Raw genomic sequence first — 103945 nt, 5'->3', positions numbered from 1 at the left:
CATTCGTATGAGAAAGTAAATCAGAACGGTGGTCACTATTGTGCATTCGAAGGAAAAAAGTGTCTAAACAAATATTAAACTCTAGCTGACGATGGTCATGCTGCAAGGGTCGGGGGAAATATACTGAGATCTTCAATTCACTTTAAGGTGCATCAAAAATAAGATGGATAAAGGAATGTCTCGGTATGCAGTACAGAGGGCACAGAAAATGCTACTTGTGGACCCTGGTGGACCCCTACGCGGGTCGTCATCGTGAAATTTTCAACTTTGCTGTGTGTTTGATTTTTTGTCATGATGAGATGTTGGAGGAAGAAAAGTAATAACTTCAGTACTGGGTATACGGATGCGTGCACTGTGGAATAATCCACAGATTTATAATTTGTGTACTATATATATTACATTTTAATTAAAAATTTAAGAAAAAGAGCAGAAAAACTTTAATCGAATGTTATGTTTGGGCATAAGAATTCCAGTTCAGTCAAGATGAAAAACTTAAATACATGATGACTAGTTTAATAACATATTTAAGAAATAATTCATTAAAGACATGAATTACTCTAAGAGCACAGTTCCACATATACTGACAAAATAAAAGTGTAAAAAGAGTTTGCATATCCAAACTTATAATAAGCTCCTTTATTTTTCCCGTCTTTATTGAGACGTTATTAACACTAGCAGACACAAGGTCAGGGCGCAGTGTGGCGATCTGATACAGGTATATGTTGCGAAGTGATAACCATCGTAGCTTCAGCTGAGGCCTGATCAAGTCACACAGTTACCATCTGTTTTTATTTGTGCTGAGAACGTTTAAAATGGGCTCTAATAACTTTCAGGTGGACAATCAGAGTTGTTAATTACAGTCGTCACCACCTGGGCAGTAGATCCCAGAACCTACCCATCTCACAGCCGCCCCAGACCTCTGCCCCAGACCCCCCATGTCCTCATCTTCCCCCGGCAGTCCCCAGGGAGGTTCCGGAGCCCCGGACGTGGGAGGTGTGCCTGAAAACCCTCGTGAGACCATGTGGTCTAAGGGGGGGAGGCCCCAGATGGACAGACAGAGGAGCTGCCAGCAATGCTGGGGAACTAGCCTAGCGCCCCAACGGTGTGTGGGGGGCAGGGGCGGGGTGAATGATCTTGGGGAAGGACTGGAGCTTGAAACATGAGCCCAACGTCCACCCCAGACATATTGGAGGACGATCACACACGGCTGCTTACACGGGGGTCAGCCACTGGGATGTCTAGATTCTGTCCCACAGAGTGAGTCCTCGAGTTCGGAGGCCGTGGGGCGGGGTCGGCAGGAAGGAGGTCTGATTGCAGCAGAGCGCAGGGCAGCTAAGGCCCGAGGCCGGCAGGGACCTGGCTTCAGGGGCCTCCGGCAAGGAGAGGGACCCCAGGTGAGGCCGGAGCTCGCAGGGGCGTCTTGGGCGTCCAAGGGCTGAGTTCTGCACTCCATGTTAAGGCAGTGGACGCTGTGAAAAGATGTTTAAGGTGGTTTCGGAGGCGGGGGTTGGGAGGCATCGTCATCGTGTGTTTGTGAAAGGTGGCTGGCGTGTGATGGCTGGACTGGGTGCCTGTGGCTGCGGGTGGGTGCAGGAGCAACCTCGCACATTCCGGAATGCACCCGAGATAGGGTGCGAGCGGGTGGCGGGTTTGAGCGGCGGGGGTGTGGGAGGCGGGCCGGGACAGGGCGGGGAGGGGCTCACAGCTGTGCAGTGCGGGAACCTGTTGCTGCTATCAGGAAGGGACTCTAGGGTGCGGCTTCCGACAGCTGTCCGAGCACGTGGCTCGTGGCTCGTGGCTCGTGGCTCGGGGGGAGCGCCACCTGTGCCAGGGCCGGCTGAGCCGCTCCAGGGCCCGCACCTGGCTTTCCTCGCTCACATTTGTTCTACTTACGCCATCTCTCCAGACCTCCAAGTGGAGAAAAGGGAAGTCTTGCCCATTTCACAAATCCCCTCGGCCGCCCTCAGAGAAAGGCCAATGTCACTTCCTGTGCAGTAACAGTGCCCGTTGCAGAAGAGACGGGAGTTTCGGGGAAGGGCAGAGAGAAGGTCGCCTGGCAGGACCCCAGCCGGTCCCGAGCGAGGCCCCGCAGCCCCAAGGGAGAAGCCCCCACGCCCAACTTGTAGCTCTGCGGAAGCCCCTGGTGAGCCCGGGGCGGGTGGGCATCCAGGGGACCTCCCCCGGCTGGGGCCCTTGTCCTCTGGGAGGGCACTGGGGAGGGAGTAGAGGAACTGGGCTCCCTTGTCTCTGCATCTGAGGACTTTCTGGACCCGGTGGGGGGCCTACTCGCCCGTCAAGCGGGGCCCTGTGCAGCCCTGCGCCTGTCCTGCGTGGCCCAGGATTCCACCTGCACTTGGGAGCTGTCCCCGAGGCGGCCCCTGCACCCAGCAGCCCTGTTCCTGGCCCCGGGACCACTTCCAGCAGATGCCACCGGGTGCCTAAGTCGGGAGTCATTTCCGAGCCGTGTGTCTCGCCGATGCCGGCCCGGAGGTCCGGGGCGTCCTGGGGGCTCCGAGACGGCGGGACGAGGGCCGGGAAGCGGGACCCTCGCCCCCTGACACAAGCTCGGGCCTTCTCGCTGTGCCTTGCTGCGAACAGAGGCCTGGAGCTCGCCTGCGGAGACGCCTGCCCCAGGAGCCTGAGCGCTGTCTGCGGGGGCGAGAGTTTGGCGGACGACACCCGTGACTGCGAGCGCTCGGACACGTGGCTGCAGGTAACTGTCCCGCGCTGAGCACGGGACGGTGCGGTTGCCGGCGCCGACTCCGCAGAGCGTGCGATTCAACGCAGAGCCGGAGCTTCCGCTGCCGGGTTGGGACCAGCAGCCCAGGGCCTCGCACCGTGCCGGGCCTTCGTCAGGCCTCACACGGCGAGTCGCTCCATTGATTAGCGTGACTCTGTCGTTAGGGTCACAGAAGCAGGACAGGGCTGACTGGGTGCCCTCCAGGGGGCAGGCCACGCCCGGGGAAGGTCAGAGACCAGAGCTGGGAAGCTCCGACTCTCACGCCTGGGGCAGGCCGAGTGCCCGTCCCTGGGGACTTGGCGGGGTTCATGGCGAGGGTGGAGGAGGGGAGCGGGAGGTGGAGGGGGCTCCCTTGTCCCCGACGGGGCTCTGGGCTGGGCTCCCGTCTGGGAATTCTGGTCACCAAGAGGCGCCAATGGCACTGTGACAATTTCCACTCTCTGGGATTCGAGGTGCTCCCTGTCCCAGCCGCTCTCCCCAAAACCAGGTCTCCATGAGGTGACTGAGAGATTCCTGGTTGCCCCCCAGGGAGGTCTGAGCTGCGGGGCGTCTGCGGTTTCAAGGCCCAGGGGAGTCAGGCCGGGGTCCTTGCGTGTCTCAGCAGCATGCTGCCCTATGACATGGTCGGTGGGAACTTCGTGGTCCTCCCCCCGAGTGGCTTCCTGGTGCCCCAGGCAGAGGGACCGGGGTCCCCCGGCCAGAACAGCAGGAAGAAAGGTCTGGAGGGCGAGGCCAAAGTGCTCGGGGTAAGTCCAGCTGCACGGGGGGCCGAAGGGGGAGGCGGGCTGAGTGCGGGGGATGCGCCCACGGCGAGCACAGTGCCTGGGTGTCGGTCACAGGATCCCGGGCCACCCCGGGCTTGGCGGAGGGGCTCGGGACACCCGGGCCTCTTCCCCCCCAGAGCAAGAGGCCGCCGCCTCTCGTGTTCATGGGGAATGTTTAGCTGAGCTTGGTTCCTGAAACTTCGCTTTCTTAACCCGTTTTAACTGAAGGATGGTGGACGATGTGTCCACACGAGTTTGTTTTGGGGAGGCTCGAAATCTGTTGAGCGAATTCTTCTAGATTTCGCTGCTTCCTAGGAGGGAGGTCTTCTTTCTGAACACGGTGGACCCTCTATCCCCTCCCCCCGCGAAAGCGTTGCGTGCTTTGAGGACGGATGTGGCACTGGCTCTTTGTCCACCGTCCGATGTCTCTCAGGAGCGTGGCTCCTCGACGAGGCGCCGCCCCCTCGAGCAGCGGAATGGAGGCCAGGGGGAAGGAGCTGGCGGCGGCAGGGCCCCGGAGCGGGGACCTCGTGCCTGGCCCCCCTCAGCGCCTTGTCCGTTGCCCACGAGGAGCTGCCACGGTCCCCTCAGTCCCAACGTAAGCCCGTCTCACCTCCGCGGTGGAGTGATTTTGGGGACACTTGGCACCTGTCACAGCCCCTGGGATGCCTCTCAGCTGGGGAGCCACGGCCGGGGCAGAGGTCCGTGTGTCTGTCTGTGGTGGGGACCGGCTTCTGCACCCCGGGCTGTGTCTGAGGCGCCTCGGTGTCCGGCGAAGGGAGGAGAGAGAGCGAGCCCCGGGGCCGGGAGCCGGGGACTCCCGCGGGCTGGCCCACGGCCCGCTGGGAACCGGGGACCTCGCCCACGGAGCCGTGAGGATGAGGTGTCCTGTGGCCTCACCGCGTCCTCACACTGCTGCTAGCGCCCCCGAGCCGACCTCCGGCTGCTACACCCCCTCTGCCCCCCTGAACACACACACACTGGGGGCTTAAAAGCTTGATCCCTCCGAGTTCCGGGGCCCCAGGCCAGCCACCGTGGTGTGGGTGGTGCCCGGCACTGTCCAGCTCCTGGTGCCACCGAGCTCCTGGTTTGCGGCCGCACAGCTCACAGCCCGGGCTCTGCCCCCCGAGCCCTGTGCTGTGGCTGTCGGTCCTCAGCCTCTCGCCCCCCACCGTGAGCACGTCGGTCAGGTGGGGTTCGGGGCCCGACCGCCCCACCACGAGCCCCCTTACCTGACACCCCGGTCGCACCTGCAGACCCCGTTTCCACAGCGGTCGCATTCCGGGCGCCGGCCAGGGCCCGAGCCCACGGTTCGGGGGGGCGTGGTCTGACACCCCGGGACCGACCCCCCTTCTCCCCTGACAGACCATCCAGATCTTCTCCAGCTTGATGGTCCTGAGCTTGGGGCTCCTCGTGGGGTGCAGCCCCTTCCCCCACCACTTCGGCTTGCTCATCGCCACCCTCGTGCAGTCTGGCTACCCGTTCGTGGGTGCCAAGTGTGTGAGTGGACCGGGGGGGTCTCTGGGCCAGGGAGGGGGGCTCGGTCTGCCCACCTGTGTCTGTCACCGGGGAAGCATCGACGCAGGTGTGGAGCTTATCCTGGGGGTAACCAGCCGGGAGCGGGAGGGAGCTGGGATGGGGTGCCTGGGCGGGGGGCAGGGGGGTCTCCGCTGCTGGGAAAGGTCGCCTCGCTGGCTCGAGGCCACGTCCTCTGAAAGCATCGTGTTGTCATTCCCCGGGGCTCCGGGGGAGCCCACAGCTTCTCTCCGGGGCGACCGCAGAATCGGCAGCCTTGATGGGGACAATGGAAGCATAGAGGGTGCTGTCCACGACCCGCGGTGACACATGACACCTGTCCCTGGTGCCCGGGATGCAGGCCCGCCCTGCTTCCTTCCAGGCTCAGGAGCGGGGCGGGGCGGGAGCGAGGTGGGGGGTCCCCCAGCGTGGCGAGTCGGGACCGCGACCCAGTCACACCTGCTGAATGCCCCAGACGCAGCCACGCGGCGGTCTGTGGTCCACGCAGCCGGCGCTGCCCTCGCCAGGCGTGAAGAGACAGCGCTGAGCCCGCGGAAGCTCCCCCCGTGGCCGGCCGTCTCCCGGCCCCCGGAGGCCTTCGGAGGGGGCTGCCTCGGAGCCCCTCTGGAGCCCCGAGGTCCCCGGAGCTTCGGGAGCCGGGCTCTCGTCTCCTGAGAGGCACCTGCTCTCCGAGATGTCTCAGGTCCTCACGAGATTTCGGTGGGCTGCTTTGCCCTCCTTTGCCACCTGCCGCCCCCCCACCTCAGCGGGGGGCCCCTCCAGACCGGGCGTGACCTTGCAGCCCATGCCCCCGACACCTGCAGCCCTGCTGGGGAGCAAGGGTGTGTCGCTGCCTCCTGGCCCATTTCCTCCCTTCCGTGTAGTTCTTCCTCTCCGGACTGCTGATCATCATCGTGGAAAGGACGGCAGAGAAGCATTTGGTGAGTGTGGGGGTGACGGCGCCACGCCACCTTCACGGGGGCTCCGGGGGAGGGGCGCGTCCCCTTCGCTCTCCTGCCCATTCGCACGAAGGAGCCGGCTGTCCTCCAGGCCGGGACAGACGCCCGGGCCCAGAGGGCCGGCTCGTGCCCGGGCTCTGCTCACGGCTCTGACTCCTTGCTGGACTCCTGCCCGGTCACGACACCCTTGGTACCAACCGGCCACTTGAATCCAGGTCCTTGGTGGCCACAGGGGGGTGGGACATGCAGAAATGATGGGGTGTGCCACCTGCCGGGCAAGAAAATAAATCAGAGACCAAAGAAACGTCCCGTCCCCCAGGACGGAGGCGGAGGAGGTCAGGCCCAGGCCGGCCCTCGGTCACTGGCGGTGGCCAGGGGAGCTGTCCCCCATATTCTCATGTCTCCAGGTCAGGGGGCTGCTGAGCTTCTGAACCACAAAGGTTCCCCTTTCGCTCAGGGTGTGTGGGTGGGGGTGGGGGGACTTCCTGGTAAACTGAGTCTCAGCGGCTGACCAGAATCCAGCCTCCTGCTTCGGGGGGCTCCCACGCCCTGAGCGCACCTGTGTGTCTGTCCTCCAGGCTGGGGGCCGGGCTACGCACGCCCCCCCGCGGTCCGCAGCTCCACGCCTGCCCAGCCTGGTCGCTCACGCACCGTCCGGTGTGTGCAGGGATGGGGGGAAAGCATGGAGGACCCCCGATTCCGTTGCACCCTGTGTGGCCGATGCCGTCTGGGGTCTCTGTCGGGGTTGGTTAGGAAGGCCCCCTCCACCTCCAGCCCTGGCGCAGGGAGCCCTGTCGGCCGAACCTGGGTGATGTCACAGTAGGTCGGGGCACCAGCCCAGCCCCGGGACAGGGGTGGGGGCCCCGGCTGGCCCTGTGGGAGATGGGGGGGAGTTGGGAGCCTTTTCCAGTGTCGGGCGGGGCAGGCCAGAGCCAGGGGGTTGCTGTGGGGGCCCAGGTGGCAGTCGGCCAAGCGTTGTGGGCTCGTCAGCATTTTAGCTGCCGGCTGACACACCAGGACACGTGCCCCACGTCCACCTCCATCGGGTCCCGCTCGGTCCTGGGTGGGCGACGGCCTCCCTCTGTCCCGCCGGAAGCGTGTGCTTCCTTCTCGAGGGCTGCAAGCTCCCCCCACCCCCCACCGGGCTTGGGGCCTCCGCCGGAGGAGGGAAGGTGACCAGACCCGAACTCCGTCACGTGGGCCTGTCCCGCCAAGAGGGTCTGGATGTGGAAACACGGGTTCGCAATGCCGAGGGGACGTGACGTGCAGACGGCAGAGACCCTGACCCCCGACTTCCCCCACAGATCTGGGCCGGCCTGGCCATCAGCCTCCTGAGTCTCGGGGCTGCCTCAGCGGGCCTTGTCGTCCTCCTCATCAACGTGGCCAAGGAGCTCGTCGCCTGGAGGCAGTGTGTGCTGGACGCTGTGTCTGTGCCGCTGTCCATCGAGGACGTCGACTACAGTGGCTCCTACAGGAACTCCAGGGCTGGTCCTCACACGTGTAACGTCTCTGGCTCCAGCTTGCTGGTGAGTGGCCGCGGAGCGCGAGCTCCAGCGCCGAGGCGTCCCTGACGGTCGCCCAGGCTTCGCCCGTCTTTCCTCCTGGGCCTGGGGCTCCAGTGGAGGGTCTCGCAGAGGCCGAGGGACAGGACACGCGCGGCCGCCACGTAAACCAGCTTTACTTACCAAAGCTCATCCCCGACCGCGGAAACTCAACCACTTGGGTTGGTTTCTCTGTTTCTGAGCGTTTTGGGGACCCATCATTGGTACAGGTGCTGGCTTATCTTCCTGCCGGTTAAACAGAGCTCTTCTCAAACATCACGTGTGCGTGACGCACACACGCATGTGCATGAGACACACACGCACAAGTAACACACACAGGCCCAGACCCAGGAAGAGGCCATCGAGCTCGCAGTTACAAACCTCAGCCACGTCTCAGGTGCGATAACGGAGCTCGCGGGCCAGTTCCGTCCCCACGGAGCTTCTGGCCGGCGGGCAGGGTCCAGGTTACCTGCTCAGACGACCAAAGTGTTTTACGAAAGGCTTTCTACTTGCACTGTGAAGATGCTTTTATGGGAGCTATTCTGGGAGTCATTTTCGGAGAAAGTCCCTGCACCCCAATCAGAGAACACATTCCATTGTCTCTGAGAGGTCTGGGGTCCCCTCTTTTCAAGGACACCCCTTGCGGTGGACTCTAAGTTTGTGGTTCCCCAAAACGCCACTACAATTCCCAAGTATTCTTCGCCACGTCCACCTGTCGTCCAACAGAGCGTGAACTCCTGGTCCGTGGTGGGCGTCTGCACGGGAAGTGGGAGTTTTTTGGGGAGGCGGGGGGCCTTCTAGGCCAGGCGAGACCATGTCTGCCGCCACACTCCCCAAGATGTCCCCCCCACCCCGAGGCGCCCCGTCACTTAACGGCTGTTCCGGGGCCCCGGGTGTGACACGTTCCCCGCTCAGCATGGAACAGGGCGACTTGCCGCGAAGCGTCAACAAACTGCAGGCGGGCGTGGTGAGTCTGAGCGCTCCAAACCCCAAAACCGGGGCCCCGGAGCCGGGCTCTTACGTGTGCACGAGCGAGCGGGGTTCTGTGCAGCGGTGGCATATGGGGCCATGTTCCGGGTGCATCGGCGGGGGCGTCGAGGCGTGCAGGCCCCCGGAGCCCTGGGGAAAGGCCAGAGCAGGGGACAGAGGGGCGAGAGGGCCGGAGGCAGGGAGCCCAGAGAGCGGAGTGCAGACACGGCCTCGGCCGCCTCATGGCCTCGTGGGCGTCTGCAGAGACGAGGCCGGCGGGGGTGGGGGCTGCAGGCGGCGTGGACCCCGCTCGCTCGCATGGGGTTCAGTCTCCGCTCACTCACTGAGGGTTTGGGGGCGACCAGCGCCACCTTGAATTTAAATAACCACGTGCTGGGCGGCTGAGAAAAATGGAAACTCATTTCCAAGGTCTGGAGGCCGGAAGTCAGAAATCAAGGCGTCGCTGCAGGGCTGGGCTCCCTCTGCAGGCTCCGGGGACGGCCCCGCCTGCATGTTCCAGCTCCTGGGGCCTCCGGGGCTCCTTGGCCACGTCACCCCAGTCTCTGCCACCACTGCCACCTGATCTTCTCATGAGGACACCTGTCAGGGCACTGAGCTCACCCTAAACCCGGGGCAGCCACATCTTTACCAACCAGCTCCACGAAGACCAGATGTGCAGTGTCCCATTCAGAGCTTCTGGGGGGACGTAGATTAGGGGGACACTATGAGACCCGCTACAGCCGTGGTCGGCACCCCCGTGGCCTCACCTGTCCTACCTGGCGGTCCTTGCTGGGAGGAAGGTGACCTAGGGCAGTGGAGCTGCCTGGGCGTCTCCTCCGGGGGACGATCTGGGGGCCCCCTTGGCGTGGCAGCCACGCCAGCGGATCCTCCCGCAGGTCACCGTGTCCCTTGGTGCCCGGGTGGGGAGCGGCCAGCAGAGGGTGTTGGGCACGGTGTCCGAAGGCCTCTGCCCCTCCCACCATGCGGTCCTGGGGGCCAGCGTCATCCCCACCTCTCGCCGAAGCTCGGACAAGTAGAGACCGGCCCAGGAGGCTCCGCGCGAGCCCTGGGCGACGGGCCGCGGACAGCAGGACGCCGAGCGGGCGGGGCGGGCGTGCCAGCGAGCGGGCCGGCAGGATCCCGGCGCCCCTGCGGGGGAGGCGGCCGTTCCCGCCCCCGCCCCGCACCCCGACGCTCGCGCCTGCGTTTCAGGGGCTGCTGTGTGTGATGCTGCTCTTCACGGTGCTGGAGCTCTGTGCGGCCGCCTTGGCCTCCGTGCTCTGCTGGAGACGGGCCTGCTCGGGCGGCCCCGGGGTGAGTCGGTGGGGCCCGGGGCTCGAGGCGCGGGGGGCAGCATGGGTAGTGGTCACGGGGCCGTGGCAGGTGGCCCTGGGCGGGCCCTCGAGCATGGGGCAGCTGCTGGGAGGACGGACGGGCCCAGACAGAGGACGTGCAGCCCGCCACTCGGCGTGAGGGGCAGCGGGGGCTCCGGAGGCCCCAGGCCCCGCCCCCGGGCGAGGCCCCGCCTCCCCACCCCGGCCTCGGTGACTCCTCCTCCCAGAAGCCCTCCTCCCACTTCACGCTTGTTAGATGACCGTAAAGCGGCCCCTGCAAACGAACCCGAAGTCCACGGCCCAAACAGATGCAACGCCCCCATCCTGTCCCCTTTCTCACCCAGCCCCCAAGCCCCCTCCCCTCCGGCTGTCACCTGTCTGTCCCCTGTACCTGTGGGTCCGTTTTCGTTTAGTTTGTTGGGGTTTTTTTGTTCCTTAAATCCTGCAGGTAAGTGAGATCATACGGTATTTACCTTCCTGAGTTATTTCACTCAGCACAAAACCCTCTGGGTCTATCTGGGGAATGAAGAGGCCCAAGTTAGCAGCTAGAAACAGTCCTGGGGATTTAGTGTAGAGCAGAGGCAGAAATTATATAACTGTCTCGCCCCCCAAAACACCCAACCCACAGATGGAACTAACTGGTTTGGTTTTGTCTGAGATTTGTCCGTTAAACCACAGCACACAGGACCGCGGGAGGGCGGGATGCCCCTCGAGCTGTTTGCGGCCTTGGGACGGGCCGCTGGGCGTGCACGTCCCGCCGAGGGCTCCCTGGGTGACGCTGCGGGTGTGGGCTGGGGGAGGGGCGCGGACCGGAGCTCAGCACCGAGGTAAACGCCTGTCCGTGTGCCCCGCCGTCTCCAGGATGTGCGCTACCTGGCCCAGAGTGACAAGATGGCCACCGCCGTGCCCCGAGACGCATCGGCTGATCCCGACCCCGGATCAGATACGCTGGTGATCGCCAAGGAGAGAGAGAACGAGAGCGGGAGAATGACAGAGGGAGAGGGGGAGAGGGAGGGGGAGGGGGAGAGGGAGGGGGAGGGGGAGAGGGAGGGGGAGGGGGAGAGGGAGGGGGAGAGGGAGGGGGAGGGGGAGGGACGTCGATAGCAAAGAAAACAATGCGAGGGGCCACTTTCCGGCGGGGCGGGAGCAGCCGGCCCTGAGTGGCCGCCTTGCCCGGGGCGAGCCGCCTCGCGCCCCGAAGGAGTTTGCAGAGGGACAGAGAACGCACCCGGGGCTACCGCCTGGCGGCCCCTGGGCTGAGAACCGGCCGCGTGCTCTGGAAGCAGCGTCGCTGTGCTTAGCCATCCGGACCGGTGGCGAGGCCTGCCTTCCTCCCGCGGCCCTGACGTCCCCCTCCCCTGTCTGGTAGCCGCCCCTGGCGCCTCCGCCTCCCGGCCCCGCCATGTTTCGGTTTCTGCCTGACATCGCGCTTTCAAATAGTGATTCTCCGGTCTTAGTAAAAGCTTGCAGACTCTTACGTGGGAAGGCCTGTTATTTTGAGGTGAACGGGGAGTCACGGTGACGGGGGACCCTGGACCTCCGTGAGAGGGGGCATAGGCCTGGCTGGACGCTTGGGCTCGAGACCGCCTGGGGGATTCGGAGACACATCTGTGTCCTCCTAGGCGCATGTGCGTGTCCAGCACGGGTGCAGAGGAAGAACAGGAGTGACAAGCGTCTCAGGCCACCAGACGGCAGGCAGGTCAGGGCGGATGCCTGGGAGCCGGGCTGAGCGGTCGTCACATCAGCTGAATCGGCTGCAGTGAGGCTGGCACGGGGTCCCCACTTCGGCGGTCACACTGTCTTCAGGACTTAGCTGAGTGACCGCGTGGCCCTCACCAGGCGGCTCTCATGGGTAACCACGATGTTTCCAAGTTTGTGCGCACAGGAGACTCTCAGGCCAGATTTTAGGGTCTTAGGTTAGATTTTAAGAGGCTGACAGACCTCTGCCCTCAGTGAGCCCAGTGGGGGACACACAGGGACAGTGCGATTTCGAGGCCCCTGAGGGCGTTATAACTCACGAGGGGGTCATGACATCAATGTGTGGGCTCAGGACAGAGCGAAAAGTGATAGAACAGGAGATAAAGTCCCTGGGAGTAATAGCGTGAGTACTCGAGTACAGATCCCTGAGTACGAACACCTGAGTGCGGAGAAGGGTGCGGGGAGGATGGGACAGGGGCGAGGTGGGGACGGGGACGAGGTGGGGGTGGGGCGGGAGGCACAGCGTCTCGGGATCGCGGGGCCCAGATGGACGAGCTGCGCTGCAGGGTTGACCGTCAGCTTTCGGGATTCGGGTCGTTATGGCTGACACGTGGTGGGCCTGGCACCGCCCAGAGCGTCTCCGGGGAGAGGGACAGCATTCCTACCCGGGGCCCCCCACTACAGGCCCCCGCCGTCAGACCCTGGTTGGGGTGCCACTCCTACTATCGCTTACTTGACATTTTTCTTTAAATCAACTTTTTTTTTTTTTTTTTTACTTCACTCTAAGCGATAAAACGTCATTGATTTGTTGTGATGATTGTGTTTTTATTATATAACTATCCCATGCAGTAACATAAATACCTACTCAAACCTACAGTTTAAAAAAAAAACAAAAAAACGCATCCAGGCTCCGCGTCCATCTGTGCAAAACAGCGAGAGGAGAGAAACACTGGGCGCCGCTCGGTGTCGTCCTGACCATTACGGTGCCACTTTCTTCCTCCACGGGCCGGGGTCCCCCCTGAACTGCGCTTTCCCAACGCGCTGCTCGGTGCCAAGCGTGGAACGTACCACGCGGGAGGCCCCGAGCGCTCGCTTAGCTTAGCAGAGCGGGGGCTGCCCGGGGGCCGCTCTCGGGGGGCGTGGCCTCTACACCTGCCGGCCACCAGCCCCGGAACGCTGCTGGCCGCACAGGTCGCGGTCGCCCGTGGCTCCTGTGGGCTGAAACCCAGGCGTGAGGCCGTTCTCGCTTCTCCCACACTCACGTCACGGCACCTGCAGGTCCCCGGGGGACGCGGCCCGGGAGCGAGAGCCTTGCTTCTCACTCCTCACGGCTCCCGCTGTGAACGTCCGCGTGTGTGTGCGTGTGCGTGTGCACGCCTGGGTGTGTTCCTGCCACATTTTTAGCTGCTCCGCAGTGATGTTTACACTACCAGGTCCCCGCTCGCTGCCTCACAGATCGGTTTCCACAGCGAGAGTGAGCCGCACCTCAGGAAGCGTCGTGTCCTGTCGTGGGTCAGAGGAAACACACTGTTTGGAGCGACCACGTCGGTCTCGAGACTGTCGCTGGGAGACCCGGGCCCCTGGCATGTCTTCCCTTTACGCCTCCGGAAAGATAGGCTTAACCTCGATCCCGCCTCAGCTACCGACTTCGGCTTCTCGGTAACCCCACTTTCAATGCTAAGTAAGACCTGTGTTCCGGGCTGAGACGTGTCCCCCTCAAAGTTTGCGTGTCCGAGTCCTGACCCCCAGCACCTCAGATCATGACCACATTTGGAGACGGGGTCTTTAGAGAAGCGATTAAGGTGAAACGGGGTCACCGAGGCGGGCCCTGGTCCCCCGCGACCGTGTCCTCATAAACGGAGGTCAGGACACGGACGTGCACAGAGGGGCGGCCACGTGGGGACACAGGAGGAGTCGCCATCCACACGCCCGGGAGAGCGGCCTCGGGGGGAGCCGCCCGCCCACGCCTGCGTCTCGGGCCCCGGCCTCCGGGACCGGGGACAGTAAGCGTGTGTGGTTTAAGCCGCCCTGTCCACTGTCTGTTATGGTGACGCGCGCAGCCCTCAGCCTCGGTCGCCCCCGTGGGACGACCCCTCGGCTTCCCTCTGCCGGCACTCCTTGCTCAACATCCTACATCCTCTCTTCCCAACCGGCACCCACCCGGCCCCGCCCCGGCCCCTCCCTTCCTTTTCTGCGCGGGGTGGCCCAACGAGGGCTTCCTCGCCGGTCCTTCCCTCTTCTCCTGCCCTGCTGGGCGCTCCTGGCCAGGCGGGCAGCGTCCTCACAGCCGTCCTCAGCCGGCACCTCACCCACATGGGGCAGTCCACAGCCCCGGAGTCCAGAACCTTCCGCCGTCGTCGGGAGGACTCACCGTCCGCCCGGTGCAGCCTCACCTGCCTCCTGAAGCACCTCCGCTCTCCCCGCCGGCCCCGTCGGCCCCGCCCCCAGGGAGCTCTCCGACTGCCCGCCAGGTGTCATTCCGCAGCCTCGTCTGCGCGGCCGGCGGCGTTCCGTTCCGTGTGTGTCTGTGCGGCGCGTGGCTCCCCCTGCGCCTGGTTTTCGAGTTTCTCACCTTCTGGCTCCTGTGTCATGGCTGGTGGGTTGACCTTGGGTGTTGGCTGATGGCAGGACGTCGGGGACGGGTGGGGCCTGGCGGAGGCCAGCTGGCCCTGTGCACGCCAGTTCTGAAGCCTTCCCCGGTGGCCGGGGATGGAGGCGAATCTATATCCCTGGAGGTTTAGGTCCTCGGCTGGACAATGACGATGACCAAGGCACAGAAACCAGGAAAACCAGTCAGTTCAGAGAGAGCGACAGCGAGAAGGGCCGTGGGCAAGGACGGAGGGGGAGAGGAGGAAGGCCCCCTGCGCAGGGCTGTGGAGACTGCGGGGGTGGGGAGCGGGCGGGGCGCAGCCAGCCTGGACCTCCCCCCAGGGGACCCCGTCCAGCCTGTCTTGGAAAAGGCCCCCTGGGCTCCGGCTGTGGCCACAGGGGCGCCGGTAACACTCAGAAACATGATGGACGGAGAAGCTTGCTTCAAGAGTGAGTTAAAAATCACATTCTCTTTATTTCAGCCTTTTTTTTTTTTTTTAAGGAACTGGACTTGAAAGGTCCCTCTCCCTTGAAATGTAAAATGATGAGACTCATCGAGGCCCGGCTCCGGGAGGAGTGGCCGAGGTCCTGCTGCAGGTCACTGGTGAGGTCAGCGCACCGCGGGAGGCCGGACGTCAGTCCACGCCGTCCAGGTCCTGCCGCTGCCCCCTCTCCAGCTGGAGAACCTGGGGTGGGAGGCGTGTGAGGACACAGTGTCCGCGGGCGCGGCTGCTGAGATGCGCGTTCGCACGGGGGGGGGGGGGGGTGCGGCAGGTCGTGAACTCGGACCCCTAGGAGGCGCTCGACATGGCCGAGTGCACACATGTGCACGGAAGGGCCCGGAAGGACGAGCCTCCGCTCTCGCGCGGTCGCCAAGGGCGACGTGTCCTCGGGCTTCTTTCTACAGCTGCCCATCTTCTGGCTGGCAGCCTCTGAACCCCATTTCTGACTTGAGGACGCCCACCGCTGAGCGCGTCTTGGTGGGAGCCGAGCTCCGGCTGTCGCAGACTCCGTTGGGGACATGGAGCCACCTCCAGGCGTGATAACCGAGCACGTCTCAGACACTGCCGGTGTCCCCTGGGGACACCGCCCCACCCTGAGACCCGCAGCCACGGCCACGCAGGGCCAGGCAGGCTCCGCCCCCAGGCTCCGCGTCTCCCCCGGCCTCAGGCGTGAGGTGGGCCCGGCTTCGCACCCCACCACCTGCCATTTCCAGCGCGTCCTGCCGTCCTGCTCCTCCCGGGAGGTGACCGCCAGGAGGGCCCACGCCTCACCTGCCGCCTCCCATGGAGAAGGGGGACCCACGCCTGCTTTCTAAATTGATTTTGCTAACCCTTCCTTCACTCTACGATCCACCGGTCAGAAGGGGAGAGGAAAGCCAGTGGTCGGGAGACGCGAAGCCGCCTGGACAGGCCGGCTGCCTGGCGAGGACAGCGACCGGTGACCCCGACTCCGTGGTGCACGGCCCCTCATTCTGGGGGCTCAGCACCGGTAGACAGAGCACACCCCCAAACAGCACGCGCCGATGGGCCTCAAACACACCGGCCCCTGGGCAGAAATGGGGAGGGCCGGACGACGGCCCCCTGTCCTCGGGGAGGCGCCCGCGCCCCGGCCGGACCCACCTGCGTGTCCACGCAGCGGAACTGCCACGGCCAGCCGCTGCGGTACAGCAGCGGCCGCGGGTCGAAGCGGCTGTCGTCGGGGCTGTAGTTTTCTGCGTGGCATGCGGGCGTAAGCGTGGCCGCTTTGTGCCGGTTCACGGAGTACGTCGCGAAGAACCGCTTCACTTTGTCGGCCACCTGGGGGGCGCGCAGTGCAAAGCTGGGGGGGGCCGAGGCCGGGGTCCCGCCCCGTGTCGCGGGGGGCTGCGCGGGCTGACGGGCCCCCCGCTGCATCTGAATGTCCCCGAAGGCAGGTGGACAAACGCCGGAGCTCGGGCTGGGCGGCCGGCGGAGCTAACGCAACGTGGGCTCCCGGCACGAGCGCCCTAGGACACGGCATCAGCCCGGGAGACCTATGCCTCAGGCTTCCGGCAGGTTCCGTGGGGACGGCCGCGTTGCAGGCCCCAGCCCCGGCGAGCCTGAGAGCGAGCAGAAATGCAGCGACATCCTGACCTCGCGCTTACTCCCCGCCCCTTAGAAACGGGGTGCAGGGTGCCCGCCAGGGTGTGGCCGCGCCCCGCTCGTGCCTGGGCCTGGGTGGGCGTCGTGGGAGAGGGTGCCACGGTTCAGAGGTCAGGCCGCAGCTACGTGCCCCGTGAGTCGGACCCCGCAGGACGGCGTACCTGGCGCGGGGTGTAGACGCCAGCCCAGGTGTGGAGGAGTCTGCAGAACATGCTGTAGGGCCCCATCTTGGCCAGCTTCCGGAGCCTTCCGAAGACAGACAGCTCCTCGTACGTCATCCCCATGTCTTCCTGCGGAGCAGACGGACAGGGCCCACGGGGGACGGCGGGTCAGTGTCTGGACAGCATGTCCAGACCCTCGGGGTCGGGCACCGTGGTGGAGCCACCAGCGTTACCTCATCGGTCTGGGACACCCGTCCGTCGGCCAAAGGCTCCAGCTCTGCAGTGGCCGGTGCCGCCAGGATGCTGCGGCCGGGACACAGAGGTCAGCCACGCGCCTGGGACTGGTTGGGTCAGCAGGTCGTGTTGAAGCCCCAGGCTCTGCGCGGCACAGAGACGGACGCACCGGCCGCCAGCCTCGCGGGGACCAAGGGGACCAGGGGCGCGGCGGCCGCCTCATCTGACCGTGGCCGCGGGGGCTGGGGAGCGGTGACAAGCAGGCGGGCAGGAAGGGGGCGCCTGGCTGTGGGGCCCCCGGAGGCTGGGGAGGTTTCGTCAGGCAGGAGGGGGCGGCAGGAGGCGGCCAGGGACGGGACGGGGCGGCCGGGGCCCGGGGCCCGGCCAGGCCTCGCGGGCGCCACTCACCGCTGCAGGGCGGGCAGCTGGAAGCGCTCGGCACAGAACTGGACGAAGGTCCTCAGGTCCGTCTTGCTCACGCCGCCTATGGGGTTGATGTCGGCGCTGGAGCAGTCGTACTTGGTCAGGTAGCCGAGGAGGCTGGGGGCAAAGGGAACACCGGGGTGCCGTGTGGCGGGCCTGAGGGGTGCCGGCCCCGCCAACGTGGGGGGGACGCGGGGCGGGGCGGCGGCCGCCAGTGACCGAGGAGGCAGGCGCTTGGCGGTGCCAGAGGGGGTGTGGGGCGGGCGACGGGCCTGGGGGCGACTGGCGTCCTGAGCAGGGGTGGGGCCTCAGCGCCCGGCTGGCAGCGGCAGGGGCACCCCCACTGCTGCCCACCCCGAGATGCCACCTATGGTGGGCGAAGAGAGGCCCCCAAGAGGCCCGCGCCCTACCCCCAGGACCTGTGACGACGCGACCTTACGGAGCAGGGACTCTGCGGCCGTGATTAAGGTGGGGACCTCGAGATGAGGCTTTTCTCCTGGACCCCTGGGGGGCACTAATCGCAACCCAGGGGTCCTCGAAAGCGGAACGCGGAGACGGGGGTGGGGGGACCACAGAGCGGCTGTGGCCACAGGACAGGCACAGGGAGGCTGGGCTGCTGGCTCTGCAGACGGAGGAGGGGCCGGGAGCCGAGGGCCGTGGCGCCTCCCAAAGCCAGGGAGGCCAGGGGGAAATGCTCCCCGGACGGCCCGGCCCCACGACGCGAGGCTTCGAGCCTGGCGACACCCGCCCTGAACGCCCACCGTGCGGAGCTGTGGGAGAAGACTCGCGCTGTCGAAGCCACTGCCTTCGCGGGTGTTTGTGACCGCAGCCGCAGGACGCCCGGCCCCCCCGGCCCCCCGCGGGCACCAAGCTCTCTGCCGGGACCGCTGCCGGCACCCACCCCCACCCCGAGCCCGCGCCCTGCCAAGGGGGGTCCCGGCCACGCACACTCGCTGTCTGACTCTCCCTGCGGGGTCCTCTCCTTACGAGGCCTCTGGGCTCTGGCCCCCCCCTTACCACGCCGAGTGTTCCCCTGAAACACCAGCATCAAAAGCGGCGGCTTCCAGCCACCCGCGACACTCGCCCACCCCTGATCCGGCCGGAAACGTGCCTGTCCTGTGAGTGCCGCCTGGCAGAAGCTGCTTCCAGGAGGTGGCCCCGGGGCGGGGGTGAGGGTCGCACCTCGGGGCCTTTGCACAGGCTGCCTGAGCTGGGCCACCCCCCACCCCGCCGCCCGCCTCCTGAGGACCTTCACAAACCATCGCTCCTCGGGGAGACCTTCCCTGGGCACCCCACTCACAACCCCGCTCCCCCACACTCCCCCCATCCCTGCTTCGGTTCTCGGGGAGCTTTTCGGGCGACACACCCGGAGTTCCTCGTGCAGCGCCTGCCTCCCGCGGCCACGGCAACACGGGACTCGTTCTTGCTTCGTCCAGCCCAGCCCCGGCCGCGCCTGACGTGGCAGACAAGCCAACGGGGGCGGCGGGACCCAAACCAGAGCCCGAAGCGACGAAGACGCAGAACCAGGAGCAACCGTTCGACAAGAACCAACACGCTGGAAAATTATAAACCCGCGCGTCCGCCCCGAAACGTGAAGGCAGAGGAGACGTGGCTGGGACCGACGAGGGGACGGGGGTGCAGCCCCCAAAAATCAACCCGCCACGGATAGGGCAGAAGCAGGGCAGAGCAAGCACACGGCGACTTCCGCCTCCCGACGAGAGGCCCGGCAGCCGAGAGCGGCGGTGACGACTCACCTGGGCGTCCCGAGTCATTTCCTAAACAGACACCTGCGAGAGTTCAAGCACCCAGAACCCAAGCCCTCCAACGAGGAAAAAAAAATATATATATTTTTTTTTCCTAAGATATTAAATATCAGAAAACAACGGATGAAACTTGTGAGGGGGAAAATGTTACAATAATATAATTATGTAACAGATGAAATTCTCGCACATTACGAAAGAGAAGGAAAACAGAACGCAACACGCCAGCACTCCCGTCTACTTCGTCTACACCGTCTACACCGGGGCTCAGCAGGTGCACCAGGACACGTACGCCCCGGCCCCCCAAGAAGTCGCTCCTTTACAGCAGCCCCGAAGGCAACAGAAAGGCAACGAAATGTGCACGGAGAGGGCGAGAACCCTCACCGGCTGCAGGGCGCCAATTCCAAATCGCTGTTACCTAGGTACTAAAACAGGATTTAAAAGTCTAAGGTATTTGGCAGAGAACGCGTCCGCAGACATGCAAGGATGCGGGAGAACGTCCCCGTCGCAGGTGGATGGATGAATCGACGGATGGAGGAAGAGACAGACGGATGATGGCGGATGGACAGAGGGCTGGATGATGGATGGTGATGGGTGCGTGGATGGACGGACGGACGGGTGGACGGACGGACGGACGGATGATGGGCAGAGGAACAGACAGGTGGGTGGGTAGATGGTTAGGCGCATGAAGAAAGCGGGCGGGTACGTGAGCAGATGGATCGATGGGTGCTGAGTGGGCAGGTGGGTGGGTAGACAGATGAAGGGATGAATAGGTGGGCGGGTGGACTGGAGAATAGATAGGTGAACAGAAAAATGGATGGACGGACCGAAGCATAGCTAAACGGAGGAATAAATGACAGATAAAGCTCCTCGGGTAGCAAGGAGCAGGTGGCCGCACCGAAGAGCCCGGCCGAGGCTGGAGGAGCGGCTCCCCCCGCCCCCGCGGCCCCGCCTGCCGGGTCGGCTGGGCTCCACCTGGAGAGCTCTGACCCTTGTCCCAGCCAGGGATCAACGTGAGAAGGAGTCTTCAGTCCCCATCGCCAACGACCTGTCTGGTTTGCAGTGAAAACTGGACACAGAGAAAGTTCGAGAGGCGCGGACTCGCCAAGGACAGAGAGACAGAGGAGGCTGAAGGTGCGGGCGCGGCGGGGGTGGGGCGCGGGTCTGGACACTGCGTGAAGCCTGGTGTGGGGGGGGCGCATCTTCACGCAGCCCTGCGAGATGCCGGCGGAATGACACCGCTGACGGACACGGGACGGCGGGACGCCCCCGCCGCGCACCCGGGCGCTGTGCGCGCGGCCGAGGCGTTGCGGAGACACTGCCTCCGGGAGCACTCCCCTCCGACATCCGGGGTGCTCGGGACCCCGCGCCGCTCCCGCCGCGCACACGCACCTCTCGTCCACGTTGGTGGACCCGAGCACCAGCAGTCCGCCGCCAGCGCCCCGAGACCAGAGGCTCAGCTGAGCGAAGAGGTAGGTGATGACCATCCGTAGCCGGGCCTGGGCGACAGGGGACGGGGGGGACGTCACCCTGGGCAGGGCACACGCGTGTGCTGAGACCACGGCCCCGTCACAGCGCGGCAGCAGCCTCTGGGGAACGGGGCTCTCCGTGTGCCCGGAGGCCGAGCCCGGCAGCCCCGCCGCCGGCCGCTCGGGCTGGCCCATCGCCACGGCGCCTGCGTGCGCTCGGCGGCTGCGAGTCACAGACGGGGGGACCTGGAGCCGGGGGCCCAGACAGCGTCAGCGCTGAGACCGGGCGGCAGGACCAGCTGGGAGAAACCCTCACACACACTGCCGCCCGTGCACTCCACGGGCACGCTTGCTCTTCCTCCCACACTCGTACACGCATGCACACACACACCCACGTACTCCGGCATGCTCGCACACGCAACACGCACACGGCAGCCCCCAGCCTCGCCCAGGCGGCCGCCTGGGCAGTGTCCCTGATGAGGCACGCGGGCTGCTGAGCCCGGCGCTGGCCGTCCCCGGGGTCCCCTGCGGCACCCCACGTGGTGACAACGACCCAGCCGGGGCGCACACCTGTATATTCTGCAGGGCCACGTTTTCTCTGCTGCTTCCTCCGTGAGCCGCAAACCGGGGGCTTTTGCCCGTCACCAGGTGGAAGATGCCCATGACGGCCTTCACGGCCGGGTCGATGCTGAGCCGCACGTGGTGGCTGGAGGAGGAAGCGCGTGTGCGGGCGTGTAAGCCGGGGACACACGTGGCACACGGTTACGCTTAGCCGAGGGAGGGGCACAGGGCGGTGGCACTGCTCTCGGCGCGGCACAAACCACCCTCTAGTTCTGGAACATTCACGCCCCCCGAAAGGAGCCTCCAGTCTCCTCTCCCGGCCCCTGATGACTAACCACTCTGTGCGGCTACGGAAGTGCCTGTCACAGGGATGGAGTCACATGACATGTCCTGCAACTGGCTTATTCCTCGCAGCACAATGTCCTCAAGGTCCACCCTCCCTGCCCGAGGCCAGAGAACGTCCCGCGGGTGGACGTCGGGGTGCACTGACACACGGGCTCCCTAAAATCTGGCTCAAAACACGAGAGGAGAAACCTGCCGGCTCCTGGCCATGCCCTTGACCACAGACGTGGCCGCAGCCCAACGCCAGGGACCAGCTCTACCTTCCAATCTGCTCGGCCAGCTCCCGGGCCCGGTCGCTCGTCTCCTGGGAGGAGTTCTCGCTGGCCATGTAGCAGGTGGTCAGCAGGCGCCCGCACAGCTCTTGGGGGTCCTGGGGGGTGTAGCTGACCTGGCTGGTGATGGCCCGGACGTCGGCCAGCACGTCCTGATCTGAAACGGGGGGGCAGGTGCCTGTGTGAGCGAGGGGCCCGCACAGCCCGGGCCCTCTCTGTCACCCCGGAGTCCTGTCAGACAAGCAGCACCACCCCCATTTTCCAGTCGTATACGCTAAGGGGACGTTCGGTGTCGTAGCACGTGGCGGGGGGACGTGGACCCGGGTCTGTCTGACCCCGAAGCCTGTGTGTGATCTTCCCACTGGGCCACGCTGAGAAGAGACAGCGACCGTGGGTCTCTGTGGCATCGTGACGGCCAACGTGGGCCCGGACCCCGGGGCAGGGACCGTGACGGCCTTGGTGTCCCAGGGCCGGGGACTTGGGCACGATGTTTCGGCACCTGAGCACATCCCCAAAGCCTCCTCCACCCACGCCGTGTGACTGGGCTCTTCCCCTGGGGCCTCCCTCGGACCACGGATGTCACCTACTTCCGTCCTTCACGGCCTCGCACACCTGGTGGCACATGGAGTAGACGAGGCAGGCGGTGGCCGCGCTGTCTATGCCGCCACTCAGGGGCAGGAAGAACCCCGCCTGGAACGGGGCGACCAGGCGCAGGCGTGAGCAGAGCCCTGGAGGAGCAGTGTGCCCCACACTTGGCCCGCTCCACCCGCAAACCTCGGTGGGGACCCACGATAAAGCACGCGGGTGTCTGAGGCCCCACTGGGGGGCAAACGATCCCTGCACCCCCCCGCCCCCACCGTGGATTCTAGAGGGCAGACCTTCCACCGCAGAGGGCAGCCGAGCCTGGTCTTCCATGGTCCGTCACAGACGGGCACGGCGCCCAGGCCAGCGGGAGGTGGCATCCTGGGCCCGTGTCCGCAGGCCGGAGGCCCCCAGGACTCCACAGGCAGAGCCAAAAGCCACGTGTGCCCTTCAGCCCCTGGCTACAGCAGACCAAGCTCCCTACCGAGTTGCAAACCGACTGGCAGAATGAGCAAAGTGAGCCGCGACACCGCAGACTCACCTGTTGGCTGCGTCTCAGGAAATCCCAGAGCCAGCAAGCAGGTCCGAGGCTGGGGAACGACGGGAAGCGTTAGGTTCGGGGCTGCCGTGCGGGTCTGCGGCTCACCTGGGGGCAGGGCCAGCGGCGGCCAGCAGCCCCGGGCTCCCGCGGCACGCCGGTCTCCGTTTGGGGCACCCCATGTGAATCAGCACATGTTAATCTCAAAACAGCCCTGGCAGCTCGGGACTGGCCCCAGCCCCATTCTGAATCGGGGAAACTGGGCCACAGAAAGGAAGGACCTTTGTGTCGAGGTCTCAGGCCAAGGAAGTGGCCCCGGGTGGTGCGGCTGCCACGTCCTCGCCCGCAGCCTGCAGCCCTGGTGACCGTGGCTGCCCCAGGCCGGTGGAGAACCGCCCGCGGGCTTGCTCCGTGCGGCCCTGCCGGGCACACTGCACGGGGCGGGGTGGGGCCGGGCGGCCCGGCTCCTCCTGCAGGAGGGCCGCCCACCTGATCTCCTCTCCAACGCTGTGGTACTTCCACTCCAGGGCCTCAGACAGCGGCTCCGGCACGTCCTCGCGGTGCGAGAGGGCGAAGTCCACCTTCACGCGGGGGTAGGGGCTCACCCGGCTGGCCTGCTGACGGAGAGTCACGACACGATGACGGCCCCTCGGCACCCAAACCCTCACGGGGCCCGGACACGGACTGGGGAGCAGGAGGCTTCAGCTGGCGGGGCATGCACGGAAGGACAGTGGTGGGGGGCGGGGGGGGGCCCTCCACTCCACCGAGGACGCCAGGACCCGACGGGCGGACGGGCAGGAGCGCCGGGCGACCGTGGTGGCATCGGAGCCCTCGCGTGCACGTCACGCAGGATTTGATGCGGGCGCCGTGGGCACAGCCAGCGGGGCCCCGCGAGATGAAACAGGCCTCCCCGCGGGGCCCGGCGACCCCACGGGCAGGCGACATGCGGGAGGGGTGGGGAGACGTGTCCGCCCGCAGCCCGGGCCCACGCTCACGGCGCCTCCTGCGGAACGCAGACAGAACGCAGAAACCACCCAAACGTCCACGCACCGGTGAAAAGTAACCACGACGCCGTCCGTCCGTTCGCGGACCAGTATTTGGCTATGAAAACACGGCGCTGACACCCGCCACCCACGGGTGGCCTGTGAACACGCTGTGCCCAGTGAAAGGAGCCAGACGCGGAGACCACGCGCCGTGGGACCCTTCGTCCCGAACGGGCAGGGCAGCGGCCCAGCGGTCACCGGGCGCTGGGGGAGGAAGGGGCGCCGGCGGCACGGGGCACGCGCGAACGCGCCGGAACCCCCAACGACGCGCCCGGCGGTGAGGCGCGGGGTGGAGGGGCGACGGCTCGGCCCAGCTGTCAGCGAGCGCCACGGAAAGCGTTGCCGGGGTCCGGCCAGCACCTACCGCCAGGTTGCGGGACGAAATCTCCGCCCTGTAGCTTCTCACGTCCTCCAGGTCCAGCGTGGCGGTGAGCACCTCCTGCAAGAGCGTTCCCAGGAGAGGGCGTGAACCCCCGCCTGTCCCGCTCACGCCTGCTCTCGACGCCTCCCCCGCACACGGGTGAGCCGAGCCTGCCGAGGCTGAGACTGGGGACCCGTGGCCCCTGAGGGGACGGGGGGAGGGGAAGGCCGGCGGCGTCGATGACCCAAAGCTCTTCCCTTTTGCTGTAGCCACCAGAACCTCTGCCCAATTCAGACACGTCCCGGCCGCCTGTTAATGAGGGCGCGGGACACAATTTGCTAAGGAACGCCGGCCGGGGTTTCTGTCCTTAAAATGGCACGTGGGAGCGAGGGCCCCTCTCCTGCCTTGGGACCATGCGGCGACGGGACGCTGGAGCTGCCGCAGCCATCCTGTGACCGCGAGGGGAGGCCACCCGAGGACGACACCCGCACAGAGGACGGCCCAGCGGGGGAAGGCAGAGGAGGGGCGTGCAGCCCCGGCGACCCACGCCGGAATCACGTGGCTGCGGGCCAAAAATGCGGAACCCTGGGGGTCTGACTTGGGGGGCCTGGGTGGCACCTGGCACCTGTGGGGCCCCACACACCTTATCCTGGTGCGGGCGGGCCCCGCCCACCCGCCGGTCCACACCCCCCAGGTCCCTGCAGTGTAGGCGCCTGGCCGAGCGTCGGGGCCAAGCCAGGCAGACGGCGAGGACAGCCACACACCGAGGCGCTCGTGCGCACGGGGCCTTTCCCTTCCTCCACCTCCCGCATTCGCCGCGGCGAATGCTGGACGACCGAGGCCGCTGGGGCACTGGGGACGCTGGCACTTGGGACGCGGCGCCTGGCTGACGGCTGGTTCCTGCGGCAGCCGCGGCCGCCAAGCCCTCGCCCCCGGGGGCAGGAAGGCACCGGGCGCCTTTCACGGCCGCCTTCGCTCGGCCGCTTCGACCCTGCGGTTTGGTCTCCCAGCCACCTCCTCCCCGCCGCGCTCCCCGAGGAAGCGAGGCAGGCAGGGCCGCGTGCTGTGTGGGGGCCAGCCCCCCGACCCCTCTGCCACCCACCAGGTGCAGAGGAAGCAAACAGGCGGGACGCCCCCGGGGGCCGCGCCGCACACCCTGGCGACGGCGGGACCCGAGAGCGCGGCCCCTGACCGGGAACCGGGCCGGAATGGCTCGACCCGTTGCCGCGGGCCACGCGGCTCCTTACCACGTCGGCCAGAGAGAACTGGGAGCCCTGAGCAAACACGCGGCCGTTCATGGCGACCATGGCGCAGCCGTCGTAGTACAGCCGGTCCCCGTCGCAGCCCTTCTGATTGGCCAGCAGGTAAATCCCCCCGTTCTGGAAAACACGGGCCGACGGCGGGTGTCCAGCGCGGCCCGGCACCTTCGCCCGCAGCGGCCGAAGACAGGACGCTCCGCCGAGCCGGCCGCTGCAGTCCCCGGCCCCCGGCCCCCGCGAGGCCCCCCGTCGGGGACGCACGCACACGGGCACGGACGGCGTGGGGCGAGGGAGACGCGCCGGGCCTCCCGGGGACCGAGTGCCACGGGAACTGTTTCCCCCGACAGCCCCGAGAGGCGGCACTGCCCTCCGCCCCGCGGGAGGCACGGCAGAGCGGAACACACGGAGCCGCGGGAGGTGCCCGAGGCCCAGCGCCAGCCTGACGCACCCGTCCCGCGAGCGACCGAGCCACACGGCCGCGCGGTGCCACGCTGGCCCAGGCTCGCCGCGATGCCGACAGGCGAGCGGCCCGTCCGGAGATGGTGTGCGGCCACGTGCCCAGCGCCCCGCTCGAGGGCGGGGTGACGACAGGGCCGGCCCGTGGGCTGGACGCGAGGGCTGACCGAGGCCAGGCGGGGGCCCCCAGGGCGTCGGGGCATGCTGGCTGTGCATGGGCCGCGTCCAGCAGCACCGAAGGGCCACCGTGCGGCGCCACGCCGTGCTGGGCCGGGGGCGCCCCGAGTGTGCGAGACGGGGGTGCGCACGCTCGCCCCGGTGTCCCGGCCCGACGCCTACCTTGGAGGTGGCCATGGTCACCAGATCCACCCTGGCGTGGGCTTTGCGCAGCACGTGGTGGCTGCCCGAGGCGTTGGTGAAGATCTCCACGCCGTCCAGGCCCATGTCGATGTGCGGGCTGCGGGTGGAAGCGGGTCAGGAGACCGCCGCGCTCCCCAACCCGCCCTCCCAGCCCCCCGAGCCCTCGGGGTGTCTCCACAGCCCACAGCCTTGAGCCCAGGACGTCTGCAAAGCCCCGGCCTCCCGAGAGGACGGGCTCTGCGGCTCGGGGCGGACTGACCTGTGGGGCGTCCAGAGCTCCTCGCAGACCTCGCTCCCGATGCAGGTGTCCTGCGTGGCCAGCACGGCGTCTCCGAAGGGCACGGTTTCCTGCAGTCAGGAGGCGAGAGGGTGCGGGACCCTCAGCTGTCCCCGTCGGGGCTACGTACTGACCTAGGACCCCAGACGTCGCTCGGAAGACGTCCGTGAAGTCCACCGTCTTGCTTTGAGCCCTAGACGGGTCCCTCGGCTCAGAGTGCTGCAGCCCAGGCGGCCCCGTGGCAGCTGGCACCCCCTGCCGGCCCTTCCCGTCCCTAGTCACAGCCGGCAGCTCGCTGTGGCTGCGACAAGCCGACTCAGCTCGCGGCGTCTCCGGGGGCGCGAATCGCCACCCCCCTCTGTTTTTAACGAGATCGGTCCTCGTTTGTCGTGGGCGCTCAGGGCTGGACGTGGCGCTTGGCACGTTTTGTGTCATCGATGCGCCTGACGGTGTGACCAGGAGGCGCCCCACGCCTGCATCAGAAACGACCACGGCTCACGAAGTTCCCGACACCCGAGGACGGTCGCCCGGCTCCCGGGGGCAGGGCGGGAAGCGGCACGTGGGCGTGTCCGTCACCCAGGCCACGCCACGAACCACGGGTGGTGGCAGCCTCTGCGCGGGGACCCAGCTCCCCCAATCCAGCGGCTCGGGGCGTTTGCGCCACCTGTCCCCAGGCAACAAGAACGAGCAGGACCCCTCGCTGCAGACTGCACCCCACGTGGGTTTAGCGGGTCCCCACTGGGATTTTGGGGTGTAACAGGTCCTGGGAGAATGAAAGGGGCATGTCTCACGGTAAGAGGCTGCTGCCGAAATGGTCGCTCACCCACGTGCACGCACACCACACACACGCACATATGTGTGCACGCACAACAAATACACAGCACATGTGTGCACTAATACATGCACATACATGTGTGCACGCACACACATATCCACACAGCGCACACTCCTGCACACATAAGCACACATCCATGCACACGTGTAGTCACAGACTCACACATGCACACTAACATGCATGCACATATGTATACCAACATAGCACACACTCATACACACATGCATGCATGCACATGCACTCACAGTACACACACACTTACATGTGTACACATACACAGTACACACGTGTGCAGACACACAGTACACACTCACACGCACAGTCACACACGTGGGCCGCACTGAGTCATGTTGATTTTTAAATGTGCTCATGGCTGCAGTTGGTGGTCAGAACGTTCCAGGTCACTCGGGAGTGACCAGAGCTGGCTGGGAGTCTCTTCCCCAGGTCTCGGCCGTGCCATTCCGACCGCCCGTGAGGAAGGCCCTGGCCCAAGCCGGTTCCCCGGAGAGCCTCTCGGGGACCAGGGCCAACTCTGTGACTTAGTCTGGCTCCTGAACGGGGTTGGCCTCAGCACCACACCCTCAATGGCAGAGAGGACGACGGAGCCGGGCCCGGGGATCAGGGGAGGGCATCTGGCCTCCTGAGGTCCAGGGCCGTCCCTGCCGACCTGACCCACCCCCAGGTTCAGAGGCTCGGTGCATCCGCACGGCCTACCTGACCACGATGATTACGGCCACAGAGAATGTGGTGTGATGGGCTAAATCATGTCCCCCAAATTGTATGTTGGAGGCCTGACCCCCAAAACGTCAGAATGTGGCTTTATTTGGGAACGGGACCTTTAAAGAAAGGTCACTGGGGTGGGCCCTAGTCCACCGTGGCTGTGTCCTCCTAAGGAGAGATGGGGACACAGACTGCACAGAGGGACGACCACGGGGGGCCACAGCGAGGAGGAGATGGCCACCCACACGCCCAGGAGAGCGGCCTCGGGGGGAACCGCCACCCACACCTGGAGCTCGGGCTCCGGCCTCCGGGACTGGGGACAGTGAGGGTCTGTGGTACGAGCCACCATCTGTGCAACTCCCTTGGGGGAGTCTGAGCAAATTAACACCCCTGGCAACCAGAGTGGAGGCACGGAGGAGCCACAGCAGTCGGGGGCCTCCCCAAAACCCCGTGTGGGTCCCCGGCTCCCGGCCGCCCACAGGAAGTGGGCGGGGCAGGGTCCTGCTGACCCTCCCGGCAGCTTCCAGCAGGACGAGGACAAACGAGGCCCCAGACCGGGCTGCGCAGTCAAGCTCTGGGCCCGGCCAGTGGGTTCAGAGACGGGACGGGTCGCCAACGCTGGGGATTTACAGAAGGCACAGGCAGCCACGTAATGTCCTCCGTGAGTTTATGACAAGAAAGGCCCAGGCCTGGCTTCTTGGCTCCCCGAGGCACCGGCCCCAGCAGGAAGCAGCCGGGTGGGGGGGGGGTGGCAGGAGATACTCTCCGTGCTCCCCACGGCACACCACCAGCTAAGCCTGAGGAGAGGGGACCCGAACACCGTTCCGGGCTCTCACGAGACCCCCCCAACTCGGGCAGAACCCCCTCGCTGGGTCGATCACTTCCATGAGCCACGAGGGTTCTGTGACTTTGACACCAAGGCTCCTGCCCACGTGGTCCGCCGCCAGCCTTGGAAGGTGGCACATGACTGAAAACTGTGTTTCGTTCCCCGAGACTCACCTGCTCGGTCACCTCCTGGATCATCCGAGGCAGGAAGTACTCCTCTGTTTGCCTGGGAAGGGACCCGCAGAAGGAAACCACGTCATAAAAACGGAGCGCGGCATCGAGATGCAACGAAGCCAAACCAGGATCTCGCCCTCCCTGTCCCGGCGTGAAGGACAAGGCACGGGGACCACTGAAAAGAGGGCACGTTTCCCGTGCAGGAGTCTGGGGGGGGGTCCCCGATCATGGTTTCCGAGTGACAGAGACCATCTGCATTCACCCAACACACAGTCACACACCTGCGTCATCATTGAAATACCCAAAAACATCCCAAATTCTATAACACGGACAGAAGAGTTGAGGACACAACCTGAGGACAAGGCACCCCAAGGTGCTCCACTAAAAGGCAGCACTGAGAAAGTAGATGGCTCAGCAATTTGAGCTCGAACAGACCAGTGCAAGGTGCCGCGTGGAGACAGTTAATTAGCTCTATTTCTCTCCTTTCTTAGAATTCCCAAGAGCTTCGGGGTGGAGGAGCCCTGTGGCTGTTTTTCTTAAGGAAACTTTCAAGGCTGAGAAGTGGAGAGGGAGATGCCGCCTCCCCTCACGCACAGAGGGGCCGGGACGAGGGGCCCCGCCCACCCCGAGCTTCCGAGGTTCATCCAAGTTCACGCTGGGCTCTGGGTCTTCCCGCACAAGGCAAAGCTGGTGCATGTGCCCCGGCACGAGGGAGGGGGGCAGGCGGCAGCCGGCCGTGGGGCGCTCGCCGTGGGGCGCTCTCGCTCACGCCCTTGTTTCTGCTAGCTGTGGGGGGTGGGCGTCCTCCCGTTCTCCGGCTTTTTAACTTCCATTGACCCAGTCGGTTTGGCAGGAAGGGGCCTCACGCGATGCCATTCACGTCGTCCTGAGCTCGAGCGACGCTGAGCCTCCCGCACGTTCATGGGACTTTTCTTCTGCGAAGTGTGCCTTGCTCTGTTTCTTTCATTTTCCCCATGTCCCTTAACTTGACTATTTTTTTGGCTTTTTCTTACCGATTCAGGGTTCCTCATAATGTCCTGAACAATAACTGCCATTTGACCTGTTGGCTCAGCATCTACCAGGAGGAATTGAGGAGACTATCAGCTAAGACGGATGCGGTGTGGACCGGGGCCAGGCGGTGTGGGCGGGGACCGGGCAGTATGGCCGGGGGCCAGGCGGTGTGGACGGGGGGCAGGTGCTGTGCCCTGACACGCGGGCCGGCATCGTCCCCGACCCCACAGGTTGGTGGCTGCAGTGACCCCCTAGGCGCAGAGCAGCTGGGTTGCTGTGTTGGCCTGAAGCTGCTCAGCGGTGGAGCCCGGGGCACCCCTGCCCCCACGGGCACCTCGGTGCGTGGACCAGGCATGCCCGATCCCCAGGGGCCGGCGGTGCGCGCTCTCCCGTGAGACACAAGTTCCTAAGGTCGAACTTGACAACCTTGACTTTATGATTTGCGTTTTCTGCGTCTTGTTTACAGATTCCGTTCCTGGCCCAAGCTCACGACAGTATTCTCTGGTACTGCCTTCTAGAAGATTTATACTTTCTCGTGTAAATGCCTGATCCTCCTGAAGGTGTTGGGGCCAGTGACTTAATACTCCCCCGCCTATGTGCAGGAGCCCCGTAAACACCTAGAAGGACGGGGCTTGGAGGGCTTCCGGGTGCGTGAGCACGTGGGGTGTGCGGACCGCGTTGCACTTGGCGAGGGTGCGGGGGCCCCCGGCCCTGCCCTACACCGTGCCCCAGCTGTCCCTGAGCTCTGTCCTCTTAAAACGAACTGGTGATCTAGCGAGCAAGTTTCTCTGAGTTCTGTGAGCCGCTCCGGCAAATCAGCTGAACCCGAGGTTCCGGGGCTGTGGGGCCCCCAGTCTGTGGCCGGTAGGTCAGAAGCACAGACGACAACTGGACTTGCGGCTGGGGTCAGAGGTCTGAGGGGAGACAGTCTTGGGAGACCGAGCGCTGAACCTGTGGGGTCTGATGCTGTCTCAGAACTGAGTTAATTGCTTAGCAGCGTTAGAATCGTAGAAAATTCTGGAAGCTGCGTTCCAGCGAAGGAGCAACTGACGCGAGACGGGCAGTGGATGCGGGAGCCGACCGAAGCCAGGGGAGAGGGACGAGGTCCCCGAGGAGCACGCGGAAGGGGTGCCGCTGGGCAGCAGGCCCGGCGGGCACGGGGCAGGCGTGGGCGCAGGGCAGGACCGTCTGCGGACGGCGGGCGCGCTGGCTGAGTGGGTCCAGACGGCAACGGTGGAGGGCGACGGGGACGTGGCAGCTGACTGGCGCTGGGGAGGGCCACCGGGCGAACGAGGCCGACTCGGCACACGCACGGCCTGCAGCCCGGCCGCGAACTTACTCGGAACCCCGTGAACACCGGGCCATGGCTACCCCGGAGAACTCCGAGTGTCCTCACCAGGAGGACGAGGCGCAGAGACCGAAGGCGAGGCCGTGGGTGTGCTGAGTCCCGGTTCCCCAGGGCAGGAAGTCGCCACACGACAACATACGCACATCCCTTAGAAACGCGGGGCGAAGACCCCGAGGTTACGGGGAGAACGGCGCCGGTGGACACCGGACAGCCACCGGGTGCGGGGCTCGGGGACGGGGCAGAGCGGGACGGGGCTTGGTCTTGTCTCCCAGCCTATGGAACTGCATGTGACTTTTCAACTGTGTCATTACGTAAAAGGCAAACTCTTCGCGCCGGGCGTATAGAACGGAACAAACCGCTGGCCAGATCGCAAAAGCGTCATGTGAAGCCAAGGTGACCAGTGAGAGAGGATGCACACCGCGCGACTCCGTGTGGGTGACGCGTAGCAGGGCCACCACGCGCCAGGGGCAGGGCGTGCGAGGGGCACGTCCCCGGCTCCTTCAGGGCGGGGCCGGCACAGAGATGCACAACCCGAAGCGCCTAAGCTTGCACGACGGGCGGTGTCTTATCACAACGCGATAAAAAAAAAAAAATGCTTTTAAGTAAACATTACTCGCTATATTAGTCTTAAATTTTAAAGTCGAAAGAGAATTTTAGCCATCTTGTTACTCAAAATATCATTCCCATCATCTTCAAAGTGTTCAGAGCAGCGAGAAAAGTGTTTTAACACGTTTTTTAAAAACTAGCATAGTACTAGCATCCAAATCTGAAAAAGAGAACATAATCCAGAATCAACGCTCACAAGCTGAGGCAAAGTTCGACACACCAGGCTCGTCTGGAGTTTGTTCTAGACGCGTAACGATTACTCCATCTTCATCTCGACCTACGCTAGCTAAGGAGACGTGTAATAAATACAACGTCTATTCCCAGTAATTTAAAACCCCAGCGTAAAAATGACTAGAGACGGATATAAATCTGAAACCAAACGCAGAAGCAGGAGGAGCTTTGGGAGTAAAAACTGAGAAAAAGACACAAACGCTGGTTGTCAAAGACATGTGTTCTAGGAATGATCTAGAACACTGTTCCAGAAATGCGGGCCAACAAAAGCAGCTAAAAAATGCACCGAGAGGGGTACATGCTAGAAAGAAGTAAAATTGGTTGCATAGTGTATCTACTTGAGGCAAAAACTAAGCAAACCAACAGAAAAGTGCCGGCCACAGCAAGAGGAGGTACCAAGGTGGCCGATTACCAGAGCGACACACGGAATTCCAGTAAAAACCTGAACCGTGGAAACACGTAACGACCCCATTTACCACAGTGGCGGCGACGGCGGGACCGAGTGCGGCGAGCGCCCGGGACGGGGCCCCTCGCTGCGGGGTGACGCTGCCCCCGGGGATGTGTGGTCACGTCTGGGCATGCCGCTGGCTGTCACGGATGGACGTGTCTGTTGGCTGGAGGCCAGGCGCTGCCGCGCACCTCTGCACCTCTAACGCGGCCCACAACGAGGACGACCCGGCCCCACAGTGCGGGGCCGGGGGCGAGCAGCCCTGATACGCGGCCTCACGCCAGACGTGACGCGGCAGGTGACCAGGACCGGCGGCCGACAGTTCCACGGGGCCCGTGCCTGGCTGGCGGTAGTTTAACCAGCAGCGGCAAAGCAGCCATAGCTAAACGACAGGTCCCAGGGGCAGGGACTTCGCCCCGGATTCTGTGTGTCTCCCCCAGGACTGGGACCAAGGCTATGTCTGGGAAGATGTGGAATAAACCGGCACGGGGCGGTCGCCCCGGGGAAGGTCACGGTCGTGCGGACGGGGACGGGGATGGGGACGGGGACTCACCGGCTCCTGGACCACGGCGTGAACCAGCGCAGCTCCTGGTAGTTGCCTTCATTTGCCAAGGCCATCTTGGGTCTGATGAGCAAGATCCTCCTACGGGCAGGGGGACGTGAGTGTCCCTGAGGGGGACACGGCCAGTGGACAGGGAGCGGCCCGCGCGTCCGCCTGCTCGACAGTGGACGATGACGGGGCAGCTCAGACGGCAGCTGTGCACTCTGCGGGTCTGCGAGGGGGACGTCGCGAGGCCACCCTCCCTCGATTGACCTCTCAGGGCCGTGCGTCCCCAAACCCTGCCCTGCGGCCGCTCTCCCTCTAAACCTACGGGAGCCGTGGAGGTGGCGGCGGGGACCGGGAGGAGCAGCGTCACACGCGTCGCCTGCCAGGCCCGGGCGTTTCCAGAGGCGGCCCCTCGAGGACCATGTCACGGGCTCCGGCAGGGGCGCGGGGGCCGCTGTGTCCCCGGGGGCCACCCACCTGTTGAGGAACAGCACCCTGCAGTTGTAGCGGACGCCTCGGTGCATCACAGGCCTGCGGGAGAGGGGACGCACGCGTCGGCCACGTGTCCGTGAGTCCCTCGCGAGAACCGGACGGCGGCTCTGCCCCCGACTCAAATCACAGGTGCAAGCGAGCGAGGGGCCCCCGCGTGGCAGTCGCGAGGCGGGGCGTCCCGGCCGAGCACAGCGCTGTCCGCGCAGGGCTGCTCCCCGCCGCCGCGCGCCTCCCGGCGGCCACGCCCGTCCCTGTGCTCACGTCCTGCTGCCCTGTCGCCTCTCCGTCCCCGACTGGCCTCGAGCGCAGCCCCCCGCGCCTTGCCAACTCTCCCCCGGGGCCCCGTCCCCGCCGAGCCCCTTCCAGAATGCTGGCTGCGGGGCAGATCGGTTCACCCTCGGGGCAGACACCGTGCTCCCTGTCCCCTCCCTCGCCACCTGACACTGTCCCCCTCTGCACGGGACGGGCCATGCTGGAAAGGCCAGGCGGCTGGGGCCGGCCCAGGGTGACAGCTTGGGCGCCAGCGCCAGCATGGCGGGCACCGGGGAGACGGGGACGCCTTACGGGAGCCGACTGCGAGGCCGGGCTGCCGGGGAGAAACGAGCGGGGCTGATGAATGCTGGCGGTGCCCGGAGCACAGGACACCGGCGCCGACGGCGTGGGCTCTGGAGTCGGGGGGCCGGGTCCCCCACGCCGCCTGCCACCAACTGTCACGCTGACCTCTGCTCGGCCCTCAGTGGGGAGTCCGGGGCAGGATGCGGGCGGGGCAGCCTCTCCCCGGCACCGGCCCCGGCCATGCACACGGACACCCCCACGAGTCACCCCCACCCCTGTCCCCATCCCTCCTCTGAGCCGAAGCCAAGTCAGCACAAAACGTGCGATGAGTGCAGGGGACACTTTAGATAAAGCCGCTGTGCAGTGACCTTCCGGTGTGTCGCCGGAGCGAGCCTCTCGAACCCCCTCCGCCCACCTGCCTCCCTACCTACAGCTGCGGAACTCAACCCACGTGTGCCTACGCCACACCGCCTCGCACCCGTGAAGCCACACCCAGGCGCCCACGCCTGCCACCTGAACCGCGACCCACTGCGGGGGAGCTGCACCACGTCGGTCTGCACCCGGGAAACACGCTCCCCTGGGACTACGCGGTCGGCGGGTGGACAGGGAGTGACGCGCAGCCACCCCAGACTGACCGCTGAGGGCAGAAGGTGCCGTCCGTGTGACGGGGTGAACGCGGGGCTCCCCCTTGTGCTAAGCGTGTTTGCCCGTGCTCGGGCACTCTTGGAAGACCACGCAAAGGCTGCTTCCAAGAGCCGCCTCCACTGGGGGTGGGGACGAGGTGTCTGCGGGGCTGGGGGCGACCAAACCGACTTTTCAGCAGGGCCCTCGTGCATCCTCTGAGACGTGCAGATTTCACACCCTGGAAGTTAGATGGCGCAGGATGCGCCATGTCCCTGAACTGCCCCCCACTGCCCCGCCGCCTTGCAGAGCTTGCCCACGCACACTGCCCGCCTTGGCACTCACATTCCCACGTCACAGATGATGTCCTGAGTGACCGGAGACACCAGGAGGGCAGCCAGGACTTGCAGGGAGTGCAGGAGGGTGTCCGACTCGTGGTAATGGTCCCAACAGCCGTAGCCGCTGCAGAGGTGGGGAGCAGAGGGTGAGCCTGGGGTGCGCCGGGGGGCGGGGGCCAGTCGAGCCGGCCATGCCCGGGTACCACCTAGGCCCTGGGATCTCCCGAACGCCTCCTGTGCGATTCTGCGTGAGGCCAGAGTTAGGGTCGCTGCTACAAAAAATGATGCATTTCGTCAGAAATGAAGGCACCAGGCCCCTGCCCCTTTCTCCTAGTTTTAAGTTGCTGTGAGACATTCTTTCTTGTGTGAAGAAGCGTCGGCCTGTGGATTATTTTAACTTAATGTGGCCAAAAGCACCGTGATCTACAGAGAAACATTCCTCAGGCGGGGAGAGCACGAACGGCCTGGAGACACCACTCACCCAGCTATTCCCACCCGGGCTTCCCGCTGCAGGTGCTTTTGGCGGGCCGAACGGGGTCCCCCAGAAGCCGCGTCCCTGTCCTAGCCGCAGAACCGGTGAGAACGACCTCATGTGGGAACAGGGTCTTTACAGATGTAATTAAATCAAGGGTCTCGAGACGAGATGACCCTGGATTACGTGGGCAGGTGCCAAATCCAGTGGCGAGTGTCCTCATCGGACACGGAGGAGGATACCCGGAGAAGAGGGGAAGGCAGGGAAGGCTGAGCAGGGGCCACGAGGCAAGGAACTGTGAGCTGGGAGCTGGAAGAGGCAGGAAGGACCCTCCGAGAGGCTGCCCGGCCTTGCCCTGCGACACCCCGATTCTGGTCTCCGGTTTGTGGAACTTGGTCACAGCGCCCTGGAAAACGACCACAATGCACCGGGACACCAGCAAACCGAAGACTGGGTTGCTGCGTTACGAAACGCGGAGTGTTTGTAAACCGACTCCACACCTTCGGAACGCCTCCCGCTCCGCCACGCGGGCTGCGAGCGACGGTGCAGACGCTGACGAACGGCTCGCGCGCGGGCAACGCCGCCGCCGGCCTCGGCCGCCGCCCCGCCTGGCACTGCGCGGCTCTGGGCTGCCGGTTCGGAGGCGGAAAAGCCCGCGTCTCAGGTGAAAACGGGGTCGAGGAGATGCCCCGTGATGGGGAGATCTGGGTTTTCCATTCCTCTCCAGCGGACCCCCGCTTTGTGGGTTCCCGCTCTCTGGTAGCTCCCAGGTGTCCCCTCTGGGGGGGGGGTGGGGAGCTGGACTGATCCACGGGGACAGGAAGACGCTGTGTTGGGGAGTGACCTGGCTCCTCTCCTGCCTCAGTTTCCCCTCTGTAGGTTGCTGGAAATAATAAACGGGAACCCAGCTCGGTGGGGCCCTCGGCCCTGCCCGATATGAATCAACCATCGGGGACCCTTGAGTTAAAACTCCCTCCTTTTAAGATGACCCGTCCAGATTCGGGGGAGGGGTGAGGAAAAGAACAGGACAAAGAAAGGGGTGAGTCCTAACCTCTAAGTGCCCGGATGGCGACTATGCGAGGGGGGCCGGGCTGTGGGCCGCGACCCCTCCAGGGGGAGGAGCAGACGGAAGGCGGGGATGAAGCCTGAGCTCGGGGGCAGAGGTCGTGAAGCCTCTGGCCCCGGGTGCCACGGCCCCTGGGCCCTGGTGGTCAGGGCACGAATGGAGCCGCAAGCGAAGGCAGGGCTCACTCACAGAGTCCAGAGACGGGGAGGAAGGGGGCCTTCCGAGGCCCGGGGCATGAGGCCCGCTGGCCGGCATCCACGGCCACAAAGGAACCGACCGCAGCCCGTGAGAGGCTGGGCGTAGCAACCGACTGGTCAGTTTTGAACAAGGGACGAAAAGGAAATCAAGGAATTGGCGCCAGGGCACCCCGAAAAGGCAGAGCTGAAGTGAGGCTGTGCTGGCTTAGCTTACGGAGAGGCGCTGAGACTGGCCCCCGAAACCTGCTGATAGGCACATGATGGCCTGGGGCGGGCGGTGGTTCCAGAGAAGCTGCACGCTTTCCTCAGCCGCCCCCCACCCCAGTCGGCCCACAGAGGACTCTCGGGCGCCTGGCCTCGCAAGGCCTGCTGCTGTTCAGGGGTTTCCCGCAGTCTCCTCTGGGGGCCGCACCCCCGCTGGCCCCAAACGGCCGCGGGAGCTGACACACACCGCCCTGCCCGCCCCAGGCTGTCCGCGAGCGCGGCTCTCACCATATCTCCAGCTCTGGTCCAAGCCTGTATCTCGCTCCCTTCTGTTTGGCAATCTCGATGCCTGCGCGTACAGAGAGGGAGGGAGAGGGGGGCGGGTTCAGCACCCAGGGCGAGTGCGAAGGCAAATACGAAGCTTGACGCGCTCTGTGTGATAAAAACCAACACCAGACAAAACTCTCCACCACGGGGCCGCCGAGGATGCACCCCCCTGCTCCCACCTGTGGGAGGCGGGAGCTGGGCAGGGCCTGACCCTCGGCCCTACGGCAGAGGTCGCGCCCCGGCGGCTTATTAACATGTGGGAGACGGACCGTGCGTGCACAGGCGGCATGGGAAGGCCCCAGCGAGCGGCCGGCGCCATCAGCCTCTGGCTCTGGGCAGCAGCCCCCGAGTGCAGTCTGGGAGAGGAGGCCGGCTGTGGGGAGGTGGCTCCGCCACCCCGAGGTGCCTCTCTTCACCCCAACTAGAGTTGCTCGGAGCTCCGGTGAGCCGCAGGCAGGTTGATATTGAAACAAATAAAAAGAATGAAGGGCCGAGGCACCTGGCTGGTAAGATGTCCTCAGTGGAACTATTCTGCTCTCGCCGGCCCTCCCGCAGCGAGCAGTGAGCACAGGTGGAGTGGCCACACCTGCGGGGCTGGGTAGGAACGGTGCACACACGCGCTCTCAGGCATGAGCCGGCATGGCTCTCCCACAATGCACCCTCGTTTCTAAGCTCCCAGGTCGCTCCTCTCCGCCAGCCTCTCCCAATGCCCGACCCCCAGGAAGGTTCTCAGTCCCAGAGACCACCACTGCGGGCGCCTCACCACGGCCTCACCGGTGGCTGGCCGCCCTCTCCCCTTGAACACTTCTGAGGCAGGGGCAGCTCGGCTCTAGATAGGACACATGAGACCCCAGAGATATCTGAGGACAGGGACACCCCAACCCTCCAGTCTCCACCTCTGACCAAGCATGTGTGCCAAGTGACCCCAGGCACTGTAAATATTCGGAAGGAGGGCGGCCTGCGCACTTACACGGACGTGGCCGGTATCTTTTATCTGTCTCCACGCCCACAGCTGCAAGTTTCTCCAAGGCCAAGCCGTGCGTGCGTGCGCAGCGAGGATGCCAGGCCGGCCGGAGGCGACCTTTGCCCCTCCTTCCCCCTCCCCCTGCTGTCCCAGACTCACTCTTTAAAATCCTTTGCAAATTGCCCTCGAAGTCCAAGGCCCACTGGTTCAGCGCGCAGGTGGCCACGGTCACTTTCCGGCCCATCCTGACGACAGCAGGAGGGCTCTGGAGCTGAGTCTTCCGGTGCCGGAGAGTGGACAGCAGAGCAGCGGCGTCAGGCCCCGCCCTCGCCCCGCTCCACCGCCTCGCCCGCCCTATCCCCGCCCCGCCCCGCCGCCTCGCCCCGCCCCTTCCCGCCCTCCCATGGTCTCGCCCGCCCTATCCCCGCCCCGCCCCGCCCACGCCCCGCCCCACCGCCTCGCCCGCCCTATTCCCGCCACGCCCCGCCACCTCGCCCCGCCCCTTCCCGCCCTCCCACGGTCTCGCCCGCCCTAGCCCCGCCTCTCCCAGCCCCGCCGCGCTGCCTCGCTCCGCCCCGCCGGCGTAGCGCAGGGCGCGCCTGCGCAGTGAGTGAGTGAGTGAGGCCCCCCTCACCCCCGCAACTGCCCGGGATTAAAGGCCAAGCCGCAGAAAGTGAGCAAGTGCTCAGAGTATGAGAGGGCAAGTTATTTGAAAAAAGGGAGTCAGTTTGAAGGGGCTCCCACTGGCCACATGTGAGACAATTTGAGTATCCAAAAGATAATGAGTTAAAAAAAAGGTTAATGACAGTTCAGGATCATAGCTCAATGAGCAAAAAAAAAAAAATTCGTTAGTCCACATTGACAAAAAAAACTAAAGAGGAGAGGAGAGTTCTCTACAGAAAAATGTCAACTAAGAGGTGTTGCAGGAATGATGAAATTAGAAAATCACGCTTTTGCACCAAGGAGTCAGCGATTCTGGCTACAGTCATTAAAGGCTAGATGGCGGGGCAGACGGTTGTTTGTTTGAAGCAGCAGCACATTTACAGTCTCAAAGTGTCACTCCGCGATTACTTATTAGTCAGGAAAGGAGAGATGGAGACTTCTGGAAGAAAGCACCTGATCCACACGATCAAACTCACTGTCCAGCAATGGGACATCGTGTCACCTCCCCACATGATGCATGAAGACAGGACATCATCTGTGTAGCATACTATCCCGCCCCCAAAACGCACGACCTAAGTGAAAGAGTGAGGGAAACAGCCAAACCCAAGAAGAGAGAAACGCTGCCAAAAGCGAGCCGTGGCTCTCGAAAACTGTCCCGACGTGGAAGCCCAAGGAGCGATGAAGAAACAAGATGGCAAGGCGGTGTGTATGCTAAGGAGCCATGACAACGAAATGCCCAGCGAGGTTCCCCGACGGGATTCGGGATTTTTCAAGAGAGCAATAAAGAGCATTACTGGAATAATTGGGGACACCGAATCTAGACAGCGTATTAGGTAATAGCATTGGATTGGTGTGAAATTTCGAGTGTGGTCATTTTATCTGAGCAACACAGGAGACCGTTCTTGTTTTTAGGAGACAGATACTCGATTATTTAGAAGGGAGATAATTAATGGTCCGGGGCAAAAAATGGAGGGTGGGTTACACACACACACACACACACACACACACACACAGATCAGGGACAGAAAAGTTGTCGCCGTTGAGTCTAGGTATGTGGATGTCACTTTATATTCGACTGGTTTGTATGTTTGACATTTTTCAAAAAACTGCAGGAAAAATAAATGTCTCTGTGAGGAACACAGACTTGGGCCAACCAGATACCTCTGTGGGTAAGCCTGATGCCCCCGCCCCAGGTGCAGGGTGCGGGGTGGCTGCCTGACCCAAGGCCATGCTCTGGCAAGAGCCGCCCCCGTCCAATGATTGATGGAGGCAGGAGTAGTTCGTTTGGACCTTCGTGCCCAGTGGGACGACTCCGAGGGGCTCTGGCGTCACCGAAAGCTCCTCGTGCGCGTCACGACCGCGCGACCGCGCAGGGCTGGCGGGGGGTTCGCTGCGCGGCTCTCCTCCCCCCCCGCCGCCCACGCCGGGCAGACTATCCTCGGGGCGGTCCCTGGACCGTCAATCTCGCGCCCCGCCTCCACCCAGTGGTACGCGCGGTGTCAGCTCAGAGGGTGGGGCGAGGCGCTGCGACCAATCGCGGGGCGCAGGGACCCCAACCCGTGCAGAGCCCGCCTCCGATTGGTCTTCCACCCAGAAGCGTGAGCAGGGGGCGCGGCTACCACGGGCCTCACTACCTGGTGCTGGTGCGTGCAGAGCGGCGCGCGCAGGTGAGGATCGCGCTGCGGGGGCTCGTGCGGCCGTCAGGGCTGGGATCGCGCGAGGTGCGGGGCAGTGCGCAGGCGGGGAGGGGGTGCGTGGTCAGGTGGGCGAGGCATCCGTGCGCGCCTGTGAGACCGGGGCCGGTGCTCCTCCGGGGGCGCTGTGGCCGGGCGGAGCCGGCTGAGTGCTTCCTGGGCCGGGCTGGCCCACTCCTTCCTCCGGCGCCCCACGCGAGCAGACGCGGTTTTCTCTTTGAGGACGTAACGGAGCGGCAGCGTGCTCGCCGAGCACCTGGATGCAGGTGGAGGAGCCGCCGGACTGCTTTAACAGGAAGGGGTTCCTTAGGGCGGGCTCCCCGCCCGCAGGCGTGCAGGCCGACCCCACGAAAGGCTCCTCTCCCTTTTCAGCCAGCCCTACTTCCCTGCTCTTAAAATAATGATGCTTTGCCTCTTTCCTGGGCATTGTATAATTTTATTAAACGGGGCTTTAAGCGAAGGCATTGCTCTGGGAAGGTTTCTGACAAAAGGTAAAGAAAGGAGAGGGGAAATGAAATGTTTCTCTTAAAAGTAATGTGCGAGACTTCCCGTCGTTTCCTGGGGTTTCCCATGTGTCCCGCATTGTGCGTAGTGCTTTAAGGCTAATTCTCAGAATAACCCACCTGTTCGGCATCACCCTCATTTTACAGGTGAGGACACTGGGGTTCCCGAGAGGTGGCGTGACCGGTGGAGTCACATGTTAGAGGGCGGCAGAGCTGAGGTTCAAACCCATATCTCTGGTGACCTTGCTTCAGTGTGGGGGAGCGGCGCCTGCATTTAGGGGGGCTGGGAGTCGGGGCACAGCCCCATCCGGGCACTCCCACCCTCCAAACGCCTACGCTGCTGTTCAGCGTTGACCAGAGAGCAAGCATTCCATCCTGCCTGCCTGGTTTCTTTTGCCTAAAAGTTTGTGCCTGTCCAGTGACTTTCTGCCCAGAGTTGAGGAAGGAGCTTGGGTGGTCTGCCCTCAGATGCACCTGGCACCCAGTGCCCTGGTCTTAGGGCGGGGTGGCCCCCGTGCCCACCTGAGCTCTTCCTGCAGCCGCTTAGATGAGGAAGCAGGAGCCAAGGCCCACCGCGCGCCAGGCCGGGTGCCCAGATTTCAGACACGACCCGTCGGGGCTGCACGGTGGAGCGGGAAGGGCCCTTTGTACACTCTTGGTGGAGCAGAAAATGACCTCTTTCCGAGCACAACGTGGCGCATCGATCCCCTTTTGCTAGAATTTTGAAGAGTCCTGTTCATTCTGTCACATATGTAGATGTCTGGGATGAGGGAGTTGAGAAGCTCGGGGGCGCTGCTGGAGAGGCCAGGTGTTTGAAGGTCGCCCGGCGGTTGGGAGGGGAGGCCTCAGGGGCTGGAGTCCTTCCAACCGCAGGACGCTTTTCCACCGAAAAACAAGGACGGTTTGCACGTGACCCTCAGAAACATCCAAGCACAATTAGATCTCGGACTACTGCTAACGGCCCTTTTATGTAGGCTGCAGCTAAAAAAAAAAAAAAAAAGGCAGGTCTGTATAGCGGATCTGACGCATGCTGAGGCGGGACAGGGTGAGGAGGCAGAGCTGCAAGAGAATGTCCGTACGGGCCCATTTTTAGAAAGGAGGGCGTGTGTGTTGCGCGAAGCTCGCGAAACCATGTGGAAGAAGACTCCGAAGCCAGCGGCTCCCGGGCGCGGACCGGAGGGCACAGGCGAGGGCCTCGAACGTTTGGCTTCTTTCTCACCTTGCGACTTAGCAAGCGCGGCTTTCGCAGCTTTCAAAAAGCAGACCCCGGGGCTGCGGTCACAGCTGCAGTTCACCCCTTAGAACGGGGGGTCAGCGTCTCTGGGCATTTCCGTCCACCCAGGGCGCACGGCTGTCCCTGGAGGCCTCAGAAACTGCCCCGCCAGGAGCCCGAGCCAGGCCGGAGCTGTCCAGCACCAGGGGCTCCGAGGCAGCTGTCCAGCACCAGGGGCTCCGAGGCAGCTGTCCAGCAGCAGGGGCTCTGAGGCACGGCACAGCTGGAGAGCAGCCCCTGCGTCCGGCAAGCGAGGCTTGTGAGTTGCGTGTGGGAGCTGAGGGAGTGACCACACAGCCCGCGGGGGGCCGGAGGGGGTGAGGGATGTAGAAACGGTGCAGGTATCACCTGCAAGAATCGCCTGAACAGTCACCCTCACCGTGGGGACAGATGACCCTCCTGGCCCCAGTTACAGCCACAGATGTTCCCAGAATTGTGGACCTCATGACTCCAAGAGCTGGTAAAAAAAAAAACTTCGTTGTCGTTAAATTATCTCATCAGATATGTACGTTTCTATAAGAACAATTAGGAAAGGGGGGGAAAAGCCACCGACCCGTATGCCCAGTTTAATGTTTTGGTGCTTAGCTTTTTAAAATAGTCATTTTAAGGACAGACTTGCAACTCGTCCTTATGCCGTGACACGTCTGGGCACCTTTTCCTGTGTCGGGCTCATTTTCTAAACAGTCGCTGAATCTTCCCCTGACGGGCATGTTGTTACTTCCCCGATGTTCTCACTGAGTCATCGCGCAGCTGCCAGTGTTGTGCAAGTTGTGTGTCGCAAACCACGGTGCAAGTTCTCGCATCTGTTCACGCGTCCACCTGTCGGTGGCCCAGGACCAAGCCCTGCAGGGAGCTGCGGTTGGCCTGGCCTCAGACCGGGAGAACAGCCGCCCACCCCCTCGCCGACCCTGGCTTTTGTCGTTTATGTTTGTCTGAAGCGAAAGCACAGAGGCCGGTCTTTTTCAGCCTCTGCGCCTCCTCTGACGAGCACGTTTCCGAGACAGACCCCGCTGCTGGTGGTTGACGTCCCACCCCGACGTGGGTCTGTGGGTGTGTTCCCTGGAGTAGCACCCGGCACAGCACCCGGACATCAGTGCTGGCTTGGGTGTTTTCCTCCTGACCGTTTTAGAACTTGCTGCGCCTCCCAGGTGTGCCACGGAGGGTGGGATGTCATGGAGGGTGGGATCCCCGCGGGACCCGCTCCGTCCCCTAGGTCTGTGTCAGGGAACCACTCGCTCCACCCTCCTGCCTCGGCCTCTTCGCCCGGAAGGTGGGCTTGACAGCGCCCGCTCCCCAGGGCCCCCTGTGTGAGAATTCCGGGGGCCCGTGGGTGGCTGGAACCTGGTAGGGGCCCAGTAACTGGTTGTTATCTGTGACAGGCCCGATCGTCTGACAGTGACCTCCGACAGTATCTCGCATTCTCATATCTTGCCACTCCTCCTTGAAAGGCTCTGAGTCGCTCGTACCCGACAGAATGTGCCGGAAGTGACGGCATGCACCCTCCCAGGCCAGGGCAGCTTCGGCTTCGCTGGCTGGCAGCTCACTGGTTCCCTGTGCCTTCTCCGGTGGCCCTGAGGCCACCACTCTGTGGGTGAGTCCACGCGAAGGGCAGGCGCTCCAGCACACCCCGAAGCCATAGCTGCCTAGCCAGTGTCTCCCCAGATTCCTGACCCCCAAAACAGCAGGAGATGATAAAAAGACTTGTTTTAAGCCACTAACTGGAGGGGGGATTGGTTACGCAGTGGGCGAGCAGAACATTCGGGGTTTGGGCACGCGGCGGATGTACCCCCTTTGACTTCGGGGGTTGGTTGGTTTTGTAACTGCCAAGCGGGGCCCCCCGCTGCTGCCCTGCGTGAGCCCCGCTGAGCCCTCCTGTGGGCCGCGTGGTGCCGGCTGAGCAGACGCGTAGCTGAACGCTGACGAGGTCGGGCCGGGCCCTGAGCGCGCGGCGCCACGACCATCACGACCTTGACAGAGCGGATGAGGCTTTGCACGTGAGACCGAGGCCGAGCAAGAGACACAGAGGATCAGGGTCACACAGGTCGAACTCCTGGTGGGGACCCGCAGGCAGCGGGCACTGGTGCCGTGAGAAGCCGCGGCCTCGGTGGCGGCCTCGGGGTGTCTCGAGCCTTCGTCGAGCTCGTCCCAGCCCTCCCTGCCGTGGTCCTGGGTCTCTAGTGCACCCCCAAATTACTAAGCCCTTGAGGTGTCGAGAAGCTGCCATGGGGCCTAAATCATCAGTTTTGTGGGTCCCAGCCTGGTGGTAGAGATCGGGGTGCGGGGGGTACTCGTCCTGGCTCTCCCCCCCCGCCCCGAGGGTGGATCAGCATGAACAGCAGGCCTGGCTCACACAGCGAGGTCGCGGGGCAGAGAGGCCGCGACCCGGGGCTCCGCCTTTATCTGGGTCAAAGGTGGACGTCCGGGGTTCCGCGGTTTCTTGCTCGGCTGATTTAGAGCGTGAGAGTGGTCATTAGGGCACCAGGAGGGAGGAGCCGCGTCTCTCAGGTGGTCGGTCGGCCGGGGTACCCTGGGCGGTGTCGGGCGGTTTTGCTGGTGGCCGTGTCTAGACCGAGCCGGCAGTGTGGACGTCAGGCTCTGCGGGATTGCTGACCCGGCGGAGGAGGTTCACCGGTGCGAGGCCCGGCTGGAAGGACGCACGAGCCGCAGCCACGCGGGCGAGACGGCGAGACGCCTGCTCTGCTGGGCAGAGCGGCTTCCGTCCTTGAAACAGGCGCCTCGGCACCTAAAAGCTTAGCCGTCAGGCGTGGGCGCCACGATCGAGAGCTCAGCCCCGGCCGCTTTGCCCGGGTCATCCCCAGCCGGTGAGCGACGACAGCTCAGCCCCGGCCGCTTTCCCTGGGTCATCCCCAGCCGGTGAGCTGCGACGTCCCTTTAGCTGCCACCTGTGGACGGCAAACACCAACCCCGGCTGCTGGTCCGGGCGCCAGGCGGCCCCGTCCAGGTCACTGGCTCGTCTTTGTGCCTACGGGGGGGACACTAAGCCTTCTTCATCCAGCTGTAATGACACCGCAGACCACCCCTGCCCCGTGTGGGGGCGTTCGTGCCCCGAGGCACTCGTGAAGGTCTCGGGTCAGCCAGTGTCCCTAGAGCCAGGCTTCCGGCCCCGGGGGCTGTCCGGTCCAGGGGACTGTGGCCGCGGCTCTGTCCTTAGCACGTCGTGCCTCCGGGAACGCGCCTCTGGGGCCGAGCACACGCGGGGGCTCGATCTGGGCCGTGGGCACAGACAAGCTTCTAGAACATTTCAAGTGCAGCGCCGCCGCCCTGTGTATGTCTGCAAAGTGCCTGCTGGCCGCTCGGTGCTCCGCACGCCGGCTCACACCCACGGCCGCCTCCGGCCAGTCCCACCCCTGCTGTCAAGTCCTTTCTGGGTGCCTGACCCCGAGGGCACCGGGCAGGCGGGCAGCCTGGTCGGGGTGCCTGCGGGTTCACCCCCTCCCCCCCGTGGGCCCGCGTCCGAGGCCCCGCGTGCCGAGCTCTGCACCCCCGCTCGGGTCCGGCGTGGGCCTTGAGGGGATGTCATTTGGGGTCTTGTCTGAAGCGTCAGCCTCCTGAGCATTGTCTGCATCTTTGTGCCCCCTGCAGGGCTCGGCTCAGCGGGTTGAGAAGGACCACGCACGTGTCTCGGGTCACAGGAGACTAGAGGCTTTACGGGGCCCGGTTCCAGGACAGCCTCCGGTCTGCTGTGAGACTTCTCCACGCGAGGTTGCAGGTGAGGATCACGGTTCGCGGTCGCGGGCAGCGACCTTTCGGCTTTGGAAAATGAAGACGGCGAGACAGCTGCCACCTCTGCACCCGGCGTCAGCTCCTGTCCGAGTCTCAGGAGAAAAAAGTCCCCCGGCACACCTCCCTGTCCCCTGGCTCCAGTCGTCCGCTGCCCAGGGCGTTACAGAATTCAGTGCCTAGGACAAAGAGGCGACTTCTGGGAGGAGGGGGCAATGAGCTCTGCCATGAGCTCCAAACGCGTCTTTGGTCTCGTTTAACCCCTGGAAGGGACACTTCCTTCGAGCGCGAGCTCCGTCCGGCTTTCCCACTCGGCTCTCAGGCTGTCCCTTTCCAGCACGAGAGACGGTCCCCGGGTGGTGTCCACGGCTCGGCGTTGTCTCCACGAGGCTGCTCTGTGACCCGGGGCAGGAAGAGTGGCCGTCCCTTCCCGTGTGGCACGTGTGAGCGCCGCGCTGGAGACAGACGCGGTCGCCGTGGGATCGCGGGGCCGGTTAGTGGGGTTACCGGCGCCTCGCTTGTCCCATTCGCTGAGGCTTCTGCGCATCACGGGTTTTGTTTGTTTGTTTGTTTGTTTTTCTGGACGTTATAACATGGCTGTCGTTCCTGCTGATCATTTTTCTACACGGCGGGATTTATCGTTTCCACGAGGGGTTCTTGTGCCAGTGTGGACTGGGGACCCTCCGTCCACTGCACGGGCACCAGCCTGGTCTCCCCATGTCCTCACACCCACCGTGACCAGCTCTTCCATCCCGTGACTTCTCTGAATGACGCTTAACCTGGGAATGGGAGTCTAAGTTGGAAAAAGTTTTCCTTGGAAGTTCTTAAGTGTTTCAGCCCCATGTTCGAGAAGCCAGCTTGCTGCGGGCGTGACTCTCAATCCTCGCCGTCCTCTGGAAGCGTTTACCACCAGCGCCTTTCCCCCCCGGTATTCTGGGCCTTCACACCCCTGAACTTGCCCTGGATGGGGGCGTCACTGTGTCCCCCACGTTCCGACCGTTTAGGGCAGCGCTGGGTAGGTGGGTGTGCGAGGTTCCTCCTCCTGGCTTATCTTCGGTAGAGTGACTGTTGGTTGACCACCCACAGGTAGCAGACACTTCCAGGCCCTGGTAGCAGAGTGAGGACTCAGTCACGTGATCCCTGTCCTTGGAGATTTACATTCCGATGGGGGGTGCGGACAGGAAAGGTGCAACCCAGTAAATGAAGGAATTGCACGTGGCGAGCGGAGTTTTTAGGGAAATAAGTGGCGGGGAGAGTGACTGGGCACGGGGCCTGGGGAGCAGGCAGCGCAGACGGCCGGCCGGCTCCAGGGTTGGAGCAGGCAGCGCAGACGGCCGGCCGGCCCCGGGGCCGGAGCTGGCGCACGGCAACGGGCAGAGGAAGAACGGCACCGATGTGTTTGTGTTCGGATGTGTGGAAGGGTCACCCACAGACACGTGTGGCTGCTGTGCTAGTGCGTCCAGAAAAAAGTGCGTGGAACCTTAGCCAGTGGGAAGACAGGGCAGTCATGGCCGCCTGGGAAGATGAAGAGTCGCGCAGAGGAGGGGACAGCGCCGCAAGGCCTGACCGAGCTGACCGAGGAGGGGCGGGCTGCAGAGGAGGGGCAGGCGGTCCAGGTGGGGAAGGCGCAGGTGCGGGCGAACGGGACAGGGACAGCCCGTGTCCAGGGTGCCGGGTGGAGCAGCAGGAGCAGGTCAGGAGACGCGGCCCCGAGCTGCGGTGGCCCGGCTCACTGCCACCAGCTCAGGAGGGCGACTCCCCTCCGGCAAGAGCAGAAGCAGAGAGGCCAGGCGAGGGCGTGCCGGTCAGGTCGCAGGAGAGGGGGTCTGGGTGGCGGTCTCGTCCCTGCCTGGACTCTGAGGGGCGGAGAGTGACGGAGGCCACCCCGGCAGGGCCCGGGGGCTGCGGCAGGGGGTGCGGCGTCTGCTCTTGGTGGGACAGCCCGAGCCCCTCTGACTTCTCTCCTCCCCTAGGGCCCGATGGTGGTGAAAGCCCAGCCCGGCGCTCCCAAAGCCAGGCGTCCAGGCGGAGATGTGGCACAGGGACAGTGGGGTCGCGCCTGGTAAGGACCGCGTCGCGGGGTTTTACGGACCTATTGAATTTTCTTGTTGTCAACACTCACAAAAGATAAGCTGCTTCCCATTTTATAAAGTAAGGGATTTTTAGAAAAGGGGAAACTGTGCCGGGCCGGGGAGCCGGGGGGACTGGGCGCGGGTGCATGGGTGCCCGGAACGGCGGCAGCTGCCGGCCCCGTGGGGCACGCGAGGCCTTCCCGCACGCGCGCCCCGGCCCGGGGCGTTCCGCGGGTGCCCCCCGGGGCGCGCGGCCGGCGCCCCGGGCCCGCCTGACGCCCGCGCCCCCCGCAGGGAGGTGGACTGGTTCTCGCTGGCCAGCGTCCTCTTCCTGCTGCTCTTCTCGCCCTTCATCGTGTACTTCTTCATCATGGCGTGTGACCAGTACGGCTGCTCGCTGACCGCCCCCGTGCTGGACCTGGCCACCGGGCGGGCTCGCCTCTCGGACATCTGGGCCAAGACGCCGTCTCTGACGAAGGAGGCGGCCTGGCTCTACGCCTCGTGGGTCACGTTCCAGGTCAGCCCTTCCCAGCCCCGTGCCGGGGCGCCGTGGGCGTGGGGTCCTGGCCGCCGTCTGGGGGACGGAGTCCTCGCTCCGGGTGGCGTTCCCGTGCGGGCGCCCAGAGGGGCGCTGCCTGCAGCCTGCTGTCCTTGGCCTCCTCGCCAGACAGGGCCGGCAGCAGCCGGCGGCATCGGGGTGCCCGCCATGCCTGCAGTCCGGGAGGCCCGGCCAGCCCAGGCGGGCATTGTCCACGGCGGAGATCGTTCCCTGTGACGGCCCGCGGGGAGGGGCACTGGCCACCCATCCCTGAGGGACGCTCGGTGACAAGGGACACCAAGCCCGTGTTCCCGCCGGGTCGTCCCGGGAAGGGCGCCTCAGTCCTGTGGGACCCCACAGCCTCGCAGACCGGCAGGCATTCGCCAGGAGGGGAGTTGGCAGCGAACCTGCCCTTTGGCAGAAGGCAGCCCGGGCTTTCGTGCCCTGGCGGATGCTCCCACCCTGGGGCCCCAGCTGCCCGCCTTCCTGGTCCCTCTCACGGCAGGCGTCTCGGCCCCTTTGGGTGGGAGCGACTGGGGGTGGCCCGAGTCGCAGCAGCCTAGGAGTGGAAAGATCCCGAGTGCCCGTCGACGGGTGCCCGGGCGAATGAGCGCGGGGCGTCCATGGGTGCAGCGTCCTTCGGGCAGAAGCGGAGTGGCCTTCCGACGCCCGCTCCCACGGGGGGAGCCTGGGTGGACACTCCGCTGAGGGACAGGGACCGGCTGCGGCGGGCAGGTCCGGAGGGCTCCGTTCACGGGGGATGCCCAGAGCAGGCAGTGCAACGGGGCGGGAGCAGAGCCGCGGTCGTCGGGCCGGCCGGAGTGGACCGGGGCGGGGGTGGCTGCTGACCGGTACACGGTTCCCTGTTGGGGCGATGAGAACGTTCTGGAAGTAGGTGGGAGTGACAGTCTTATGACCTTGAGGCGTGCCGGACGCCACTGACCAGGGCTCCCTGAAAGGGCGCGTTTTAAGGTATGTGGCTTATTCATCCGTTTTTTTTTTTTTTTTAAATGCTCCTAGGAAAGTGAGGGGGACGGACTCGCAGGTTCTCAGAAGCGGGGAGAGTGAGCCCCACGGGGAGGGCGCCCCGTTGTTCAGAGCGGTACCCCCCCCCCCGTCTGGCGCCCGCGAAGCCCGCAGTCAGCGCCCGCGGGAAGAGGAGCCGCCGTGAGCGGGGGCCCCACGGTCGCCCGGCGCCCCCGGCCCGTCGCCTCCGTCAGCGGGAGCAGGGCCACGTGACGTGCCGGGCCCCGGGCCGCCGGCGGCCGAGCTCAGACCCTCCGTGTTGCAGGTGCTCCTGTACGTGCTGCTCCCCGACTTCTGCCACCGCTTCCTGCCCGGCTACGTGGGCGGCACGCAGGAGGGCGCCGTGACCCCCGCAGGTAACCTCCCCGAGCTCGGCCCCCGCCAGCCGTGCCCCGTCCCCCCGTCTCGTGGGGCCTGCCCTCCACTGTCCCGCAGTCTGCTCACCGACGGATGAGCGGTGCTCAGAAGTTTCGCGACAGCCGAGGGCGGCCCGGCTCTGGCCCGGACGTGGGGTCGGGGCTCACGCTCCTCGGTAGAGAGGGGCCCAGTGGCCCTGCCCCATGGCCGGTGGCCAGCAGTGGGCTGCTGGAGCCTCTCCCCGCAGAGGACACCGCGGGCCCACCAGTGAGTGGCACCTGGGGGGTGGCTTTTGTTGGGGGGCTGCCTGTTCCTTTCATTCCCTTCGGTCTCCGGGAACCTGGCAGCCTGGCAGACGGCACCCCACCCTGTCCCAGCCTGCAGAGAGCATCTGGGCGGTGGGGGGTGGGGCGCAGGGTTCCTGAAAAGCACCTCAGGGCATCCTCTCTCCTTGTCCCCAAAGTCTAGCAAACCGCAGGCCAGTTAGTTACTCAGTGCCCCAGTGTGGCCGAGCCAGACGGGGGTCACCTGCAGAGCCAGGGTCTGAACACCGAGTTTTACGCTGGAGGAATTAGGCCATTTATTTGCAGGGCGCCAAGCGAGGGGAACAGGAAGCGATTTTCAGTCATGGGCTTTTAAAGGCGGACGCCGAGGGCCGGGTGTTGGGGCCGTGGGTGGAGCCGTTCGGGGCTGGGGGCACTGTGCAAGCACCGTGGCTTCCCTAGGCTGATTGATTTGGTCCCCGGTGTCATCTCCTCTGAAGCCGTTAGGACTGGTCGGCCAGTCCAAGCGGGGTGAGGAGCCCGGAGCCTGCAGGGCACCTCCTGATTGTGCGTCAGAGATCTCATCTTTAAAGCAAGAGGCAGACGCTCAACATCTCGCCACCCTCGTCATCGGTTACGCCGCCATTGCTCTACGCGTAACTAGCGCGTTTCCTTTGATCTCCAGCAAAGCGCGCTCTTAAATATTTTTGTCCCGGAAGTCGCTTTGCAGGCGGGGCCCGTAGGACGTGACCGACACACGTCGTCTTTGACTAAAAGTTACGCGAGAACCAGAGCGATCGGGACGTTTAGCGAAAACCTCTCACTGCGTTGCGAGGCCCCGTGGTCAAACACCGCGTGGTCTCTGTTAACTGCCGGTTAGGGAGAGCCAGCACCGTGGAATCCTTCCTCCCAGACCCCACCGGCAGGGCGGTTAGTTCCTGGGCCAGCAGCAGCGGGAGGCACACCCCTGGCAGGTCGGCTTGGGATCTCGCAGGGCTGCAGAAGCCGACCAGCTCTCTGGGTTGGAGCTGGAGTGCCCTAGACCTGGGCCTGAGCACCCGAGACCCAGAAAGCGAGCAGGCGGGGCCTGAGCCTGCTGCCGTCATGCTTAGGCACACACCTCGATCCGTAAATCTTCCCTCCGCAGGGGCCGTCAACTTGTACGAGGTCAACGGCCTGCAGGCGTGGCTCATCACGCATCTGCTGTGGTTCGCGAACGCCCACCTCCTGTCCTGGTTCCCCCCCACCATCATCTTCGACAACTGGATCCCGCTGCTGTGGTGTGCCAACATCCTCGGCTACGCCGTGTCCACCTTCGTGATGATCAAGGCCTACTTGTTCCCCACCAACGCCCAAGACTGGTACGCCCTGCGGGGGCCCGGCGGCGGGGTGGTGTGCGCTCCCAGCCCGTGCTTCGTCCCTGACTTGGGGGCGCGGCCTCAGAGCCCTGGGGGGCAGGGGTCCATGGCTCGACGGAGGGGCGAAGTGGAACTGTTTTGACTCGGGGAGCACCCTTTCTAAATGTCTGGGTGGCATCTGCCCGAGGAGGAATGCAGTTGGAGATGGCCCGGTCTGTCTTTGGTGGCCGAGTCATCCGGGTAGGGAGCAGGGGAGTGGGGAAAGGCAACTTCCGGCTCCGGGGGCAAAGGGGGGAGCCCCTTGCCCCTCTCTCTGGGACATCAGTGTGGCCTGGCACAGTCAGGGAGTCTTATTGTTTGAGTAGCATTAATGTAGCAGCTTCTCAGGGAAAGTTCTACAGGTTGAGGCTCGTTTGATTAAAGACTCGGGTTGGATGGTGGTCATCTATCCATGATCCATTTATCCGTCATCTATCCGTCCATCCACCCGGCCATCTGCCCATTCACACATTTGCCGATCACACATCCACCCACCCGTCCGTCTGTCCATCCATCCATCCATCCACACATACATCTATCCACTCACCCACCCATCCACCCACCTGTCCATCCATCCATCCATTTATTCATTCATTCATCCACCCATCCATCATCTACCCACCCGCCCAGCTGTCAATCCGTCTGTCCATTCATCCATCCATCCGTCGTCCGTCCGCATATCCACCCATCCACCCAGCTAACTACCCACCCATCCATCATCTACCCACCCACCCATTCAGCCAGCTGTCAAACCATCTGTCCATCCATCATCCTTCCCTCCCTCCCTCCCTCCTTCCCTCCCTCCCTCCTTCCCTCCCTCCCTCCTTCCCTCCATCCGTCCATCATTAGCAGACGTTTGTTGGGTTCCTCCTGCAGACAGGTGTAGGCGGTGGGGTTTTAGGTGTGAACAAGACTCTCCTCACGGTGCTTACATTTTAGTCTGGGGCCCAAAACGGCGAAGTGTTTCCTTCCCCCCCTGGGCTCTGGGGGAGCGTCTGGACGACGGTGCTTCGTGGCTTGTGCGACGACCAGGTGATGAGGCTGGTCTTCCATGGCTCGTGGAAACCTTTTGGCTGCTTTACAACCTTATCGCCTTTGGTGGACTTTGTATGTTTTGCTTCTTTCTGCTTATCCTGAGGGAAATGGACGTGGTAACGTGTTTCTGATTAACACAGAAATCTCTGCGTGTGCACACAGGGTATCCCTAACGAGGGACCTCCACAGGGGTGACTTGGTTGATTCTCCGGTCACCCCTGGAGGGGACTGTGGGGTCAGGTCACCAGGGCAGTGAGCCGTTAAGAAACGGATCTAGCGAGGCAACATGCGGGCCCTGGAGCCGGACACCTGGCTCTGAGCGTGGTGCTTGTCACGACTCCTCGTCTTGGCATAATTTACGATGCACGCGGGAGGCCTCGGCGCCCTGTGTGTTCATTTCAAACGTGCTCGCTGCAGACTAAAGCCTGAGTGCAGTGGAGCCTTTGGCCTCACGTGCGCTGTGCCTCAGGGAGCCCTGGGTTGGAGAGGAGCCCGGGCCCGGCCCGCGGAAGCCGTGAGCACTGGCGCGTGCCCGCGGCCCCCCGGGCCAGAGCGAGCCGCTCTCAGTGCCGCTTCCCTGGGCATCTGAGCAGGGCCGGGGAAGCGGCTGAGGCTGCACCCTCCGGTGGCTGGTCCTCGCAGCTCACGCCGGCCCCGGCCCGGGTCACCGTGTGCCTTCGGCGCCGGGGCCAGGCCAGGCGCCTCTGCCCAGGCACGCGGAACGGGCCCCGGGGTGTGTGAGCGGCTCCTTGACTGACGGTGTCTTTCCTTTACATTTTTAAGCAAATTCACAGGCAATTTCTTCTACAACTACATGATGGGTATTGAGTTCAACCCCCGGATCGGGAAGTGGTTCGACTTCAAGCTCTTCTTCAACGGACGCCCGGGCATCGTCGCCTGGACTCTCATCAACCTGTCCTTTGCCGCCAAGCAGCGGGAGCTCTACGGCCACGTGACCAACTCCATGGTCCTGGTCAACGTCCTACAGGTAGCCTGTCTGCGGCCAAAGCGGGCGGACCCCTGGGTGCTTGCCGGGCACTGGGGAATCCCGAAAGCAGGATGTTTTCCAAAGACCCTAATCCACCGCTCTGAGGGGGGCCCAGCCCGGCCCCCGTGTGCCCCGGGCTGTGGGCTGCCCCGGGGGACTTCCCCAGAGGACACCTGTTAGCAGCTTGAGCGTTGTCAGAGGGACCCGCTCACAACCGGGCCACGGTCACGGTCACAGCCTCTGGGGTGTGCTCACCACACAGTCCCTGTCTCAGGCCACCCCCTCAAGGCGGGGCACGATGGTGTGACTGACCCCCCCGTCCCCCCTGCAGAGGCCAACGTTGGTCTCCTCCACCCCCGCGGGGCACGGCGGGCGCCCGGCCGTGCCGGCCACGTGAGGCGAGTCGCGTGGCGAGTCACGCTGCAGGGCATGCGCTGGGGCTCTCAGCCCGGCGACGGGCGGAGCTGCTGGCGTGCGGGGCGGTGCATGCTGACCCTCCTCCGCGGCCCGCCCCTTCCACCCTGAGCCGCCGTGCTCCGCCCTGAGCCCCCCAGCCTGGGCGTCACCTCCTGGACACTGTGGGGCGCCCCCCCCTTCCTGTCATCGTTTGTGGGCCCTCCTCGCCCTCTTAGACCTCAGATTCTCTGAGGACAAGGACCCCCTGCCCGCCCCAGCCCCCCATGTTCCAGGCTGGGCAGGAGGTGCTCCCACAGCCTGGCGGTGCCCGTCGCCAAGGCGGCTCCGTGACAGCAGGGCCCCTTCCGCACCCACGCGGGCGGTTTGTGGAGGGGCCCGCCCCGCCCGTGCCCCCTGGCTGGACGCAGCCCTCTGTGTCCTGCAGGGCATCTACGTGCTGGACTTCTTCTGGAACGAGGCCTGGTACCTGAAAACCATCGACATTTGCCACGACCACTTCGGGTGGTACCTGGGCTGGGGAGACTGTGTCTGGCTGCCTTACCTTTACACGCTGCAGGTGAGGATGGGGCGGGGAGCCCCTGACCGCCGCACCCGCCGCTCGGTCCCCAGGCCCGGCCACGGCTGCCCCCCAGGCAGACGACTGAGCATGTACTGAGCTTTGCTCCTGCACAAGTATGTGTCCTTGGCAGGCGTGGGAGCCGGCGAAGGCTCAGTGTGAGAGTCAGCTCCGGCGGCCACAGCCAAGTCCCACAGGCGGGGGCCTAAGCCACAGACACTGACTCTCTCCAGTCTTGAGGGCTGGAAGTTTGAGACCCGGGACTAAGGGATGGAGTGGGGTTTATATTCTTATTTATTCAAATTCTTTTGCTTAAAAGACAGAAAGGCATTTTTCTTACCTTTCGTTCTCCTTAAATACTACGCGAGGCTCTACGTGGGGCCAGGCCCGTGTGGGTGCGGTGTGGGGCGCAGGGGTGAACCCGGTGCGTGGGCACTGCCCTCTGGGCACTCACGGTGCTGGGAAAGGCCATGAGACAGGCAGCCCAGGGCGGGGGGGCTGACCCTGATAGACGGAGCCCCCTGCCACTTTGGGGGTCAGCAGAAGTCCCCAGGGGCAGCCCTGGCCGGGCCGAGGGTGGAGTCCTGAGGTTGTTGTGGTGAAGATATTCCGGGGGTGGGAGGGGGTAGTGCGGAGTCTCATTGGCAAGAGCTCGTGGCTGGGGGCGGGGGGCATGCGGGGAGCCGAGGAGGATGCGGAGGGCACGAAGCAGACCGTCACGGCGTGCGGGCCGGCGGGAGGCGTTCTCACCCCGGAGGCCGGAGGACAGAGCAGAGCTCCACACAGGAGTCAGCGTGCGAGGTTGGGGGGGACAGAGGGGAGGGACGGGGTATCCTCGGGTAGACGGCAGGCAGGAGGCCTGGGCTGGTCTGAGGCCGTTGGCTGTGGCGCTCGCTCTCGTTCTTGGGGGCCCGTCTCTTCTCTCTCGCGACCTTCAACTGATTGGGGGCGGCCCGCCCACGCCACGGGGGGGCCGTGCGCTTCCCTCCGAGTCCGCCGAGGGGAACCATCAGTCACTCCTACAGAACCCTTTCAAACAGCGAGGCTGCTGTCTGGCGGAATATTGGGGTGCCGTGGCCTGGGCTAAGGGGGCACGTAAAATCAGCCGACATTGTGTTACAGTGAAACGGCATCTTTTATACCACGTTGTAGGTTTTACGTCGTGTGTTACATACGTGTTTTATACTACGTGTAATCGTGTGTATCGACGTGCACACGTGTGTACCTGTAGGTCAACGGACAGATAGGAGGGCGGGTTGGTGGGCAGAGATACTAATCTGTGTATTTCCTCGTCCGCCCCCCTCCCCGGCCCTGACCCACGCTGGTGGGCGGGTGGCCGGGGGCAGAGGCCCTGTGGCGGGCCGGGACCCTGGGGCGGCCGTGCGTGACCTCTGCCCTCTGGCCCCGCAGGGCCTGTACCTGGTCTACCACCCCGTGCAGCTGCCCACCGCTTACGCCGCGGGCGTCCTGCTGCTGGGCCTGCTGGGCTACTGCATCTTCCGGATGGCGAACCACCAGAAGGACCTCTTCCGCCGCACAGACGGCCGCTGCCTGATCTGGGGCCGGAAGCCCCGGGTCATCGAGTGCACCTACACGTCGGCCGACGGCCAGAAGCACCACAGCAAGCTGCTGGTGTCGGGCTGCTGGGGCGTGGCCCGCCACCTCAACTACACGGGCGACCTGCTGGGCAGCCTGGCCTACTGCCTGGCCTGCGGCGGGGGCCACCTGCTGCCCTACTTCTACGTCGCCTTCATGGCCATCCTGCTGACCCACCGCTGCCTGCGCGACGAGCACCGCTGCGCCAGCAAGTACGGCGGCGACTGGGCGCGCTACACCGCCGCCGTGCCCTACCGCCTGCTGCCCGGGCTCTTCTAGGGGCGCGGAGGGGCCCCGAGGGGGCGCAGAGCCGGCCGCGCCCCGCGGGGGCCGCCGCGGCCTCGTCGTCTGCAGGCCGGGCGCATGGCGGGCGGCCGTGGCGGCCCGCGCGTCCCCCGCCCCTCGTCCCGAGGGCTCCCGCTGCCCTCTCACCGGCAGACGTGACCGGTTTCTCTCTCGGGTCCAGGGAGGAGGCGGGCCGGCCACCCCTGAGCGCCCATGCTGAGTTTCTCCTCTCCACTGGGGGCCGTGCGCTCTGCCGCCCGGACAGACCGGGGCCTGACGCCGAGCGGGTTGGCACTCAGCTCTGGGTCACGACTTCGCCTGCCCGTGCGGAGGAGCAGGGACCTGGGTCTGGGGGGAGCCGCCCGCGGCTGGTTCCCGCCTCGGCTCCAGACCCGGCCTCCGTCGCCTGCTCCGGACGGCGGCGGGATGCAGGCCGCAGACCCACACACGCACACCGGGGCTGGCGGTACGGGCCGGCATTGCCGCCCGGGCCGGCGCGTCTCCGGGTCCTGCTGTTTCCTTGTTGTTCACAGCTACCAGGGGCTCGGGGAGGGGACAGCCAGGGCGCGCAGGCCCGACGTGAGGCTGTGGCTCCCGGTGCCACCTCCCAGGGAGCAGCCGTCTGTCTGTCCGCCTCCGGCAGGACGTTCCCGGCTTGCACACAGACTGGCCCAGGCAACCCAGAAGCCCCGCCCACCAGCTGGGGCCTCACTGTGCCTTCTCCACAGAGGCCCAAGCCCCAGCCTTGGGGAGGGGACCCCCTCTCCAGTGCCCCTTCCTGCGGGCATGCTCCCTCAGCCCTGGGGTGTTCTCGAAAAGCCTCTTTCAATGTGACTGCCTTATGAGAGTAATGGTTCTTTACATTAAACTTCCAGGTCAAACTGCGTGGTTTCTGTCCCTGCGTGGCTTGTCCCCGCGTGGGACTCAGGAGTGGTGTCTTCTGTTGGGGGCGTTCCATCAGCCAAGGAAGAAAGCCCAGCTTGGCTGCCAGCCCCCAGCAAGTGGCGGGGACTCGGCAAGCTGGTGCCAGGCTCGCCTTCCCCTGGGGAAACGGAAGAGTGGGCCCGGCTGGGAGCCCCGGGCGGGGAGGGGACGGGACGGGACAGGCAGGGCGGCGGCGTCCCTGTGTCACGGCAGAGCTGGCTGAACCGCCTGCCAGGCCTCGTCAGGCCAAGTCGAGGACACAGGTGTCCGGTCCTGGCGCCCACCCTGCCCACTGGAGCTCGTGGGTCCGGGGGGGTCCCAGCATCTGTGCTTGTCACGAGCCGCACGGGGGATTTGAACACCTGCTGGACCAGGGGCCCACTGCCCCCTGGCCGCGGCGAGCGGGCCCCGCCGTTTCTTCCTCCTCAGATGGGGAGCAGACTCGTGTGGAGGAGGCTGCGGCGTGGCGGTCGTCAGCGCAGAACCCGGCTCCTCTGAGACCAGCCGCTGCGTGACCTCGGGCCGGCGACCGGCCCTCTCTGTGCGTCGGTGTCCTCGTTGGGAAGACGAGGGTGGCCCTTAGCTTCCCGCCTTGCTGTGGAGGGCCGGTAGCAGGCGTGCTCTCGTCCCCACCTCGGGCGGCTCCCGTCATCCGGCCGAGGTCGCCTGTGTGGGGTCTCCGTGCTGGCTGCAGGGTGGTCTTAGACACGGGACACTCAGCAGCCACCTGTGCACAGTGAGGTCAGACCAGCCGGCCTGTCGGTCACTGCTTACAAAGTACATTAAATTCTCAGGGAGGCCTTGGCCCCTGGACCGCTGTGAAGACAACCTAGCCTTCCGGCCACTCCCCAGGGGAGGGGCTGTGGGTGCTCCTCTGGCCCCCAGTCCCACCAAGGGTCGATAGCCCCCAGGACAGGGCTGGTGCAGGAGCCCACATGGGCACAGTCAGAGAGGCTGCGACCTGTGATATTAGAGCGTCCTGCCCTCCCCTTCACTCACGGGGCCTTGGACAATTGCCCCCCCCCAGAATCCACCCACTGTTGCAGCAGTGTGCCATGAAATGTCACCTCCAACCTGCTCTTCGATCCCCAAAATTTGGTGTTGGGCGAGGTTAGATTTGGTGTTGTGTGAGTTGGATTTGGAGCTGAGTGGGGTTGGATTTGGTGTTATGTGAGTTTCGATTTGGTTCTGAGTTTTCGTTTTGGATCTGGGTGTGGTTGGATTTGGTGTTGTGTGAGGTTGATTTGGAGTTGTGTGAGGTTGGATTTAATGCTGAGTAGGGTCGGATTTGTAGCCGGGTGAAGTTGGATTTGGTGTTGTGTGAGGTTATATTTGGAGCTGAGTGAGGTGGGTTAGGAGCTGGGCAAGGTTGGATTTGGTGTTGTGTGAGGTTGGATTTCCAGCTGAGTGAGGTTGAATTTCTTGTTGGGTGAGGTTGGATTTGGAGTTGCGTAAGCTTGTGCTGGTGTTGGGTGAGTTAGGATTTGCTGTTGTGTGAGGTTAGACTTGGTGCTGAGTGGGGTTGGATTTGTTGTTGTGTGAGGTTGAGTTTGGTGCTGAGTGGTTTTGGTTTTCGAGCTGGGTGTTGTTGGATCCGGTGTTGGGTGAGGTTGGATCCGGTGTTGAGTGAGGTTGGATTTGGAGCTGTGTGAGGTTGGATCCGGTGTTGGGTGAGGTTGGATTTGGAGCTGAGTGAGGCTGGATTTGGAGCCAAGGGGCTGGCAGGTCACTTGTCCTGCTGAAGTGAGGGCAGACACACACACAGGCGCAGGGGGCGCAGGCGCTCGCTCCCGTGACACCGCCCGCGAGCGGCAGGGGCCCCGTTTGCACCCCAGTGCACGCATCTGCCGTCCTGCCGTAACCGACGCCCACAAACGTGGCTGGGAACAACACGACGTTCTTACGGTTTGGAGGCCAGAGACCACGGCCAGCTGTAAGGACTGAGTTCGAGGCGTCGGCAGGGCTGTGCTCCCTCCAAGGGGCGGGGGCGTCGGTCTCCCCGCCTCTTCCCACTCCCTCCTGCGCTCGCTGTCTCCGTCCCATCACCCAGGTGCCGGTGAGGACACTGGCCGCCAGGGCGAGCTCCCACCCACCGGCCATCGCAGCCACAGCGACCCGCAGGCCTTGGGGTCCGGACGTGGATGTTTCTGGGGCCGTCCCTTGGGCCCCGTGCCGGGCAGCCGCGCCGGCCTGTCCGCGGCCGGGTCCTGCTCACTCAGTCTCTCTCTTTTATTCACCACTAACGTAACAACCCCGTCGGTAGGGAGAGCCCGTCACCCAAAGCAGAACACAGACGTCGCGGGAAGAGACGCACGTGTAACGTGCTTGTCGAAGGCTCGCTGTCTCCGATGCGTACAGCCGGTCAGCTGTCCGCACTGCTGGGTGGGGCTCGGCAGGGGGCTGGGCGGGGGGTTCCACGCGGATTAAGGACGAGAACGGAAGACGCCTCCCCGCCCCCTCCACCCCCCCCCCCGCCCCCCCCGTCCGCGAGGTGCTCGGCGGGGGGCGGGTCCAGAATCAGCTCACCGGCAAAGGCGTGGGGACCCCGTGGTCACAGCGTGGAGGCCACGGTGCCAGCCACCCCGGCTTTGGAACCCTGGTGGTCTCAGCTGAGTCGGGGCTGAGTCGGCCACAGGCTGTGGCATTCGGTCCTTTTGCAGGCCTCCGGGCCAGGACGTTTTGGGCGGTCCCGGGGAGAGGGACTAGAGTGTCAGAGGACGTCTCGTTGCCGGCGTCGAGCCGCCCCAGGCTAAGGTGTCAGGCCCCAGACAGGGAAGGAGGCAGCATGGCCTCGAAGAAGCCACCGTCGCCAGGACGACAGGACACAGGGGCGGAGCGGGCCGGCCTTGCGAGGCGGAGGGTGTCGTCGTGGTTCTGTGCAGGTCCGGGGGCGTCTGACATGGCCTCCTGGGGCAGGTGGCCTGGAGAGGATGAGGCCACACGAAGCCCCCGCCCCCACGCAGGCAGGAGTCGTCATGGGGCTTTGCGTGGTGGTGGGGTGCTGGGCTCTGGAGTTTGTGCAGTGGGGGCTCGGCGGGACCCCAATGCAAACGCCTACAGCTGTCACCGAGTGTAGAAACGCCTTCGCTGCCCAGCACGCAGGCCAGCGGGCCGCATGCCGTCGCCCCGAGCTGCAGAGAGCCCCCCAGGGCCTCTGTGCTGTGAGCCTCCAGGAATTTCCCTGCGGAGAGACGGGGCCCAGAGAGTGGTTCTGGGCTCTCAAAGGCTGGTTTTCCCGCGGGAGGAACAAGTCGGGCATCCCCAGGGCACTCCCAGAGTGGCCTGGAGCTGAGTCACCTCGCACCCCCGGTTCTCCCACGGGTGCAAGGCACGCGTCACCCCAGCCGCTGGCGCGAGCAGAGGACTGGGGATGTCACGATTAGCTTCCAAAATCTGCACGGCAAGGAATCGGGGTGGGAGGTGAGAGGCGAGAGTGACCCCTGACCTGCTCCAACCACCGAACCACGGCGTGGTGGCCGGCGGCGGCACCCTGAGTCCGCCTCCACGTCCCACGGACTCAAAGCCGCCTCAGACGAGGCGCGGGGTCGCCAGCCAGCTGGCTTCCTGCCCTGGCCGGCAGTGAGGGACGTGAGCCTTGAGGGCGCCAGGCGGACAGCCTGCTGCGAGCCTCACACACGGCCCCCCAGCCCCCTCTGAGGGGGGAGGTCCAGAAGGCAGGTCACACAGGTGGCAGGTCACAGAGAGACCCAGAGCGGGCCCCTGGCTGCCACGGAGGGTGTCTGCGTCTTGCGGAGTTCTAGAGAGGCGAAGGAAAGAAAAGGAAAAACGAATTCCGATTTGAGTAAAACAACTGAAGACTGGGCAGTGAGTATGACACAACGGTCCTTAGACGCTGGAGAAGGGCAGAGGACAGGGACCGAGGGGAGCCCGTCCGTGGTCCCAGCCCGCCGCCTGCAATGCCGATGACTCGCATGACAGGAGAAACATGATCTACCAAAATGGACAGAAGAAGAAACCAAAAAATCGGAATAGCCCTCTGCCTGTTAAAAAAAATAATAATAAATTCTAAATTTTAAAATGGTCCGACAGACAAAACGCTGGGTCCGGATGGAGTGACGAGTGAGTTCTCTCATCTCTTAAAGCAAGGACACCCACACACAGAGCTCCTCACGCCGTGCAGAGCGAGAGAACGTCTCACAGCTCATGTCAGGAGGCCAGTGTACCCCTCGGCAAGGGCGTCGTAAAAAAAGAAAATTACGCTGTGGTATCTGACACAAAATATCATCAGTAACATTAGCAAAGTAACCTCCGACAATATTCCCAAAGGCAAAGGCATCAAGAACAAAATGGGGTCTATCCTGGGATCGCAAAGTCGTTTTAATGTCCACAAACCGATCAATGTTAATTCACCACATTCGCGGAACGAAGAAGAGGAACCATTTCATCGTGTGCGGAGAAAAAGGATTAGATAGAACACACCAGCTCACGATAAAGACCCAGCAGACCGGGCCTCGGGCAGAACTTTCTCTGCCCGATAAAAGATACGGACAACCAGCCAGCGTCACAGTTCCTGGAGAGGCACCGTGTCCCTGTGAGCTAAGGGACAAGGCAAGAATGGCCACGGTCACTTCTATTCATCATTACATTGGAGATTAAAAGAAGGCAAGACAAAGACTGATAGATTGCAAAAAAAAATTAAATTAGAAATTCCCAAGACTGTTGGGCAGAGAAGTGCTCATGCAGCAGCCGGTCCTGAGTGGCATCTGGGGACCGGCCTGGGCCGGGGGTCCTGGCAGTGGAACGGGCGAGCGTGGCCGTGCCAGAACGGTTTATACACATAACACGGCTTTTGCCGGACACCTGCCCTCCCGGAGTCGGGGACGCTGTGCCTGAGACCCAGGCCGTGTGTGACCAGCCTTCAGTGAAACCCTGGGTGCGGGGTCTCTGACGAGCTCCCCTGGGGGGCCCCTTCGCACGCACTGGCTCCACCGGGAGGGGCCCCCGAAAGCTAACACCGGGTCCCCCCAGACGGCCCCCCACGCACCTGTTCCTTTGGCTGGTTTCGATTAGTGTTCTTTCACTGTAGTATACAGGTCTCGTAAATCTCCCTCCCACCACCACGAGCCATCGATCCCGACGTGGCCTTGGGGACCCCTGATACAATTGTATGTATTGAAAATGCAAAGGCGTCTATAACGCAGAACTCCGGTGAATTTAGCAAGATTGCAGGACACAAGGCCAAAGCGCGAAGCCCTATTTTATTTCTATCCTAGCACGAAGAACATATATTAATTGGAAAATGAAGATTTTTAAAAAATTTCATTTCCTAAAGCATCCAAAACCAAAAAAACACTCAGAATAAAATTTCATTTTACAAAGTGCAAGATTGCCGTGCTCTGAAAGTTACAAAATGTTTCTGAGAGAACCCAGAGAGAGTCTCCATAACAAAGGGCTCTTCCCAGTTCGTGTTTGGAAGGCTGGGCCAGGTGACAAGGAGCATGGCCAGGAGGAGGGGTAAGCGGGTCTTTTTTCAATACATATTTTTTTTTGTTAAAAATAAAGAAATACAAACTTTTGGGTCATATGGGTACCCATATGGAGAAATATAAATCTTAACTCCAACTCATGTTGTATAAAAAAATTGAGGTGGGTCACTAACCTAAAGCCAAAAGGCAACACCAGAAAATCCACTTTAATTAAGTATGAGCGGGCTCTGAGTTAGGTGAAGATCTATTAAACAGGGCCGACAATGTCCGGACCCCACGAAGGAAAGAAATCGAATTTCGACGCGCTCGAGGAAGTCTCTCGTCAGAAGAAACCGTTAAGAGAGTGAAAGGCATCCTGGCCCGCTGCAGGCGACCACAGCCACTGACCAGAGCCACTGCCGCCGGGCAGAGTCCGACCCTGTCCCCGCTGCTCGTGCGGACGCGGCACCAGCCTGTGCTCTGCGCCGGCACGGGGCAGCTGCGGGAGGCTCTCGCCGCAGGCGCCGAGCCCAGAGCCTGGAAACGGTGATGTTTCTCACTTTATCCGATCTCGTAATCGGCACATGGCAAAAAACCAAACAAACAATTCCGCAACTCGTTTGTTTTGTAATAAAACCACGTGAAAATGCGGGGTAGAAACAAAGTGAAAAAGCGATTTGCGGGGAGGGAGCGTTCTCCACCTCCGTCCGCCAGAGGGCACTCGCGTGCACAAGACCCGGAGCTCTTGGAGGTCGCAAAGAGCGCGAGGGACACGCGGATTTTTAAACATGAGAAAGAGACTGGACCAGTGACCGATGCATGTGGAAACGTGCCCAGCGCCATCGGTCACCAGGAAACAGACGGGAACCACGGCGAGCCACACCGCCTCCCCGAAGGGCACAGCCGGGTAGGGCAGCTGCGTGACCAGGGCGCAGGTGGGCACAGCCCCTTGGGGAAAGCGTCCAGCTGTGTCTCTCGCCGCCGGGCGCCCGTGTGCCCTGGAGCCAGCTGGTGCACAGGGCTGCCGACCGCGGCGTACCTGCAAACAGAGGAAACGGCCAGGTGCCCCTGGGAGGGCAGAAGAGGCTGCAGCCACAGGCGGGAGGCCACTCAGCAGTGGGGGAGACTGCGGGCCCAGCACCACCCGCAGCGCGTGGCTGGCTCGCCTGAGACCGGAGGCAGCCGCCCCCGGGCACACGGATACGCAACCCAAGGACAGGGCGGAAGACGGAGGGCGGTCGCCTCCAGGGACCGGGCAGGGGGCAGGGGGCGCTTTGCAGCGACTGACAACGTTCCTCGCCTTGATCCGGCTACGCAGGTGCAGGCCAGTGAGACTCCGGCGTGCACTGAAACGCCTTGTGATACACACCAGGCCTTGGACGGAGGACGGGCGGGGGGAGACGACCTGCAGGCGGGGATGGAAAGCCGGGGGGGCGGGGGGCCCTCCCGGAGGAAAGCCCAGGGGGCAGGGCTCTTTAGTTAATGGTGGTGGGACAGAGTCCCTGAGCAGACCGCAAACGGGAGCCACGAAGCCCAGGCCACGCGCGCGGCGACCACCACGGTCACGTGCCGGCCGTTGGCACAGGCCCTCCTCCCGCACGCTGCGCGAGGCGGCTCCCCGCCCCGCGAGATGGGCCCTCTGCGTGCCGGTCCCCGCCCTTCGCACGTTGCAAATGGTGCTCCAAGGCTAGCTCGTCGTCTCCAGGCGACCGAGGGAAGCCGCACCGCCTGGCACCGGGCCCTCACGCCGAAGGGCGGGCGGGTGTGTCGTGTTCCCGCCCAGGGCCCCGTTTACAGCCCTCCGCATTTTGATACACGGAATTCTAACAGTCCCTGGCCTCTGCTCCCCAAGCCCTTGGGGCAGCGAACTGGAGGAATGAGGATTTGTCCGGCGGGTGGGCCCTGGTCCCCACCGATGACAGGCAGTGTGCAGGTGGCTGCTCCGAGGTGTTTATGGAGGTGGCATTTGGAACCAGGTCCTGGACATACGGTAGCAAAGTCGGCTACCCCACTGCGGCCCCCACGTTCACGTCCCAGCCGGCGGAAATGATGCCACGTGCCCCTAGGTACGCCGAGCCCGGAGGTCCTGGTCACCTTCTCTTGCACAGCCACCTGCCCGGGGTGGGCGTGTGCAGCGTCCACGGTGAGCTGGCTCCCTTTCACACCTGGCGTGCAGGTGCTGGGCTGTCTGTGCCCAGAGGCTGCTGCCACCCCTTCCTGCCTACCTTGGCTGGGCCAGGACAGCGGGGCCCTCCTGCACCTGGTCAGCACCCTCCCCGCTCAGGGCCGGGGGCAGCTCTGCCCAGTGGTTACTGCTCCCTCCACCTCCCTTCCCCAGGCAGAGGCCTCAGGGAGGTCAGGCTGGGGCTGGGTCCCTGTCGTCCTGAGCAGGACAGATCCCGAGGGTCATGGGCCCTAAAATGACAGTAGGAGTAGATACAGAAGAAGAGGAAAGGCGAACCCAGGCCCGGATCAGGCGGGGACAGGGGGCCGGAGGCAAGGCCCCCCGAGGTCGTCACTGTTACAGCACAGTGCGATTGTTGTGTATGGTGACAGCCCCGAGCCACCAGGCAAAGGCCAGCTCGCACCTGGCACCCTGGCTTCAGAAGGCAGAGAGGTTCGTGACTTCTGTCTTACAGGCGCTGCGTGTTTGCGAACCGTGTGTGCTGTGCCGCTGCAGTTAATGGGGGACCCGGATGCACGGGACGGCGCCCCCCGAGGGGCAGGGCTGGCCAGGTGGCCGGCAGGCTGCGCTGCGGGCGGTTTTCACGTGGTTCTCTGTTTCGGCGGCTCCGGTTTGGCCTAGATGTCTTCACTCTTTCATTAAAATCTTTCAGAATCTTCTCTCTCTCTCTCTCTCTTTTTTTTTTTTAAATAGGAAGAGAACATGTCACCAAGCAAGACCAGCAATTGCTGAATCATCGCGACACCCCCGAGAGGGGCCACGGATGCCACGTCTCTTCCCAGGGGACACAAAGGTAGGAGGGTGAGGACGGCTTCCGGGGTTCGGGGCGTCGGAAGTGCGGTTGCTGCGGGGTTTTCTCGGGCGTGAGAGTTCGCGATTTTATGTCTTCTCTTGATGCTTCTTTTTAGCTGCTTCCTCCAGCTATTAAAAATGACGCGTTTGCTTTTTTTTTTCTTTTCCCTGGGTGGGGATTGAACCAAATTCTCCGCAGCCCCCTTCAATTTTAAAAGCACTCGGAATTCCAAGATCGCTGGAATTATGGGTGCGCGCACACGGTCAGGCTCCGAGGGCCCAGAGTCGGCGGCTCCCGGCAGGGCACTTGAGAAAGCGCCCTGGGCCCGTTAACGTGTAGAAACAGATGTTAGCGCGTTTAGATCCACGTTTAAATCGGGGTGCTGCTCAGCAGAAGCTTGGACCTCGCGCCGCGTACGGCCACCGGTAAACGAAGAAATGTTAGCATTCCCCCCACCCCCCGATGCGTACTTGAAAGTCACAGCGTTTGCATTCCTCGCCAATGACACAAGCCAGGGCGAGGCCTCTGGAGGCGAGGAGACCGTGCCGAGGCGTCGGGCCCACGCGGGGTGGACCCTCGATTTAACCGGAGGTTCCCGGACCCGGCTTTGCCCCCCGGCTTTGCTCCTTCTCGCCCCTCTGCGGGACGTCAGCCAGGCCGGAAGTGGCACCGCCTTGTGGACATGCCCGACACAGGATGAGTCCATCGGGGCCGGCGGGGAGGGGCCTCCGTGCCCCGGTGCGGATGGCGGGCTCGGAGAAGGGGAGCGCGACGCCGTTTGGGGCGGAAAATGCTGGCCGTGGTCCAGCTCTCGTCCACGGAAAATACCGGAGGCCTCCGAGTTTGAAAACGTCGGGAAACTTTTCTGGCCAGAAAGAACGTTTGGTGCGTAGTAGGTCTACGGCCATCTTTTACACGCATGCGTCAGTGGAAAATAAAACCCACACCGGAAGCTTCTCTCGAGGCCAACGACAGCCCCTTGCGGCAGGTGTCTCCGTGGACCTCGGCCTGTGTCTCACGCCTGCACCTTGCCCGAGGGTCAAGCGCACCCGTGACAAGTTACCACAAACTTAGTGGCTTAAAACGATGCGACTTTATCGTCTCTCGGTCCTGGAGGCCCTGAGTCTGAGATGGGTTTCGCCGGGCTCGGTCACCGTGCGGGTGCAGCCATGCTCCCTCGGGGGCTCCGGGGAGAGTCGGTTCTCTGGCTTCTGCAGCTTCTAAGGCGCCCGCTCGTGGCTCGTGGCTCGTGGCTCGTGGCTGGTGGCTCGTGGCTCGTGGCTCGTGGCTCCTTCATCACCCATCAGAGCAGCATTGTCAAATCTCTCTCCGAGTCTGACGCTCCGGCCCCCGCAAGGGTCCCTGTGGCTCATTGGACCTGCCAGAAAGCTCGGGCTAATCTCTCCATGTCACGACCCCAGACTTAATCACACCTGCAAAGTCTCTTCTGCCGCGTGAGGTCACATGTGCACCGCTTCTGGGCATCGGGGTGTGCCATTAGCGCGGGGTCATTATTCGGCCGAGCACAGCAACCAGAATGTGGCATCGTCTCGCCGCCAGCGTGGGTCACATGGCCATCGGTGGCGTCAGGGGCCTGAGAGCCCAAACCTGCACCGAACCCCGAGGACGGGGCGTTACGGCGGAAGGAGGGGTGCGCAGGCCCCCGGGGGCTGACGACAAACTTGGAGAAGCCCTGCCTGGGTCAGGAACGCACACGTCTGCCAGTCACAGGACAGTGGCCTCGTGCAAGAGCCGCAGCACAGAGGGGCAGCCCCGGGGTGTCGGGGGGCCCCGCGGTCACTTCGTCCCTGGTCCTCGCTGGCGCTGCTTGAGTGTGTAGCGCGGTTCCTGACATCTGGGGCAAGGCCACCACGGCCTTCCCTCCCCATGCCACCTGTGTGCGTGAGCCGTCTCCTCTCCTGACTGCTGAGGAGCCCCTTCTGGTGCCCTCCACACCTTCCCTCAGGCTTTGATTTCCGTGTGTTGACTCTGAACGTTTAGGTTTGCGTGTGAGTTGCAGGCCCGTTAGGGTTTGGAGGAAAGCAGAATGTCACCCTCCTCCCAGCGAGCCAGCCCACGCCCAGCAGCCCCGCCCGGGTGGCCAGCCCAGAGGCAGGGGACATTCCCCGCTCAGGACGTCCCGCGGGAGGCGCGCTGGCTCGAGGTGGCAGCGCGATTACTCGTGGCCTAATCGTCCTCCTCTTGCTGAGGAAACAGAGGCGGAAGCCAGCATCAGGTGACCTGAAACGAAACAAAGGAAGAGCCACGTGCTTGTCGGCTCTGAGCGCAGATGCTGTTGTGCCAAAGGCAGAGCAAGGACCGAGGACCGCGAGATCGGCCCCAGAATCCACGCCCTCCTGTGCTCCAGATGCCCTGAGCTGTGGTAGGAAGGCTGCGGGGTTCTCCCTCCCCGGTCTGCGCTGGCTGGGCGGGGACACGGGACGAACCCCGTCTTATCGAGAGGATTATAATGATGGTGGTGATGGTGATGGTGGTGATGGTGGTGATGGTGATGATTGTGATGGTGTTGATGGCGGTGATGGTGATGGTGATGGTGGCGATGGTGACACTTGCCACACTGCTTCCCACCTCAGCGTGAACAGGTGAGCAAGCTCATACCCGCGCATCCTGCTCGGCAAAGCCCCATGACCCTGACTTGGCCGTGGCGGCCCGGCTCCCCCACGTCCTGTGACGGAGAAGGGAAGAGGCAGTAAAGCCAGCCTTGGAGAAGCCACGTGCGGCTGGAGATACCCGAGCAGCACAGAGGCGAACAGGACCCCCACAGAAACTCCAAAGCAGGGATTGCGAAGTGCCCCCCAAAGGACGGACCTGGATCCCAAAGCGAGTCGGCAGACGTGAGCTGAGCGTCCAGGGGTCGCCACAGGAGACCTGGCCTCCACCTGGAGGAGCTCGTGCCCCCTCACGGCCACCGGGGCACGTGGCCGTCACAGAGCACAGTGCGAGACGTGCCCTGACCCGGCAGCCGTAAACCAGCCGACGTTTCTGGACAGCACGTTGTCCCCGCGTTCACGGAGCCTTTAAAAGTTCTTGGTCTTCCCGCTGGTCGTCGTAAGGGAGTCTGTGTGACGAGCTAACCCCGAATCCGGGGTGAAGGATGATGAACGAGGAGGTTCCCCACAAGCTTATTTACAAAACCCGAAAGGAGTGAGCGGCCCTCGGCATCTCACAACGGGGCGTGGGTAAGGGAGTCACGGCAGGGTGACGTGGCGGGCCCCGCGGTGACGGAAAATGTTTCGCGTGACGTGGACGACAGGGAACGTTTCCAGTGCTCGGCGGGAGTCAGACACACAGCTGCTCACGTGGCTTTCGGCGTGTGACGTGTGCACGTGGCGATCACGTCGCCGCCGTCCCCCGGGTGGAGAGCCCGTGTCGGGCGTGAGGGCTGATGCCCAGGCCCCCGACGCCGCGCCGACAAACGCCGTCTATGGTTGGCGGGATCTGGGGAACGTCTTATTTTTCCCCATAGTTTTCTCTATTTTCTGTCGTGAACCCGTAGTCTTTCTTTATCTGAAAGAGAATTAAAATCGCGTTTAAAGTGAAGGTAAAGATCCGTTAAATGCCATATTCAGAAGAGAACGTGGATTCCTTCATGTCGAGGGCCATCGAGTTTTAAAAAGTGAGACACAGAGATGGGTTGAAAAAATACCAGGATAAATGGGGTGACGGTAGGTGGTGGGGGGCTGCGGGTGACTATGCTTTTCTTATATTTTCTCGTATTGTCTAAACTTGCAAAAACGTGGGAGAAGTTGCCTAGATGCTGAGTGGAAGGCGAGTTGGCCTCCACGGGGCAGGAGGCTGGCGGGGTCCCCAGCAGGGGCAGACTTGGGGAGAAGGAGTCCTGGCTGCAACCGCTGTTTCCTACTGGGGTCCCCTCCCGGCCCCGGCCCAGAGGCAAAGGGGCTGCTTCAGATGACCTCACCAAGGCGACCACGGGAACGGGGGGGTGGGGGGCGGTGTCACAGCGAAGTCCTAGCCCGGGACCTCGCCCACGGGCCTCTCTTCTCCTGGGCAGCCCCGTGTCAGCAGACCACCCACGGTGTGCAGATGGGGGCTCACCCTCAAGACAGGGAAGTGGGGAGCCACCCGCGTGGCCATGCGAGGGACATGGCCCCGTGAGCCCCGTGAGCTCAGAGCCGAGGCCACGCCTGGCACCGCCTGCCCCGGGGCGAGCGCCTGGCACGCGGCTTGGCTAAGTCCGCTGTCTGTCCCGCAGCCCCGTCCAGGCCACGCGCAGCGCGATGAGTGTGCCCCTCGTCTGTGACTACGGCTCCGGCTGCAGCAAGGTGGGCTTCTCGGGCAGAGAGGCTCCCCTGGCTGTGTTCCCAACCATCCTCGGGAAACTCCGGCATGACGTGAGTGACATGGCATCCGCCCCTGGGTGCTGCTCAGCCTTGGAGGTGGCCCGACAGCCCCGTCCCCCTCCCCACGGCCAAGGCAGACCCTGAGAGCTGGGGTGGCCCAGGCGCGGTGCACGGAGCCACCGGGCTGGGCTCGGTGAGGCGCAGCGGCCGGCCCGCACCAGAGCGTCTGCTGCCGCGGGCCTGGGAGAGGCCAAGCGTTCCTATTTCTAACTGCTTCTCAGGGGATGGTGACGCCCCAAAGCCGGGGGCCACACTTAGAGAACCGTAGACTTATGGGAACCATCCGGTCACTTAAGTCAGAAAAGCAGAGAGTTGTACAAAATCAGCTGCTCGACTGTCCACTTTGCCCTCCTCACTGTGGAGAGCGGTGTGGATACCAGGTCGTTCTCTACCTTGAAGGTAAACGGTTAAGCGCCAATGATAGTCAGCCCCCAGGACCGAAGGCAGCAGGGAGGGGTGGGGACCCGGGAAGCGCTCTGCCCGAAGGGGGCCCGACGTCACCAGCTCGTGACCCTCACCGGCACTGCAGAAGGAGTGAGGCCAGACACCGCTGACCCCTCCTGAGGGAGAAGGGGGTGGAGGCTCAGAGAAAGAAAGTGGCCTCCGGGGACACGTAGGGGTCCCCAGCCCACGTCCCGACCTCTTCCGCCTAAAAGACAGAGTCCTAAGACATAAATGCTCTGTGCGGATGAGCTGTGGCGACCTGGAGAACCGTCTCTGAACCGCACGGCACCACACAGCACTGCAGCATTGTAACATTGTGACATCGCACCGTAACATTGTGGCACCCTGGTGTGGCCGCAGCACTGCGGGACTGCACACAGCGCCCCCTCCCCCGCCCCCGGGGCCCGCTCCAGCTCACCTTGCCAGCACTGCGCCGTGACGCCAGGGCCACGCTCCTGCAGACAGATGTGGCCCACGGCCGCGCGTGGCCAGGATGCCCACGCGGGCCGCCCCACTGCTGGGAGGCGCGGGGCCCCTCTCAGAGCCCCCCAACGGCCTGGCCAGCGCTTCCTTACACTGCACGAGTCCTGGGCCCCGGCCAGCCCCCTGTCCCACACCCGGGCTCGGCCTCGCACGATGGCCTGAGGCCTCGCCCGGCCTTGGGGCGCCCTCCGCATCTTCTCTGACGCACACATGCTCCCCGATAAAACCCTTGCACCCTCAGTCCCGTTTGGTGGCTGCGTTTAGGCACTCGGGCCAAGTGCCACATCCCCTCTGAATGACAGCATGGACGCTTCCGTCTGTCGAGAGAGGAGCTGGGCTCCTTTCCCTAGAAATAACAGAAATTAAAGGGCGGCCCTTCCCTGCCAGCGCCCCACGGCACATGTGGGAACACGTCCCTCCCGCCCTCGCCTTCTCTGTCACGGTCCTCGCCGTCCTCGTCTGTGACATGGGTGAGACGAGCGTCCCAGCAGCGCGGTCCCTGGGGAGCACGCTTACCTTGCAGGTCGTCTCTGAAACCTCTCGTGGCGTTCCGAAATAGCGCACAGCGTGGCGGCCTGGAGCCGTCCCCCGGCCGCACGCCGCGGCCCCACCATGGCTCGCGGCGCGCCCGGCGCGGGGGCTGAGTGGAGGGCTGTCCCTCCCCAGGACCGACCCGACCCGGCAGGCGTTTTTCAGAACCCGCTGGTAGGGACGGAGGAGGAAGACTGGTTCATCGGAGACGAGGCTCAGAGCAGACGGGAGAAACTCCACATGCAGTGTCCCATCTCGAGGGCCACCGTCACCAGCTGGGACAACATGGAAAAGGTGGCCGCAGCGCCCGTGGGGGAGGGGCCTGCCCGCGGGGCTCCCCGCTGCCTGGCACCCGGGAAGGGGTCCCCCGTCCCCCGGCCCCTCAGCGTCTCCCATCCCTGTAGACACTGCAGCACGTACCTACCCTGGACGTCTGGCTCAGAGACCAGGGGCCGAATCGTCTTCACCGCTTATTACCTTTGTCACGTCAGACCCCGAGGCCCTCCAGACGCCCACGCTCCCCTCCGGGGCTCATGGCCGGCAGACTGCACGCACAGAGGCCCCAGGGCTGGTGCAAAGCCAGGGCCCGCTGTGGAGCTGCCGCCGCCAGGCCGCGCGCTGCGCTGAGGAAGCCGCTCTGCGGTGGGGACAGCCCCGTCCCCGCCTCACCGTGCCCCCCGCCCCCACCCCCCAGGTCTGGCATCACTCCTTCTACCAGGTGCTCCGCATCGCCCCGGAGCAGCACCCCATCCTGATCACAGACCCACCTTTGAACACGGCGCCCAACAAGGAGAAGGTGTTGCAGGTAAGAGCCAGGCGGCGGGGCGGGGGCGGGCTCCCTCGGGACCAGAGGGTGCTGTGTCCTCCGGCATTTGGCGGCAGTGCCGGTGACCCCGGAGGGCACACCAAGCAGTCGGGTTTAGAGGGTAAGGGGGTATGGTGGGGGGGAGGGGTCGACGCCTTCGGCTGCTCTCTGGGGCGGAGCGGTTGTCGCCCTTTGCTCAGGAGTGTCCAGAAACGTGAGTAAGTTGGCCGGAGTGGCTGGCAGCTGTGCCCGGTCTGGCTCCTGTCATGCCTGGACGCCCAGCCCTGGCTTAATTGCCCCCGACGCCCTCATTGCCTCCGCTTGACCCCAGGCTGCTCCCGCCCCTGCCCCCCGCCCGGGGGCGCTTGCTGACCGTATTGCGCCAGTGGCACTGGCTGGTGGAACCCGTGAAGGGTGCAGGCCGGTGAAGACAGGTCGCCCCGGCCTCCGGCCCCCAGCCGGCAGAGCCGTCCTCGGGGCTGGAGTGGGGTCCAGGGGCTGGGGCTGCAGGGGCTGCCGCCGGGCGCCCGTGTTCCAGCCGCATCGTCAGGCTTTGCCTAATGAGGGCCTCGATGAGCCAGTTCAGCAAGCCGGGTGGCTCCCCCACAGGGCCCGGAGTGCCCGGAGCCCAGCGGGGCCTCCCGTGAGCGCTGACCCGGGAGCAGGCCCAGGGCCCACAGCGCCACCGCACGTGGAGGAGCCTCGAGGTCAGCGCAGGCAGGAGCTGCCACCCACCTGAAACGACGCCGCGGGGGCCGGCGCGCCTCCCACGTGGGCCGTCACAGACGTGGCCGTCGCCGGGACCCAGAGCCACAGCCCGGGACCACAGTCCCTGCATCCCGTGTCCACGCTGCACCTGCCACTGTGCCGTCACGTTCCTGTCCCCTGGTCTCCCGCGCAGACACGGGGGGCCCGATGTCACGCACGTCGGAGGGGTCACCACGGACGGCGACCGCAAGGCCGTGTCTCACCCATCACTCCTCCCCTGGGCACAGTTGGCGCCCAGCACCTACCTTGGCCAGGCCACGTCTGCACGACGTGTCTGGCGAACAGTTAACACACGGCTGTTCGCTTTGGCTTTCCGTTGCTATGAAACCAGCAAGTCCCCCCAGGTCTAAGTGTCGGAATTCCTGGCGAGCACGGAAAGCGGGAAAGAAGGGTCCGTTCCGTGGAGAGGACAGTGGGTCTCAGAGGCAGAGGGAATTCCGCATCGTCTCCACCGTGGTACCCGCGGGGCGCCTGGGAAGGGCGCGAGCCCACCGTACAGCCTGGGGAACTGCCCCGGGGCCGGGCAGGCAGGTCTGGCGTGAGGCTTCCTGGCCGCCTGTCTGCAGCTCCCTGGGGAGCCCAGCGCCTCCCCCAGGCGGCGAGACGGGCCTGGTGCCAGCGCTTCTAACGCTTCCCCGCAGATCCTGTTCGAGACCTTCAACATGCCTGCCCTGTATTTAGCCAACCAAGGAGTCCTTTCTCTCTACGCCTCCGGCCTGACCTCCGGTGAGTGGCCCCGCGGAAGCCCCTCCTCTCCCCGTGAGCCCTCGCCGGCCCCCTCTGGCTGCCCACTCCCTCCCTGCGAATAATAAAAGAAGAAAAATCCCCCAAACCACCCTGCCAGCCCTTTTCCTCTCCCCTCCTCTTTTCCGACCTCCTGGTGAAACACTTCGTTCCCACCAGACTCGCGTTTTTTCTGGACAGCTTTCCTGAGGTGCAGTCGATGCGCAAACAAGGCCGCGTGACTGAGCCGTGCGGTCAGATGACCATCAGCACGGTCGCGATCATAACACATCTGTCACCACAAACGTCGCTCTCCCGCCCCGGCCGTCCACGTCGCCCCTCCGGTCTGTCCCTGCGGACGAGTTTGCGTTCTCTGGAATTTCGGATCGATGCGACCGCATCGTATGGACTCGCTTGTCCACTCAGCGTGATCGTTGGGCTTATTCGTTGGCGACGTTTTTATCGACAGGTTGTTCCTCGTTGTCCCCGAGCCCTGGTCCGCTGTACGAACGCACCGTGCTCTGGGTGGCCATTCACCACCCACGAATGGGAATTCGGGGTCCGTCCCGTTCAGGGTCATCGTAAATAAAGCAGCTATGAACACAGGTGTATAAGACTCTGCATGGACACACATTTTCGTTTCATTAAGGTAAATTTCCGGAAGCAAAATGGCTGGGTCATATGGCAGGTGTATGCTTAATTTAAAAAAAAAAAAATCTGCCAAACTAGTTGCCAAGCGATCACATGAGCCGTTTGCATTCCCGCCCACCGAGTGTGGGCGTTCCAGTTCCTCCCCGTCCTTGCGTTCCGGTTCCTCCCCGTCCTTGCCAACACTTGCTGTGGTCAGACTTTTCAATTCCTGCCATTCTAATGCGTGTTCGGGGGCATCTTACTGTGGTTTTGTTTCGTTTTTTCCCTAACAACCAGTTGAGAGCCTTTTCCTGTATACAATTTACCGTCCCTCTATCTACTTCGGTGAAGCATCTGTTCAAATGTTTTGCTCAATTTTTCATTGGCGCCATCACCTTTGAGTTTTGAGAATTCTTTCAGTATCGGGTATGTCTTTTATCAGATATATGTTCTGCAAATATTTGCTCTGAGTCTATGGCTTGATTTTTCATTCTCTCGCCATGTCTTTTGAAGAGGGTAAGTTTTTAATTTCAGTAAAGTCCGTTACATCAATTTGGCTTTTTGTGAATCTTGCCTTTGGTGTCATAGCTAAGAAACAAATGACGAACTCACAGGCTTTCCGTTCTGTTTTCTTCTAGAAGTTTTACAATTTTCAGTTTCACATTTAGTCCTATGATCTATTTTGAATATGTTTTTACATAGTGTAAGGTGCAAATGAAGGGTTTTTGGAACGTATAGATGTCCAATTGTTCCCACGTTATTTGTTGAAAAGACAATGCTTTCTTCATTCAATTGTCTCTGCGCATTTTTTGGAAAATCGATTGCCCATATGTGTGGGTCTATTTCTGTACCCTGACTTGTGCGCCATCAAGCCATTGTGTAACTACAGGTTAATCGCATTGTCTGCATTGCTGTAGCTTTATACGTCTCAAAATAACATAGCGTTAGCGCTACACCTCTGGGCTTTTGTTTTTGATGATGTTTTCGCCATTCTAGGTTCTTTGCATTTCCACGTGAATTTCAGAATCGGTTTGTCAATCTACCAAAAAAGCCGCTTTGAGTTTTGATTGGACTTGCATTGAACCGATAGATCAATCTGGGGAGAACTGACATCTTAACACTATTGAGCCTGCCAACAAACGAGCATAGTACGTGCCTCCGAGCCGTTCTTTGACCTCTCCTGGCAGTGTTTTGTGGTCTACAGTCCACGAATCACGCGTATCTTCCGTCAGATTGATCTCTGCTTCATCCTTTCTGACACTATTGTATATGATATCTTTATTTCAATTTCTGATTGTTCATTGCTAGTCTATAGAAATATAATTGTTTTTTTTTTTGCATATTGATATTTTATCCTGTTACCCTAACTAAACTCATTTATCTGTGTAGCTTTTTTTTTTTTTTTTTTTTTTTGAGATTTCATAGGATTTTCTACTTGGGCATCATGTTGTCCACAGATAATTTTCCTTCGTGTCCAAACTAGATGCTTCTTACTGTTTTCTTTTCTTGCTGGGTTGCTCTGGCAGAATGTCCAGCGCAAACCCCGCCTCATTCCTGGTCTGAGAGAGAAAGTGCTCGTCCCCGCCACTGCGTATGGAGCTCGCTCAGCGCGACGGACTCGCTCAGCGAGGAAGCTCTTTCTTTTGTACGCTTAGTTCACTGAGAGGTTTTTTTTTTTTTTAATGAACGGGTGTTGAACTTTGTCACGTACGTTTTCTGCATCTATCGACATAATAATATACATTTCATCTTTTAGTTCTTTCATAGGTGAATCGCAGTGATCGGTGTTTGTTGAAACAGCCCTGGATTCTGGAGATCAAACCCACTTGCCCATGACGTGTTATCCTGGTTATGTGTATCGTTGGCTTGAATTTGCCCAGATTGTGCCCAGGGCTTCCGTGTCTGCGCACAAGGCGTGGCGGTCTGCCGCGGTCCTCCTTGCGATGTTCTGCCTCTCGGGGACCACTGTTCTTTGTCGCCTGATGCCCGGCATCTCGAAAACTGCCGTTTCTTGCGCTTCGCCGTCTTTGGCGAGAGTCCTGGGGGGGCGGGAAGCCGCTCCTCGCCCCCGCCTCAGCGGGACACGGTGCTCTTCCCCACTCATTTCGCTTCCTTTAAACTTCAAGTTCCTGATTACCAGCTTCAATAGGTGAAAGGAGTCAACTCTCCAGACCCCTACTCGGCTCTGGGTGGTTCCGGAAGACGCCGTCCGCACAAAACGAGGCCGTGTGTTTCCATCACACATCAGCCGCATCTTTCAGGACTAGCGCTGGGGGAGCTAGTTTGCCGTGCTGACCGAAACGAACGTGCCCTCCACTGCATGCCCGCTTCCAACACCCCGGCGCCGTCCAGAGGCTCCCCGTGTTTGCATCAACACGAGATGGTTCTTTAGAGGAAAACGCGTTAAGAGCAGAGTTTTCTCCCTCTTTGACCTCTTTGGCAATTACTGCTAACACCTGTATGTCTGGCTTAGTGAAGAAGTCTGTAGGCTTCTTGCCCAAGCTCGCCAGCCCTCGGTCTGACCCAGCACCCTGCCCTCCGACCCGCGGCCTTCCCCTCCAATGACTTCCCCACTACCATCTCTTCCTGCAGACTTGACAATTGGCGAGGGCTGCCGTGCACGTTACCTTACGATGCCAGTGTTTTCTCTTGTCTAGGAACAACCATCGAGTCCGGAGAAGGAATGACATACTTTGTGCCCATCGTTGATGGCTTTTCTTTGCCCCAGTCAACCATGAAGATGGACACAGCAGGCCAAGATTTAACCTCGTACCTCCTGCAACTATTATCGGAGAAGGGGCACTCACTAATAAGCACCGGTAGGAAATTGCTCTTCTTGGCCGGACAAATCAGTTCCTGGGGTGTAATATCTTTTAGGGCTTCTTGAACCGACAGGCCTTAATTCGTAAAGCTAAAGCTACTTGGCTATCATCCACGTTCTAAAAATAACCCATCTATGTATAAGGACATTTAGCGGATTGATAACGACAGTCAGGATGATGGCGATTATGATGGTGGTGATGATGGTGTTGGTGATGGTGATGGTGGTGATGTTCCCGGGGAAGGAAAAAACCCTTTCGTGAGCAGTCACGTCCTTTCTGTCCGGCCCTCTTCCTGTCCTGCGCAGGTGACCGGGAGTACATCCGGGATGTGAAGGAGAAGTGTTGCTATGTGGCTTTGGACTTTGACGAGGAACAAGTGAAAGCCAGCTTGCCTTCCTGCACACAGAAGTGTCAGCTGCCCGATGGCCGGGAGATCAGCCTTGGGCCAGAGAGGTTCCTCTGCCCCGAAGCGCTTTTCCACACAGACCTCATAGGTGAGCCACGGGGTGGACCGAGGTGAGTCCACATCCAGACGGATGGCTGGGCTCGCTGTCAGGAAAAGCCAGGGCGCAGGGAGGGGATTCTACTTGGAGCAGCATGCCGTAGCGATTTCTAAAGTTCCTCCCTATGAAGCACCTACTATGCGCCTGTCATTTTGCTGCCCACCGTATGTGAGTTGTATCCCATAATCTGAACCCAAAACTCATATCGTCCTGTTTTACAGATGAGGAAACCCATTGAGGAGTGTTAGGTGTTTGTCAAATGTGATTAGGTGTTGTGCTGGACTGCAAGTTGTTCATTATGTGTCATTTACACATCATTTATAAAATAATTTTAAAAATAGAAATTAAGACAATTCAAGCATAAATGCAAAAACAGAAGATTTGGAGGTAGTGTCAAAGATGTGGCGAGTCTACGGCCATGCCACCCTGAACACACCCGATCCCGCCTGATCTAAGAAGCTAAGCAGGGTCGGGCCTGGTTTGTACTTGGATGGGAGACCATCTAGGAAGACCAGATGCTATAGGCACAAAAAATAAAAAAATAAGGGATTGTAAGCTGACAAGGTCCTTGCAATCTGTGAGGTCAACCAAGGGTTGCCTTGCCTAAAAAAAAAAAAAGTGATGGACCTAGAAATTTTAAACAAGCACCGAGTTGATTACATCTGTCTGGTAGGCACGGCAGAACAGGAGGAAATTGGCGAATTATAAAATCCCCGTGGATTGGGAAAGCGAGGTGTGCCAGGTTGTTGGGGAATGCCAACGATTTCCTGGAATCAAAACTGTAAAATAATCGGTTACACCCATAACGGACGGGGGCGGGGGGGTTCAGAGGAACCTGACCACTCCCCCAGGGCCAGCACCTGCGAAGGACACGGCATCTCTGTCCGGCGTAAGGCAGCTGGGCTCACCTCCGTTCCCCCATCCGACCGTGGTGGATGAAGGCTTGAAACCAGGCACGTGTTTCCCCGATATTAAGCGGATTGCTAAAGATGCCGCCGGGTGACGCTCTTCACGCACGACGCAGCAGGGTGTGGGCGGGTGGATGGCAGTGGGGACCACCATGATGTGACCATGGCAGAGCAGTCGCCGCGCATGCTCCCTGGGCCAGGCGCGTCCTAAGGGGTTTCTGTGAATTCGCCTCGCGGTCCTTATTCCAAGGTCAGCGGGTGCGAACTAAGACAGATGAGAACAATTAGGCTCCGACAGGCACCACCCGCCCCGCTCAGAATCTCCCCATGCTGACAGACAGGAATACAACTCACCTGTCTCTTAAGGGCTGTTCTCCTTATATTGAAGCTTATTTGTGGGGGACAAAGGACGAGCCAAGGAGGGATGTTAGCGAGACTTATGGTGGGGGTCGTTTTGCAATATATACAAATAGCAAGTCATGGGGTGGTACACTTGAAACGACCATAATGTTGTATGTCAATCACACCTCAATCAAGAATAAATACAGAAAAATAAAAAGTAAAAGGCAGGAATCATCAGTAAAATTTTTCAAAGCCCGCCTGAGCAAAGATACCGCCTCCAAAGAGATCCCTGCATCGAGTAATTGATACGAAGGCGTTAAAAACTTAACAATTGCCAGAACCTTTGAATGGAAGTTCTCTCGGACAGAAGAGGAGAACTAATACGTTTTATGATTCGGTCATTAGCGGCTGAGTCGCCCGGCCGAGCCTGGTCTGTTGACACCCACGTGGGCCCTGCACTCAGAGCTGTGTGACTTGGGGGGGCCCCGGGCGGCCGGCCGAGCCTCTGGCCCCAGCTCTTGCCCCCTGTGCCCGGCCTGACAGGGAGAAGCAGCCTGGGCATCCACATGAGGGCCTTCCGCAGCATCAGCTCCTGCAGCCCCGCCCTCTGGAAGGTTCTCTTCCGCCACGTGCTCTTGTCGGGGGGCACCGGCTCCTGCGCGGGCTTGAGGTTCCGGATGCAGCGAGAACTCTCCGCCCTGGTGTCCCCTCTGATCAACGTGAAGGTGCGTCCTCCAGCCGCGGGCGGGGGCTGCCCGAGGCGTCCCGTAAATGTTTCTGGAGGTCTCTGAGGGGCCGGGAACGGGCCAGGTGCTGGGGGAACATCGGGAAACGAAAGCGACACACTCCTGGAGCTCGCGGGCCAGTGCGGGGGGAGTGACAGACAGCTTGGGTCTGGAAGCCACAGACGCGCCGCTGCTTGGAAGGGCTGGAGACGCGTGTCCAGGGCCCAGGGGCGGAGGCGGCGGGGGTGGGGAGGTCAGTGGGCCCCCCCCCCCCGCACCCTGGCGGAGGGGCGTGGCTGTGGTTGCCGCCTCCCCGCCCAGAGCAGCCCCCACCCGGTGAGAGGGCACCCTGGACAGACAGACAGACAGACAGACGCCAAACAGGAGGGAAGCCGTCCCCAATGACGCCCACGTGCAGAAGGGATTTCTCTGGGGGTTAGAGCAGGTGTGGGTGTGTGTGTGTGTGTGTGTGTGTGTGTGTGTGTGTGTGTGTGTTTATCAGCATTTTCTAATTTTCTTACTTAAAATGCCCATGGCTTACACGTAGACGCTATAGCAGTGTACATGTGTCATGGATCTGGAAGTGAATCTGAGGAAGCTACCGGCGGAGGGGTGTGGACCCCGAAACATCCTCAAAGGGCAGAGGAAGCTGTATTTTCTGAGGGGGAAGAAATTCCTGCCCGGGAAGTTCCCTCAGGAGCTGACGTTTTGTGTCCCCAGTTTCCTGCAGTGTTTCGACTCTGCTTTGTGTCCCCAGTTCAGTGTAGTGTTTTGATTCTGGGTTCCCCCCCTCTCTCGTCCACCCCTTCCTTCGCCCACCCCCCACCCTGCCTCTTCGACCCCACGCAGGTGTCCGCCTGTCCCTACTCCATATACGGCGCCTGGGTGGGCGGCTCCATCCTGTGCTCACTCTCTACCTTCAACGACATGTGGATCACCAGCACGGAGTATAAGGACTGCGGCTCCTCCATCGTCGGCAGGAGATCCTTCTGACTCGTGACACCTGTCCCATCGGTGCCACCTGCGGGCTGAGCCTCGGCTCTGCTGCATTGATCAGCGCTCAGAGCCAACTCACACGTGAGGCGGGCCCTTCCTCCCCCAGGCTGCAATAAAAAGGGTCAGGAAGGCTTCAGAATCCCAGGGAGTGCCCCCGGGGCCCTCGCCACATTCCTGCACTGTAATCACGGGGAGGGCATTTCCGGGGCACCTGTGCGTCGATCAGGGTGGCCGAGCGGTGCTGCGGTAACGAACACCCCCCTAAATCTCAGCGCCATAAAACCGGTCCCCTCCTCACCCACGCTGCCTGTCCATCGACGGTCCGCGGAGCTCCCCGCGGCATCGTCCTCGCCCCAGAATCCCGCCGACAGAGTGACGCCATCTGAAACACCGTCATTCACTGCGGGTGAGCCTCGGCGTGGCCTGTCCTTGGCAACAACGTGCCCCAGCCCAGAAGGGGCCCACAGCACATCGGCTCACAGCGAAGTGGTGAGAACAAGCCACGTGGCCCCCGACAACAAGGGGGGCCGGGAAGGGCCACCCCGCCTTACGGGAAGCGGGGCACAGACCCTCTGGTGCCACGGGGTGGGGGAGCAGTTAGGGTGCTTCCGGAGCCCGCACGACCGAGGGGCGTTTCGTCCTTCCACGAACTTAACACGCACGATGCGGCAATTCCACGACGCAGCAGCTGGAGCTGCAGGAGGTTAATCAGCTCGAGCGAGGCCATTTGCACAGCCACAGGGAGTGTGAACCTACACGTGACGCCCGCAGGGCTGCCGGAAGCTGCATGCAGGGAGGACACAGGAGCGGAGTAACCGCGGAGGACAGAGCCGCGTCCCCGGGCTGGACGCACAGGTGCGCAGCGAGGAGGGTCCATGGGGGCCGGTCGGAGCTGCGGGAGAGCCCCGTGGGCACGCCGGCTCGCGAGGGTCCCGGCCGCCCAAGGCAAAGACCAAATTCCACGGTGATGGAAAATGCTGACGTAGGCAGGGTGACAGAACCAGGATGCCCGGTCAAATGTGAATTTTGTTTTGTGTTTTTTAAAAATATTTATTTATCTATTAATTTATTTAATTTTATTTTTTTTTTGGCGAGGCAACCCTCAGTTGACCTCACAGGTCGCAAGGACCTCGCCAGCTTACCATCTCTTATTTTTTATTTTTTTACGCCTACAACACCTGGTCTTCCTAGGGGGTCTCCCATCTGAGTACTACCCGGGCCCGACCCTGCTCGGCTTCCAAGATCAGACGGGATCAGGCACATTCAGAGTGGCGTGGCTGCAGACAAATTTGAATTTAGAAATACAACCGACAACTTTAGAATGAGCACGCCCCAACCAACTCTATGTGAAAGAAAGAGGCCCCGATGAGCACTGGAATTCTTGCAAAGCTGTCACTAGAAAATAAGGGGACGAATCGCATGAGGGTGAGAGGAAGAGTTATATTGAACCAAAAATCCCCTACCTAGTCCATCTGGGGTTGAAAGGGTGGGAAAAAACAACTTGGTGGCAGGCAAAGGCTCAGAAAACTTTCCACCGACACGTCCTCTCTCAAACAGCAAACCGAAGATCCTGGGATGGAAATCAAACAAGCCAAGAAAAAGAAACAGTGGTGGTGATAAGGAAGCTAACCAAGCTTAGAGTTCAATGCGGCATGCTTAAAATTAAGAACACAAAGTCTCAGATGATCTCAGGAAGCAGGGCGGCTGAGAGGTAGGAAGGGAAACGTGGAATTCTGGAAAATGCAGACATCCATTAAGTCTAGATAGGAAAGAAGCAGGTTAGAAGTGTGTGTCTCTAGTTCAAGGATAGGAGGAAGCCACTGCGCCCTGCGGGCTGAGTCTGGGTGTTCCGGCTCTGTTTACTCCCCTTGACGTGAAGTGCTGGCCGGTGCCTCTTCCCCAAACCCTGCACACCTGCCCCAGGTAAGTCACGCAGGAGACGGGCACCTTGTAGCAGCCACCGCTACATTTCAAAGTAATATTCCTATCGTGGATCAAACACCACTGCAGATGTCAAACATTGATTCTCTTGTTTCTTCAGTCATCAGATGTTTCTAATTTTCTCTGGCCTGAAAACAAGTATCATTCTTTCGAAAAATTTGGAAACGTTAGTGAAACTAGCTTGCCGTTGCGTTTCTGGCACAGGAGACAGTCTCACCTGCTGCTCTCAGGCTCAAACCACACAGACACCCCTCCCCTTGATAATGAACTTGGCTGGGGGCAGTGGCAGGTGGACGTATAAATCAGGTACCAGACCTTCGTGTAATAACGCCTTCAGCACCTGTAGGTGGGTGAAGGGACCCGAAGGGGCGCTAAGGCAGGGGAGCCTGTGCCCTTTGTAATTTTCTCAATTTTGCACCATATGCATGAAACTTAAAAAAAAAAAAAATTCTTTTAAGTAACTTAAGGGTAAGCAATGGGAAAATAGCAATAAATGGGACATAGGTAACATGAAATCACACAAGCAAGTTGAAAACGAGGTGATGGATGTGCCAGGAAAAAACTGAGGACAAAATAAGCAGATGTTGAAGAAATAAAATTCCAGCAAAGTCATTAGAAGAAGCAGAGCTATTTCAGTGACACAAGGCGAGGGGCGGCCAGCAGAGCTCCAGTGAGGCAGGAGTCACTCCGAGGTACATCGGGCAGAGGGAACAAGGTCTAGAAGGTGCGAGAACGCCTTCACACCGGGATGAACGTGCCCCAAACCGAACTCCCCATTTCTGCCCCAGTACATGACAGCGCTGTTCACCGGGGCGTCAGCCACGATCCCGAAAACAAGCCCTGGCCTCTCTCTCCCGTACACGAGGCATCAGCCCATCGATTGGCTGCCTTCCCGATCTCTGCAGACCCTCCAGCGAACTCCTCACCTGGGTCCCCGCCTCCGCCCAGCAGCCAGCGCCCTTAGAGACGCGAGGTGACCTTGGCAGTCCTCGGCTTAACTCCCCGCGTGGGGACCACAGGCAGACACCACCTCACGCCCCGCAAGAGCGGCTGTCACCGAAACGGGGAGAAAGTGGAACCCCCACACAGCGTCGGGGGGAACAAAAAGCGGGGTAGCCGCTGGGGGGCGGTGTGGAGGATTCACGAAGGGCTTAGTGTGGAATAACACGGGGCTCAGCGGCCCCACTTCTGGGGGTACACCCGGAAGACTGAAAGCAGGGACCGGAACAGGCGTGGGTACCCCCACGCCCACCGCAGCGCGCGTCAAACGGCCGAAGGTGGAAACGACCCACACGTCCGTGGCCGGTGGGGGACGAATGAGGCGTGGTCCCTTGGACAGTGGGGTGTCGGTCAGCCCTAAACAGGAGGGGGGTTCTGACACCTGCTTCAACAAGGACGCGCCTCGAGGACGGAATTACGCTGAGTGAAGTGAGCCGGACACGGAAGGACAAACCCTGTGTGGTCCCACTCACGCGGGGCCCCCAGGGGAGTCAGAGTCACAGAGGCAGGAAGCGGGTGGCGGGCCGGGGCTGGGGGAGGCGGCGGGGAGTGAGAAAAGTCCTGGGGACGGTGGTGGTGGCGGTGGTGGCAACCCTGTGACTGTGACGGGCCTAACGCCCCTGAGCTGTGCACTTAGAAATGGGTAAGATTTGGGGTAATGTTAAGTTTTACGTTATGTATATTTAACCACAGTAGAAAAAATCCAAAGCCATCGGGGCCTCTCAGCCCAGAAGGAAATGCGAAGGCTTTACCTGAGCCTCGGCCTGCACCACCTTGCCCGGTGCCACTGCTGTAATGCCACCCCTCCCCCTGCCCGCCCCCCCCCCGGGCGCTGGGGCCCCCACGCTGCTCCGGGAGCCCCCAGACTCACTCCCACCTCAGGCCTGCGCGCGAGCCGCCCCCGCCGCCCTCGCCGGACCCGCCGCCTTTGCTGAAACTCTGCTCGGCCATCCCCGAAGGAGTAAAATCCAAGGCTGTGATAAAACGCCGAGTCGATGCTCAATGGAGTTGGCGGATGGTAGATTTTACAAGCTAAAAAAAACAAAAGCGAAACCCCAAAAAACCCAAACTAGAACAAGAGTGAGATTCCTCGTGACTCCTTCTTTGTAGGCAGGTGTCTGAACGGTCGAGAACCCTGAGTTCACAGGGCAACTTGCAGGGAGGCGGGAGCCCTCACTCCCTGTCCCCGGGGCTCTGGACGGCACAGTCCGCTCACCCGTCCGTAAGGGGACACTCCCGTGACGCTCACTGCAGAGCCACGCACGGACATGGGGACAGGCCAGGGAACTCGATAAATACACGGCGCGCTGGCAGACCGTAAAGGTCCGTGTTGCGTTTTTAACAAAAACAGAAAAGGAGTCTACAGCGCAGTACCGTCCTTCCCGTCCTATTCACATCGAAGTTGTGCACGCACACGGTTTAGAGCGTCACCGTGCCCTCGGTGGGGGGCCGGCAAACTTTCTGAAAGCACTGCCAGCTTTGCAGGGCGCGTGGTCCCTGTCGCCTGGTCAGTTCTGCCCCGTGGAGCCGCGGCGGCCTCAGACGACGGGAAAGGCAGCCCGATGTCCCTGCTTCCCGCGATGGCGGTTCCCTTCTGACTTTCTGTCTCGCATTTCAAGTTCATACTGCCTTTCGGAGACGCCTTTTCCTCCCGCCTGCCTTCTGTCGGGCTGACTTCATTTTCTTTACTCCTCTGCCAAGCTGGAAGTGGACACGTTTTTCCTTTTAGAGGTCACCCCAAAATCGCAACAGGCTCAACAGGTACCTAACACCGCCACCGATACGGGGTCTGCGGCCTGCTCAGTTCCAATCTCTCCTCCTGATCTGTGCTGTTTGTTCTGTGTTTTGATTTGACGTGGTTTTGTCCCTTTAAAAGTCCTTTCGGCCACGGTCTGCGCACCATAAACTCTCGTCTATCTGAGCATGTCCATGTTCTGCCCATGCTTAAAAAAAAAAAATTATGTTGAGATATAATTCACGTACCATAAAATTCACCCACTTGAAGTGTGTGATTCAGTGTTTGTTGACATATTTAGAGTCGCGCATCCATCACCACGATCTAAGCTTGGAACTTGTTCGTCCCCCCAGAAGGAAACCCCGACCCCCTCAGCCGTCACCCCCATCTGCCCGCCCCCAGCCCCGGCCAGCACCCTTCTGCTCTCTGTCTCCGTGGGCTTCCCTATTCCGGATATGTCCTGTACACGGAATCAAGCAGGATGTGGCCTTTTGCCTCCGGCTCGTTCTACACGCTGGAACGTTCTCGGGGGCTTCCCTGTTGGAGCATGGATCAGTAATTCATTCCTCGTTATGACCGTCACGTGTGTTCATGGACCCCGGGTGCAGACACAGAAGCACCACCCACGTGCAGACCTCCCTGCTGGGCCCCCTTTCCCAGGGGAGCTGCCGGGCAGGGAGCCCTTGATGGGGTGGGGGAGAGGGGCAGGGGAGCAGGAGCTTATGAAAGTCCCACCTGCCCATAGCCAGGCCCAAACCGCAGCAGCAACACTGACCAAGGACAAGATGGCACTAGCCCTGGGTCATCGGCGAAGGAGCTGGCCCTCCTGCCCACCCACACTGGAGCACCCCGTTCAGCAAAGAGGCCGAGGAGGGCAGTATACAGGCCTTTCCTCTCCCGACCCTCAGCTGCTCCGCCGGCAGAAGTCGGGGCTGGCACGGGGGGAGGGGGGCATTGCAGGAGAAAGCCCCAGAATCAAGTATGATATTAACCCTGTAAAGCGAACAGGACCAAGTTGTCGAAAAAATATCGAGACTGCCCCGCCGGAACGAGGCATACCTCGCTTTCGGCCAGCCCCATGCCAGGCGCCTCCGTGGGTCACCGCCCTCAGCCTGCTCTGTGACCACGGACGAAGGCACAGCTGCGATGTCCCCACATCAGAGAACTCGAAACATCGTACAGCTGAGGCGGAAGCCCAGGCCGTGGACGCACCTGGGTTGCGTGCACGGAGGAGATGCGTCTGGGCGGCGATCGTGTGCGAAGGAGCAGGGGTCTGACAGCGTGGTCAGGGGCAATTACTGGAAAAGCACTCCATATTTATGTCCCAACGAGTCAAGAGCCCTCAATAATAGGTCCCCACCCCCCCACCCCCATACACATACCCGGGAGCCCGGCTCACCGGGGTTCTCGGTTCTCAACTAGAGCAATTACCAGCATTCAGCAAGTGATTTACCTCACCGCTTGAGAGAGAGTTTGTCCTATTAAATACACAACAATTAGCGATCCTAATAGTCCATTACGACTTAATTAGATGCTGAAATTGCTTTGTTAAAAGCCAATCAAGAGACCAGGGTGAGTAAGTAGTAGACTCAGCCTCTAGATGGTTCCTGGGGACTTGGTCCCCAGCCCAGGGTGTGACGGGCCGGGGACAGCTCAGACCCAGGGGCAGTCATTCCCCAGGCCAGCTTGACTTCAAGTCTGATTATGGGGCTTGTTATGCTCCAGAGCAGCCAACGGCAGTGGAGGAGGGGGTGGACATGCTGCCCACACCACAAAAGTGGTGGACGCACCGGGGCTGATGGGAGCCGTCGGCCCAGTAACCATGGCAACTCCAGCTGACCATCAGCCAATCAGCAGCCAACTGCCAAATGTGGGCGTGGACCAGCTGACCACCTGCTGACCATGGGCAGCCAATGGCCAGCAGAGGGACCGCCCAGCTGGGCCCAGCCCACTTCATTTGAGCTCATAAAGGGTGGGGATTTCCGGCCACCGGGTTGTGTGGCTGGGTGTCTGCTAGGCCGGCAGTGACGTTACAAACGGAAGAGCAGGACTCCCTGCTCTCAGGTGGCTACGTCGTCGCACCTGGAACAGGAGTTCGGAGTGGGGACCGACCACGTGCATGGCGCCAGTCTTCTGGAACCTTCCTCTCAGTCCAAAAGGGGCCAATGATCGCACGCTTGGTCCTTTGGTGTAGAAGCCACACTGCGAGTCCGGCTGAGCGGCAGCCTCGTCTGGCCCATGTGTCCCTCGTGGTCAAGGACTGGGGGCTGGCCAGAGGTCGGGGTGCCGGCGGCGAGTGCCCCCTTCTCCGTCTCGCTGGCGTGGCCCGGTGGCATTGACGCTTCACTGGGTGAACCTGGGTTTGAAGTGCGGCCCTGCCCCTCAGCGAGGACTCGATCCTGGGCAAGTCACGTCCCCCGCCAGGGCCTCTGCTTCCTGGCCGGCCACGCAGCTCCCGCGGCTCCGGACGCACGTGCCGCCCTCTCCGGAAGGTGAGCAGGGGGCTGAGCCTGAGTAACGGCGGTGGGCATCCTTGCCTCGAAATCCAGGGGGACGGCAGGGGTGGCCCTGGAGGCCACCGTGGCGAGTGAGCTAAGCCAGACACAGAAGGACAAGCTCTGTGCGACCCCACTTTCTGCGGAATCCCACAAAGTCTAACTCAGAGAAGCAGAGAGCGGAAACTGCGGAGGCGAGGAGATGCTGGTCAGAGGCCGCAACGCTTCCCCGGCGGGGGTGGCCCGCCTGCGGTTCGCAGCCCGCCAGCAGGGGTCGCCCCGACACAAGGCTGGCGGCGGTGCCCTGTCCTTCCAGCGTGAGCGGGAAGGGCCGAGGGTGCGCTCAGCTCCGCGTGGCCGCCCCGGAGCTGGCTGCGTCTGTGTCCGCGGCCTTCACGAGCACGTTCGTCCCCGACAGCATCCCAAGGCCAGAGCAGCGGGGAGCGGCTGGGGCCCGCAGCAGGGTCGCTGCGCCCACCCTGGGGGGAGGCGCGGCCTTGCCTGGACTCGGTCTCCCCAGGTCGAGCAGGGTGAGGAGGAGCCTGCAGCCTCGACCCTCCAGGGACTCCTGCTGTGGTCACTGTTAGCGGCATCGTGGTTCTTTCATTCTGCAAACTCTCCCAGGCCCGTCAAGCGCCAGGCCCTGTGTCACTGGAGCCGGAGAAGGACACCAGCCGCTGTGTGCGGGTCCCGCGGGTCCCACGGAGGACAGCCACGTGAGGGGGCCGCTGCGGGGGGGGGGAGGGCAGGGAAAGCCTCCAGACTTTCCGAGGCTTCCTGGCCCGGTGACAGCGCCCTGCCGGCAGGCTCTGTCCCCTCCTGGCACCTGTCCCCTATGCCCAGCCCCCTCGTGAAAGTCTCAGCACTGAAACCGCTCAGGGCAAGTCCTGTGAGGGCCCCGGCCCACAGACGCAGGCAGCAACACTGGTCAGACTTGCGTCCCAGAGTAACTTTCCTAGCGGGCGGTTTGGAGGATGGACTGGAGGCATGGCCGAGGCAGGCGGGCGCTGTGGGGACCATTTCTGGCCATCTCAGTGACAAGCCCGGGCCACAGCAGTCCAAAGCCAGGGTCCCTTTCCTCACGGAGCTAGGGCTGAGAGGAGGCAAGAGGCCTCTGGACGGCCTCAGGTGGGGAGCACAGGTGTTTCAGCCTCTGGCTTCAACTAGCAATTCTGTGTCCGGACTGTGCTCCATCCACCTGTGCTGACGGCCAGGTGACTCGGGAGTCCCAGCGGGCCTCCCAGCCCCAGGGGGCCCAGTGTTCCCAGCTGCGGGCTTCTCGCTGGTCCTCCGGGCACTCACCAGCCAGCCCGTCCGATGCCCAGCACAGTCCCGGGGAGAGCTCCGGTGTGTGCCTCCCTTCCCTTGCCCTGCGCTGTGGGCCCTGCTGTCCCTCACCCCAGGTCATGGCCATGGACACTCGCACTGGGGGCTGGGGCCAGCCCTGCCCTCGGGGGCAGGTTCCCTCCTTGTCATGCTCCAGGTTTAACTCAGATCCCCCTGGAAACGCAGTGGGCACCACAGGTCTAAGGCTCTGAACAACTTCCCAGGGAAACTCAGCGGCCTGGTGTTTTTTTCTTCATTTAAGTCACCATCTTCCATGGGTTGAAAAGTCAGGACATAACTCTCTGTCCCCCTGCACGAGTGGCCTCACCTTTCACTCTGTGACCCTCTTTCTCATACTGAAGTAGGGATACTTGTGATGGAGAGACAGATTAGATGAAAGGGTAAGTGGATGGGTGGATGGATGATGGATGATGGATGGATGGATGATGGATGGATGACGGATGACGGATGGATGATGGATGATGGATGATGGATGGATGGATGATGGATGACGGATGGATGGATGATGGATGGATGGATGATGGATGATGGATGGATGGATGACGGATGGATGACGGATGACGGATGGATGATGGATGATAGGTACAGACAGGTGGATGCCGTGAAGGAGACCAGCCCTGCTCTCCTGGTGCAGCCTCTGTCGACCCCCAGGGCCCCCCTCGCTGCCTCCTCTGCACACTCGGGATGTTCTCCCCATGCTTCGCCCAAGACTTCTCTTGATGAACGTGATGTCGAGGTACGTGTGGCTCTCATAACAGGGTAACTGCACTTGCTCCGACGCCCTTGGCACCCCGGCTGGGAGAGCCGCCCTGCACACACGCGTCTCCCCGGCCTCTCTCGTGTCACACGTCCGGTGCTGTTGCACTGGCCAGCGCGAGTCACGTGACCGAGCCCAGGGTGAAGCGGGTGGAGGAGCAGACCCACGGCTGTGAGCGGGAGAACTCCGGGCGGCGGGCTTACAGACGGGGCAGGGCGTGCGGCCGCGTTTGCAATCTGTCACCTCGGGCCTCAGGCTGGGCTGGATCCGAGGATTCAGGCAACATCTTCGGGGTTCGGTCTTGCTCCCCGCCTTGGCTCTGCTTCTTGCTTTGTGAGATCCACTCCCAGACTGGCTCTTTCTGTGGCGTAGGAAGCTGGCCGCCAGCCGCTGTGGGGCCCCAGCTTCCCAGCGTCGGCCGAATGGTGTAAAAGACCGTTCACCTGGGGTTCCGAAGGGCGTCCTGGCACGGCCCCTCCCTGGCTTTGACCAGCTCACGTGGCCATCTCTGAGCAGACCGTGTTAGGGGGCGTGATGCTCTGCTGGCCTCCTTCAGGGGCCAGGAGGGAGAGAGGACGGAGGAGGAGAGCAGAGCGGTCGGCTGAGAAGACCCAGGGCCGACACCGGAAGCCAGAGGATGCCCCCGGGTGGCGAAGCAGACACCCAGGGAGCGCCAGGCGGCTGCGCAACGTGTCTGCTCAGATTCCCTGCCCGTTTTTATTTGGCTTGTTTGTCTTTTTGTTACTGAGCTACAGGCGTTCTTTATATAGGCTGGATACAAGTCCATAGCTCCTTATGTATTTTGCGAATATTTTCTCCTAGTCTGTGGCTTTCATTTTTTGATTTGATAAACAGAGTTTTCAAATTTGATAGAGTATAATAATTTGCCTTTGTTGTTGTTGTTGTTATTGCTTTCTGTGTCGAGTCTGAAAAATGTTTTGCCAATCTCAAAGTCACAAAGATAGTCTCCTGGTGTTTCTTCTAGAAGGCTTATAATTTTTTTTTGTTTGTACACTTAGAACTATGATCTATCTTGATATAATGCTCGTATCTAATGTGAGGTTGAAGATGAGTTTCATTTCTTCCAAATCGGTGTCCGGTTATCCCAGCATACTCAAACTACCTTCTGTGGCCACAAAGGAATTAAATTAAAACTCAATAACTGGAAGACGTCTAGAAAACCCCAAGCATTTTAAAATTAAGCAACACGTTTCTAAATAATGCATGAATCGAAGAAGAAATGACAAGGAAAGGCAGAGAAAAGAGGAGACAGCCTTTGTGGCCACCTGCCCTGCTGCTGTGGTCTCCAAACCCCCCCCCCCGGCCACACCCTCCCTGGTGGCCCGGAGTCTCCGTGACACAGATGTAAGCTCCGTGCCATCCCAAAGGCGCGGCAAGATTCTGCGTTTTCTGTGTCGTTCAGTGGGCGGCTCAAGAAAGACGATCAGCCTCTTTCTTCCAAGACCCTGGAACGAGCGTCCGCCTTGCCTGGCCTCGGGGCCCTGGTGAGGCTGGTGGCGTCAGGGGCCCCTCGCACGGACTTGGCGGAGTGTTGAGTCGCGTTGAAAGTCGTGGCAGGTGCTGTCGCAGACCCAAGGGCCCAGGTGGGCGATCTGGGCCAGCAAGTCTGCTCACACACCACCTATTTCGAGAAACGGGGACATCAAAAATAGAAAGGCCCTAATTTCACAGCCTGAAACTCTCGTCCGGTGAGCCGGTAATAAGCTAAGACAATAACTCCCCAAACCGTGACACTTCCACAGTGGAATCTTTTTTTAAGTACTTTAAGATCTTGGAGGGAGAAAAAAAAATCTGCTAAATTGTCTTTAAAGACAGACGTTACCTGCAGCTCTGGGGCGGAGCCGCGAGGGGCGGCCCTGCCGACGCTTCTGCCCAAGGCCGGCATTTCGCGGCCCAGGGAGGCTTCGGCCTGACGTGATGACGTGACGTGGCAGCCTATACAGTCGTTAGCAGGAAAGGGAGGTTGTTTGGGGGAAATTCTGCTGGAAACACTGAAACTAAATAGGTTTCTATTAGTGCTTGGTCAGTGATGCCCCAAACCCAGCAGAGTCTCTTGCTTGAGACAAGCAATAAATATCCAAACAAAAACAAAACAAAAAAACTCGCAATAATCGTCTAAAAGTACAGGTGACGTGGGTCCTCGCAGGTGCGACTGGGAGAGGGGGCGCGGGGCCCGCCGTTGGCCCTCACGTACCCGTCAGCGCCCGTCGACATGCATGTTCCCGTCTGCAAAGCGGTGCACACACGTGTCCCACCACACACACGTGCACGCCCCACTTTACTTACGGAAAGGTAAAACGGGGGGAGGGGAGGGTCACGGAGGGTCACGGACGCGAGGAGGAGGGCGGACGCTCGCTTGCAGGGGCAGCTCCGGAAAAGCCTGGATCTTCCCACCGTCAGGGCGACCTGCCGTTTTTACTCTCCATTTTCCTGTTAAACTTTCCAGAGCCACGGCGCTTGGGGCCGGGGCCCGTGTCGCATTCTTCGCGGGGGAGCCGGGGTCCAGGGCTTTAACCCACGGACGCCCCGGCTGCTGCCGAGCGCCACCAGCACCGCTTGGCCCATCGTGGCGGGTGAAGGGGGCCAGCGCCCCAGCCTCCCCTGGCATCTGGCTCCAGTCCGAGCGGCCTCCCTCTGCCCCTGGTGCTCTTCGCCAGCTACTACGAGCAGCAGCACTGGCCGCCCCCTGCTCACAGCATACGGGGGTCCCTCTGCGGGTCCCTGTTTAGGAAAAGAGAAGTCCTGGCGGTCACTCCCTTTTCGCCGAGTCCTCTCCCGTGCTCGGGGCGTCTGCTTCCTCCCCGCCCAGCCCCGCTCGGCCCCTCTCGGGCCTGGGACCCTCGAGCCTGAGTGTTTCCTGTCTCACTGGACGGAGGCCGCGGTCGGGACACTTCTGAGTGACAGGCCTTGTTTCAGTCTCCCGGTCACGGCTGAGAGAGCGAGACCGTGTCCCCAGGCCGAGTCCCGCTGGGACCCGCCGTGGCCAGAACCAGGGGCCGCGAGCCCGCAGAGCGGATGTAGAGCCGGATGAGGGGGGCCGCAGCCTCAGCTGGTCCCGTGCAAACACAGGCGGTGACCTGGGGCCCCCACTGCTAGACGTTTTCAGGAACACCGCCCCGGCCGACGCCCTTCACTCTTTTAAAACGAAAACAACACTCATTTCCCACGGGATGGGTGGGTGGGGTGGGGGTGGTGGGGAGGGCGCGAGCTGGGACTCTGCTGTCACCCGGACCTGTCAGATTCTCACTCTGGCTCTGAGCGAAACCCCAGGGCCTCGCGTCCTCTGTGAAGTGGGGAGAAACTGGCTGCCAAGGTTTCTGTTGCAGGAAGGCGTCTGAGTGAGGGGACCTGGCCACGAAGGTGCTCGCCCCGCCTGTCCAAGGGCCCGGCTCACACCTGCCTCCCCTCCCCGCCCCCCGCCCGTCCAGGGGCCCGGCTCTGGCTGGCCGCCCCCCACCTCTGCTCTCTTCCTCTCACCTTTTCTCTGGGCCCTGAAGGTAACCCCTTCACGAGGAAAACGAGGTAAATGAACTGACAAAGTCACACGTTTCTGGAACCCTGTGTTGCACCTGCGAGAGCACGGTGGCATGTCCTGACACGTCTCCCTCCCGGCAGGCCAGCGTGGCACAGCACGGCTGAAGGAGCCAGGTCTCGGGGCTCAGCCTGCGGGGTGCAGCTCCTGCCGAGCCTCTTAATAGCTGAAAGTCCCCGGCGAGGCTTGTTCCAAGCCAGCGGGAGCAGGGACTCGCAGGCTCTGGGGCAGGGCGGGCGGGGACGTGGGGCCTGGAAGGTGGTGACAGCTGCCTCGCGGTTGGGGGGCAGCTGGCCAGAGCCCACAGCGCTGCTGCAGCCCCCGCCCAGCGGGCGCCCACACCCTGCGTCCGAGACGCACGTCGGCGAGAGCGAAGGTCTTTATGCCCCGCGCACTGTCCGAAGCCAGCTCTCCGCTGGTGCCCAGGCCTTGGTTCTCACGGGGAAGGTGGCTCCTGGCGGCCTGGATCAGAGTTTTCCAGGCAGCCAGCGAGTCCCTTGGGGTGGCTCTGGGGCCATGTAAGAGCCACCAAGGGGAGCAGTGGCCGGGACCTGTGCTCGGAACTCCGCTCTGCTCCCGCCTCAGAGAGTCTGAGACTCAACGGCCCGAAGGTGTCTGTTCTCGGGGACTCCCTGCAGCACCTCCGCCATCTCTCGAACCCCCTCCATGCTGACTTTGTTCCCTGCAGATACGGCTAAGCCGCCTCTGTCAATGTCACCGGCCGCATCCTCTGGGCAAATCCGAGGCCAGGTTGCATCTTGCTTCTCTACAGCTCTTGACCGCTGGTCACTCTTTCTCCTGGGGGTGCTCTGTTCATGTGGCTTCTAAGACTCCATAGTCTCCTGTGGCAGGAAAATTCGGGAAAGACTTTAAAATGGGCAACCCCTCCCCTCGCCCCAAAAAAACCCCGCGACTTTCCTGAGCATCCTGTGTGGGCGTTCTCTCGACCTTTCCTTAAACTACTTTACAAGTTACAGAAAACTGTGTAGGACGCCCTTTTGGAAAACTAAGACTAATGCGAGTGGTTCTTGTCTGTGGGAATGCAGATCAGTCGCGTCCGCGGGAGGGAACTTGGTTACGGTCCCGCGGACGGAATTGCCGGGGTCGCGTGTAAATGTGCTTCCGGACCCCTCGCTTGGCCTCCGCAATGTCCTCCCGTTCTCCTCGGCACCGGTTTCCCGCCTGGGCCGGCCCCTCGTTAGTCAGCGAGTCAGGGGAAACCTCGGGCGTGGGGCCCTCCTCGCGGAGCCCCGGCTTCGCGTCTCCACGACGCGGCTCCTCGGGCCCCCTCTCTGCTCTTGCTTTTCCGGCCGCCGCGTCGCCCTCTCTGCCGACTCTTGCTCTTCGCCGGGTCCGTCAGCGCGGCCCCGGGCTCGCTCCAGATCTCTGAGCTGCGGCACGGACCAGCCTCCCCCGGCGACGCGGTCCGGCCCACGGGCTTAACGGCCACAGAGGTGCCGACCTGCCATCTGCAGGCGCATCCGCGACCACGAACCCGGGGCGGGCAGCTCCGGTCTTCTCTAGCCGCCGGCGTCTCCCATGGGACGCGCCCCTCCCGTGCTGTGGCGCCCGCCCTGCTCCGCCCCGTGGTCCCCGACCTGGTTCGTGGCTTGTCATCGACCCGGCGCCACCTGCGGTCCCTCCTTCTTCTCTCGCGCCCCACGTTATCCATGTGTGAAGCCATCCTGTTAGCGGCCCTCGAAACGGCCCCCAGGGACGCGCTCTCGGCAGCACCTCCGCTGCCACCAGCCTGCACCCCGGTCCCAGCCGCCACCGGCTCTCGCCCAGAGCGCCGCGCGCCTGCCGTCACCCACCCGTTCCGTTCTTCGACTACCCGTCCTTCAGCGCGCTGCCACGGCGACCTCCTGGCCCCGGCTGCTTCTCCGCACTCGGCTCCCGCACCGTCCCCCGGCTCCCTGTCCTCCAGGCCTCGTCCCTTCCCGCCTCCAGCCGCTGCATCCGCTGCTCGTCCCACCGGACACGCTCTTTCCCCCGATTATCTATGTGGCGAATTTCTCACTTTCTTCAGGAGTCAGCTCAAGTGTCACCCACGCCAAGAGGCTTTCCTCTACCTTCCTTTAAAAATCGCACGTCCTGTCCCTCCCCGGCTCGTTCCCCGCTCAGCCTTTCTCCGCGGCGTTTGGCCCGGTCTCACGCAGACCTTAACGTGCTTTTTTTTATTGCCGTCTTGTCTGCTAGGATGTAAATACGTGTGTCCGTTTTGTGCATCGCTGTATATCCAGAATCTGGAAGAGTGCTTGGCACACAGTAGGTTCTCGATAGACATTGGTTGGATGATTGATTACTTTTCCTTCAAGAGACAGCCCCCCCTCCAGGTGGGTATGAGCATAACAGATACAGATGGGGACCCTGAGGGTAAAAGCGAAGGAGTGGCGTGGGCGAGGCTGAGAGGCGGGACGAGTCGTCGCTGTGAGGCGGACTCATCTGTCCGCACGTGTCTCCCATTTTGGTTCACTTCTAAATATCTCCCCGAGGGCCCCCTGTGAGCCAGGCACGGGGGTGGGTGAGACCTGGCTCCCGCCCTGGAGAAACTCGGCGCTGAGAGAGGAGCGTGGCAGGCAGGCAGACGACCGACGGCCAAGCAGCTGTTGCCCCGATGGAAGCATCCCGCCGACAAGAACGTGACCCAAGGTCAGCCCGCCTTCGCTGAGAAGAACCGTGTCGGCCGGGGTGATCGAGGCCGTGCTCGAGTAACAAACATCCCCCCCCACCCCGTGTTCTGACGTCCCAGGGGTCTGGAACAACACCTGGTTATTTCTTGCTCGGTTTACACATCCGTCACACGTCAGCAGGGCTCGGGGACAATGCGCAGAGTCCCAGGCTCAGGGGGCAGCTGCGTGCTCGGGAGCTGCCAGTTGCCAAGCAAAGGGGAAGTCTCTGCAGTGTCCCAGGCCAGCGCTCCAAATACGTGCCCTGCTCCTACCCACAGTTCACCGGGCGGAACTCCCCACTCCCCGCGAAGAAGATGGAACCGCAGCCTGCCCCACCCCGGGAGAGAGGAAGCTGGAATACTCGGCCAGCAGTGCTGAGGGCTTCCACAGGGGGGTGGCAGGCGCTGGTGGGGCCCGCCGGGTGCCCAGTCTTGTTCTCCTTTCTGCAACAAAGCCCCGCGGGCTTGGCCTCCAGCCCCGCCGAGAAGCTGCCTTCCCGGCCTCCGCCCCTGCCGGGTGTAGCATGTGACGGTAGGAACAATGGGTGTACGTGGGTGCGCTAGACCAAGCTTCTGCAAGAGCAGCTACGAAGGGCGGACCCCGCCGGCATCTCGTCCCTTCCCGCCTGCCCGAAACGCATACAGCGCTCAAAGTGGAGCGGTCACGCCAGACACACTCGGTGGCAGCGAGGGTGACGTCCGCACGCGGGGCGGCCGAGCAGACCGGCAGCTCGCGTCGTGGTTGCCGTCCGCGCCTGGACGGTTTGCCTTGCCCTTCTCATCCGTGAGGAGAACCGGCCCCTGCCTCGTCTAAGCCAGTGCTCCCTAAACGTCACTGTGCATAACAATCACCGGGAAGGCCGGTGACAACCCAGATTCCTGGACCCCGCACCCGGGGACTGCTCCGCGGGTCTGTGAATCTTCCTCCTGATGAGCTGCCCAGTGGAGCTGCGGGCTGCGAGCCACACACGAGTAGCAAACTAACTGATGAGGAGGAAGGAGCAGGGTCGAAACGGAGGCGGGGGAGGGAGGTGAGCCTGGCCTGGAAAACCCTGTCGGCCACACGGGCGGGACCCACGAACCAGGGGCCCCCCGCGCTGTCATCTTTTTCCCCGTGTTGCCCACGTCCGCCTGGGACCTAGTCCGTTGGGATACTGGCCGCTCACCGACAGAACGACGTCGCCTGCTCTGCTGTCCAGTTCTGTGTTCCACACGGGCCGGGCGCTGAGTGCTGCACCCAGGCGGGACCTGGCATCCGGCCTTTCCAGCAGCCTTCATCCCGGGTGATGCTGAGCTGCTGGTCCACGGAGCACACCTGGGCCCCCGCCCCACCCTCAACATGCAATTCAGGTCTGAGACCGGTGTGTGCCCCTCATGGGTGCTGACAGGTGAGAGCATGGCAGCCTCTTCACGTACCGCTGCAGGCCAAGGGACACTGCGTCAGAGTCCCCCAGGCCACCGCCGATCCAGCCGCCTCTCGGCAGGCCACTGCCGGCAGCATCTGCCCCCTCGTGCTGTGATGAATCGCAGCAGTTTCTGGAGTTAGCGTCTCACCGCGAAAAGCTCAGGGCCACCTCGCTCCCTTTAAACCACAGTGTCCCTGTGTTGTGCCCTTTGTGGGCGCCCCTGGGGGCGGCCGTCCAGCTGTGAGTCAGTGGCTGCCGGTAGCCCAGGGCGCCGCGGCCGCTCTCGTGTTGATTGGCCATTTCGGTCCCATCTCCCTGGCTGGGACACAGCACAGACAGGAGAGGGACCTCGAGCAGGACCGGCGGCACTGGACGCCATCCCACCCCGGAGCAGGGGACGCATCCTCCGGAAAAACATGCCTGCACACGGGGGCCCCTACGACAGCGGAGAGGACGCAGAGAGACCCGTCGGGAGGTCACTGGAGACGTCAGCAGAGGTGACAGTGACCAAGACAGGCTGGCTGAGTCGAGACAGAAACAGGGGCAGACTAAGCCTTTCAAGGAGAGATGCAGGTTGTTCGCTGAGGCTCAGTAAAGGTGACGGGGAAAGGGACACAAGAGCAACTCATCGCCCTGGGGCTTTGACCTGAGCGACGGACCTGGGCAGACCACTTCCTGTGGGGGCAAAGTCTGGTGCCAGGGGGACCCGGATGGGGCAGGGAGACCCGGATGGGGCAGGAGCGAGGACACTGCACGACGTGGGTCCCCCGGTCCCGTTACCGGTCACCGCAGCGCCCGGCGCAGAAGGCTCCGCCGTGGTCAGCGCACAGCAGCTGTTTCTTGAGCGGGTTACGGAAAAGAGTGGAAGAACAGAGCCATGAAGTGCCCGTCGCTGCCGGGTCCGCGCGAGAAAGCCAGCAGCCCTGCTGGCGACTGTAGAGTCAGCTATGGTGGGGGCGCCCTCTGGGGATGGCCACCCGCCTACTTTGTGACTTATTCTCAGAAGCCAGCATCGCCAGCCCAAAGGTCAGCGATAGTGATGGACGGAATTCAGCTCCAGGACGACGCCCCCCGCGGCCGCTTTGCGCATCGCCGCGTTCCCTTCGCAGCAGGGGCAGCCCCTGGACCCGGTGCTCCCCCTGGACCTGGTGCTCCCCTGGACCCGGTGCTCCCCCTGGACCCGATGCTCCGACTGGACCCGGTGCTCCCCCTGGACCCGGAGCGAGAGGACACCGAGTCCCGGTAGCTCCAATGTCTGCTCCACGACGTCGGGATTCACAGTCAGGAATCCCGATTTGAGTCACCGGCTCCGTGGCCTCGGGAGGAAGCCCCCCAGACATCGTGGTGCAGCCCTGGTCGCCCTCACTGCGGCCACCGTCCGGGGACAGAGTTCCGGTCGCCATGGTCTCCCTCCGCCGTCTCTGCGCGACGCGTTAGGACTAAGAAGCTTCCGCGTCTGTCTCTTGGGGGGAACCAGGCTTATGAGCCTTATCAAGCAAATGTGCTTCGCCTCTGGGAAAATGACGGCGGGCAGCGCCCCGCCTGGGTAATGGGCCTGGGCTTAGCGGGGCACGGGGAGTGCTACAGGGCTGGGAGGACCAGGCGCAGCGTGAGACAGGCCCTTCGGAAGCCGAAAATGACCCATAATGACCCAGAAGGGTGTTTCTGCTTCATACTGGACTCCCGCTGGTAGCGTGCGTGAGAGCGCTTGCAATTTTGTGATCGCGGCGCCATCGATCCTGCAGCACAGCCCGTCGCTGTGAAAATGACTGGCCTTAATAAGCCCCGGAGCAAACGCGACAGGCTTTCAGGGATGCATTGCATAAAGCCATTTGGCTGTCACAGAGCTGCCCCAAATCAAAGCAAGCGCCAGACACGGGGTTCGGGAGCAGGGCTCCAAAAGTGGGGCAAGGTGCAGGGTAATAAACAAAAGTCCAGGACACCCAGGTACCCCAGGATCTCCGATAAACAAGCAATCTTGTTTAGCATAAGTAGATCCCGAATATTGCCTGGCACATACTTATGCTTTCCAAAAATGGTCGTTTGATGGAGAGTCCAGTATAAGGGTGGGGGCAGGGGGTGAGGTGGGGAGGGGAGGATCCTGTATTTTACCTGGCAGCCCCACCTGGGCTGCTGCAAAGCTCTTCATGGACATCTTAAGCGGGTTTGGCATATTGTTTCTGAAGGCCGACTTCCTGTTTCTGAAAATTTTAACCTCGTGACAGAAGGGAGATTAGTTTAATAAGTTCTCTAACAAGCTACTGTTTAGCGCAGTGGCTTCCGCTCCCTACGGGTCAGCTGACACTGCACCCACTGCTTCTCCAAGGCCACACAGGCAGTCGTCACCAAATCCTGCAGGGTACGAATTCCTGTCCCATTTCAAAGGTACTGCAGTAAGGGCCAGGGAAGGTCAAGGATTACCGAAGCTCACACAGCACGTCAGTCAAGGTTCCTTAGTTGTAAACAAGAGAAAAATCAATTGTGACCAGTATAAGGAGGATAAAAATTTATTTGAACAATGAAGGGGCGCCCATGACATTGCCAAAAGGAAAGGGAACACGACTCCGAATTCCATAGCCAGAGCTGCAGCACTGGTCACATGGGCGTGCTGCAGGCCAGGACCCCTGCAAGCTGGCCCCTGTCAGAATGGTCACACGTGATTGGCCAAGAAATTCAGGGCAAGCACCTCTAACTGGCTGGGAAGTGCAAGGGAGAGACAGCCGATTGGCTAAATAGTTCGGGACGGTCACACCTGATTAGTCAAGTCACTCAGTATAAGAACACCTGATTGGCTGAGAAGTAGGGGAGGCTCATTTGATTGGCGGAATCAAGTCACGCACAGCTCCCAGGAGGGGGGGCCAAGGGTCTGGTGGTCTCGGCTTCGGTGAGCGCAGGTTCTGCTCACCAAGACCCGGGGCGGGCAGGGGGCGGCAAGAGTTGAGGGGAAAATCATACCTGCAGGGCAGGCCTCCGGGGGACGCTGCCTGCGGGGTGAATGAACCAGCCCCAGGGATGGCGTCGCCCCCGCGAGGACGTCCTAAGTCTCGCACAGCGGAGCGGCTCCGGGCATCAACACATCCCGGTCCGGTATCGCGCCACCCCGCAGAGCCGCTCATAGCACTGATGCCGCCGGCGGCCATGGCGTCCAGGCGCCCCGCGCAGTCCCCGCTGTCCACCTGCTGTCCACGTAGCTTTCCCCACTGTTTATCCAGTATGTCCCCGGAAACGGAAATCGAGGTCACACTTTGGCTTCTGGTTCACATTATCGCGCTTCTGAGCTGCGTTCTCTCAACTCTGAGCGCGCTCGGAACTTCGGCGCAGGGTTTCGCCTGCAGCGACCTTTTCCCGTCACCGGCATTTGGCGGGCGCCCCAGGATGCTGCTGACTCCTTAGACTAGCCAAAGGACAGGGTTTTCCTCAGTCTGTCCTCTCGCTGTCCGTGGCGGTTCCAGGGCAGAGGTTTCTAGGACCGTTCCAGCTTCTGGGTTCCATTCCGGGTCCGGAACAGCGAGCTTTTGCCGTGTCTGCTCTTACAACCAATAGTGTCTCCCTCCCGGAGGGCTGGGGCCGTGGCTTAGCAGGCGCACAGCCACCCGCTCACCATGCCTGCTCCCATGGGGCGCCATAATGCCAGGTGCGCCCCTCATCCTGTTGCTGCCACCCCACTTCCCATGCAGGGTGGAAGCCCCTGCTCAGCCAAGCAGGAGAGCCCGCCGAGCAGGGGGCGGGCTCAGCCAGCCAGAGGACAGCTAGCAGAAGCCGGTGCTGGCAGAGTAACCCTGCACCCACCCCACTGTGGAGGCTGAGTCGTCACCTCTCAGTGCCTGGTTGACAGCAAGCTCTGGGCCGTCACCTGCGGTGTGAGGATGCCCCAAATTTGTGCTGCATTAATGGGAGTATTATGTCCAGGGCAAGGGAGGTGAGAGCCCAGCTGGGCTCTAGGCTCACGATCCTGATCTCTGGAGGACAGCATTCCCTCCCCAGCTCCACACTCTGGAAGGGAGGCAGCGAGCTCAGAGTGGGTCCTGGGAAAGTGTCCCCGGTCATGGACGAGTGGACAGGCCTGTCCTGCATGCCCCAGGGGGGCTGAGCTACAGGCCGGAGGTCCAGTTCAGGTGACAACAACACCTGTAGACCCAGCGCTTGTAGGTCCCGGATCTGACAGGCCCGTTGCTCACACTTCATCTTCTGGAGGCTGGTGACCAGCTCCACATGTCATGGGGATTCGTGTCTCCTGCTGGGCTTTGGCACAGGCGGCTTCTCAGAGCCAGTTCCACATGGGACCCTCTGAGAAGCTTCCAGAGAACTGCAAAGAGCTGCCTCACCCAGCCGAGGACTGGCCCCGAGGTGGGAGGGCGGCGACCCGCTCTGAGACCTGCCAACGCCCTTCACGCGGAGCAGAGGGGGACAGGACAGTGGACACCACGGCAGAGGGCTGGCTAACGGGCACGGCACAGAGACCAGGGGCCGGCAGGGCTGACGGCAGGGGCCCCCCGGGGCCCACGGGCGCAGCCTGGCCGGCAGGAGACAAATAGTATGAGGCCCGGCTGGCACTGGAGGCAGCCGTCCTCCACCATCAGGCCGGCCTGGTAGGAAGAGCCCGGCGCTCCTGGGGCCCAGCCGGAGCTCTCCGCCCCCTCAGCCCGGGTGAGGCTGGTCTTCTGTGCAGGCTTTAGCCATTGAAGCCAGGGCTGTTTCACAGACCCGGGGGAGAGGGGCAGGAGCAGAGGCCGGGGAGCTAAAAAGTACATTTCCCAGGCACGCTGGAATGCACGTGGGGCGCCAAGTGCAAACCGGCGTTCTCCAGTCGCACCCCAGGGCTCCCGCAGGTGGGCACAGCCTTGGGACGCGGATTGCCACTGCCTGGTCACGGGTGTTGCTGGTGTCGAGAGGTGGCTGTGCAGGTGGCCCCTGAGGAACATTCTAGAAACAGCACTTCCAAGGGCAGTGTCCAGATGGGGCACCTCGCTGATGATGGGCTCTAACAAGGAGCCTTCCCAGGAGGCCCGGCCCTGGCCTTGCCACCTGGCGGTTCCCACGGCAACCCGAGAGGCAGGAAGGAAGCCGATGTCGAAGCTGTGCCTGTTGATGAGATTGGGGCGCCGAGGCACTGGAGGTGACCAGCCTGAGCTCCTCGTGGTGCCAAGCCCGCTCAGCCGGCTCCGAACCCCAGCAGGAGAGGGGTGTGGTGCCGAGCGCGCCTGGGGCCCCTGCCCCCCTCATGGCCCAAGGCATTTCCTTCCCAAAGGAGCCCTGGTGACGACTCCTAGTCGGGTTATCAGTGTGACCCTGGTGCAGAGCTACCGGGGAACCGGACTCATGTCATTTGGAGGAAATGAGTAATGAAACAAAAACAAAAACAAAAAGACAAAAAACGGTGGTTTCTGGTTGGTTGTGCACTTTATGATCCGTTGTAATAGACGCACGTGCCATGCACACGCTTCCAGTGTGAGATGCCGTGATCCCCAGCCTCGCCCCTCTAAATCTCTTTGGGCAAACGCAGTGTTAGTGCCGGGCTGCGTTTGGACGCCAGACGGGGCTTGCGTAGGGCTCGAGGAGAGGGAACTGCCGGTCCAGCTCTCCTCGCGGCTGCGATTTCGTGGCTCTGTCTCACCGTCCAGCCGAATGTGCTCATGTCCTTAATGCAGGCGTACTGGACGGTCCCATTTGCTGCTCTGGCCACAGCTGGGCTGCAGGGACCAATGGCCAGGGCATCCTCCTGACTCTCGTGCAGGGCCCCGCAGGGCAGGGCGCCGCTGGGAAGCGGGAGCCTCTCGATTGCATCGCTCCAGGCAGTTCCCAATCCGGAGGCACAGAGCAGGGTGGGCGATGCCTGGGTAGGGGACGCATTACGGCTGCAGGGGTGCCCCAGGATTTGCACCGAATCCAGAGCCTGCCTGGCCTCCCAGGGTGCGGGCTGGGGACAGGCAGCTCCC

General features: G+C 62.5%; 3 protein-coding genes and 2 pseudogenes across 10 annotated transcripts; 3 read left to right on the top strand and 2 right to left on the bottom strand.

Moving 5' to 3' along the window:
* Positions 1-14560: 14560 nt before the first annotated feature.
* On the bottom strand, positions 14561-38637 carry NADSYN1 (NAD synthetase 1). Of its 6 annotated transcripts, none has more exons than XM_016131404.2 (22): positions 38471-38583; positions 37617-37941; positions 37309-37452; positions 35089-35205; positions 33553-33606; positions 33082-33171; positions 28885-28936; positions 26313-26401; positions 26033-26150; positions 25226-25357; positions 23982-24056; positions 23064-23188; positions 22578-22626; positions 22042-22144; positions 21443-21611; positions 20850-20985; positions 20203-20309; positions 17036-17167; positions 16627-16696; positions 16394-16522; positions 15732-15908; positions 14561-14795 (listed from the first exon to the last, which is right to left on the bottom strand). In XM_016131404.2, the coding sequence occupies exons 2-22, from the start codon at positions 37664-37666 to the stop codon at positions 14745-14747; spliced, it is 2169 nt and encodes a 722-aa protein (XP_015986890.2). In that variant the 5' UTR covers positions 37667-37941; positions 38471-38583; the 3' UTR covers positions 14561-14744. The 6 variants fall into 6 exon arrangements, with proteins under 6 accessions (XP_015986890.2, XP_015986901.2, XP_015986920.2 ...); XM_016131389.2 differs by having other exon boundaries at positions 14745-14795; positions 23064-23191; XM_016131415.2 differs by lacking the exon at positions 37617-37941 and having other exon boundaries at positions 23064-23191; positions 37309-37369; positions 38471-38637.
* Positions 38638-40519: 1882 nt separating this feature from the next.
* DHCR7 (7-dehydrocholesterol reductase) lies at positions 40520-57596 on the top strand. Of its 3 annotated transcripts, none has more exons than XM_016131465.2 (9): positions 40520-40641; positions 46048-46174; positions 48159-48247; positions 48552-48774; positions 50087-50177; positions 51589-51802; positions 53657-53861; positions 54703-54834; positions 56245-57596. In XM_016131465.2, exons 3-9 carry the CDS (start codon positions 48165-48167, stop codon positions 56707-56709), a joined length of 1413 nt encoding a protein of 470 aa, XP_015986951.1. In that variant the 5' UTR covers positions 40520-40641; positions 46048-46174; positions 48159-48164; the 3' UTR covers positions 56710-57596. The 3 variants fall into 3 exon arrangements, with proteins under 3 accessions (XP_015986951.1, XP_015986959.1, XP_015986943.1); XM_016131473.2 differs by having other exon boundaries at positions 40627-40695; XM_016131457.2 differs by lacking the exon at positions 40520-40641 and adding an exon at positions 43674-44035.
* A 2548-nt stretch (positions 57597-60144) lies between these two features.
* On the top strand, positions 60145-86049 carry LOC107503340 (actin-like). The gene is made up of 10 exons (XM_036221292.1): positions 60145-65208; positions 65944-66043; positions 70278-70416; positions 72019-72177; positions 72578-72688; positions 74098-74182; positions 77467-77628; positions 77937-78125; positions 79928-80109; positions 80959-86049. The coding sequence occupies exons 1-10, from the start codon at positions 65019-65021 to the stop codon at positions 81100-81102; spliced, it is 1461 nt and encodes a 486-aa protein (XP_036077185.1). The 5' UTR covers positions 60145-65018; the 3' UTR covers positions 81103-86049.
* LOC118603460 lies at positions 78543-78661 on the top strand (annotated as a pseudogene).
* LOC118603491 lies at positions 82272-82390 on the bottom strand (annotated as a pseudogene).
* Positions 86050-103945: the final 17896 nt, after the last annotated feature.

This window comes from Rousettus aegyptiacus, unplaced genomic scaffold, assembly GCF_014176215.1.
Source record: "Rousettus aegyptiacus isolate mRouAeg1 unplaced genomic scaffold, mRouAeg1.p scaffold_m13_p_5, whole genome shotgun sequence".
NCBI lineage: Eukaryota > Metazoa > Chordata > Mammalia > Chiroptera > Pteropodidae > Rousettus > Rousettus aegyptiacus.
This window is presented reverse-complemented; position numbering and strand designations above follow the sequence as displayed.

Bases quoted from the DNA above. Each gene is read 5' to 3' on its own strand.
- NADSYN1 (XM_016131389.2), bottom strand. From the start codon at position 37,666: ATGGCGCCGGCCGCTCGCTGGGGCCTTCCCATGCCGCCTGTGCACGCA. The intron at 35,206-37,308 runs GTGAGAGCCGCG...CCACCTCTGCAG, and splicing joins GGACCAGAGCTGGAGATATG to CGGCTACGGCTGTTGGGACC. The intron at 26,151-26,312 runs GTCAGTCCGCCC...TTCCACCCGCAG, and splicing joins GAGCTCTGGACGCCCCACAG to CCCGCACATCGACATGGGCC.
- DHCR7 (XM_016131465.2), top strand. From the start codon at position 48,165: ATGGTGGTGAAAGCCCAGCCCGGCGCTCCCAAAGCCAGGCGTCCAGGC. The intron at 48,775-50,086 runs GTCAGCCCTTCC...TCCGTGTTGCAG, and splicing joins CCTCGTGGGTCACGTTCCAG to GTGCTCCTGTACGTGCTGCT. The intron at 54,835-56,244 runs GTGAGGATGGGG...CTGGCCCCGCAG, and splicing joins CTTACCTTTACACGCTGCAG to GGCCTGTACCTGGTCTACCA.
- LOC107503340 (XM_036221292.1), top strand. From the start codon at position 65,019: ATGGAGGTGGCATTTGGAACCAGGTCCTGGACATACGGTAGCAAAGTC. The intron at 77,629-77,936 runs GTAGGAAATTGC...TGTCCTGCGCAG, and splicing joins GCACTCACTAATAAGCACCG to GTGACCGGGAGTACATCCGG. The intron at 78,126-79,927 runs GTGAGCCACGGG...CCGGCCTGACAG, and splicing joins TTTCCACACAGACCTCATAG to GGAGAAGCAGCCTGGGCATC.